A 129,316-nucleotide genomic window follows, 5' to 3' on the forward strand; every position below is an offset into this window, starting at 1 on the left:
TACAACCACCAATAGTCAGTTTCTCGTGCCGTAACTTAAATAGTGAATCTGGTTGCCGACCAAATTCGGATATTTTCTTGAGAGCAGTACGAAAAGAGTGTGAAAAATTCTCGCCAATTGAAATCTCGGCCATTACTGCGTCCCGCTCCTTACCTTGCAAAACATGTGACTATTTGCCGGTTTTTGCTTGACTGAAAAGTGACTAATCTGTGAGCACGGTCGATGTGGATCAAGTCGATCTGTCTGCCTAGCTTGTAAAAGCATAATGTAACTGCAGCGCCTTCCGAATCTTTATTCTTTTCAGACTGCTTATCGGGAAAACCAAAGAAAAGCAGAGAGTTCCGTCGGAGTTTGTTTTCCGCATCATGAGCAATGGTTTTAATTGAGGCTATTTCTGTAGACAAGGGGTGAGAAGTGCTGTTTTCATCGGTTCCAATAATAGTTAGTGACCCCTGAAATTTCTCCAAAGAAGTGACGCGCTCTGATAAGCTTTAATTTGTTCTTCCGTAATGAGCTGCCTTTTACGTATATCTGTCAGATGAGCTAAAATCTTCGTCTGGCCGGATTCAAGTCTCATTACGATTTGTAGGAGGCCTGACATACACAATTCAGTCTGTGATCCTGCCACAGATATATCTGGACAAGGATTTATTAATACATCGCCCGACAAAATCAACAACAAATGTGACACAGCAACTGGCATTACTGCTGTCAACGACTGCTTAATAAACGAACAAACAGCTTCATTGATGTCAAGTGAGCACGACACAGCTAGCAAGAAAGGGCTTGAGGTCTTAATACATGATTTATTATTTAAATAACAAACCTGAAGCAGAAGAACGGGTGAGTGCATGGCGCGCGGAACGGTGTCGTGCCCCAGCGACGGTGGCTGCGGGCGGGGGGGGGGGGGGAGGGGGCGGGGGGGGGGGGGGGGGGGCGGCCGTTAAATTACACAAGGTGATGTCCCGGGTTGCCAGACATGAAGGCAAATTTTGTCCAATATTGGAGGGAGGACTGATCCACCGTGGTAGTCCGTGAATCCATCTTGAATAGTCGGCGGGCCGTCAAGGTAAAGGCTTGCAACGTGAATTTCGAAACCAGTTCACGATCCGTGGACGAAGATACCCAACCGGAAAGGCCAGGTAGCCAGATTAACCTGAAGCGGAAGAACAGGTGAGTGCATGGCGCGGGGAACGATGTCGTGCCCAGATCTGTGACCAAGGGAAAGGGGTGAGCGGAGGGGGAGCCCAGCAACCCTGATACACTTTTTGGGTTAGGTATTTTTGTGCTGGGCTGAGACCGCGTGTTCTCAGTCATTTTCAACGCAGTTATTCCCGCATCAGAACTGGCATCCCGAAGCTTCTTGTTTGCGCCTAAATGTAGTCCTTTCGACAACAACAACCACAACTAAGCAGCTGGCCTGGACTTACAAAACTTTAGTGACTAGACATAACCTGCTGCTCTCCTCACTGCAGCCTCGGCTTGACCTCCAAAAGCCCCGCCTGGGTCGGTGCCTGGTGGATGGGCTTCCTGGTGTCAGCAATCATGGCACTCACTCTCGGCCTGCTCACCGCCTGCTTCCCGAAGCACCTGCCCGGTACGCGTGCCAGCCATTGGCGTCGGTATATTCGTAGACGACCATGAAAGGGACGCTAAAAAACTCGGCAGAAGATATCACTGAATTCTCTGAACATTCTCAATTTCAGCGAATGCTGAAAGCAGAGCGTGACATGTGGGACAACCCCACTGCGTGATCTTTCCTCGTGCGTCTTGCTCGACCCGCCGCAGTCGAACAATTTTGTGTAGGAATCTATCAACGGTTGTTTACGATGCAACAGGCTCAACAATATGAGGACGACCGGCTGTTCCAGGAATGGAAAAAATACGCCGATCGCTCAGTAACCTTTTATCCCAATCACTGGTAGCTGCAGTGTGATGAAATTTCGCATGGATGTTCTACGCACATTTCTGCATTTCTCCGTTCTAGCACTGTCCTGACGTCTGCTTTTGTGCTGCGGGGATCACACTGTGTGTTTCAGGGTGTAAAACTGTAGACAGCAAGAAGAACCCCCATCAATTTTTTTGGCAGGCTACGAGGAACTGTGCGCCGAGAAGAAAGCAGACACCTCCATGTTTACGATGGTGAGCATGCTGCCGTCGAGCGACTTCGGTCGCCGCCTCACCGACTTGCCCAAGGCCATCCGGCGGCTGCTCACAAACGTGCCATTCATGCTGCTCTGCTTCGCCGTGTCCTTCAACAGTGAGTGCTCCTATCCTCAACGTGTCCCAACGTCACGGCCCGCACATTCATGGGTCCCCCAAGCTGTGTTGTTCTCGCTCAGACCACATTGCGCTCTGTGAAACCTTCATTCTGTCAGACCGCCAATTAGAGGCATCACACCGGCACGAACTGCCTAGAATTCTATTCTTATGACATGTTCGTCTTTTCCTATAATAAACGCCTGCACTGAGCTTACGAAGAACACGAATGCGAATTATTAAGGAGTGGTGTGCGCTACTACTCTGATATTACATCACTGCCATTAAAATGAAGTCACGCATAACTAGTTTTAAAGGGGTTCCATGGCTGATTTAAAACTTTATAAAGAGTTGTAACTGGTCGCCAAAGATTCTGCAAACATGAATTAAACTTCACGTTGGCGCCGCTACAAAAGAGTAGAATAAAAACAGCAAATAACGACCGCTACTCAAGACACCTACAAGCACAGCCTTGTATTTTCCTTCAAACGGCAAAATGCTGAAACAGCCTTCCAACACCTTCTGTACTCAGCGAAAAATATGAATGTCAAGAAAGATTCCCAGTTAGTGCTTGCTGTTTTCCTTGATGATTTTCATTACTGCCACCAATTCTGTTTGGAACGCTTCTGTACTGAGAAACTATTCGTATTTTAATAAAAGGCATTAAGTTTGCACATATGATTCGAAGCCTCAATGAATCACTTAAGAACAAATGAACACATGACTGAAAACCTGCTTGAATGCACCTTTGATTAGTGAGACTTTTATTTCTCAGCAAGACTTAATTTATCCATGATTTACGCCACCTGTGCAGAGATGTTCGCCATAGGCATCACGTCCATGCTGACGAAGTTCTTCCAGTCGCAGTTCGGAATGCCGTCCGCCAAGGTCGCCTACCTTACCGGTGAGCTCCTCACAGTTGGGGACTTTCGTTCTACTGACGCATAAATAGCTTAGCATTGCGCAGTACAAAACACATCTGAAGTCAAACCCTAGCGCAGCTACTCTGTTAAAGATGTGGTTTTTGCTCTTCGTGAACCCACGCGGCTGCGTTCGTGATCAAGCACTAACTTTAAAACGAGTACCTGCGTTAATAATTCACTTGATTTGACAGGCAGAGCATTTTGACAGGCAGAGTACTCTAGCCAAGCCTGCTCACATCTGCACGGCGCCTCTTGGCTCTTCTTTTGTCTACTTGTAATGTTAACCTTTACTGAAATATGCCTACGTTGTGAAACATACTCCCGCTAATCTTAGACACTGCTTATAAGAAGGGAGGGTAAAATTTAATAAAACCAAAAATAAATTCAAATGTTGAGCTAAAGCCGGATAAGGGCCTAAAAAGCAGCGCTGGCTATTTGGACACGCTATAGTAAAGACCAGCAAAACAGCGCAACCGAAATCCAGACATCCGAAACAGGCGCTTAATTTGCAGATATCTTATTTCTGGCGTTTTAATCTCTAGAAAGATGTAAGATAGCTTGCAGTAAAGTTGCTGCTTTGATAATTGTGCTGGCCCGAACTTTGACTGCCCTGTTTCATTATGTGGGCTTCTGGACATGTACTTGACAGCTTGATGAAAATTACCAGCCAGTGACGATTCTTTGCATGGCGGCGAAATTTAGGTATAGAGGCTGGAAGAATGATATCATATGGTGACGGAGAAACGTACAAAGTTCCCTCCAAGATAATCTAACAGCATATAAACAGCGATATTAAAACTAAGCTAAAACATGTCCCTGTACCCAAAGCACCTGAAGGTTGAGTAAACCTTATGTAATATTTAGAGAATAATTTTGAAAGCCGTACATTTCCTAGGCCAATTTGAACAAGGCTCCTTCTGTATGATTCTCTCAGAATGCACCCACTTCAAAATCTGCACAGTGCCAAGAGGCCTGTCAAATGAAGTGCCACTAGTGACTTCAACCAAACCACTTTATTTGTCGGCCTGGGCATTCCTTATATGGTGCCTCACTGCCCGCATATGCCTATATTGCCTCTCACAGAATGCGCGGAATAATGAGTTGCGCACCGGGGTGGCGGACGCTTGGAATTTTGTCCGCATTCAATACATCCTACCGAGAAAAGCAAATTAGCATTGTTTTACTGCGCGATTTCGATGAGCACGCCAGACGAAGGTGAAGCGAATAAACTCGCAGAGTGGTAACTGGTGCGTAACGAAAATGTTTGAGCGTTACCTGCAGTGCGTCAGCGAAGAAGCCGGGCGTCAAGCCGGGCTACGCTTGCACCCATCATTGTCCGGCGGTTGGCTGCGAACCAAATATCTCCCGCAGCCAAGGCGGACGGCCATCCCACTAGGCCACCCACCGCCTACCACAGTCACGGCCGGACTCGACTCCGCCCTCCGCGCTTCCTTACTGCCTTTGCAATGATGGATCCCGCCGCCTGCCGCCACAACTCTGTAGTGGCGCTGTCAGCTCACCGCTGCCGCGTCTGCAAAACGCGTTCACAGATGTTCTCCGGCAGATGTTCCGGCAGATGTTCTCCGGCATAGCCAAACTCATTAATGAATTTCACGAGGTACCTCCCAACATACACCAGACCGGAGTGTGTCACTGAGGGGGATGGATTCAAAAAGTGTCCTTTCAGGTTCTCCAGCTGTGCGATTACTTCCTTTGGTACAGCTGTAGCAAGCTCTCAAGCATGAGTATCTGTCACCTGCATTTGCTTTAGAGGGATGGCCTTGCCTTTGACAATGTTATCAAGGGCAATTGTGACAGCCGTTGCATCAAGCACATCGTTACCGCCACACGTGGACCTGAGCCGCCCGAAGAGTACTTCAACTGGGTCACTGCTAAAGTTCCTTGTCAGAAAATATTTGATTCCCCTCTCTAAGAGGAACTTTGTTGCCTCCACTGTTGCCTTCGTGGTGAACAGCAAGGCGTAGTACGTTTCGTCTGTGAATTCGCCCTTTCCTGATGCGATTGACGCCCCTTGAATATTCATCACGTAGCAGGTGAAATCTTTTTCCAGCCATAGCATTCTGTGGTCATTTTCGTCAGAGCTGGGCTTCTTGTTGTCACTCCCACTGTACACCGTGTCATGGATGCCGAACCATTGCTTCATCATCTTCATGAACAATATTGTTGGGCTCACTTCTCTGAAACTGTAAACGGCTGGGTCGCCGCGCCGGTTCTCCTGGAGGTTACACAACGCTGCAGTCACTTGCGGGGAGAATATCTGAACCGCGCGGAGCACGTTCTTTTTTTCTAAGTTCGACGGGTAAACGTGTTTCCTGGTCAAGTTTCTTGCCAGTTTGACAGTTTTGTCCTTTTTAAATTCATAAAGTTTCTATACGAATTTCCCAGTAATAAACTGTGCCGTCTTTAAGTTCACGTTCCAGGAACTGACTACGTATGTTTTTGAGGATATGACAAGAGTCAAAACTCAGGAAAACGACTCTATCTGAATCGTGAGGATGGGGGACTGCTGAAGACAAACATGCACTTCCCATGTGTTTAAACATAGTGACGTTTGCTTAGTAATTATCTGTGATGATTCTGACAATTATGAATCCGCAAGACTCCACAGCAGACATTATCTCCTTGGTCCAGCCAAACAGATCTCTCCCACAACAGCTGTTTGGTAAAGTAGTACACATGGTATCCTGTATGAATTCGCCGCACCATTCAGAACAAAGCACAGTACTCTATTTTCAAGGGTCTCTGCCGCGCTGCCTGCCGCACTGTAGCTGGGTTTTTTTTAGACCAAATACTGCGTCGGCCTTTCTGTCATACGCATATCTTGGCTTAGTGGCAGCCTCGTCTACGATCAACGACGCCATGTGCTGTTTGCTGCTGACCATCGAGGACTCAAAGGTCTGCCTCTCCTTCATGGCAGGACTCATACCTGAAGACGTTGGGCTTTTGCCCACATACCTCTGGAGCGTACACTTCGCCGACAGTGTCAAGAGGTCAAATTTTCGGCTTGATCGTAAGCTTTTGACGAAAGGAGGCGCCAAATCACACACTCTCTGACAACTTCTTCTGAATAACAAGGTCGTTTACTGCCATAGACTTCAATCTGGTGACGAAGAAAAACAGCCTTTTTCTCACCTTTCTGGGAATCGGCAACAATCTTTTTGACGGCAGTATAGTGTTTGTCGTCGTTGTATTCTTTAATCTTTTCTTTGTCTACAGCAAGCTTTCTCAGGAGCCCCGCGCACTTCCAGCGCTGGTAGGCTACCTGAGCCAAAAGCCTTTTCATCATGACAAGATATTGACTAGATCGGTGAGCGTTGTTGCTATTGGTTGGAAGCACTTTATTTCTCCTCGGTTACCACCTCCCTGGCACCAAACTCTTCATGAGCAGGCAACAGTGACTCTGCTTTTCGCTTTGATGAATTTCCAGGAGCTGGGGGGTCACGACATGCAGGTTCCTTACGCTGTCTCTTTGCAGCTGGCACCATGTAGGACGAATAGAGTTCGAAGATGGTCGGTACAGCTCCCACAAGCAACTTCCGTATTCGGCATACGGGAACATAATCACTCTCATTGAAGTGTTCGCTACACACTGCAGTTGATGCGAACTTGTCGTTAATGACGAGATTTTCACGGGAAATCTTTTTTCGCCCCTTCCCAAGCAGCACAGGTCATCGGCCCAATATTGCAACAGGATGGTTCCATCCTGGTCCTTTCTTGGGCCAACTTTGCCAATACAGTTCCAATGTTGGGCCAATTACTTGTGCTGCTTGGGTTAGAACACAGTTCCGCATCGCTAGAAAATTGGTAAAAGGAAACACCCGGCGTCTTCCCCTGTTGAGATTTGCAAAATGGCACACACCAGTACACGATGCCTACAGTGATCGCGTTTGAGGCAGAAGGAAGAAACGACGCTTTCGCTCTTGCAACGATCCCACGGAGAAAGCTCACACATTCAGCTGCAAAACCTGGCACACAGTAGGTAGCACACGAGGGATCAGTGAAATAGGCATGCTGCTTCAGACGCCGCCGTCAAGCACAGAAGTGGTGACGTAATTGCGCCCACAAAAGCAGACCAAGGTTGCAGGGAGCAAGTGCACACTCATGTCGTGGGCATTAGCGGGCAAGTCTGATGAACGTTGTGCGCACAAGAATCTCACCAGTTGGGACAGCAGCATTGAATAAAGGACCAACTTGACAGCAGCTACTGAAGAAAATGGCCGCAGCAAAACCAAGCCCGCGCGACCCTTCGCTCCCGCGAACACGCTGAGGTGGTAGCGACCACTTGCGCCGAGCCATCGAGGTACTCGTCAGAAAAAAATCCATTGACTCCCGTCGCGTTCCAAAGGCCTTAAGGGAACGCGGAGGAGAGGAGAGTCGAGTCCGGCCGTGCCACAGTCTTCCTTCTTTCTCCTCCCCCCCCCCCCCCCCCCTCAGGGAGATTTATCTCTTTCTGATTGGCCCCCTTCCAACCTGGGGCAGGTGCAGTTGGCTCTGCGGACGCAGGCATCCACGAAAACGACAACGATGGTGCATAACTTAGCACAGTCCGCTCGAAGATGTAACGTAGGATAGATATAAACGTACGATGTGTATGGCGTAAGACATGCGACATAATATTTCAAAAATAGCTTCACCTGCGGCAGTTTCTGATACTAGCACGCAGCATGATATTTACTGACGGAGCTCGATGTGCAGGACCTATCGTGCTTGTGGGCGGTGGCTTCGGAGCCATAATTGGAGGCGCCTTGGTGAGCCGCTGGAACCTGGACTACGCGGGCATCATGCGACTCTGCTTGTACAACTGCTGCTTTTCCTGGTTCGGCGTGCTCACCTTCCTGGTCAACTGTCAAGAAAACACCTATGCCACACCAGAGGGATTTGTGGGGGCCCCGTGAGTCCGGACATTCCGTGCCGCTAATACCTAACTATTCATGGTACATTCACAATGTGCGTTATTTTATAAAGGGTCGCATTTGACATGGCGCATGCTTTGTACTAGTGATAAAATTTGTTGCGGGAACCTTTAACAAAGATTAAATAATTTCGTGCGTCCGAGAGGTGGGCGCATGTTTTCTCGTTGATCTTGTTGCTGAAGGAGCCGGTAGATGGGCAGGATGGCTCTCTCGAGCAGGAACCACACACGCCAAATGGTTAACTTATTGAGCGGCAGTATTCGTGCTTGTTGATTGCAGTAAGTAAACGAGGAACACGGGAGGGAACGGAGCTGAAGTAACAAGTAATTTTTGGCCAATGACATCCGAGCAATAGAACTTCAGAATCGAACGTGCGCCAATTATCTTCGCCATAAAAATGGTCCAAACAGGACATCTTTCTTGCTTTGATCATGCAGAGATGTCTTTTTGTCGGGAAGTTAAAAAGCCATCGCAATTGGCGATCTGCAGGAGGCCCACCACTTTCGATTTCCAGTGCAACAGTGACTGCAACTGCACGTCGAGTATACTTAACCCGATCTGCGGTGCTGACGACGTAGTTTACCTCTCGCCATGCCTAGCGGGCTGCCGCAGAGAGTTCCAGGTCAAGGACGTCAAGGTAAACATGCGGGAGCCTTATCTGTCTGCTCCATGTTAATTGAAATCAAATATGCCTTTAGACTAGAGTTGACAATATAATTTTATGCAAACAGGAAAATATCAGGGGAGGTCACAAAAATAGTTTTATACTGCTATGATACCCGCACGACTAAGCTTGATTGATTTTTATAACGTGTAGCGAGAGGCACCACGATTACGCTTCATAAATGAGATTCAGAAACACACTCCTCCCGCCCAACACATCTGTGATATGCGTAAAACAAACAATGGACAGATGATAGCGTAGTGCAGCGCGAGTGATACTTGCGGAGGCAGTGCGGGCGAAAGGTGGCATCGATGTGCGCTCTCATTTGAGATGTGTTATGCCCTACTCGTTGAAATGAAAACCGCCACTGCTGCGCTGCGGTTACAAGGTATCAAATTGCCTCAGCTATGTTGACATCTATTACGAACTTGTTCAATGTTACTAGACAGCACGCACAGTATACACCAGTAAAAAAATGCGGATCATATATTTGACTCCCACTTCTTCTGTAAACTGTTAATCTTGCCTAACTTAGCTCGCGCCTAGCGCAGAAGTGCTAACTCGGAATTTACTTCAGGACTTATCAATTAGAGAAGATCCGCAGGCAGATGCAGAAGGCGAATACAAACTATTTACTAGGCAGGCTTTTGGCCACAAGAAAAAAAATGTCTTTCAGCTGCTCTTCTCCGTTAAAAACATATTATAGAGCCCGGCCCCATGTACGTTTATGCCGCCAATCACCATAGGTTACTGCTTCCAGTGCTGCCTCCAGAAGCGGGAACAGCATTTTCTTTTCTTTTAAATAGTCCTTCAAGAATGGTTCCTCAGTCACGCCATAAGATGCTTATATTCTGTGGTCACTTGAACAAGTTCTATGACAGCCTTTGTACAGCCGGCTAGACTAGTAGGATTTCCGTCTCCAGGTACTGACAGCAAATCACGTTTACATATGTGGCAGAGGGCTCACGGAGGGTGGAGATTTCAAACGCAGAAGCAAACAATATGCCATTGTGGAAGCTGTTACCAGGTACAGCTATGGCAGTGCAGCAGAAAACACGTGGTCGAAGATATGTTTCCAGAAGGGCGTTGTTCTGACTTCTTCCTCAGCCAATCACACAGGTATTGAATCCGACGGCTCATCTGGTAACTTCCAATTTAGCTCATTTAGCTCCTGTCAAGCACGAATCATTCGCCGACACGGAAAACAAAAAATCCGGAAAAAAAAGAGTATTTCTTTCCTCGCAGGTCAGAAAGTAAATGCTCGTGTGCATCTATGCTAGTATCCAACTTCTTCCTGCGTGATATATTTCTTCCCCTGAAATAATGCTTCCAATACAACGCAGTCAGCAATCACACCCATTTTGGTTGAGGTAATGCTCTTTTTGCAATTCTGAACACAATTATATGATTATAAAACTTAACATTTCTCTTCTTTAAACGTAAATAGAAACTTATGTGTGCCGATCTTCGTATTTTTAGCCTTCATTTAGTTTCTTGTCGGTTCCATAGCGTTGCCCTGCACCACGATTCTAAAAATGTATTGGCACGGCAGGAGGCGCTATGTGAATTTTAGATGCTGTCCAAACATTCAACGACAATAACCTAGCAAGAGCCATGGCTCTAGAGGCCTGTGGGCTAAGTCTATGCAGTAACACAATCGTCTGACTCACACAGATTATCCAGACTTGAGTGAGTACATTGCTGACCGATTAACTCACCAAGCCACAAAACAAGCTAGGCAAGCTAAACGAGTGGCAAACGAGCTCAAAGCTCAGCACATCGCAAAACTTCACTGTGAGGCTCTTTTAGCTCTAAACTCAGCTGCCCAAAAACAAAATGTTACTTCACACTGACCCGCCGCGGTGGTTCAGTGTTTAGGGCGCTCGGATACTGATCTGGAGTTCCCGGGTTCGAACCCGATTGCGGCGGCTGCGATTTGATGCAGGCAAAACGCTAAGGCGTCCATGTGCTGTGCGATGTCAGTGCATGTTAAAGATCCCCAGTTGGTCGAAATTATTCCGGAGCCCTCCACTACGGCGCCTTTTTCTTCCTTCTTTCACTCCCTCCTTCATCGCTTCCCTTACGGCGCGGTTCAGCTGTCCGCCGATATGTGAGATAGATACTGCACCATTTCCTTCGCCCAAAAACCAATTATTTTTATTATTACTTCACACTGGTGTCATTATTACATCAAGACAGGAATAAAATAGACCACTTTTTTTCCTTTGTACTACACATGATCTTGCCGAAATATACTCAGCACAAATTTAGCGCACGCAGTCTGTTGTTTTTATTTTCTGCAAAAGAAAATAACACTAAGCTCTGTCTTGAATGCACACTGCATAAAAGCTTCCAACAAAACACTGTTTTCTTACTGTGCTGAATACTTCTTGTTCAGTTCAACAACAAAAAACTTGTTGGGTTGTAACGTAGTTAAACCAGGTCCGAATCCAAGTCGTGTTACTGTTAGTTTTATTTGCTTATTTTATTTTATTATATATTCATAATTAATTGGACTGTTTGTTTGTTTGTTTGTTTGTTTGTTTGTTTATTCATTCATTCATTCAAGGCTACTATGACTATTCAGCTTTTGCAGCGTTGGTCGTGAAGTAGAGCTCTCGCTCTATAAATACTGAACAAAATGACAAACAGGGGAGATAGGCGGCATCGCGCTTGGTTGCTCAGAAGAGTCCGCCAGAACGCGATCGAGAAAATACACAGGTGTCATACGGCGTACCAGCTCTCCTTGACAAACAATCCTTGACGGACAACACTGCCGCATAAATTTCTCCGTTACTAGGTATCACAGCAAAACGCTAACTGACGTGCTACTGTTGGCGCCACTATGGCAGACAAATTTGCAGAGGACTGATTTCCAAATTTCTGATTCCAACGAATAACGACCGGCAGGCTGCACCATCGCCGTAGCTTATGCCTCGCGCAGACGCCACCAGCAGATTTGCCTCTCGTTCTACCGCAGATGTACAGCGACTGCTCGTGCGTGAACGGCACGCTGAGCGAGGTGCCGGGCGTGAGTAGCGAGCAGGTCCTCCTGGAGGCCGTGCAGGCGACCCGGTCTCGCTGCAGCGTCGACTGCGCGCTGCTCTTCCCCTACCTGGTCGGCGTCTTCCTGTCGCTCAGCTCGGCCTTCCTCAACGCGGCACCTGCCACCGCGGCCGCCATGAGGTGCGCTCTCTCCCGAAGCTGTGTGGCAGCTTCGGCCGGCGTGACCCGAAACACTTCAAGCACTGTCTTCTGTTCAGGAACAAGCGGTAGTGATATGAAACTGCATAGAACCGACGGCGACTTCATTAATACGAGTCAAACGTTATTGTAGCTGGAGGAACTCGGTAACTGTACTGGTGACTGTACTTAACCTGACCTTAAGAAAATGCAGAAACCAAATTACGGTTGATTTTCGTAGTTAGGCCAAATGCGGGTTAGGTGCGCTAGGGGTTTGGTTTTTATATGGTTCCGGTGGTGTTCTGATCCGCTGTTCATTGATGAATTTTGTTCAGATAGCGATAATGAGGTAATCCCCATATATGCGAAATTGGTCATTCTTGTCTTCAAATTCATGCGTCCCAGGAGACCTCATACGCCTCCTGGTTCAGTGGTTGAGAGCTTAAGCGATGTGCTACTGCCCTGATATGGCAGGTGCTGCCACTAATGGGGCTTGTGAGACTCAGGTTGTTCTTCACGAACAACCTCTCACGACTAAACATTAATTGAACTGCCATCTACCACGACAGGCAGCTTTCCCACAACCCAGTGGGCAGCCAGCCACAAAGCAGGCTTCAGACGAAAAAACACACAGCGGCTAAATGCGGGAAATGGCCACACTAAGAGGAAGCGTACTAAAAAATCAAGGCAGCATGCCCTTCAGACAACTATGTCGCAAATGATGATGAAGAGCTCATGTGGACTTGACAAATGTTCCTCCCCGAGCGAGTCGCGTATGTGCTGCCACATTTGTTGCACCAAAGCTGCTGCCGCGCCGTCTGTTCACCCTTGTTTTTTCTAGGGACTTTTTCGTTGGATTGAACTTTGTTCTGAACCAATGAGCCAGGATACTTTGTTAACTTGGTTATATGGTATGTTCGTTACACTCTGCTTTCATGTGTTGGGGGCTGTCAGTAACAGGCCCAAGTACGTATGGACTGCCAGTCATACAGTGCCGAAGACGAAGGCTGAATTACTTTGGGAAGCCCAGCCGGCTGAGCCGTAATCTTAAGGGTGGTTATCATTTGCCTCCCGGCACTCTTCACCTTCTTTTCAAAATTATTTTAATTTGTTATCGTCGTTCTGTTCGTTTCTTAGTTCCCTCGCGAGCCAGTGCGTACCGTGGCTCTTCCCCTCGGCTTTGAGTTTTCTATTCCACTTTTTAAATTTGCATGAAACTTCTAGTCCTGTTATGTTTCAGGCAAAATTGCCACTGCAATTAATATGATGACAGTCATTATTGTTTACAGTTTCTAGGTTAGATTTGGTGTGCGTTCGCAGAGATATCTTTTCACGTGTGAGGAAGAAGCAGGCCCTGAAGAATGAGCCTGTGTAGCCACCTATAGAAAGTTGGGCCACATACTTACACTGCAGTACGTAAGAGGCCGAAAATCTCCCGCAAAATTTTTATTTCTGCCAGTTCACTTTCTTTGCATAAGCCGTATGATTGCGATTGTTCCTTTGTGTGCTATTTGTTTGTTTATTTGTTTTCTACCTGTACAAGCACCGTCGGAACGTGTGCTCACTCACCGCAGGTGCGTCAAGCCCGCAGAGCGGTCTCTTGCGCTTGGAATCAACACAATCATCGTTCGCCTGATGGGTAAGTGCCCGCAGCTGCGTCAGCACTTTTGCAACCTTAGCTATTTGAGTGTAATGTCGGCAAAAATCGGCGTATCCCGTTGGTTACGGCGAAATAGAAAAAATCATTTTCGATGAGGACGAAGGTGTGAGAACAGAAAACGGACGAGGAGCTGTCACTGCTCAAGCCCAGGCCACTTAGCAAGACTATATAGGAGGTAAAACTCCTGCCAGCGCGAGCGAGCGCAGGCGACCAGATAAAGTCACAATTGCATGCGCCGACGGGGCGGTATGCAGTGGCTGCGCCATGCGGCGCGTCGTAGAAGCCGCAGCGGAAAAAAAATGCAGCGCCCGGGCAGGCGGCTTCGGCGGCGCCCGCCCAATGCAGACGGCGAGCAGACGACACGGGTGTTTGCCTCAGCGGGCACGCCGTAATGTATTTCTGCGCCCTTAACTCAAACAGCAACAGTTCTTGTCGGTGTCTGTGCTCAAATGGTTGAAGCGTAGCACCAGTTGCTCTACGGGCTACCAGTGGTAAAGAAGCGCGAGTGTGCCCTCAATAGAAGTCAGGCGCGCGCGGCCGAACGGGAGCAACACGCTCGACCGGTTGCCTTGACAACCGAAAGGGCAGTAGTTTCTTTCCAAGCCGCCAGGCGCCGCCAGCATGATAGTGGCGCCGCGGGCATGTGACCATTTCTGCTCGCCGCAAACAGCGCGGTTTCCACTCCTATATAGTCTTCCTCCGTGGCCCAAGCATGCCCAGGATGCGCGAAGTTCGCGCACGAGCTACGCACTGAGCGTTGAGCGTCCGTAGAAAGGTCGTTGTCGTAAACCGCCTTTTTAGGGACCAGTAGCGCTCTAAGTTGGCCTGCAAGTTTTTGTGATTAACAGCTGAGAACCGTTCGCGCATTGGCTGCAGAGTACAGTCGGGAGCAAAAGTTTACGAAGTACAGTTCCTCGCGATAAATGTATTGTAGCTTTATCTTATCTTGCGACAGTCTCTCCTACTACTGCTGTTAGCGGAGGTAGAGTGACAATATACGCTCTCTACGAAACTCAGAGTGGCACGTAGGTGCGCCTAATTGTCATCGAAATCATTGCAGTTGGAGGGAAAGGCGAAGCTGTAGCATGTAGGCGCCATTTTTGGCGTAGCGGTTATAGCGGTTGCTTGGTCGTCACCTTTTGCCCGTCGAGCACGCTTTTGTAGGAAAAAAGTGTTGTTGCAGTGAGGTGAGGCCACCTAGTAGTAAGCGGTATGCACAAAGACCTATCTAAATATTTCATCGGTGAAAAACCCGCCGTGCGAACGGGCGGCGTCATCTGTCATAAAACGCAGGAGACACATGTGCTATTCTTTCTAATATAAATGTAAATTTTTCATCAAACTGAGTGTTATAGGTTAAAAAACTTTTTGACAACAATTTGCCCTTATTGCATTCTTTGATGTCCAAAGAAACCAATGGCATACTCTTATGGAAGCTCTCTCCAGAAAACTTTCTCGCAAAATCTCGGCAAAAAGTTGCCTAAAGTATTACATAAATATACAAGGACTTCTTTTATGCATATAAAATTAAATTATTTTCAATCAGAATGCAAAAATATCAGTACCCTGAAGATTTTATAATTTTAACTTCATAAACAAAACCTTTATTTTAAGTCGCTCTTACCTCCTTGAGGAATATATGCACGCGGTAAACAAAAATATCCCGCCAAGGATGAGAACCGTACCCAAACAGCTTTGCTACAGCAGGCTAGTGCCAGACGTAGCGACGGAGTCTGCTTTTCTATCAGGGATGCTTTGCAGTCGAGTTGTCGTGAGCGCCGCAAGGAAAAACAAACTCGAAACTGTGACTCCCGTACGGAACCTATACAGTAACACTCAGCGGACGCTGCGTTCAACTCCCCTCATACGGGGAGGTATATGTGATTTGGTGAAATGACTTTCCAGAATCAACGCAAAGGATCATGGGAAAGTCATCTGGTGCCGCTACTTCTACACCCAACTTCCTCCCCCAACTAAATTCTTTCTTGGTAGTCGCCGTCTAAATTTCCCTTATTCTAATAGTTTGTTCCCGTTGAAACAAAGCTGATTGTACTCCAAGCCGACGTCGATATTGCTCTGCTACGTGGCAGGTATTCGCATGAAATGCATCAGAATAGTTAAAATGGTGCGCGACTTTTATATGAATATATGCCGGGCGATGTGTCGACACGCGCTGTGCGCACAGGGGCATGTTCCGAAATATTACGCGCGAAGCGGTGGTGCAAAACAAGTCGCTGTCTCAGCGATGGCAGCCGTGACGGCATCTCGTTTTGCTTATACCAACTCTGCCATGAAGACTCGGCAAAAAAAGGGGGGGGGGGGGGGCGAGATGGCGCCTCGGTGCCGTCGCGGCGCTAGCGGCTTGTTCTGCTTCGCTGTCGCCGCAAACAATGGTAATACCTGACTTCTGACTGAATCAAGGAAGTACCCCAAATAAAATTGTGACAGAAAACAATACTGCCTTCTAAATACCATTTTTGTGTGCAATTTTAGGACGCACAGTCGCCAGTTAAGCGGAGTTAGGCATTCTACGGCACGCTTAAAAGCACGCATAAAGACGCTACATGCGAAAGCTGCTTGTTTTGGGCTCTCCGTGCTGCAGACGATGCTGATCTATAATTTATTTTGATCGAATCACGTAAGTACATCATCCAAACCTGGAACTTAAATAGAAATACTGCCGTATGCAATCTCTGCGTCGAGTTTCAAGGCGAATAAGCATGTGATTTGAACGAGAGAAGTATTTTACGGTGCGTGTTTAGCGTTGCAAGAGTCAGTAGGTGGTAGAGGCGACATCATCTGTTGTCGCCAAGTAGCAGCGCATAATGCAGACGGGAGCTAGAGACGGGAATACGACACAACGTCCCGTGTTCCTGTCTATATTCTGCACTGGTATTTGAGGGTGAAAAACCAACAAGCCCAATCTGCTTCTCTGCTCGTCTGTTGCCTATCCGAGGAACGATGATATCATTAAAGTTACGTCGAGCTGGGGGGAGTTGTGTGTGTGTGTGTGGAGGAGGAATTTAGCGGCTCATTTTAAAATATTTTTCGACTCCTTTTGCTAAATAATGTTAAAGTTGACGATAAAGTATCCTCAACTGAGCCGCTCATTGCCCCCGCCCCGACAGCTTCAACTGTAAACCAATCGCTCCTCCGATAGGCGCTGAGGACCGATTCTACAAACGACGCGGTTCTCTAATGCTGATCGAATCAGACAAATACATCGTCCAAACATCGTATTGAAAAAGAGAGACTGTCGTATATCATCCATGCTTCAAATTTAACTGTGAATAAGATAGTGCTTTAAGGGAGAGAAGTATTTTACGGTGCGTTTTAAGCGTTGAAACTGTCAGTATTAGCATAAAAGAACAAGCTTACCTGCCCTGATAGGCGCTGAGGACCCATTCTACAAACGACGCGGTTCTCTAATGCTGCTCGAATCAGACAAATACATCGTCCAAACGTCGTATTGAAAAAAGGAGACTGTCGTGTATCATTGATGCTTCATATTTAATTGTGAATAAGATAGTGCTTTAAGGGAGAGAAGTATATTACGGTGCGTTTTAAGCGTTGAAACTGTCAGTATTAGCATAAAAGAACAAGCTTACCTGCCCTGATAGGCGCTGAGGACCCATTCTACAAACGACGCGGTTCTCTAATGCTGCTCGAATCAGACAAATACATCGTCCAAACGTCGTATTGAAAAAAGGAGACTGTCGTATATCATCGATGCTTCATATTTAATTGTGAATAAGATAGTGCTTTAAGGGAGAGAAGTATATTACGGTGCGTTTTAAGCGTTGAAACTGTCAGTATTAGCATAAAAGAACAAGCTTACCTGCCCTGATAGGCGCTGAGGACCCATTCTACAAACGACGCGGTTCTCTAATGCTGCTCGAATCAGACAAATACATCGTCCAAACGTCGTATTGAAAAAAGGAGACTGTCGTATATCATCGATGCTTCATATTTAATTGTGAATAAGATAGTGCTTTAAGGGAGAGAAGTATATTACGGTGCGTTTTAAGCGTTGAAACTGTCAGTATTAGCATAAAAGAACAAGCTTACTTGCCCTGATAGGCGCTGAGGACCCATTCTACAAACGACGCGGTTCTCTAATGCTGCTCGAATCAGACAAATACATCGTCCAAACGTCGTATTGAAAAAAGGAGACTGTCGTATATCATCGATGCTTCATATTTAATTGTGAATAAGATAGTGCTTTAAGGGAGAGAAGTATATTACGGTGCGTTTTAAGCGTTGAAACTGTCAGTATTAGCATAAAAGAACAAGCTTACCTGCCCTGATAGGCGCTGAGGACCCATTCTACAAACGACGCGGTTCTCTAATGCTGCTCGAATCAGACAAATACATCGTCCAAACGTCGTATTTAAAAAAGGAGACGTTCGTATATCGTCGATGCTTCATATTTAATTGTGAATAAGATAGTGCTTTAAGGGAGAGAAGTATATTACGATGCGTTTTAAGCGTTGAAACTGTCAGTATTAGCATAAAAGAACAAGCTTACCTGCCCTGATAGGCGCTGAGGACCCATTCTACAAACGACGCGGTTCTCTAATGCTGCTCGAATCAGACAAATACATCGTCCAAACGTCGTATTGAAAAAAGGAGACTGTCGTATATCATCGATGCTTCATATTTAATTGTGAATAAGATAGTGCTTTAAGGACGAGAAGTATATTACGGTGCGTTTTAAGCGTTGAAACTGTCAGTATTAGCATAAAAGAACAAGCTTACCTGCCCTGATAGGCACTGAGGACCCATTCTACAAACGACGCGGTTCTCTAATGCTGCTCGAATCAGACAAATACATCGTCCAAACGTCGTATTGAAAAAAGGAGACTGTCGTATATCATCGATGCTTCATATTTAATTGTGAATAAGATAGTGCTTTAAGGGAGAGAAGTATATTACGGTGCGTTTTAAGCGTTGAAACTGTCAGTATTAGCATAAAAGAACAAGCTTACCTGCCCTGATAGGCGCTGAGGACCCATTCTACAAACGACGCGGTTCTCTAATGCTGCTCGAATCAGACAAATACATCGTCCAAACGTCGTATTGAAAAAAGGAGACTGTCGTATATCATCGATGCTTCATATTTAATTGTGAATAAGATAGTGCTTTAAGGGAGAGAAGTATATTACGGTGCGTTTTAAGCGTTGAAACTGTCAGTATTAGCATAAAAGAACAAGCTTACCTGCCCTGATAGGCGCTGAGGACCCATTCTACAAACGACGCGGTTCTCTAATGCTGCTCGAATCAGACAAATACATCGTCCAAACGTCGTATTGAAAAAAGGAGACTGTCGTATATCATCGATGCTTCATATTTAATTGTGAATAAGATAGTGCTTTAAGGGAGAGAAGTATATTACGGTGCGTTTTAAGCGTTGAAACTGTCAGTATTAGCATAAAATAACAAGCTTACCTGCCCTGATAGGCGCTGAGGACCCATTCTACAAACGACGCGGTTCTCTAATGCTGCTCGAATCAGACAAATACATCGTCCAAACGTCGTATTGAAAAAAGGAGACTGTCGTATATCATCGATGCTTCATATTTAGTTGTGAATAAGATAGTGCTTTAAGGGAGAGAAGTATATTACGGTGCGTTTTAAGCGTTGAAACTGTCAGTATTAGCATAAAAGAACAAGCTTACCTGCCCTGATAGGCACTGAGGACCCATTCTACAAACGACGCGGTTCTCTAATGCTGCTCGAATCAGACAAATACATCGTCCAAACGTCGTATTGAAAAAAGGAGACTGTCGTATATCATCGATGCTTCATATTTAATTGTGAATAAGATAGTGCTTTAAGGGAGAGAAGTATATTACGGTGCGTTTTAAGCGTTGAAACTGTCAGTATTAGCATAAAAGAACAAGCTTACCTGCCCTGATAGGCGCTGAGGACCCATTCTACAAACGACGCGGTTCTCTAATGCTGCTCGAATCAGACAAATACATCGTCCAAACGTCGTATTGAAAAAAGGAGACTGTCGTATATCATCGATGCTTCATATTTAATTGTGAATAAGATAGTGCTTTAAGGGAGAGAAGTATATTACGGTGCATTTTAAGCGTTGAAACTGTCAGTATTAGCATAAAAGAACAAGCTTACCTGCCCTGACAGGCGCTGAGGACCCATTCTACAAACGACGCGGTTCTCTAATGCTGCTTGAATCAGACAAATACATCGTCCAAACGTCGTATTGGAAAAAGGAGACTGTCGTATATCATCGATGCTTCATATTTAATTGTGAATAAGATAGTGCTTTAAGGGAGAGAAGTATATTACGGTGCGTTTTAAGCGTTGAAACTGTCAGTATTAGCATAAAAGAACAAGCTTACCTGCCCTGATAGGCGCTGAGGACCCATTCTACAAACGACGCGGTTCTCTAGTGCTGCTCGAATCAGACAAATACATCGTCCAAACGTCGTATTGAAAAAAGGAGACTGTCGTATATCATCGATGCTTCATATTTATTTGTGAATAAAATAGTGCTTTAAGAGAGAGAAGTATATTACGGTGCGTTTTAAGCGTTGAAACTGTCAGTATTAGCATAAAAGAACAAGCTTACCTGCCCTAATAGGCGCTGAGGACCCATTCTACAAACGACGCGGTTCTCTAATGCTGCTCGAATCAGACAAATACATCGTCCAAACGTCGTATTGAAAAAAGGAGACTGTCGTATATCATCGATGCTTCATATTTAATTATGAATAAGATAGTGCTTTAAGGGAGAGAAGTATATTACGGTGCGTTTTAAGCGTTGAAACTGTCAGTATTAGCATAAAAGAACAAGCTTACCTGCCCTAATAGGCGCTGAGGACCCATTCTACAAACGACGCGGTTCTCTAATGCTGCTCGAATCAGACAAATACATCGTCCAAACGTCGTATTGAAAAAAGGAGACTGTCGTATATCATCGATGCTTCATATTTAATTGTGAATAAGATAGTGCTTTAAGGGAGAGAAGTATATTACGATGCGTTTTAAGCGTTGAAACTGTCAGTATTAGCATAAAAGAACAAGCTTACCTGCCCTCAGGATACGCACATACACTGCACGCACCGCCCTTGATGCAGCACAGAATTGGCGAATAAACGATGCCGGGCATGCGCGGCGATAGCAAAGCAACAAGCAAAGAGTAGGAGAAAACTGCAACTGGAAAAAAAACCGGAACCGGAACTGGAACAAAAGAATTCCCATCATTCTTTGCTTTGACTTCGGAAACGCACCTCATCATCTGGCCTACATAGCGTCGGAGAAACAAGTATTCCTCTCTTCGCACTTACGTCTCGTAAACGTTTCCCGCTGATTGCTCGTCCTTTTAATGAGCCACCGTGGAAAGCGCGCTGTGCTGCCGAAACTGTCTGTATGGCACGACCAAACCCTTCGATGGCCTTCGCAAAGCCACCCTTCCATTCATGCACACGGCATTTAAACCATCTTCTGGACTCACGCGTAAGCGGAGCGTGTTTCCACTGTGTACCTCCTTCGCGACAGGAACCATTCCGGCGCCGGTGATACTGGGCGGCATCGTGGACCAGACATGCCTGATGTGGCACCGGACCTGCGGCTCGAGTGGCAGCTGCATCGTGTACGAGAACGAGGGCATGGCGCGAGGGATGTTCTACGCTCTGGCCGTCATGCTTGCGGCGAGCATGGTCCTCTACTACTCCTCGCTCATCGTCTACCGCCGGAACGCCCGCAAGCGCGCCGAAAGGAAGAGGAATGCTGTACTTGCCAGCAAAGTGACCTCCCCCCGCAGCGATGACACGTCCCCACTCGGCTGCGCAGCCCTAATGTCTCCCCCACCTGCGACCCTCTGGTCTCCTGACTCGTGTGTGATGTCGAGGTAGCGGAACGTCTGCTTTAAGCCACATGGGCAACAGGGCGACAAGTGGAAGCCGCCACGTCGGGGTTTGACGCGTGATTTGGTATGGGGGCGCGTTGTTTTGAAAAGCGGATTTTAGCGAGTAAATATCAAATGCTTCTGCTAGAACCAACCGGGCCTCACTAGCTGTGTTTTGTGAGGACACTAAAAGAGCTTACGGATGCTGCTGCGTACTTCGGCGATGCCAGCATATCTGTGGGCTACGCATCAATCAGCCTACTATTGATAGTGAGAAGAAAGATAATGCTCATGGGGTGCAGCTTTCTTCTCCAGCACCTGAGGCCTTGCGTGGGCGGTGACAGACTTCCGTGATGGCAGGAATATGAAATGTAATTAATGATGCAATCACTTTTAAAGTACTGATAGATGGACTGGAGTGTGGGGCAAATGAAACTGGCTCTCGAAGGTTTGAATACTTTGAAGTCTGAAATGATATGGTCATTTGAACTGGCAGCTGAGATATTGCGCAAGTTTGTGGTGTCCAGGCAAGCTGGACATGTTTCTTAGGACTGCCACATTTTCTTCATGAACAACAGCGCTTCACAGACAATATAAATTTTATTTATACATGTACTTACCTGCTCAGCCTTCTAATGAGTGATTATGCACTTTGCATTTAGAGTCTTCTAGTAACAGTCCGATTTTAAAATAGGAACTTTAATAAATATAAGCGTGACGTTTAAAAAAATGTGCTGACGATTGGCAGAAGCGTCCCAAAATCAATCGGTAGTTACACTACTTGTTCCGCAATTCATTGCTGCCTGTGCAACATGATCTAAAGTTTATATTACAAACATTGCCAAAAGTGAGGAATTTTTGTTGTTTCGCACAAAATATGTTTGCAAATAAGGCTAGCCAGAAACTTATTATGGTGCATAACCACAGACTTTCAATATAAGGCCAAATTCGAAAGCTGAAATCCGACAGCACCGTCCCGCTGGCATGCGAATAAGCCCGCGGCAAAGGAATAACTGAATTTTTTAGTTTTAGCGTGGCACCTTGCGCACTCCTGTCTTTTGACATCCAGACAGTACTCTCACCAACGTAGGAGATCTTTCATCGCATAAATACCTCTCGTGAGGTAAACCTTCCTACTCCCTGCCTGACTACGTACAATTCCTTTTTGCATAACTAGCTTCTTCGTCAAAACGCAACACAAATGATTGATAACCAAAGAAACTCCGTCCGGATCGGTATTGTATGCAACCAGAAAAAAACAACACTCCTATAATAAAAGCTAGTCGATGATAAATTGCACATGGAACAAAATGCACGCTCCTCCATCATGTTTGCCGATCGTGTCCAAAAACTTCCCTCCAAACTCAGTCGTTTTCGTGAAGGCAGACAGAATGAACTGCACTGTTTAATAGGTCGCGTCAATGAAAGCGCGCAAGGAAATTGTTGAATAGAACCGTGCTGTAAAAGCTCAATCGTATGAAAGGCTTGTCACTTGCGCAAATTAGCTTTCTTTTGTAGCCGTATGGCTACGCTTCGGTGGATGCCAATGAGTAATTTCTCCCTTATTACAACGATACTCCACCTTCGGAGATTCCCCTAAACAGTTAACAAACACTGTTCCAACTTCGAGTTATCAATCAATTCTTCCTCGGCCTACCATAAGCTTGCCGTCCCGGTTAGCTCAGTGGGTAGAGCGACCGCTCCGGTGAAGCGGTGGTCCTGGGTTCGAACCCCAGAGCAGGATGAATTTTTCTTTGACTGCGAAGTTTCTGAGAAAGCTGTATAGCTGGCCTTTGTAGCAGTACGGCTGTGCTTGGGTGGATGCCAATGAGTAATTACCACGTAATGAGTAATTGTTTGAGTAATTACAAAACTATGCTCACGTATATGACAGTGTACATCGTAGCTTAGTAATAAACTTGCGGACTCTGTGAACCGCTCACTCACTCATTAACTCAGCCTCTCGCTCATTTTAACCTTTGTAAGTCAATATACAGCCATCCGGATCGGTATTGTATGCAACCAGAAAAATTCCTTCATCAGTGCTGTGCAGCAAGATGCCGTTATATTCTGGCACGAAAGACCCTCCAGCAAGCACCAGCCTATAAGCTAAAAGGTTTACCCCAGTCCATCCGCAAAGACCGCTTGAATCAACGAAAGCTGTCGCCTCTTTTTGAGGATCAGTGCGCAACCACTTTGCGTAATGAGACACCCGAAACCATTTTTTTTCCATGAAGACTGAGTTTAGAGATTCCGGATGTCTCAAAACCTTGTGCCGTCGTCGTCGCAGCGGCTTCGTATTTGCTTGTTAAAATCTTAATATCAGTGTATGTGCTTTCAAATTGCTGATAGGAACTGCCAAGGGCATGCTTTTCCTCCGTACTATTCAATTGTCTCATTTTGTGTAGATGGTACATCAGCTGCCAACTGCTCAAAATAAACAACTATGCTGTAGATTTTTAGAGAACTCAATCCGTTTTCTGCATGTGTATGAATGACAGTGCAGCGCCTGGCTTTTGATAGCATGTCACGAGCTAGCATATGGAGTAGTTTTCCAGCAGTAGTTGGAAACAGGCTCTTAGATTCAGTATTCCTTCTAGACTCTTCCGTTCGTTGAACTAGGAAAGGCCCTTGAAGTACACGCCGCATCTAGTGATGCAGGATAGCAGCATTGGCTGACGCCTTCTCCTTCAATGTTCTGTTTCGTCTTCTCTATCAAGTTGCTTGTTCGGTAACTAATATTCGCCGAAAGTCATGAAGCTTTTCCCAAGAAGCTTCTAAGACTGATCTGAAGTACTGAAGTGAGAGCTGAAGCACGGAAGCTCGAGAAAAAATAAATTTAACGTCAGTTTAATTATACTGCTTATCAGCAGAATCTTTTCAACTTGACCATGTCATGTGCGAAGCATATTATCAGTCTTCCCAAACCTAGCTGTTTTAACAGTGAACCGTTTTTTGTGGTACATCTGCAAGGATGCAACATTTTCAGCGCTTAAAAAGCACCCGTGAAAGTTAAAAGTTATGAAGTTTTCGTGCAAAAAAAGTTCGCTAAAAAACATCATTTATAATCTAATCGCCGCCATTACGGCGTAATACCTAGAAGAAGGTGTTTCGTATGCGCGTTTTCTTTCTGCAGCAACAGCCATCCATGGCCCGTTCTCTGAGATTGGGACTAAAGCTCTGTCCACGGAAGGAATGAGGAAGTGGAGAGAAAGCACGTTGAGTGCACAGGAACGATGTGGCGGTGCAGGGAAGAAGGAAATTTGTGAAGAGCCCTTTGCTATCCGAGATCCATGACAAAAAATGTGCCGGAAGTCACGTGCATTCGCAAGGACCACTGGGAGTCTTTGGCCGATGGCGCAGGCAATAGTAACGCTGGGCTCAGCAGCGTCGTCTGTTTTAGACTGCGGCGCATGCGCAAGTGCTGTCATGCTCAGCTTCAGAAAAAGAGACGTAACGGCCTCTCCTAAATTCTTTCCTACCTCCATGGGCGGGGGTTGAAGCCAGCGTGACAAATCAAAGAAGTGCGAGAAAAGGACTGAAGAGGATAGGCATGTCAAGGAGATAGTTGTGAAGTGGCGAGGCCTGAATGAAGCGTGATCACGGTAGGTCAGAAGGAAAGCGCATGCCGTAGCCGCGTTCGGACGTCGAGACCAGCCGTGGCCGTGTGTGTGCCCAGCAGAGGAGCGGCGGCGCCGACCGCATGTGCCTGAAACACGGGGAAAGAATGGGCTTCAAAAGTGCTGGAGGAAAACACGCATAAATGGCGAATAGAGAAAGAACACTGTCGATTGAGCGCCAGCCGGTAATAGCAATTAATACACTGTATCCGCCCCCTTTCCAGGCCCACTACACCGATCATGCGCTTACACTTAATGCGGTACACAGAGAAACGAAGTATGGTTACGTGTTTGTAACGCGAATGTTTGATCCTTAGCTGTGGTTTGACATCACAGAAAAAAGCTTGGTGCCGGGCCACCCCCGCCGTGGTGGCTCAGTAGTTAGAGCGTACGGCTACTGATCCGGAGTTCCCGGGTACGAACCCGACCGAGGCGGATGCTTTTTTATGAAGGCAAAACGCTAAAGCGCCCGTGTGCTGTGCGATGTCAGTGCACGTTAAAAATCCCCTAGTGGTCGATCTTAATCCGGAGCCCTCCACTACGACACCTCTTTCTTCCTTTCTTCTTCCACTCCCTCCTTTATCCCTTCTCTTAGAGTGCGGTTCAGGTGTCCGCCGATATATGAGACATACTGCGAAATTTCCTTTCCCCAAAAACCAATTATTGTAATTATTATTATTATTATTATTATTATTATTATTATTACTATTACTATTATTATTATTATTATTATTATTATTATTATTATTATTATTATTATTATTATTATTATTATTATTATTATTATTATTATTATTATTATTATTATTATTATTAGGCCGGGCCAACGAAGCTTGTACCCATCCTTCTGCGGCAATGGTTTGCCAATCAGCAAACTCCTGCAGCCAGGTGGATGCCCAAGCCAATAGTCCGCTGTCACCTTCCACCCTCTCCCACTTTTCCTTCCTCTCCTCTCTCCTAAAACTTACAAGGAGAATTTTCTTATGTCTACTTGTTACCCATCGCCTCCTATCCTCTCGCCCTGTTCCCACTACCTGTTCTCTCCTCTTCATTCCCCGAAACTGACGAGAATTTCATTTCCTCCAGCTAAAAATAGCTCTCCCATCAATCACATTGATCGCCGTATATTTTGTCGTACTCTTTTGTAGCCTTTTTTTACCCGATTAATCTTGACCCATTTTTCTGATTGGCGCCTCCTTCATCGCATATGCTGGACTGTGCTTGTTGCGTAGTCTTTTCACTACTTTGTACTGGAAGACGTCGGCAACAACCTGCATCTCAGGAGACGATCCCAACTGCTAACTTCTGTCAACCTAATGTCCAAGCAACCGTATACGTCGTAACAGAAAGGTTTGTTTGTTTGTTTGTTGTTGTTTGTTTGTTTGTTTGTTTGTTTGTTTGTTTGTTTGTTTGTTTGTTTGTTTGTTTGTTTGTTTGTTTGTCCAACTTTCCACGGCGTTTTACTCCCTGGCCACTTTCTTGCGTCCGTTTTCCGTTCATCGGAAGAACGCTCAGTTTGTTTTAATCGAAGATATTAGTATTATGTCAGGTTTGCTGTCGTCGTTCTCTCCAGCGTTCAGGTTCTCTCCATTTGTTGAGATGACTACCCTGGAAAAAATGATTTTTTTTTCGTAGAGCTTACAAAGTTCTCTCTTGTTTTAGAAACAGACGTAAAAATATATCACCTCAAATCTGAGGGTAAACGTTCACGTTAGATTATTTATTGCAGAGTGCAAGTAACGTTCCTGCTTTGCAAAAACTTGTGAAGGGATCTGCAAGGATGCCGTCCCCAGCAGCAAAGAGAGAAGCAATAATTGCCCTTGATTTCACAAAGAAATGGCGAACATTGACTGCATTTGTGTTTGCTAGTGGTTCTTCGTTGAACCGATGTATTACAGGCATTTCAGTTACCGCAATATTGATGTTATACGTACAAGAAACTGAGCACTCATTTATAGAAATCCAGTTTTACTCAAGTGGAAATTTTTACGTTAGGAGAGAAACGTGCTACGTTTATGGTGCCTGAAGTTAGTTTTAAACAAAACATTTTATTACAGAGCGAATCATGCCGGTTTGCTGGCTCCCAGCTCTCACGGGAGAAGTGTGCAACGCAAGTTACTGAAAAACAACAGTCAAGAAGTAACAGAGCACCTACTCGCACCAGTTTTCGTCTGCTCATAGAAATCGCATATTCTTTATGTGCAACTTCAAGCAAGTCTTTAAAGACGATGTTTATGAAATCAAACATCTCTAAAGATGAATGTTCAAATTAGGTTCAATCTGGAAGTAATAAAATATTCCCGTGCCATGAATTAGACACCACCCTGCTTTGCACCCCTATTGGTTTGGTTTCTCCGGAAATACGGATGCCCTCATTAGGAACACCTGTGAAGACAAGCATGTCTTTCATGTTTTATCTTTGTCTTCTAACAGTGAAGGTTAGAAGATGAAGAGAAAAAAGGTGTCACAGATGCTTCTAGCTTACACAGCTGTCAGCACGTGATGCATGGCGCTTAACACTCACTATCGCTGCGAGAATTTAGGATGTTCGGTACATCTCACTGATTTTATATTGTCGGAAATAGCAGGCTTGAGCACAGGAAGCATTTTAGAGGTCAGATTTTGCAGCCAGAAGGAAGAGTTGGTCATGATTACCATTTTCGCTCTGAATCTCATAAGTGTGTCTAGTTTTTGAAAGCTAAATGTTTGATATATCCCCGTTGAGTCGAACGGTTTTCGGTTCTCGCGGCCAAAAAATGACTCTAGAAGGACGGCAGATTGGGCGAGTTGGTGTTCCATGGTGACATGAAAATTCAAACAGCGCTAGACAACTGGACCAGAAAGAGGAGACAAACTGACACTAGTTCCTGATGTTCATGAAAGCTGGCATGGCATACAAGGCCGCGTATTACTTGAGTTATAGATATGTGCATTCAGGATGGACTGCAGCAGGCATTACGAGCAGGATTTGTGAATGCAGTCATCTCACAACACCGTATGCAATTCTAGAGTACTGTAGTCCGGAGTAAGCGCCACGTTCACACCCGGAAGCTTTTTATTACAACGCAAAAATCTATAAACATGCTACCTATAAGCCTCGGCATCTCTTCTGTACCCACCTCACCCACCCACCGGTACCCACCGGTGATACAATGGTTACAAGTTACACCCTTTCCATTGGTGTGACTGGTTATAATGGGTGTAAGTTACATGGTTACACCCTGGCCTGGTGCTCAGCTTATCTGGAGTGAAATGCTTGGAAAATGGGTCTTGTACCCCACCTTGAGTAGTCTAAAACACCTTGTGCCATGGCGCTTCTTGGCCATAGATTCCCTTGCGCCAAAAAATTCATTATCTTTTCTGTAACCTTTTCAATAACACCGAAGCCTCTTTAAACAAAGCAGCAAACAGACTCCACATGCCACAAAGGAAAGAGAAGAAATCTGTTCAAATAGTTAGCAACCAGTTGGTTTCCAGTACAGTATCAAGTTTGGAGATATCGAAACTGCTGTTCCCATATATCCACCGGCTTCTAGGTGCACTCTTCCGAACGTTAGACAAGAGAAACAGTAGAGTATCACATTTTTAATTCACCCGAGATATGCTGTCCGGAATTAGCATAACCGGAAATTTCGAACTGTTTTTTCGAGGATGCATTTGTAATATTCATACACTGCAACAAGAAATAAACTGTAAAATTATGGGATGTGTAAAAGAAAGCAGTAAACTACAGTTACCGAAATTATTGTTTTGAAGGTGTGCCTATTTTACTAAAGGCCACAATAGATTACACATTATTTAATCTGCTGCGCGCATTATGTTTAGTTTAATTGGTCTATTCTTCTGAAGCACAACCTGCAGCAACTCACGAGGTTCCAAATCGATATCAGAACTCCGGCGGCGTCCCATGATGAACAATCTGGCCGTACCGGAGTCAACCAATGTGGAGATGTACACAGTGATATGCTTTGGTATCGGGACCGAGGACTTCACCGCATGACGATGAACTCTGCAGACGACGGAGGGCAACCTTCAGGAGGGTTGGTAAACTTGAAGGTTTATTTACATATTTACAACAGAAGCAGGGAGAAAAAAGTCACAGATGAAGTGCTGTGAAGCCAGCCAAATTGCGGCTTAAATACAGTGGATATTCCCTACGCACCTAGCTAGGGAAACCGGTGGCTGATCAAGCGTCCAATGGGTAGACACACTCTTCATTGTCTCCGCCCTAACAAACACCTTGCACAGGGGATAAGGAATCCTGACGCCTTGAGGTCCTGGAAGGCAGTTTCCGACGGGTTGACCAGGTGCATAAGGTCGTTGGCTCTGTAGGCGGTGATCCTCTCCGTGGAAAGATGCGTCCTGACGGTCCCGGTGAATTCAAGAGGGTAAGATGAATCAGCCGTGTCTGCCCCCGCTTTGTCTGGCCGCGCAGGTGCAAGCGAGCGAGGAGGGTCCGGCGCCTTTGTTCGGGTCTTCCTGCCGGTCCACGTGAGGGCGCAGTTCGGGAGAAATGCCGCATTCCATACTCCGGACGAAGGGATTAGAGGCCTTTCGTCACAGCTCGCTGTCGCCAGGAGCCGTTCCTAATCCTCTTCTCAGGACGACAGCACATTTGGTCAAACATAGTTCGATGGCGCCTGCCGGGCTCGTCTGCTCCCGCTGTCAGGGCCTCCGATCACAACAACAGTATTTCTTGAGAGGCTGAAACAATCATAGGGTTATTTAGCAGCATCATTCAGTGTTCCCGCTTCATTTCCGAGCGCTCGCGGCTTAAATAACCACTGCGCGTAAGCGCTCCCTGGAGCCTCTTGAAGCACCTCTGCTGCCAGTCCAGGTCGTTGCCGAAACTATACAATGTGTAAATAGTATCCGTCTTCTCCGCCGCCAGTCCGATCAGGTCCCTCTGATTGGCCGTCAAGTACATCTGAAAGATCAATCGATAGACTCTGCTGCAGCTCGGGTACGCCAGATGATGGCCTGCTTGGCCGGAAGGTCGTGGTAGCCGAGCAAGGCCACCTCATAGTACTCCAGGGTCGGATTTGGGTCAGGGGTTAGTTAAGGATTGTTCTGGCATGCCCACATCATATGTGCTGCATCTGCCGCCTTGTTTAATGGTAGGCCTTGATGGCCCGGAGTCCAGATTAATTTGTGAGGCATACGATCTCGGTCCCGTACCGCGTAGCAAAGAATTCGATAAGCTGTGAGGGAGACCCAAACCGGCTCCTAATTTCGACAAGCTCCTCGCCGGTCGGATAGTATATTTTGCGCCTGAGGGTGACAGGCCGCCTGGGCGATGGCCACCTCCTTAGCGTCATTTGCTCTCGGCGCAGTGAAAGCAAGCACATCCACCTGTCTAATTTAAATTGCCTCACTATAAAATCTGTCTTTGCTAGTGAGAGGGGGAAATTGGCTGCCGCTGACAGCTTTGTAGCAGGCACGCGGCACTCAAGCAAAAGGCCCCAGCGTTCATTGTGTGACTAATCTCTCGCGATCAACCATTAATTTAACTGCCACGTGCCAAGGTGGCTGGGTGGGTGCACTGCATATCCAGTGTGCGGAAGGCACTAAACGTTGCCCTATACAGCACATCTTTCGCTCTCTATATAACCAGATTCAGCAGTAGTTGAACCGCGGCAAATTTTTTTTTCTCTCTCTCTCTGCCTGGCTTTCTTTACTCAATGCATGTGTGTGTATCCCGGAATTTTGATGTGCTGGCTGAGTGATGGCAGTATGCTGGTGTTACTTCATATGACGAAATCACTGGATGAGGAGCGGTTCAGTAAATCTCGAAACCTGTCAGTGTGATTGTACTTCTATGCAATACTGAAAAAAAATTGCTAATCGTTTCGCTCCGGTTAAACCTGGTGTGTACGCGATAGCTGACACGAAGACGCGGCGCCGCTCGCGGCTGGTCGCTGTCGTTTCTCCGCTTCTTGACAGCATCGTTTCTGGAGCCGTTGCTCTCGTTGATCCGGCGTCTCATCCACGCGCTTGGCATACATGGCTTCTTGGCTCATAGTCGACTTGCATTATACCACGCCACAACCTCGGGATACGTCGATGTGGCTTCCCTCATTAGCCGTTCAAGTCGGAGGCAGTATACACGCGTACTTCCCGCTTCTTCGCCCATCGTTCACGTGAAGAACGATAGCTTCGCACCTTCTGTTTATAATGTGGCCAAACAATGACGCGCAACTGTGGCCCAACTGCGCATGCGCAAAGCACTTGTAGGTACTGCTCATGCTCAGCGCGCGCAGTGAGGCTGCGAAGTCTGCGGTGGCGTGGCGATGGATGGATGGAAAAAACTTTATTTGCGACAAATTTGAAGTGTTCTTGACTCTTAAGGGTCACTGGGCGCCGTGGTCGAATCTTGGTCCAGGATGCCGCACTTGACAGCTGCCTTCGTGGCTCGGCGTACGAGAAATCGTTGCGCTTCCTCGTCCTGGCTGACCAGCAAGTGCTTCCGCTGCGTCACACTCGGGCGGTCTATTCTAGGCTCTAAGTAGGCCTTGGGGCTGTTCCATGTGACATGCTCTAGTCTAGTTTTACGAGGCACCACGGGAATTCGCCTACATATTGGGTAGTGAAAATCTTGTATCGTTTGTGCAGATGCGGGTAGGTACCGGTTTTTTTGTCTGCGCCAGTCTACCTACCGCCTGCTCTTTGGTTAGCCCTTTGTGTGGGGCTGGGTAGCGTCTCTGCTGACCCCTGTGATGATCAAGTGGCTGAGTACGCAGGGGTAACAGGGTCAAAGGTGCCCGTGGTGCAAACTGTTTAAGTGTGCTCGGTTGACGTAGCGTCGAGCTAACTCGTCTGCTGCCACGTTGCCCCTCATCCCCTCATGTCCAGGAACACATACTATATTATGTTTAGTGTTTATGTGTCTTCTCTTAGTGTGTCGAATATGATTGGCGATGCTGTCGATCCTGCCTCTCGTGTAGTTTCTGCATGCTTGTTTGGAGTCCGTCGCTGTGAAGTTTTGTCCTGTTGCGTTTCTGTGAGATATTGCGAGAGCAATGGCGGCCTCTTCAGCTGCCTCTATGCTTGGGTTGTTTATCACTGCGCTGGTTAATTCTTTCCCTCCTTCGTCTGTCACAACGGCGATCGTTTTGCGTTGGTGTCGGTACTTTGCTGCATCCGTGTAGACAATGCTGGGATTTTCGCTGAATTCCCTGCTGAGTGCTCGGACTGTGGCTTATCGTCCTTCATGGTATATATATTGGGGTCCGTGTGTTTGTGTATGGGTCTTACCCAGATGTTGTATCTGTCTCTATTATTAATCTGTTCGTTTTCAATCTGTGTGCCCAGGGGTAGCCCTAATTTCTACCTTAGTGTCTTTCTGTTCCGGTTTCACTGAGTCTCTCTAGTTGCGCACCACGTTGCACTTCACGAGTTCGTCGAAGCTGTTCGATACTCCAAGTGCCATTAGCTTTCAGGTTGGTGTTGACATTTGAAGTTTGAGCGCCGTTCTGTATGATTTGCGTCCCAGCGACGACGCAGGTCTGACGTCACGCGGGGCGCACCTGTTGCTCGGCGTATGCGCTTTATCGGCTCTGGCTCGGCCCGGTGAGCTTGGCTTTACATAGTGTAGGGAAGTCAGGAAGGTTCCTCGATGGCCTAGAGGCACCGTGTCTTGAATAACGACCCAAAAGTCCCGTGTTCAATTTCCATGTAATAGATCGTAAATCCCGATCCATGTAACCGCTCCATGGCCTCGATCTTGAAGTGCCAGAAAAGGAAAATATTGCCACACTATTAACTATTGCCACACTATTAACTAGCCGTCAGGCTAGTGTAGCAGCCACGCACCACTGTACGCCCATGTCGCTATCCACTGAAGAGCTTCGAGAGCTTGTGAAGAGCCTGGTGCGCGAAGAACTCGAGAAACTTCGCTTCGAAGCTCCACAGGCCAGCGTCGCTGTCATACCGGACGTTGTCCGAGATGAAGTCCGGCGAGCTGTTCAGACGCCACCGGCTCCACACCCGGCGCCTTATGTGATGAAATACATTCAAGCACTACAAAGCCGTCCTGGGCAAGTGAGACAAGCCTTTTCCCCCATCACTCCTGTGCCTTCACGGCGGTAACCAACTGCAGCTGTATCCGTCGTACCGCAGGAGCCTCGGTCCACCATGAGCAAAGCGCGGGTTTGGCGTACGCCAAACAATAGACCGCTCTGCTACCACAGCGGGGAGCCCGGCCACATCCTCCGCCACTGCCCTTACCGCAGAATAGGCTAAAGGGGATTTTCACATGACGCACCTCGTCCACGCTACGGAGAACGGCCGCGGGACATCGAGCAGCATCTGTCCGATAACGTGCAGCTAACGACCTGGCAGCGACGCCAGTCCCGGTCGCCATCCCCAAGTAGGTTTTCTTCGCCAAGCCGCCCGTCTTCTTTTAGCCAATTCATAGGCGCATCCCCACATCTGGAAAACTGAAGACGGCGTCCCCCGGGGGGGTAGGGCCGCCGCCATTGGATCAAGTCAAGAGCCTCCATCCGACGATTCCCGGCTACGATCCCACCGACGACGACCTCACCAGACGACCTCAACGACAACGACGAGCTGTGACCGACTGGTGTCTGCCGAAATCCCAGTAATCGCTGATAATCGCGATGTGACAGCACTTGTGTATAAAGGCGCTGATTTTTCTGTAATGAACAGTCGGTTAACCACGGCCCTGAGAAAGGTTCTGACCCCTTGGTCTGGACCACAGATCCGCAACGCCTGCGGCTATATGGTTAAGCCAATTGGCGTCTGCACGTCACGAATACAGATGCACTGTGCTATTTTCCCTGGTTGCTTTGCTGTTCTGCCCAAGTGCTCAAAAGACCTGGTACTCGGTTTGGATTTCCTTCGGGAGTACGGAGCTGTCATCAAACTTCAGGAGCTGGTCATGTCATTTTCCACTCAACACCCTGTTGGCGGCGATCCTGAGCCACGCGGGACTAAGTTAGGCGTCTTTGATGACCACGTATTGATCCTGTCAAGAGCTAGCATGTTTTTTACCGTAGATTGCGACAACATCACCGGAACTCGTGGCATCGCTGTAACCAACATGTCTCTGCTCCTTGGTCGGCAAGACTGTATTTCACGCGGAATTGTTGAGCTGAACAATGGTCAAACCGAACTCTTGGTGACCAATTTTGTCTGTGAACCTCAGTGTTTGCCTGGCAGAACAGTTATTGCGTATTTCGAAGAACTCAGCGAAGTCGCGGGACAGCACGCTTTGTCCGAAGCCTCGGCATCAGTGGATGCACCAACCACTCCCATAAAAACTGACGTGAACCCGAACCTCCTGTCTAATCACAAACGCTGCCTTGAAAGCGTTATCCATTCTTTCTGTGACTGCTTTGCCTCGACCTCAAAGGTTAGGCAGACACCGCTCACAAAGCACCGAATTATCGTCGACGCCAACCAGCGGCAGTTATGTCATCCGCCTTACTGGATCTCTTCGAAGGAGCGTGATGCCATTCGCCGCCAAGTTCAAGAAATGCTCCAGGACGACGTGATACAGCCGTCGACGAGCCCGTTGTTGTGCTCGCGCTTTCTTCCTGCTGTTGAGTTCGGCGAATTTGGACATGGGGAGGATTTCCTGAGGACCACCGCGAGGGTGGGTGAGCCCTCAGGGGGAGAAGTGGCTGGAATGCCGGAAGCAGCAAAGATAATAGCGTCCCCACGCGTTCATTTCGCTCCTCAGACGACGAAGTACAAGATCAGTGTTGCCCTCTTCAGTCACATTGGGCTTGAACAATTGGCCGAGTGCCGCACCTTCGACAGAGGTTCCGCGTTCCGGTCATCAGTACAAGATCTTTCAACCCCTGCTGGGAGACAGCCAGCATTCCTATGTCACGCAGGCGCCTTCCGGATCCACATGGGCGCGGTCCGGACACACGTGCGCGCCCACATGGAGGCCACGTGGACGACAACGTGACCAGGTCCTGTTCCCTTTCTCTCGAACGAGCTGCGAGGGAACATCAGGTCCGCCCTGCCGTGGGTGGTACCGTCAGTACCATTGTGAGATTGGACATCATTTTTCGAACTATATTCCCCAGCTAGGGATCTGGGGAATACGAAGAGTATTTAAGGAACTGCTGGTCTGGTACCAGCGGAGAGCCCCCCTCTTGAGAGACACCATTTGCTGGGAGAGACTCCCGATTGCTGAGAAGCTCTCTTTACTGAGAAGCACTCTCAGTAGCCCTACTTGTATATTATGTAAATAGACTTTGTATAAAGTTTTCCGAGTTTTGTTCCTCCGATCGTCCTCGTCTCTTCTCCGGCCCAGTCACGCTACCTGAATCCCAACACCGTGGACATCGCCTGTTGTTCTAATAGCAAAGAAAGATGGAACCCTTCGGTTCTGCGTTGATTACCGACGTTTAAACAGTCACAAAAAAGGATATTTATCCTCTGCCGCGCATTGATGACTCCCTCGATCGGCTCTGCCACGCCAAGTACTTCTCATCGCTCGATTTACGCAGCGGCTATTGGCAAATAGAGTTGGACGAACGCGACCGGGAAAAGACCGCCTTTATTACACCGGACGGTCTGTACGAATTCCGGGTGCTCCCTTTCGGCCTGTGCTCGGCTCATGCAACCTTCCAGCGGATGATGGATACCGTTCTTGCCGATCTGAAATGCAAGTCCTGTCTCGTGTACTTGGATGACGTTGTCATCTTCTCTGATACATTCGAATAGCACCTGAGACGCCTGCGCGCTGAGTTCGAAGCAATTCAGTCGGCCGGTCTTTCCCTGAAGCCCGAAAAGTGTCACTTCGCATTCGAAGAGTTGAAGTTTCTGGGCCACTTTGTGAGTGCTAAAAGGGTCAGCCCCGACCCCGATAAGAAAGTCGCCGTTGCTGCTTTTCCTGTGCCCACCGATGAGCGAAGTGTGCGCCGCTTTCTGGGTCTCCGCGTTTATTATCGGCGTTTTGTGCAGAACTCCCAGATCGCTAAGCCCCTCACCCGCCTCACGAAAGATTCCGAACCGTACTTCTGGCGCCTGGAGCAAGATAAGGCTCTTGAATACCTCCGAACTCGTCTCCAAAGTACGCCCATCCTTGGACACTTCGACGAGTCAGCCGCCACTGAACTGCACACAGACGCCAGGAACATCGGCCTCGGTGCGGTCCTTGTGCACTGGCAGGATGGTATCGAATGCGTAATCGCATACGCGAGCCGCACATTGTCACGATTTGAGGCAAACAATTCCACCACCGAAAAATAATGCCTGGCCATTGTGTGGGCAGTGACGAAATTTCGCCCGTACTTTTATGGCCTCCCTTTCAGGGTCGTCAGTGAACACCACTCGCTGTGTTGGCTGGCGAAACTCAAAGATCCCTCGGGACGGCTTGCACGCTGGAGCCCTCAACTTCAGGAATTCCACGTCACAATCGTCTATAAGTCTGGTAGGAAACGCAGTGATGCCGACTGTTCGTCTCGATGATTCAGTTTTTCTTGGCGCCATCTCCACGTCCGTTCTGATTCCACACCAAAGAGACGACAGTGAACTACGGTCCCTCATTGAGTATCTGGAATGAAGCGCTCAGTCTCCCCCACGAACCTTCTCACGTGGACTGTCGTCGTTCTGTTTACGCGACAGCATCCTGTATAAGAAAAACTACTGCCCGACGGAAGCTGTTTATCTACTCGTCGTGCCTACGGCTCTTTGCGACAAAGTGCTGCAAGCATGCCATGATGACCCACCTTTTGGTCACATGGGTTTTTTTCCAACTTCGGAACGAATATGGCAAAAGTATTACTGGCCCAGGGTGGCTTCAGTTGTGAAGCATTGCGTAAGAACTTACTCGGCCCATTTCCGGAGTCCTCGCTGGGTAACCGCTACATTGTGGTCGCCACCGACTTCCTGAGCCGATACTGTGAGACTAAACCTCTTCCCCGTGGTACCGCTGACGAAATTGCGAACTTCTTTTATCCAAAACATCGTGCTTTGTCACGGTGCACCCACCATCGTTTTAAGTGACAGGAGAACAGCGTTCCCCTCGGCCCTTACGCAGGAGGTTATGCGCCTAAGCGGCACCAGTAACCACAAGACAACCGCTTACCACCCTCAAACGAACGGCCTCAACGAACGGCTCAACAAGACGATCGCCGACATGATTTCCATGTATGTCAATGCGGACCACCAGAACTGGGACGAGGCGAAATAAATAATATATGCTGATGATACCAGCATACTTTTTTCAGAGCATGACATTCATGAGCTTATCAGAACTTGTAATCACACAATGAAAACACTAGAGAGATGGTCAGCGACAAATGCTTTGCGTATTAACGAAAATAAAACAAAAGCTGTTATATTCCGACCAAAAAATAAAATTATTCCACCTCATGAAAACAAAGTACTGAGTACTCACACTATTGAAATAGTTGACCATTTTAAATGTCTGGGCATACATTTCCGTGAATATGAGTTGGGATTACCACGTACGACATGTTCTGCAAAAATTAGCTCAGGTGACAGGTGTAATTGGTCGCCTTCGATACTTACTTCCAAAAGGAATCAAGCTTCTACTCTATCATTCGCTCTTTAGCTCTCATTTAAATTATTGCCACCTAGTATGGGGTACAACGACGGCCACAAATCTAAATCAAATATACTTGGTTCAGAAAAAATGTATTAGGCATATTTTCAATGCACCTTTTGCAGCATCTACTAATGTTTTATTCTGCATTTCAGGAATAGTTAAAATACACCAGACATACAATTATACTTTAAGCAGAAAATTCAAATTAGAAACTTGTAAGAACATAACAAATTAGCGTGTTCTGGCCAATTTAAGAATTAGGCATTTAAATTATCCCACGCATCATGGAGAAAAGTGGGAAGTAGACACAGTACGATTAAACTCCGGAAAAGAGCGCTTGTCTTACACTCCTCCGTCCCTCCCGAATCACTATGACCTTAACAATTTTGACTTATTTGATTGTTCATATCAGGATGTCCGCAAGTTATACACAGTGATGTATAGCTCTGATATTTCCACTACTTAACACTGGTTATACTACAAACTTTGTCTCGTTTATCAAATCCATAACCGTATTGAATTGTTTCATCTGGTTGTATGTAATTATCTGTAACAAATTGATTTCTATATTGTATTTTCCTGTACATTCAGTGTATTTATTCTACACATTTTGTGATTTGATAGCATTTCAGATATTCATTTTTCTAAGAAACTGTTTTGTATTCATTTTTGACGACTGTAAAAACTGCCTTCTGTGTTACCTTAGCATTTCCTTTACTTAGTGTGTGCCCTATAGTCTGTTAAGTTTCAATTTTTATTTATTTTACGGTAGTGCTGTTACCGCTCCGAAATTTTTCCATGGGGCTGTGGCCTAGTCAAGCTGTTCTGAAAAACAGCTTTTTGTCACAGTCCTTCTTTCTGTATGACTGACAGAATGAAAATAAAGATTGATTGATTGATTGATTGATTGATTGATTGATTGATTGATTGATTGATTGATTGATTGATTGATTGATTGATTGATTGATTGATTGATTGATTGATTGATTGATTGATTGATTGATTGATTGATTGATTGATTCTCACTTACGTCACATTTGCCTATAATACTGCAGTCCAGGAAACGACACGCTTCACTACATTTCGTTTAGTACATGGTCGCGAAGCCACAACAATGCTGGATGCAGTGCTGCTTCCAGCTAGCAGTACCTCCTTTGATATGGCTGCTGCCCAATTCGTTCGTTACGCTGAGGCCGCCCGCCAACTCGCTCGAGAGTGCATCCGGCACCAGCAAGTTCTCGACGCTCGGCGCTATAAACTCCGCCACCGAGATGTGCGTTACCATCCCTGCGAACAAGTCTTGGTGTGGAGCCCAATCCGCATGGGTGGGCGCTCTGAGAAGCTTCTACGCTGATACTTTGGCCCCTACGAGGGGCTCCGCCAGCTCAGTGAAGTCACCTACGGAGTTCTTCCCCAGGAAACCGTTCGCTCTTCTAGACGGCCGACCTCCGAAATTACCACGTTGCCCGCACGAAGCCGTACCACACCAAGCCGTACCACACCGTACGCCAGACGCATGCGACTACACTTGTTGTCCTGCCTCCAATTGCTGCCGCACAGAGCCGGTGTCTTTCAAAGCGGGGGAGTAATGCCACACTAACTCCTATAGTTGCGCCGTATCGCGGCTAAACTGTGTTATCTGGCAGATGGTAAGCCTTGAGCAATCTCGGGGCTAGATGTTTCCTCGTCTTCATCTCTCGAGCTGCCTGCTGCCTTGCGCGTTCCAAGAGCGTCTTGCGCGTATAAGTAAACCAGCCCACCGTGCGTCAACCGTTCCTCGGTGACAATATAGATGGAATTATCAGTCGTTGCACCAAGCAAGCTCTAGGGTTGTCCATCCGCACATCCACTCACCGCCTCCTAGAGCTAGGCATGCCCAATACCCTGGAATAAATTACAGAAGCAGTAATTACGTCCCAAATCGAATGCTTAGCAGGGACCGCAACCAGCCGGCCCATTCTAGACAAACTCCATCTGAGTCGAGACAACACAGCAACCGCCAAAGTCGACATTCTCGGAGAAATTCAGGACAATATAATCGTACCACCACTACCCTGGAATATACATATTATTTATCCCTCAGTGCGCCGCGCCAAGCGGGAAGAAGCGCTCCAGAAACGCTTCCGCTACGGACGTGGTCTACGTGGATGCCGCTGAGTATGGTAAGAACACGACAACCCTCGCGGTCGACAATAATAAACAACTCCTCAAAATAAGTGCCTCCATACTCTCCGCTAACCCGGAGACTGCAGAAGAAGCTAGCATAGCAATGGCTTGTGTAGGCCCAAAAGCGAGGTATATCAGTGACTACAAAGTTGCCGTACTAAATTTCAGCAGGGACCGTGTCTCCCGACCCTAACCTATACAATACTAAGCCTTCATGTATTATACAGGAAAATTACACAAGTCTGGACACCAACCACCACATGCATCCCTGTCTGGTAATGAGATGGCCTACGAGTTCGCCCGAGGCTTCTCCTTGCGGGCGGACCCGAGCGAGGTGGTCTTCACAGACAGAGATCGCATGGTGGGATACAGAGAAATTGCACAGCACTATCGTTTGAAACGACATAGACTTCCACTAGTGGATAGATCCTTGACCAGATACCAAGCCATCAATTGGCGCCGGCTACAAACCCACACTTTTCCAGACCTGGCCCTCTGGAGTGTTATGTATCAGAGCAATTTTAGACTAATGCGCAAACTGCAAACTTAGGGCCACCTTGGACCACATAATATGGGAATGTCTTCATGCACCTCCCCTCCTCCCCGGAGGGACGAGGCCTAAAAAAGAAAGACCAATGGGAGTGAGCTCCGACCCGGCGACTCAACTACAACTCGTCTGACAGCCCGAAACCGCCGCCCAGAGTCAGGACCTTTCGGCCGTCATCTGGGCGGGTAGCCCCTGGTTACCGTCTTTCTTTGCTTCAGTGCAGCTAATTTGCTCTACATTCTTCAAAGTTATGGTGACGTTTGAGTGCTGTTGCGAGCCTAAAATCACAATTTACCCGATGTTTTAATGAGCTTCAATTCAGTGTTCCGTGAAGAACTTGCAAATCATTGACGAAAAGAAATAATGGGGCAGCTGTGACAGCGCTCTTACAATATATTTCGGGCGACGTGCCTCTTAAAAAGAAACCGCATTCTCAGTGCAAAATAAAACCAGTGTGCTGTGCAGGTACGGCGAACATTACCTTAAAAGGCGCCCGCAAATGCATAAATTTGTTTTGTCGAGTGAAAAAAAAATGTGACGTTTTTTTTTGAAAGCATTGTCATGTGAAATAAGCCGTTTCCCTGCTTGCTGCAAGTCTTTTTAAATTTAACGTGCGCATAAAACCATTAATCGCCTCCAAATGCGCTTTATTTTGATGATTCTTATTTTATTGGGCTTGAGAACAGGAAAGGCGAAATAACTGTCACTCCTCGCTAGACACCTTACCCACACTGTCAGCAAACTCGAGGGGGCAGGTGGTGAAAGAATCGAGAGACAAAGAAAACAAAAAAAATTGCTGGTGGTTTAGCTATGGTTAACCCCGGTGGAAAAAAATTGGCAGTGGCTTAGCTCGGCTATTCCACGATATACGCAGCGAAAGCTAAGGCGTAGCATGGTTAGTCTTAATTATTCTTGATTGCAAGTCCAGGTTAGTCTGCGTGTGTAGCTATGTTTTGTTGTTGCATTAAAGACGACACATTCTTGTTTTAGACAGACACTTTATTGCATTCTTTCTTCTGATTCTGATTCTGGTTGCTTCTTGATTGCTACGAAAACGGCTCGATGATCTGAGAAGTAGCGTGCAGCCGTATCGATCCTTGCTACGGTGAATTGTGAGACCAGTGTTTGTCTGTAAAAGACGAGGTCTATGTTAGAGCCCCATTGCGTAGTCTGTACGTTCTGTTTCGGTAAAGTGGCTCTACATGTTGAGCAAACACTTGCCCCGGCTCCCCCATCCTCATTCCGCTCGGGCACCGCTAAAACTAGAGTTGGACGCATGGTGCTAATCACCGGTCTCAAGTCTCGTTTATGCCATAGCCGATCCAAACGTCGCAAACGAAGCCGAACGAATTGTTCGTAAAGCCGGTTTCGAAGCTCCTGGTCGTACTGGCACTCTCCGCTACTCGAATCGCATTGTCCGTTCTACGTCGAGCAACTTCTTCCTCGCGTAATACACTGACGGCCTGACATGCCGCGTTTCGGGCCGCGCCAATGTTACGCCTATTCTCTAGGCGGACGGCACGTTGCACTTGGGTTTCTTGAGCCTGCTGAAGTCTCTTGGTCGCATTCCATCGTCCATCACGGGCAGTCCTCAGTGAAACAGGACCCAGGTCTAACCTCCGGCTGCTGTCGCTGCTGCTAGCGGTCGAGACACCGGACGCTAAAATTGCCGGTATCGCGGCGGCATATTCACGGCGTTTAGACAGTCGTTCGGCGCGCTGTTCGTCTGTGTTATGGGCGATTCATTTCCTCTTCATCTCGTTCCGATGTCGATTCCAGGACTCCTCCTGCGTATCAGAGTTGTCGCCGTCCATACTTGCACATAAACGATGATTGTGGCGCACGTGAGCTCTCGTTTTCAATCCTCCGACATGTTACCAGGCATGAGACGCAGCTGGCGAAGCGAGCGGAGGCGAGCGCAACGACGAGGAACGCGGTGTGACGTCATACCAAACGGCGGCGGCGGCGAGCCGTGCGGTGTGACGTCATGCCAGATGGCGCGGCGAGCGCGCGAAGCGCAATAACCGTCTCACATATCTCGGTGGATACCCGAACCGCGCCGTAAAAGAAGGGATAAAGGAGGAAGGGAAAGAAGAAAGATAAAACTGAAAATTGAAATTTGCATTTTGAGGATCCGCCGCGGTGGCTCAGTGGTTAGGGCGCTCGACTACTGATCCGCAGTTCCCGGGTTCGAACCCGAAAGCGGCGGCTGCGTTTTTATGTAGGAAAAACGCTAAGGCGACCGTGTGCTGTGCGATGTCAATGCACGCTAAAGATCCCTGGTGGTCGAAATTATCCCAGAGCCCTCCACTAAAGCACCTCTCTCTTCCTTCCTTCTTTCACTCCCTCCTTTAACCCTTCCCTTACGGCGCGGTTCAGGTCTCCAACGATATATGAGAAAAGTACTGTGCCATTTCCTGTCCCAAAAAAACCAATTGTTATTATTAAGAAATGGGAAAAAGTAATAACTTACAACACAATTAAACAAAAATAAAGAGAAAAATTGATGGACGCTTAAGCTTCGACTTTAAAGAGTGAGACGGTACAGCGTGTTGCAGCATTGCCAAGGAGTGCGCGGAACGCCATCACCCGTTCGGCGCGACGCGTGGCGCGTTGGGCAATTTAAAGGGGCCGTGAAGCGGGCTCTAATAAAGTTGCGGCATGCCTGGGATATTGAAGCACACCGCTTCACGAATAGTGTCCAGCAAGGCTTTTTTAAATGTGCTTTGCAGAAGCTGAGTTATCAGTAGTTAAAATTTGAATATCAGCGTCTTCGCGCCTTCCGCTCTCCTCTCGTCACTTTTTGCACGCAGGAAGGTAGGCGCTCCTTCGCCGACCCCCCTCTGGGAGCCGAGCTTCCCGACCCGCCGGATTTAAGCGGCGTATTGGCCGCGGCCACGGTAGCTGCCTGACGTCTGAGAGAATCTAACCAATGGCCACCTCTTGCCTTGTCTACGCAGGTGCGGGGGACGGAGGAGGGTGCGAGCATGAAAAAGTCGCCGGGAAGGGCTGGCCAACTTTGCCGCGCGATTGTGGTCGTCTGCTGCGTGTAGAAGAGTACTATTTGGCTCTGGTTTTCATGGCAACGAAGTGCAGTGATTTAATGAGTTAATGTGCTCTCCTCGGAAGGCGTATCAGAGACCCGACCGCGGCGGCTGCGTTTTTATGGAGGAAAAACGCTAAGGCGCCCGTTGTGCTGTGCGATGTCAGTGCACGTTAAAGATCCCCAGGTGGTCGAAATTATTCCGGAGCCCTCCACTACGGCACCTATTCTTCCTTTCTTCTTTCACTCCCTCCTTTATCCCTTCCCTTACGGCGCGGTTCAGGAGTCCAAAGATATATGAGACAGATACTGCGCCATTTCCTTTCCCCAAAAACCAATTATTAATATTATTATTATTATTATTATTGTTATTATTATTAGACCCTTTAAGGAAAGGACGCCTGCCTAACCTATTTCGGTGGCACCCGAAACGGGCCGTAAGGGAAGGAAAACGACATGAAAATTAGCTTTAAGGAAAGGAATTGACGCCTGTCTCACAATTTTCGCTGGGCACCCGTACTGCGCCTTAAGAGAAGGACGAGGAGGAGGAGTGCGAGTAGAAATATTTTTCGCTCATGGCCAATGCCGCCGACACCGGCTTTTCTGCTACACGAGCTCCTTAACGCTGTCGCGTTAAAGATCTGAGCATGGGGGCTACTGCCATCACCCCGTTTCGAAAGGAACGCTCCTACCTTCCATCCATCCATCACGCTCGACTCTTTAGGCCGCAGTGGAGCCGTGCGGGAACGCAGGAATCACGCGGTGAGTGCCGAACAACGCAGCAAATAACCAAAGAGCGTTCACCACGAAGCTTGCGGCTTGCTGCCCGTTGGTTCAGAGCGGAAGCTATGCTGGCGTTCGCGGCGTCGGGTTTCTCGTGAGCGATGTGCCGACGAACTACGACTGCAACTTGAGTCCCGCACGTTTCTGCAAGACGCCTGGCAGCGCTTCTACGTGGTTCGCCGCTCCGCGCGTCCGTTTCAGCGTACGTAGCGGACCGATTTGTCTAACGGGCAACGCGTCGCGCCGAAAGCGCGATGGTATTCCTGGACTCCCTGGCAGCGCTGCAACAGGCTGTCGCACTCCACTTTTAAAGGCGAAGCTTAAGGGTCGTCCAAGATTTTTACGTAACGATGCATTTGTACAAGTTGCGCACGTGCAGAAGTAATAAAATAAACGATAAACACACGCACACCAACACTGCCCACAACAGCTGGGGTGGGGCGCCCAACCGATAATCGTCCGAGGTAGCGCACCTCAAGCGTTCGATCACTGCGTGACACGACCTGGTGCAAAACAAAGGGGACGTCAAGCCCGTCTGTTCGAGAAATGCACAGGGGCTCAGCAAGGTTCGCTCACAGGTGCGCGCGCTGCCCTGCGGCCACAATAGCGTCTTGAGCGAGTCTGGAAGTATGCCCAGCGTCCTATAGGTGGCGAGCATATCACGACGAGCGTCGGCGAAAGCGGCACAGCGAAGGAGCAGGTGCTCCAGTGTTTCAACTCCACTGCCCCCGGCAAACACATCACTCGCTGCGATTCCGTAACGCACCCGTCCTTCGCAGGGCCACACGCAGCCACAGCGCGAGTGGAGGATCATTGCGCATTGTGGCCGCGAAATAGCGTGACAGCCGTTGATGCTGGCGATGCGTGCGTCGGGGTGCTGCAGTCGGAGATGGTCCTGGATCACCGCACGTACCTACAGCTCAAGGGGCAGATCGCTTGGAGGTAGTTGGTGTGCGGCGGTTGCAGGTTCGTCGGCCTCATCGTTGCCAACGATGCTGCAGTGACCCCAGGCACTGTTGGCATTCAGGTAGCAGAATCCCACCGCTTCCTCCAGTTGTTGGGTCTCAGGTAGCAGCATCTCACTGCTGCCACCAGTTGTTGGGATTCAGGTAGCGTGACTGGGCCGGAGAAGAGACGAGGACGATCGGAGCAAGAAAACTTAGAAAACTTTATACAAGGACTATTTACATAATGTACAAGTACGGGCAACTGAGACTGCTTCTCAGTAAAGAGAGCTTCTTAGCAGTCGGGAGTCTCTCCCAGCAAAGGATATCTCTCAAGAGGGGGGCCCTCCTCTGGTACCAAACCAGCAGCTCCTTAAAGACTCTTCGTATTCCCCAGATTCCTAGCTGGGGATAGTTAGAAGAATGATGTCCAATCACACGATGGCACTGATGGCACCACCCACAGCAGGGCGGTCCTGATGTTCTCTCGCAGCTCGGTCGAGGGAAAGGGAACAGGACCTGGTCACGTTGTCGTCCACGCGGCCTCCAGGTGGGTGCGCACGTGTGTCCGGACCGCACGCATGTGGACACGGAAGGCGCCTGCGTGACACAGGAATGCAAACTGTCCCCCAGCAGGGGTTGAAACATCTTGTACTGATGACAGGAACGCGGAACCTCTCTCGAAGGCGCGGCATTCGGGAAATTGTTCAATCCCAGCGTGACTGAAGAGGGCAACGCTGATCCTGGACTTCGTCGCCTGATGACCGGACCGAATACGTGGCGACGCTATGGTCGTCGCTGCTTCCAGCATTCTAGCCCCGTCTCCCCCAGAGTGCTCACCCACCCTCGCGGTGATCCTCAGGGAATCCTCCCCATGTCCAAATTCGCCGCACTCAACAGCAGGAAGGAAGTGCGAGCACAACAGCACCCATTGTGCACGCACAGCGGATCCTTTCTGCGCGAGGTGCTCGATACGTGAGATAATGTCGCGCACTACTAGGGTAACGCAGCCGTTGCACAGCATGTGGCTTATGGCGGTGCGGGAATCGCATAGCGGAGCACTATTGGTTTGCGGAGGGACGATGGAGAGTAGCGGGTGCATTCCCAGTACTAGTAGTAGTAGTAGTAAGAACTTTATTCATAGAAATATATGGGTGGGTCTCAGTGTAGAGGCACTCTTCACATCTTTCGATGTGGTCTGTGGCTCTTGTGGCAGGGTTGGAGCCCCTAGTCCAGGGCCCCACTGAGTCTTGCCGCCAGGTAGGCTTTCCGGACCAGTCCTGCCTGGACAGCCGGATCCTCGCTGGAAAGCATCCTGTCCCATTGCTCCGAACTCGGGATTGTTTATTGCAGTCGCATCTGTTCTCTTTTCACAACACGTTAAGTGAATTAAGGTGGCTTTGTCCTCGCACCACGGGCATTTACTGCTATATAGCCCTGGGTGAATCTTGCTTAGCATGTTTAGTTTCGGGAAATCTCCCGTTTGTAGCTGTCTCCAATAGACCGCTTCCTGCTGGTGGAGATTTTTGTGAGGTGGGGGATATCTAATCCGGACCCCCTTATAGTAATTCAGAATTTATGAGTATCCTAAAGGCACTGGTTCCGCGTCAGGCTGCTCGAGGCTCGTTTGGTTGGAGTGGAGGCTCGGTTTGTAAGCTCGCGAGCATTCGCCTCGGCATTCCCCGCGATGCCTGTGTGTCCCGGTGCCCACATTGTTATGTGTTGCAATTGTATTTCCTTCAGCGGTAATTTGGCTGTTTTTAGGATGTGGAGAGCTGCCCCTCCCTCTATTTTGCCATTTATGTTTCTACACGCTGTTTGCGAGTCTTAGAATTATTAGGCACCTTTGAGCACGGTAGCCTTCTCCCGGATCCGCATCAACTCCGCCATGGTGGAGGAGCCTAGTAAGGTGGCGTGTATCTGGCTGTACAGACGCAGGGCGGAGATGGTAGCCGCCGCTGCGAGGGAGCAGCTGTCATGGGCCACTGAGCAATCAGTGTACACGAGGAGACGGCGCTGAAGCTCCTCATTTATGACGGCTCTTAAGAGCCAGCTGCTGCACACCACAGAAAGGTGTGCTCCACTTTTCCGCGATGCCGACTGTCGCTCGCTGTAGCTCTGAGTCAGCAGGCCAAGGCGGGCAGGGGCCGTGGGGGGGGGGGGGGGGGGGGGGGGGGGCGACTTCAGTGAGGCGCTCATGTTCTAGCAGTGCTGCGCCCATTCGAGAGCACGGGTGCGTGCGCATGCGCTGTAGTAGCGAGTCGCCATCCGGTGCGCGATGGAGCCGGTCGATGTGATGCAGTGACCTGCGCGCCGCTTGGAGCTGAAGGAGCCACGCTCCTGATTCGGCCAGTGTTGCGGCGCCCATTCCAGTGCGCGGGTGCGTGCGCATGCGCTGTAGTAGTGAGCCGCTATCCGGTGCTCGATGGAGCCGGTCAATGTGATGCAGTGACCTGCGCGACGCTTGGAGCTGAAGGGGCTACGCCCCTGATTCGGCCAGTGTTGCGGCGCACTGCCAGTTATTGGGCAGGCCGAGGCATACGCCCAGGGACTTGCGGTGCTGCAGCTCCAGTTTCTTCCAGCACGGTTTGCGCACCGAGACGAGCGGCAACGCATAGTGTGCCGCCCCAATGCCCCCGCGTTGTATAGTCGCCGCGCGGCTTGCTGGAAGATGCCCTGGCCTCGAGTGGTGAGCCTGTGCACGGCGGCGGTGATCCTCTGCATATGCAAAGAGGCCTTGGTCGCAGCGGGGCGAAAGGAAAGGCGCAGGTCGATCTCCATGCAAAGTTACCGCACCGATTTAAGCCAAAAAATCGGAATCCCTTCCAGTGAGAGTGGCGCAAGGCGCACGAGCGAGCGCGAAACGCAAGCCGTGGCCTCCGATTTGTCCGCGATCAGCGACAGACCAAGGCCGTGCAGGCAGGCGTCGATTGCTGTCAGCGCTGCCTGAATGCACTGCCGCACGCCGAGCGTCTCGCACGGTGGCCTCCGGCACCACAGAGCATTGTCGTCTGCGTATATGGACATGTACGCATGGTGTTGTCTGCTCGTGGAGAGGCAGGGCGGCACCACCGACATGGCCACATTAAACAGAATCTTTTAAAATTGAAAATTTGTTTTTGGGGAACTAAATGGCGCAGTATCTGTCTCACATCTCGGCGGACACTTGAACTGCGCCATAAAGAGGGATAAAGGAGGGAGTGAAAGAAGAGAGGAAGAAAGAGGTACCGTAACGAAGGGCGACGGAATAATTTTGACCACCTGGGGATCTTGAGCATGCGCTGACATCGCACAGCACACGGGCGCCTTTGCCTTTCCCCTCCATCGAAAGGCTGCCGCCGCGGTCGGGTTCGATCCCGGGTACTCAAGCAGTAGAAAAGCGCCGTAACCACTCCGATACCACGGCGGCGTCCTTCCAGATCGGCGTTCAGGAGGTGTCTGGCAAGATTGCCTCGGGAGCGCTCCTCTCGAACGACGGTGGCGTCACACGCATGCGCAGTAGGCTGAAGCGCAGACCTATCGTCTGGTCGCGCCTTGCGCATGCGCAGTGGATTCTCGTATACTGAGTTCCCAGTCAAGACGTACTACACCAACCACTAGTATTACTAATGAACTAATTACTAATGCGTTAATTGTTCAATTTGCTATCACTAATGATCAGTTATTGTATAAATAATTAACAATATACTCACTGACTTAATAACTAATTATACACTTATTATCTATTTGTTAATTATTATTTAATAATTACGTTCCATCGATGAGGAACCTTGTCTTCTTGAATGGAAATGAAATTTGTTTTGTGGAAAGGAAACAGGGCGGTAACTGTCTCAGATATCTTAGTGGACACCCGAACCACGCCTAAGGGAAGGAAAAAAGGAAGAAGTTAAATAATAAAGGAAGAAATACGTGTGGTTGAGGGCTCCATAATAATTTCGACCACCTGGGGAGGCGCATTCTCGTATCGCATACATGAAACGCGGCCGCCGCTGCCGCGTTCGCACCCGGCTACTCCGGGTCAGCAGCGGAGCGCTCTAACCACTAAGCCGCTGGGGCTAGTAATGCAGCTTTTCCTTTTCACCACAACCGGCCGGGCCATTGTAGAGACACCTCATCTGAGTCAAGACAACAGAACAACCACCAAAATCTACATGCTCAGAGAAAATCAGGACGATATAATCGTACCCTCACTACTCAGAAATATGCATCCTATTCATCACTTAGTGCGCTGGGCCAAACGGGAAGAAGCGCTCGAGAAGCGCTTCCGCTCCTACAAAGATGAGGACGTGGTCTACGTGGATGCCGATGAGTATGGTAAGAACACGATAACCCTCACTGTCGTCAGTAATAAACAACTCGTCAAATTAAGTTCCCCCATACTCTCGACTAACACGGACACTGCAGAGGAAGCTGCCATACCACTGGCTTGTGTAGGCCCAAAAGCGAGGTATATCATCACTGACTCCAAGGTTGCCATAATAAATTTCAGCAGGGGCCGGGTCTCCCTCTTAAAGCATACAATTCTAAGCCTTCGTATAAGAGTCCGGAGAAATACACTAGTCTGCACATGCATCCCTGCCTGGTAATGAACGGCCCACGAGTTCGCCCGAGGCTTTTCCTTCCGGGCGGACCCGAGCGAGGTGGTCTTCACAGACAGGGATCACATGGTGGGATACAGTGAAATTACACAGCACTATCGTTTACAACGACCCAGACTTCCTCTAGCGGATTGAGCCTTGATACAATACCAATCCATCAACTGGCGCCAGCTACAAACTTACTCATTTCCAAACTCGGCCCTCTGGAGTCTAAAGTACCCAAGACAATTTCCAGACAATTGTGCAAACAGCGAACTTAAGACCACCTTGGGCCACATAATATGGAAATGTCCTCATGCCCCCCGGGAGGGAGAAGGCATAAAGACGAAAGACCAATGAGAGGCCTTACCACTGAGCACCGACCTGGAGATTCACTAAAACTCGTCCGACTGGCCGAAGCTGGCGCAGAATCAAGACCTTTCGGCCTTGGTCGAGTTTTTCTATTAGACAATACGTTTTCCTATCCATACATACATACATACATCCGTCTATCCTTGCGTCCGTCCGTCCGTCCGTCCATCCATCCATTCATCTATCTATCCATCCATCCATCCATCCATTCATGCGTCCATCCGTCCGTCCGTCCATCAATCAATCCATTCACCCATTCATCCTTCCGTTCTATATCTTTGTCTATCTATCTATCTATCTATCTATCTGTCTATCCGTCGATCTATGCTAATCTAATCTATCTATCTATCCTGATCTATCTATCTATCTAGTCTGTCTATCTATCTGTCTGTCTGTCTAATTTCAGCGCAGTTAATTGACGGTTGTCTTGCCCCGAGCCTAACATCACAATTTATTTAATGTTTTAACTTCAAGTCGGTGTGACGCCAAAAACTTGCAAATCATTGACCAATATGAATAATGGAGCAGCCGGGACTGCACTACGATAATATACTGGAGGCAACGTGCCTCCTGCTATGCAAGAAAATGGCAATTGAAAAAGACCTCGTGGAGTAAGCAGCGTATTGCAAAAAAAATGTCAATGATACTGAAGTTTTACATCTAACATTACCGTAAATGACGCCAGCAAATGCATAAGGTTGTTAAGTGCAGTAGAAATAAATTTGAGGTGTTTTTTTCCCCTCGAAGCATTACCATGGCAAATTCGCCGCTGCCCAGCTTGCTGCGCGGCTTTTTAAATTTAACGTCCGCATAAAAACGAATAATCTTCTCCAAATGCGAGTTATTTTGATTTTTCTTCCTCTTCCAGCCAATTACACTTTTATTGGCATTGAGCGAACTTTGGTGAGCCTCTGTGCATTCCTCGAACACACGGGTTTGACGTCCCGTCTGTTCTCCGTCAGGTAGTCACACGCAGTGACCGAACGCTCTGCGAGCTCTACCTTGAACGATTAATAACTGGACGCCCCACTACAGTTGTAACCAACACAGTGCTGTGCGCGTGTGCGATTTAATTCCTCTAAAATGAACTAATCACGCGCACAACCTGGACACATTTCTGATTGTGTAATAGTTTGTACATATTATTTCTCCCCCTATCCTCTCTTCTTGTCCCCTCACCTCTTTCATTTCATTTCTCCATTCTGCCTGCTATCCTTTATTTCCGCTGCCCCAGCTCAGGTGCTTCAGTATCGATGGCAGATGCCGGGGCTAGCAAAAATCTTTTCCTTCCTTTTTACTATTATTTTTAATAAAACCACTACCACCACAGGAAAGGCGAAATAACTGTCACTTCTCCCTGGACACCTTATCCATGCAGTCAGCAAACAGGAGGAGACATGTAAACAAAGCAAGAGGTAACGAAAATAGAAACATTGCTGGTGGTTTAGCTCTGTTTAACGACGTTCGAAAAGGAAAAGCTGCATTACTAGCCCCAGCGGCTGAGTGGTTAGAGCGCTCGGCTGCTGACCCGGAGTAGCCGGGTGCGAACGCGGCCGCGTTTCATGTATGCGATACGCGAAGGCGGCTCCCCAGGTGGTCGAAATTATTCCGGAGCCCTCAACCACACGTCTTTCTTCCTTTATTCTTTAACACCTTCCTTTTTTCCTTCCCTTAGGCGTGGTTCGGGTGTCCACTAAGATATCTGAGACAGTTACCGCCCTGTTTCCTTTCCACAAAACAAATTTCATTTCCATTGAAGAAGACAAGGTTCCTCATCGATGGAACGTAATTAATAAATAATAACTAACAAATAGATAATAAGTTAATAATTAGTTATAAAGTCAGTAAGTATATTGTTAATTATTAATTCAATTGCTGATCATTAGTAATTGCAAATTTAACAATTTACGCATTAGTAATTAGATCATTAGTAATACAAGTGGTTGGTGTAGTACGTCTTGACTTGGAACTCAGTATACGAGAATCCACTGCGCATGCGCAAGGCGCGATCAGACGATAGGTCTGCGCTTCAGCCTACTGCGCATGCGTGTGAAGCCACCATCGTTCGAGAGGAGGGCTGACCAGGCAATCTTGCCAGACACCTGGTGGTAGTGGTAGTGGTTTTATTAAAAATAATAGTAAAAAGGAAGGAAAAGATTTTTGCTAGCCCCGGCATCTGCCATCGATACTGAAGCACCTGAGCTGGGGCAGCGGAAATAAAGGACAGCAGGCAGAATGGAGAAATGAAATGAAAGAGGTGAGGGGACAGGAATAGAGGACAGGGGGAGAAGTAATATGTACAAACTATTTACACAATAAGTAATGTGTCCAGGTTGTGCGCGTGATTAGTTCAGTTTAGAGGAATTAAATCACACACGCGCACAGCACTGTGTAGGTTACAACTGGAGTGGGGCGTCCAGTTATTAATCGTTCAAGGTAGAACTCGCGGAGCGTTCGGTCACTGCGTGTAACTACCTGACGGAGAACAGACGGGACGTCAAGCCCGTGTGTTCGAGGAATGCACAGAGGCTCATTAATGTTCGCTCACGAGTGCGCGCACTGCCCTGCGGCCACAATAGCGTCTTGATGGAGTCTGGTAGTATGCCCTGCGCCCTATAGGCCGCGAGCATATCGCGACGAGCATCGGCGAACGCGGAGCAGCGAAGGAGCAGATGTTCTAGTGTTTCCACTGCACCGCATCCGTCACACACATCACTCATCGCGATTCCGTGCCGCACCCGTCGTTCCCCGGGCCACACGCAGCCAATGCGCGCGCGGAGGATCATTGCACGTTGCGACCGTGTAAGTGCGCGACAGCCGGTGACACTGTCGATGCGCTCACCTCCCGCGATGCGTGGGTCGGGGTGCTGCTTTCGGAGATGGTCGTGAATGGCCGCACGCACGTCCTCCAGCGCAAGGGGCAGATCGCTGGCAGGTAGTTGGTGTGCAGCGGTCGCGAGGTCGTCAGCTTCTTCGTTGCCGGCGATGCCGCAGTGACCGGGCACCCACTGTGCACGCACGGCACAACCTCTCTGCGCGAGGCGCTCGATGCGCGAGCGAATTTCCCGCACTAGTGGGGTACCGCGGCCGTTAGATTGCAGGCGGCTGAGGGCGGCGCGGGAGTCGCACAGCAGAGCACTCCTGGGCGGCGGAGGGCCGAGGGTGAGCAGCAGGTCCAGCCCGAGCCGGATCCCCATCAACTCCGCCGTGGTGGAGGAGCCCAGGAAGGTTGCGTGTTGCTGGCTGTGCAGTCGCAGGGCGGGGATGGTGGCCGCCGCAGCAAGGGAGCAGCTGTCGCGGGCCACTGAGCCGTCGGTGTACACGAGGAGATGGTCCTGGAGCTCCTCGTGTATGACGGCTCTGGCCAGCTGCTGCACAGCGCAGAGGGGTGTGCTCCGCTTTCCCGCGATGCCGACGATCTCTCGCTGTACCTCCGAGGCAGCAGGCCAGGGCGCGCAGGAGCCGTAGGGGGGTGGGCCTTGGGTCAATTGCTCATACTCGAGCAGCGCCGCGCCCATTCGTGAGCGCGGGTGCGAGCGCATACGCTGCAGCAGCGAGCCGCCGTCCGGTGCGCGGTGAAGCCGGTCGATGTGATTCAGTGCCCTGCGCGCTGCTTGGAGCTCAAGGGGCCACGCTCCTGCCTCGGCCAACGTTGCGGCGCACTGCGAGTTTTTGGGCAGGCCTAGGCACACGCGCAGGGACTTGCGGTGCTGAAGCTCCAGCTTCTTCCAGCACGGCTTGCGCACCGTGACGAGCGGCAGCGCATAGAGCACCGCCCCCAAAGCTGCGGCGTTGTATAGACGCAGCGCGGCTTGCTGGGAGATGCCCTGGCCTCGAGCGGTGAGCTTGTGCACGGCGGCGGTGATCCTCTTCATCTGCAGACAGGCCTTGGTCGCCGCGGGGCGGAAGGAAAGGCGCCAGTCGATGTCCAGGCCAAGGTACCGCACCGATTTACGCCAAGGAATCGGAGTCCCGTCCAGTGACAGTGGCGCAAGGTGCGCGCGCGAGCGCGAAACGCAGGCCATGGCCACCGATTTGTCCGCGCTCAGTGACAGACCAAGGCCGCGCAATCTGGCATCGACTGCGGTCAGGGCTCCCTGAAGGCACCCCCGCACGCGGAACGCCTCGCCCGGTGCTCCCCGGCACCACAGAGCTATGTCGTTTGCATATATGGACATGTACACATGGTGTCGCCCGCTCGTGGGGAGGGAGGCCGGCACCACCGACATGGCCACATTAAACAGAAATGGTGATAGGACAGAGCCCTGCGGCACGCCCATGTCGACCGGGCGAGGCTTGGAGAGCTTACCCCCTACTCGTACGCGCATGGTGCGCCCGCTCAGGAAGCCATGAACGTATCGCAAAAGGCGCCCGCTCACACCGGCCCCCTCAAGCACCGCGAGAATTGGTGCGCGGTGAACGTTGTCAAAAGCGCCCGAGACGTCCAGCAGCAGCAGCAGCGCAACCTGGCCTGCTGCCCTGGCATGCTCCAGCGCTGTAACAACGTCCGATATAGAATCAGCCGTGCACCGCATCCCACGGAAACCCGTCTGCCGCTCGTCAAACAAATCAGCCTCCGCAGCCCGCTCGTTCAGACGCTGCAACGCCATATGCTCCATGAGCTTACCTGCCGCCGATGTTAATGCCACTGGCCGGTATCCGCTCAGCTCCGTAGGTGGGCGCCCTGCCTTTCGGATGGGACAAACGACCGCGGTTCGCCAATCCTCCGGAAGCTCCCCGCGTTCCCACACCAGGTTGATCTGCTGCAGGAGGATCTGTCGTTGCTGCGCATCCAGGTTTCGCAGCATTTGGTATGTCACCCCGTCCGGTCCGGGCGCCGAGCGGCGGCGGCAGCGCTGCAGCGCATTGTTCAATTCCGCCGCGGTGAACGGCGCATCACATGGACCTTCCGAGGCGACGGGCGAGGGACTGGCGTCGCTTCTGGGGCTCTCAGGAGCAGCTATGTTAGCGGCGTTTGCGGGGCTGGGCGGCGCGAACCGATCGGCAAACCGCTCTGCCAATTCTACAAAGCTGAGCCCGCTGGAGATTGCGAGGGCGGCCAGCGGTTGACGGTTTGCCTGTGGTTCGGTGATGCGCCGCAGGGTGTCAAACAGCCTCCGCGAGCTGACATCTTCCTCCATCCTTTGGCATAGTGAAGCCCACTGCCGGCGGTATAGCTTGTTGGCGTGGCGGCGCGCTGCTGCGTCCAAGCGGTTGTATACAGTCCAGTCGGCGGCTCTATCAGTCCGTCGCGCCCGTCGCTCTGCGCGATCTCTCTTCTCGCGCAGATTGAGCAGCTTCATATCAGGTGTGGGCTGCCCTGCCCTTACCTCTGCTCGTTGGGTGGCTGCGAGAGCGCTTCGGACTAGACTTGAAAAGAAATCTGCGCCAGTGGCCGCCGCCTCGTCGACCGCCCGCCTGAAAGCACTCCAGTTGGTAATGGAGTAGGCACGTTTGGGGCGCGCCTCCATCGTAGTGGGTTCAATTAGGATGGAGTAATGATCCGAGCCCCAGAGAGATGGTGATCGGCGCCATGTCGCCTCGATGCCTCTGGATGCGAAGGCAACGTCGATGCAGGAGCCGGTTGTTCCGCGTCGTCGAAAGGTGGGCTCGCCGGTGTTCAAGGGGGTGAGTCCCAGCTGCGTTGCTGCGTCGTGCAGGTCGTCTCCCCGCGCGGAGTGGCGCGCACTGCCCCACGCACTATGGTGGGCGTTAAAATCACCACAGATGATTTGGCGCGGGGCACAGCACGATGACACAGCACGAAAACACAGCGCGTTCCACGCGACAGCTGGACGCACATAAACACTGGCCACCGACGTGTCAACACCACCGACGCGCACTGTCACCACCACGCACTCCTGGGCATCAGATGTCGCCGCCGCCGAGCCGACGAGGGTGTGCTGGACGTCCTGCCGCACGTATATCGCGCACCTTGATTTCCCGGGGCGATGAGATGTGACACAACAGGGCACTGCAGCACAGGTGGGTTCCTCGCACGTGGTGGCTGTGTGGTAGCCAATGTAGCCAGGTAGCCGCATCTGGGGCTCCCCGTCATGTGAACGTACGTACGTCTCCTGCAGCGCGATAACTTCCGGCGAATCCTGTGCGATGCGAACTCGCATTTCGGCGTACCGCGCCGCAAGTGAGCGCACGTTCCACTGCAGGATGGATGGTATGCGGGAGGGAGTCCGGCGGCTAGCCATCATGCTGGCTTATCTGTGCGGGAGCACCCGCTGCTTCTAAGCAAGCCCGGTGCCCATCGGTGCCCTCCGGGAAAAGTGCGCTGAGGGCGCGCAACGCCAGCTTTAGGCGCGCGATCTCCGCGTCCCGTGCGTCAGGGTGCTGGCCGTGAGAAGCGGCCGCAGGCTCGGGCCGCGCTGTACGGGACGCCGGGCAACCGGATCGCCGCTGCCGCTGCCGGCGCTGCCGTTGCTTCTGTGTCTGCTGCTGCTGCTGCTGCTGGGGTGTTCCCCTGACGACCTGCGCATAAGAAAGAGCGCGCGACGTCTGCTGATGTTGCTGGGCTGGGGCCGCTGTCTCAGCCTGGACGACGGCTCGGACAACCCGCCTGGACATCGGGACCATGGATGTGGCCATTAAAGTGGCCACGTGACGCTCTCGCTGCCAGTGCGGGCACGCTGGGTCAATGGCTGCGTGCCGCCCCCCGCAGTTAATGCAGCGGGGCTTGCTCGCGCAGGTACCAGGCTCGTGTGGCCCGCCGCAGCGCGTGCATCGGGCCGGAGCGCGACACACCTCAGTGGCATGCCCCAGGCTGGCGCACTTGGCACACTGGAGCGGCCGGGGACGGCAGGGGCGGACCGCGAGCCTGCGCTTGAATATGGTGATGAACGCCGGGGGTGTCGGCGCCGCAAAACGGAGAGCGAGTGTGCTGCCCGACAGAGACGCCGACACCATCGGTACCGTTGACTCCGCCGACGCTAGCAGCTCCTCCGCCGTCCTGCGCCCGTCCACACCGAAGACCAGGCCGGAGCTTTGATTCCGAGGAGGAGGCTCCTTCGCGCAGACCGGCACGCCGCGGATGACGGCCGTGGCTAGCAGGGCCTGGAGAGCATCGCTGCTCCCCGCGTCCACTGCCACCACATTCCGCCGCATGTTTATCCGGACGGCGAGGACGCCCGGGCGGGATCCGATCTCCTCGGCCAACTCCCAGCCCTGTTCCCTGGTGAAGGCGGTGCCCCGGTTCGCCGGCCGAAACAGCACCGTCCCCACCAGGCTGGACGGGACCTCCACGGCAGCCGCGGCTCGCTCCAGGGCAGCTCTCCGACGCCGCTGCGCCTTGGTTGTGATAATGCGCCACGGGACCAGGCTGGCCCCAGCATCAGCGTCGCCGCTGCCTGCGGGGCATTGCTGCGGCGCGCCGCGGAGTTGGGCGCGCTCGGTGCCAGCAGACGAAGCCCCAGCCGCAGCCTGGTCTCGTGCGGCGGGATTTGGTGAGGTCGCACCCGTTTTTCTTCCGGACGCCGTCGCCCCCGCAGCAACAGCAGCAGCATCAGCAGGAGGCTGGAGGTGGGCTCCATGGGGCTCCTGCTGGGAAGGCCCTGCTCCTTCGAGTGTGGAGGGAGAGGGAACAGTGACGGTAGGGGGCCTTCGAGCTTCCCGCTTGGCCACCGCGATGTCCCTTTGGGTTTCCGAGTCCCTCTCCTCCTCGGACCCCGTTGAGCGTCGCCGTTTCCGGAGAGCAGACTCGTCCATTGGGGTGCACATGCTCTAGTCGGCTGCAGGTGTCCGCGGTGAGCCCGCAGCAGCAGCATCAGGGGGAGAGGGCATCACAGCCGGTTCCCCAGGAGCAGCAATGGCGGCAGGAAGCGCAGGGGTGGCCAGAAATGGCGGGGAGGGAGCCGCCATGGAGTTCTGCGTCTGGTGAGCGAGCGCCATGGCGTCCCGCAAGGCTAGAACGCGTGGGTCCGCCGGCGACACGTCCAAGGTCCCGATGACGGACTCAAGGTTCTCCGAGGTGGTGATGAGCGCCGCCGTCAGGCACCTCACCGTGTCCCGCAGATCAGCGATCTCGGCCTGCATTCGCCGAATGGTGCTGGACGACCTTCCTCTGGACGGCGTTCGTCTCCGTGATCGTGAGCGAGAGCGGCCTGCCCTGCGTTGCTGATTGTCACCGCCAAACAGGCCTTCGCTCGTTCACGGTGTCTGTGGCCTCCATGGGGAGACCCCGCAACGCCGCGAAGCCTTAGGCCCAGCGTCCGAAGGAGCAGAGAGCTAAAAACACGTCCGCTCGCTTCGAACGCCCACCGAACAATTCCTGCCAGACACCTCCTGAACGCCGATCTGGAAGGACGCCGCCGTGGTATCGCAGTGGTTACGGCGCTTTTCTACTGCTTGAGTACCCGGGATCGAACCCGACCGCGGCGGCAGCGTTTCGATGGAGAGGAAACGCAAAGGGGCCCGTGTGCTGTGCGATGTCAGCGCATGCTAAAGATACCCAGGTGGTCGAAATTATTCCGGAGCCCTTCGTTACGGCACCTCTTTCTTCCTTTCTCCTTTCACTCCCTCCTTTATCTCTCCCCTATGGCGTGGTTCAGGTGTCCGCCGAGATGTGAGACAGATACTGCGCCATTTAGATCCCCAAAAACAAATTTTCAATTTTTCAAGATTCTCTTTATTGTGGCCATGTCGGTGGTGCCGCCCTGCCTCTCCACGAGCAGACAACACCATGCGTACATGTCCATATACGCAGACGACATTGCTCTGTGGTGCCGGAGGCCACCGTGCGAGACGCTCGGAGAGCGGGAATGCCTTCAGGCAGCGCTGACAGCAATCGACGCCTGCCTGCACGGCCTTGGTCTGTCGCTGAGCGCGGACAAATCGGAGGCCATGGCTTGCGTTTCGCGCTCGCGCAAGCGCCTTGCGCCACTCTCACTGGAAGGGATTCCGATTTTTTGGCGTAAATTGGTGCGGTACCTTTGCATGGACATCGACCTGCGCCTTTCCTTTCGCTCCGCTGCGACCAAGGCCTCTTTGCATATGCAGAGGATCACCACCGCCGTGCACAGGCTCACCGCTCGAGGCCAGGGCATCTTCCAGCAAGCCGCGCGGCGACTATACAACGCGGGGGCATTGGGGGCGGCACTCTACGCGTTGCCACTCGTCTCCGTGCGCAAACCGTGCTGGAAGAAACTGGAGCTGCAGCACCGCAAGTCCCTGGGCGTATGCTTCAGCCTGCCCAAAAACTGCCAGTGCGCCGCAACACTGGCCGAATCAGGAGTGCGACCCCTTCAGCTCCAAGCGGCACGCAGGTCACTGCATCCACATCGACCAGCTCCATCGCGCACCGGATGGCGGCTCGCTACTACAGCGCATGCGCACGCACCCGCACTCTCGAATGGGCGCAGCGCTGCTAGAATATGAGCGCCTCACTGAAGTCGCCTCTGCCCGCCTTGGCCTCCTGACTCAGAGCTACAGCGAGAGACCGTCGGCATCGCGGGAAAGCGGCGCACACCTTTCTGTGCTGTGCAGCAGCTGGCTCTTAAGAGCCGCCATACATTAGGAGCTTCAGCGCCATCTCTTCGTGTACACTGATGGCTCAGTGGCCCATGACAGCTGCTCCCTCGCAGCGGCGGCTACCATCCATGCCCTGCGTCTGTACAGCCGGATAGACGCCACCTTTCTAGTCTCCTCCACCATGGCGGAGTTGATGTGGATCCTGCAGAAGGCTACAGTGCTCAAAGGTCCCTAATAATTCTAACCGACTCGCAAACAGCGTGTAGAAACTACATGAATGGTAAAAAAGGGGGGGTGGGGGGGGGAGAGGCAGCGCTCCACATCCTAAAAACAGCCAAATTACCGCCGAAGGAAATACATTTGCAAAACATAACAATGTAGGTACCGGGACACAAAGGCATCGCGGGGAATGCCGAGGCGAATGCTCGAGAGCTTACAAACCGAGCCTCCAACCAAACCATCCTCGAGCATCCTGACGCGGAACCAGTGCCTTTAGGATACTCAGATGTTCTGAATTACTATAAAGGGGTCAGGGTTAGATATCCCCCACCTCGCAAAAATCTCCACCAGCAGGAAGCGGTCTATTGGATACAGCTACAAACAGGAAATTTCCCGAATCTAAACATGTTAAGCAAGATATACCCAGGGCCATATAGCAGTAAATGCCCGTGGTGCGAGGACAAAGCCACGTTAATTCATATAACGTGGTGTGAAAAGAGAACAGATGGGGCTGCAATAAACAATCCCGAGGGCGGAGCAGTGGGACAGGATGCTTTCCAGCGAGGATCCGGCTGTCCAGGCAGGACTGGACCGGAAAGCCTACCTGGCGGCAAGACTCAGTGGGGCCCTGGACTGGGGGCTCGAACCTTGCCACAAGAGCCACAGACCACATCAAAAGATGTGAAGAGTGCCTCTACACCGAGACCCACCCATATATATCTATAAATAAAGTTTTTACTACTACTGCTACTGGGGGTGCACCCGCTGCTCTCAATCGTCCCTCCGCCACCAAGGAGTGCTCCGCTATGGGTCTCCCGCGCCGCCTTCAGCCACATGGTGTGCAACGGCTGCGTTACCCTACTATTGCGCGCCATTATCTCACGCATCGAGCACCTCGTGCAGAAAGGATGCGCTGTGCTTGGACAATGGGTGCTGTTGTGCTCGCGCTTCCTTCCTGCTGTTGTGTTCGGCGAATTTGGATATGGGGAGGATTCCCTGAGGATCACCGCGAGGATGGGTGAGAACTATGGGGGAGACGTGGCTGGAATGCTGGAAGCAGCGACGACCATAGCGTCCCCACGTATTCGGTCCGGTCATCAGGCGACGAAGTCCAGGATCAGCGTCGCCCTCTTCAGTCAGGCTGGGATTGAACAATTGTCCGAGTATCGCACCTTCGACAGACGTTCCGCGTTTCGGTCATCAGTACAAGATATTTCAACCTCTGCTGGGAGACTGTCTGCATTCCTGTGTCACGCAGGCGCCTTCCTGGTCCACATGCGCGCGCTCCGACACACGTGCGCGCCCGCCTGCCGAGGATGATGCCATCAGTGCCATCGTGTGATTGTACATCATTTTCGAACTATATTCCCCAGCTAGGGATCTGGGAAATACGAAGAGTATTTAAGGAGCTGCTAGTTTGGTACCAGAGAAGAGCCCGCCTTTGAGAGATACCCTTTGCTGGGAGAGACTCCCGACTGCTAAGAAGCCCTCTTTACTGAGAAGCACTCCCAGTTGCCCGTACTTGTACATTATGTAAATAGTCCTTGTATAAAGTTTTCTTCCCCCGATCGTCCTCGTCTCTTCTCCGGCCCAGTCACGCTACCTGAATACCAACTACTGGTGGCAGCGGTGAAATGCTGCTACCTGAGACCCAAAAACTGGTGGCAGCGGTGGGATGCTGCTACCTGAATGCCAACAGTGCCTGGGGTCACTGCGGCATCGCTGGCAACGATGAGGCCGACGAACTTGCAACCGCCGCACACCAACTACCTCCAAGGGATCTGCCCCTTGCGCTGAAGGAGGTGCGTGCGGTGATCCATGACCATCTCCGACTGCAGCACCCCGACGCACGCATCGCCGGAGGTGAGCGCATCGCCAGCATCAACGGCTGTCACGCTCTTTCGCGGCCGCAGTGCGCTATGATCCTCCGCTCGCGCTGTGGCTGCGTGCGGCCCTGCGAAGGACGGGTGCGTTACGGAATCGCAAGGAGTGACGTGTTTGACGGGGGCGGTGGAGTTGAAACACTGGAGCACCTACTCCTTCGCTGTGCGGCTTTCGCCGACGCTCGTCGTGATATGCTCGCGACCTACAGGACGCTGGGCATACTTCCAGACTCGCTCAAGACGCTATTGTGGCCGCAGGGCAGTGCGCGCACCTGTGAGCGCACCCTGCTGAGCCCCTGTGCATTTCTCGAACAGACGGGCTTGACGTCCCCTTTGTTTTGCACCAGGTCGTGTCACGCAGTGACCGAACGTTCCAGGTGCGCTACCTGGGACGATTAACAGCTGGGCGCCCCACCCCAGCTGTTGTGTGCAGTTTTGTGCGCGTGTATTTATCGTTTCTTTTATTAGCTCTGCACGCGCGCAACTTGTACAAATGCATTGTTATGTAAAAAACTTGGACGATGCTTAAGCTTCACCTTTAAAAGTGGAGTGCGACAGCGTGTTGCAGCGCTGCCAGGGAGTCCAGGAATGCCATCGCGCTTTCGGCGCGACGCGTTGCCTGTTAGACAAATCGGTCCGCTACATACGGTGAAACGAACGCGCGGAGAGGCAAACCACGTAGAAGCGCTGGCAGGCGTCTTGCCGAAACGTGCGGGACTCAAGTTGCAGTCGTAGTTCGTCGGCACATCGCTCACGACAAACCCGATGCCGCAAACGCCAGCATAGCTTCCGCTCTGAACCAACGGGCAGCAAGCCGCAAGCTTCGTGGTGAACGCTCTTTGGATGTCTGCTGCGTTCTTCGACGCTCACCGCGTGATTCCTGCGTTCTCGAACGGCTCCACTGCGCCCTGAAGAGACGAGCGTGATGGATTAATGGATTGATGGAAGGTAGGAGCGTTCCTTTTGAAACGGGGTGATAGATGGCAGTAGCCCCCATGCTCAGATTCTTAACGCGACAGCACTAAGGATCTCGTGTAGCAAAAAAGTCGGTGTCGGCGTCGGCAGCGCTGACCATGAGCGAAAAATCGTCCTACTCGCACTCCTCCTCCTCCTCTTACGGCGCAGTACGGGTGTCCAGCGAAAATTGTGACTGGTGTCTATTCCTTTCCTTAAAACTAATTTTCATTTCGTTTTCCTCCCCTTACGGCCCGTTTCGTGTGTCCACCGAAATAGTTTAAGACAGGCGTCCTTTCCTTAAATAGGCTCTGAAATGCCTTCCGAGGAGAGCACATTAACTCACTTAATCACTGCACTGCGTTGCCATTTGAATCAGAGCCAAATAATACTCTACACGCAGCAGACGACCCACAATCGAGCGCCTAAGTTGGCCAGCCCTTCCCAGCGACTTTTTCATGCTCGCACCCTCCTCCCTCCCCCACATCTGCGTAGACAAAGTGAGAGGTGGCCATTGGTTAGATTCTTTCAGACGTCAGGCAGCTACCGGAGCTGCAGCCAATACGCCGCTTGACTCCGGCGGGTCGGGAAGCTCCGCTCCCAGAGGGGGGTCGGCGAAGGAGCGCCTACCTTCCTGCGTGCAAAAAGTGACGAGAAGAGAGGAAAAGGCGCGAAGACGCTGAAATTCAAATTTTAACTACAGATTTGAACCGCCGCGGTGGCTCAGTGGTTAGGGCGCTCGACTATTGATCCGCAGTTCCCGGGTTCGAACCCGACCGCGGCGGCTGCGTTTTGCGTTTTTATGGAGGAAAAACGCTAAGGCGCCCGTGTGCTGTGCGATGTCAGTGCACGTTAAAGATCCCCAGGTCGTCGAAATTCCGGAGCCCTCCACTACGGCACCTCTTCTTCCTTTCTTCTTTCACTCCCTCCTTTATCCCTTCCCTTACGGCGCGGTTCAGGTGTCACACGATATATGAGACAGATACTGCGCCATTTCCTTTCCTCCAAAACCAATTATAACTACAGATAACACAGCTTCTACAAAGCGCATTTAAAAAATCCTTGGTGGAGACTATTCGTGACGCGGCGTGCTTCAATATCCCAGGCATGCCGCAACTTTATTAGAGCCCGCTTCACGGCCCCTTTAAATTGCCCAACGGGCCACGCGTCGCGCCGAACGGGCGATGGCGTTCCGCGGACTCCTTGGCAATGCTGCAACACGCTGTAGCGTCTCACTCTTAAAGTCGACGCTTAAGCGTCCATCAATTTTCCCCCTTTATTTTTGTTTAATTGTGTTGTAAGTTATTAAATTTTCCCATTTCCCAATAATAATAATTGGTTTTTTTGGGACAGGAAATGGCACAGTATTTTTCTCATATATCGTTGGACACCTGAACCGTGCCGTAAGGGAAGGGATAAGGGAGGGAGTGAAAGAAGGAAGGAAGAGAGAGGTGCTTTACTGGAGGGTTCTGGGATAATTTCGACCACCTGGGGATTTTGAACGTGCACTGACATGGTACAGCACACTGGCGCCTTAGCGTTTTTCCTTTATAAAAATGCAGCCGCCGCGGTAGGGCTCGAACCCGGGAACTGCGGATGAGTAGTCGAGCGCCCTAACCACTGAGCCACCGCGGCGGGTCCTCAAAATGCAAATTTCAATTTTCAGTTTTCTCTTTCTTCTTTCCCTTCCTCCTTTATCCCTTCCTTTACGGCGCGGTCCGGGTGTCCACCGAGATATGTGAGACGGTTACTGTGCTTCGCGCGCTCGCCGCGCCATCTGGAATGACGTCACACCGCACGGCTCGCCGCCTCCGCCGTTTAGTATGACGTCCCACCGCGTTCCTCGTCGTTGCGCTCGCCTCCGCTCGCTTCGCCAGCTGCGTCTCATGCGTGATAACATGTCGGAGGATTGAAAACGAGAGCTCGCGTGCGCCGCAACCACAGTTGAGGTGAAGTATGTGTGGCGGCAATTCTGATACGCAGGAGGAGTCCTGGAATCGACATCGGAACGAGATGAAGAGGAAACGAATCGCCCTTAACACAGACGAACAGCGTGCCGAACGACTGTCTAAACGCCGTGAATATGCCGCCACGATACCGGCACTTTTAGCGTCCGGTGTCTCGACCGCTAGCAGCAGCGACAGCAGCCGGAGGTTAGACCTGGGTCCTGATTCACTGAGGACTGCCCGTGATGGACGATAGAATGCGACCAAGAGACTTCAGCAGGCTCAAGAAACCGAAGTACAACGTGACGTTCGCCTAAAGAGTAGGCGTAACATTGGCGCGGCCCGAAACGCGGCATGTCAGGCCGTCAGTGTATTGCGCGAGGAAGAAGTTGCTCGACGTAGAACGGACAATGCGATTCGAGTAGCGGAGAGTACCAGTGCGACCAGGAGCTTCGAAACCGGCTTCACGGACAATCCGTTCGGCTTCGTTTGCGACGTTTGGTATCGGCTATGGCATAAATGAGACTTGAGACCGGCGATGAGCACCATGCGTTCAACTCTAGCTTTAGCTGTGCCCGAGCGGGCTGAGGAAGGGGAAGCCGTGGCAAGTGTTTGCTCAACATGTAGAGCCACTTTACAGAAACAGAACGTACAGACTACGCAATGGGGCTCTAACATAGACCTCGTCTTTTACAGAAAAACACTGGTCTCACAATTCACCGTAGGAACGAACGATACGGCTGCATTCTACTTCTTAGATCATAGAGCCGTCTTCGTAGCAATCAAGAAGCAACCAGAATCAGAATCAGAAGAAGAAGGAATGCAACAAAGTGTCTGTCTAAAACAAGAATGTGTCGTCTTTAATGCAACTACTAAACATAGCTACACAACCAGACTAACCTGGACTTGCAATCAAGATTAATTAAGACTAACCATGCTATGCCTTAGCTTTCGCTACGTATATCCTGGCATAGCCGAGCTAAGCCACTGCCAATTTTTTTTTCGACCGGGGTTAACCATAGCGAAACCAGGAGCAATTTTTTTACTTTTTTGTCTCTTGATTGTTTCACCACCTGCCTCCTCCAGTTTGCTGACAGCGTGGATAAGGTGTCTATCGAGGAATGACAGTTATTTCGCCTTTCCTGTCCTCAAGCCCAATAAAATAAGAATCATCAAAATAAAGCGCATTTGGAGACGATTATTGGTTTTATGCGCGCGTTAAATTTAAAAAGCCCCGCAGCAAGCAGGGAGCCGGCTTATTTTTCATGGCAACGCTTTCAAGGAAAAAAAACGTCACATTTATTTTTTCACTCGACAAAACAAATTTATGCATTTGCTGGCGCCTTTTAAGGTAATGTTCGCCGTACCTGCACAGCACACTGGTTTTATTTTGCACTGAGAATGCGGTTTCTTTTTAAGAGGCACGTCGCCACGAAGTATATTGTAAGAGCGCGGTCACAGCTGCCCCATTATTTCTTATGGTCAATGATTTGCAAGTTCTTCACGGCACACTGAATTGAAGTTCATTAAAACATCGAGTAAATTGTAATTTTAGGCTCGCAACATCACTCAAGCGTTATCATAACTTTTAAGAATGCAGAGCAAATTAACTCCACTGAAGCAAAGAAAGACGGTAGCCAGAGGGCTATCCGCCCAGATGACGGCCGAAAGGTCCTGACTCTGGGCGGCGGTTTCGGGCTGTCGGACGAGTTGTAGTTGAGTCACCGGGTCGGAGCTCACTCCCATTGGTGTTTCTTCTTTATGCCTCGTCCCTCCGGGGAGGGGGCGCATGAAGACATTCCCATAGTATGTGGTCCAAGGTGGCCCTAAGTTCGCAGTTTGCGCATTAGCCTAAAATTGCTCTGACACATAACACTCCAGAGGGCCAGGTCTGGAAAAGTGTGGGTTTGTAGCCGGCGCCAGTTGATGGCTTGGTATCTGGTCAAGGATCTATCCACTAGTGGAAGTCTATGTCGTTGCAAACGATAGGGCTGTGCAATTTCTCTGTATCCCACCGTGCGATCCCTGTCTTTGAAGACCACCTCGCTCGGGTCCGCCCGGAAGGAAGAGCCTCGGGCGAACTCGTAGGCCATCCCATTATCAAACAGGGATGCATGTGCTGGTGTCCAGACTTGTGTAATTTTCCTGTATATTACATGAAGCTTATTATTGTATAGGTTAGGGTCGGGAGACACGGCCTGTGAAATTTAGTACGGCAACTTTGGAGTCCCTGATATACCTCGCTTTTGTGCCTACACAAGCCAGTGCTATTGCAGCTTCTTCAGCAATCTCCGGGTTGGCGGAGAGTATGGAGGCACTTATTTTGAGGAGTTGTTTATTATTGACGACCGCGAGGGTTGTCGTGTTCTTACCATACTCTGCGGAATCCACGTAGACCACGTCCTCGTCTTTGTAGGAGCGGAAGCGTTTCTCGAGCGCTTCTGCCCGCTTGGCCCGGCGCACTGAGGGAAAAATAATATATATATTCCTGGGTAGTGGTGGTACGATTATATTGTCCTGAATTTCTCCGAGAATGTCGACTTTGGCGGTTGTTCTGTTGTCTCGACTCAGATCCAGTTTGTCTGGAATGGCGCGGCCGGTTGTGGTCCCGGCTAAGCATTCGATTTGGGACGTAATTACTGCTTCTGTAATTTATTCCAGGGTATTGGGCATGCCTAGCTCTAGGAAGTGGTGAGTGGATGTACGGATAGGCAACCCTAGAGCTTGCTTGGTGCAACGCCTGATAATTCCATCTATATTGTCACTGAAGGACGGTTGACGCCTGGAGGGCTGGTTTACTTATAAATATTCTTTTTTGTTACTTTGTTTAAACGTCGGTAATCAACGCAGAACCGAAGGGTTCCATCTTTCTTTGCTACTAGAACAACAGGCGATGTCCACGGTGTTGGGATTCAGGTAGCATGACTGGGTCGGAGAAGAGACGAGGACGATCGGAGGAAGAAAACTTGGAACACTTTATACAAATACTATTTACATAATGTACAAGTAGGGCAACTGAGAGTGCTTCACAGTAAGGAGAGCTTATTAGCAGTTGGGAGTCTCTCCCAACAAAGGGTATCTCTCAAGAGGGGGGCTCTCCTCTGGTACCAAACCAGCAGCTCCTTAAATAATCTTCGTATTCCCCAGATCCCTAGCTGGGGAATATAGATCGAAGAATGATGTCCAATCACACGATGGCACTGATGGTACCATCCACGGCAGGGCGGTCCTGATGTTCTCGCGCAGCTCGGCCGAGAGAAAGAGAACAGGACCCGGTCACGTTATCGTCCACGTGGCCTCCATGTGGGCGCGCACATGAGTCCGGACCGCGCCCATGTGGATCCGGAAGGCGCCTGCGTGACACAGAAATGCAGGCTGTCCCCAGCAGAGGTTGAAAGATCTTGTACTGATGCCCGGAAAGCGGACCCTCTGTCGAAAGCGCGGCACTCGGGCAATTGTTCAAGCCCAGCGTGACTGAAGAGGGCAACACTGATCATGTACTTCGTCCTCTGAGGACCGGAATGAACACGTGGGGACGCTATTATCGTTGCTGCTTCCGGCATTCCAGCCACGTCTCCCCCAGAGGGCTCACCCACCGTCGCGGTGGTCCTCAGGGAATCCTCCCCATGTCCAAATTCGCCGAACTCAACAGCAGGAAGAAAGCGCGGACAGAACAATAGGCTCGTCGACGGCTGTATCACGTCGTCCTGGAGCATTTCTTGAAATTGCTGGCGAATGGCATCACGCTCCTTCGAAGAGATCCAGTAAGGCGGCTGACATAACGGCCGCTGGTTGGCGTCGACGATAATTCGGTGCTTTGTGAGCGGTGTCTGCCTAACCTTAGAGGTCGAGGAAATATCTCACAGAAACCTAACAGGACAAAACTTCACTATGGTGACGGTCTCCAAACAAGCATGCAGAAACTACACAAGAGGCATGATCGACAGCATCGCCAATCATATTCGACACACGAAGAGAAGACACAAACACTAAACATAATATAGTATGTGTTCCGGGACATGAGGGGATGAGGGGCAACGTGGCAGCAAACGAGTTAGCTCGATGGTACGTGAACCAAGCAGACTTAAACACTTTGCACCACGGGCACCTTTGACCCTGTTACAGCTGCGTACTCATACACTCGATCATTACAGGGGTCAGCAGAAACGCTACCCACCCCCACACAAAAGGCTAACCAAAGAGGAGGCGGTAGGTAGATTGGCGGAGACTAAAAACCGGTACCTACCCACACCTGCACAAACTACTCAAGATTTTACCTATCCAATTGGTAGGCGAACGCCCGTGGTGCCTCAATAAACCTAGACTAGAGCATGTCACATGGACCAGCCAAAAGCCAGACTTAGAGCCTAGAATAGACCGCCCGAGTGTGACGCAGCGGGAGGACTTGCTGGCCGGCCAGGACGAGTAAGCGCAACGATTTCTCGTACGCCGAGCCACGATGGCAGCTGTCAAGTGCGGCATCCAGGACCAAGGATCGACCACGGCCCCCAGTGACCCGTAAGAGTAGAGAACACTTTAAATTTGTCGCAAATAAAGTTTTTTCCATCCATCCATCGCCACTGCCACCGCCGACTTCACAGCCTCAATGCGCGCAATGCGCATGCGCAGTAGCTACAAGTGCGCTGCGAATGCGCAGTTGGGCAACTGTTGCGCGTCATTGTTCGGGCACATTATAAACAGAAGGTGCGAAGCTCTCGTTCTTCACATGAACGATGGGTGTATAAGTCCGCGTGTATACTGCCTCCAACATGAACAGCTAATGAGGGAAGCCACATCGACGTATCCCGAAGTTGTGGCGTGGTATAATGCAAGTCGACTGTGAGCCAAGAAGCCAGGATTGCCAAGCGCGTGGATGAGACGCCGGATCAACGAGAGCAACGGCTCGAGAAACGATGCCGTCAAGAAGCGGAGAAACGACAGCGACCAGCCGCGAACGAAGCCGCGTCTTATTCGTGTCAGCTACCGCGTACACACCAGGTTTAACCGGAGCGAAACCATTAGCATTTTTTTTCAGTATTGCATAGAAGTACAGTCACACTGACAGGTTTCGAGCTTTACTGAACCGCTCCCCATACAGTGATTTCGTCATATTAAGTCACACCAGCATACTGCTATCACTCTGCCAGCACATCAAAATTCCGGGATACACACACATGCATCGAGTAAAGAAAGCCAGGCAGAGAGAGAGAGAAAAATTAGGTGCGCTTCAACTACTGCTGAACCTGGTTAGAGAGCGAAACCTGTGGTGTACAGGGCAATGTTGAGTGCCTTCCGCACACTGGATATGCAGTGCGCCCACCCAGCCACCCTGGCAAGTGGCAGTTAAATTAATGGTTGATCGCCAGAGATTGGTCACACAATGAACGCTGCGGCCTATTGCTGCTGTGCCGCGTGCCTGCCACAACGCTGTCAGCGGCAGCCCATTTCCCCCTTTCACTTGCAAAGACAGATTTTATTGTTAGGCAATTTAAATTAGACAGGTGAATGATTTTGCTTTCACAGTGCTTATTTAAGCCGCGAGCGCTCGGAAATGAGGCGGGAACACTGACTGGGAACACCATGATTGTTTCAGCCTTTTAAAAAATACTGTACGGCCAGATTGTTCATCATGGGAGGTCGCCGGTCTTCTGACATCGATTTGAAACCTCGAGAGTCGCTTCAGGTTGTGCTCCAGAAGAACAGACCAATTAAACTAAACATAATGCGCGCAGATTAAATAATGTGAAATCTCTTGTGGCCTTTAGTAAAATAGGCACTCCTTCAAAACAATCATTTCGGTAACTGTAGTTTAATTTTACTGCTCACTTTTACACATCCCATAATTTTGTAGTTTATTTCTTGTTGCAGTGTATGAATATTACAAATGCATCCTCGAATAACAGTTCTAAATTTCCGGTTATGCTAATTCCAGACAGCATATCTCGCGTGAAATAAAAATGTGATACTCTACTGTTTCTCTTGTTTAACGTTCGGAAGAGTGCACCTAGAAGTCGGTGGATACATGGGAACAGCAGTTTCGGTATCTCCAAACTTGATACTGTACTGGAAACCAACTGGTTGCTAACTCTTTGAACACATTTCTTCTCTTTCCTTTGCGGCACGTGGAGTCTGTTCGCTGCTTTGTTTAAAGAGGCTTCGGTGTTATTGAAAAGGTTACAGAAAAGATAATGAATTTTTTTGGCGCAAGGGCATCTATGGCCAAGAAGCGCCATGGCACAAGGTGTTTTAGACTACTCAAGGTGGGGTACAAGACCCATTTTCCAAGCATTTCACTCCACGTAAGCTGAGCACCAGGCCAGGGTGTAACCATGTAACTTACACCCATTAAAACCAGTCACACCCATGGAAAAGGTGTAACTTGTAACTAGTGTATCACCGGTGGGTACCGGTGGGTGGTTGAGGTGGGTACAGAAGAGATGCCGAGGCTTATAGGTAGCATGTTTATAGATTTCTGCGTTGTAATAAAAAGCTTCCGGGTGTGAACGTGGCGCTTACTCCGGACTACAGTACTCTAGAATTGCATACGGTGTTGTGAGATGACTGCATTCACAAATCCTGCTCGTAATGCCTGCTGCAGTCCATCCTGAATAATTTCCTCTTGAGTAAAACTGGATTTGCATAAATGAGTGCTCAGTTTCTTGTACGTATAACATCAATATTGCGGCAACTGAAATGCCTGTAATACATCGGTTCAACAAAGAACCACTAGCAAACACAAATGCAGTCAGTGTTCGCCATTTCTTCGTGAAATCAATGGCAATCATTGCTTCTCTCTTTGCTGCAGTGGACGGCATCCTTGCAGATGCCTTCACAAATTTTTTACAAAGCATGAACTTTACTTGCACTCTGCAATAATAAATCTATCGAGAACGTTTGCCCTCAGATTTGAGGTGATATATTTTTACGTCTGTTTCTAAAACAAGAGAGACCTTTCTAAGCTCTACGAAAAAAAAACATTTTTTCCAGAGTAGTCATCTCAACAAATGGAGAGAACCTGAACCCTCGAGAGAACGACGACAGCAAACGTGACATAATACTAATATCTTCGATTAAAACATACTGAGCATCTTCCGATGAACGAAAAACTGACGCAAGAAAGTGGCCAGGGAGTAAAACGCCGTGCAAACATTGTACAAACAAACAAACAACAACAAACAAACAAACCTTTCCGTTACGACGTATACGGTAGCTTGGACATTAGGTTCACAGAAGGTAGCAGTTGGGATCGTCTCCTGAGATGCAGATTGTTGTCGACGTCTTCCAGGCTAAAGTTGTGAAAAGACTAGGCACCAAGCACAGTCCAGGATATGCGATGAAGGAGGCGCCAATCAGAAAAACGGGTCAAGATTAATCGGGTAAAAAAAGAGCTACAAAAGAGTACGACAAAATATACGGCGATCAAAGTGCTTGATGGGATAGCTATTTTTAGCTTGTTCCTTATTTTTGCCAAAGAGGGAAGCGGAGGAAAGGAAATTCTCGTCAGTTTCGGGGAATGAAGAGGAGAGAACAGGTAGTGGGAACAGGGAGAGAGGATAGGAGGCGATGGGTAACAAGTATACATAAGAAAACTCTCCTTGTAAGTTTTAGGATTGAGGAGAGGAAGGAAAAGTGGGAGAGGGTTGAAGGTGACAGCGGACTATTGGCTTGGGCGTCCACCTGGCTGCAGGAGGTAGCTGATTGGCAAACCATTGCCGCAGAAGGATGGGTACAAGCCTCCCTGGCCCGGCATAATAATAATACTAAAATTAATATAATAATAATAATAATTGGTTTTGGGGGAAAGGAAATGGCGCAGTATGTCTCATATATCGGCGGACACCTTAACCGCGCCGTAAGAGAAGGGATAAAGGAGGGACTAAAAGAAGAAAGGAAGAAAGAGGTGTCGTAGTGGAGGGCTCCGGATTAATATCGACCACCTGAGGATCTATAACATGCACTGACATCGCACAGCACACGGGCGCCTTAGCGTTTTGCATGCATAAAAACGCAGCCGCCTCGGTCGGGTTCGAATCCGGGAACTCCGGACCAGTAGCCGAGCGCCCTAACCACTGAGCCACCGCGGCGGGTACTGCTTAGGAGCAAAAATGCGAAATCCTGTACCTTTCCTCTCTTCTTTAAATTTTCATTGTAATTTTTAATTTTTGGTATTTGTAATTTTGCTTTATTCTGATATATATTTATTCATGTTTCGTTTTTATTTTGTTCTTCATTTCTTTATTTTTAATCATTTTTCTTTTTAATGTTTTGCTTTTTCGTATATAATTTTTTTTTATTTCTTTTTTTTTACACTAAGCAAGCCTTCTCACGCATTTACATCGTTTTTAATCGAATCAGTCACGCAAACCCCGTTCGCACTAAGCAATTATTTATATAGGTCACTTTAACTATTAACTAATTAAAATTACTACACCAAATGTCTCCCATTTTAAGATGTTCTTACACACTACCTAAGACATTTAAATTTTTTCAGAGCAATCTATACAGGACGATAGGATCGTGCGGACAAAATTTATGGACACTTTTTTGCTTACGCGAGATAACCTTATAATGCTTCCGCATTAAAAATGTAAATTATGAAATTACTTCACAGCACATTAGTAGCCTGCCTGCACTCCGTAATTATTCGCACTGCGCAGATCAAGAGACTTTAATCTCGGACCATAGCAACGTCTTCAGTGTTTTCACACCTTTTCGTCTGCAGAACAACGCCGGGAGTTAGTTGCTGGTGAGCCAGGGGCCACGCACCGCCGGCTGCGCAGAATGAAATTGGTGTTCTAAAGGCGGCCCTTATGCTTTCGCCTTAATGAGATTAGACCATCTAGCTTCCAAGCTAACCTTATTCGCCGACTAAAAAATTGAACAACTGAAAATTGGTTTCTCAGGGAAGGAATTGGCGCTGTAATCGTCCCATCTTGGTGCATGGCCGAACCGAGCCGTAAGGGAAGCGAGTAAGGAGGGACTAAGAAATAAAAAGGAGGAAAGAGGTGCCCTAGTGGAGGACTCAGGAATAATCTCGACCACCTGGGCATCTTTGGTGTGCATGGTGGTGTGGTGGGAGAGGAGGTGTCGCCTCGCGGTGATATATATATATATATATATATATATATATATATATATATATATATATATATATATATATATATATATATATATATATATATATATATATATATACGGTCCACCGTCTGATACCGTTGGTGAATAAACCAAGATAATCCTACCAGTTGTGACCTTTTCACTGTGCAAATTTTCAGTGGTCCGTTGAGCAACCCCGGCTGCTTCCACTATATATATATATATATATATATATATATATATATATATATATATATATATATATATATATATATATATATATATATATATATATATATATATATATATATATATATATATACACGCGCTTCGCCTCAGTGTATTGTAGTCGTTATGGGGAGTGCAAAAGAGAGACGCAACAACGACAGAACGAAGCGAGGCAGAGATAACGCGCTCAAGAGGCGCCAGAAGAACCAGCCGCACGACTCGAGAAGTATAATAATAATTGGTTTTTTGGGGGAAAGGAAATGGCGCAGTATCTGTCTCATATATCGTTGGACACCTGAACCGCGCCATAAGGGAAGGGATAAAGGAGGGAGTGAAAGAAGAAAGGAAGAGATAGGTGCCGTAGTGGAGGACTCCGGAATAATTTCGACCACCTGAAGATCTTTAACGTACACTGATATCGCACAGCACACGGGCGCCTTAACGTTTTTCCTCCATAAAAACGCAGCCGCCGCGGTCGGGTTCGAACCCGGGAACTCCGGATCAGTAGTCGAGCGCCCTAACCACTGAGCCACCGCGGCGGGTTACTCGAGAAGCGTAGTAACGAAGATGCGGCTAGAAGAAGTCGTGCCAGGTCCCGAAGTTACTCTTCAACTGCGAAAGAGACGAGTTTGAGTTCTCGAGAGCGTCGGAATGAGACGCTGCGTAGACGGCGTGCTGAGGAAACGAAGCTTTCGCAATTAAAATAGGGTTAACTAGAGCTAAACCAAAGCCAATTTCTCTCTCTCTCTCTCTCTCTCTCTCTCTCTCTATCTGGCTGTTCTAACTCGATGCATGTGTGTATATCTTGGAATTTTGATGTGCTGGCAGACTGATAGCAGTATGCTGGTGTGACTTCGTATGACAGGATCATGGAATGAGGCGCGGTAAAGTAAGGCTCGAAACCTGTCAGTGTGATTGTACTTCTATGCAATAATTGAAACAAAAATTGCTAGTGGTTTAGCTGCGGTTAAACCTGGTGTGTACGCGTCAGCACACACGAAGAAGACGTGGCTTCGCTCGCGGCTGGTCGATGCCGTTTCTCCGCTTCTCGACGGCATCGTTTGGCAAGCCGTTGCTCTCATTGTTCCGGCGTCTCGGCCGCGCGCTTGGCATTCCTGGGTTCTTGGTATCGTTGTTGACTTGCATTATATCAAACCACGTCTTCGGGATACGTCGATGTGGCTTCCCGCAGTTGCCGTTGATGTCGGTCGCAGTATACACGCGGACTTACCGATTCTTCATGCATCGTTCACGCGAAGAACGAGTGCTTCGCACCCTCTGTTTCTAGAGTGGCCGAACAAAGGCGCACATCTGTTGCCCAACTGCGCATGCGCAGCGCACCTGTAGCCACTGCGCATGCGCGACACGCGCAGCGAGGCTGCCGAGTCGGCGGCGGCAGCGGCGATGGCGCAACTGTGACGTCACGCGGGGCGCACGTGTTGCTCGCCGCAAGCGCATTAACGGCTCCAGCTCGGCCCGGTAACCTTGCCCTTACATAACGTGGGGAAGTCTAAAAGGTTTCTTGGTGGCCTAGGGGTACCGTGTCTTGACTAACGACCCAAGGGACCCGAGTTTGGTTTCTATGTCACTGATCATAAAGTTCCGATCTATGACACCGCTCCATGCCCTCGATCTTAAAGCGGCAGAAAAGGAAAATATAGATAGAATTTCCAGACGTTTCACAAAGCAAGCTCTAGGATTGCCCATCCTTACATCCACTCACCGCCACCTAGAGCTAGGCATGCACAATACCCTGGAAGAAATTACAGAAGCAGTAGGAACATCCCAAATCGGATGCTTAGCCGGGACCCCAACCGGCCGGGCCATTCTAGAAAAACTCCATCTGAGTCGAGACAACAGAGCAACCGCCAAAATCGACATGCTCAGAAAAATTCAGAACGACATAATCGTGCCAGCACAACCCAGGAATATGCATCCTATGCACTCAGTGCGCCGGGCCAAACGGGCAGAAGCGCTCGTGAAACGCTTCCGCTCCTTCAAAGACGAGGACGTGGTCTACGTGGATGCCGCCGAGTATGGTAAGAACACGACGACCCTCGCGGTCGTCAATAATAAACAGCTCCTCAAATAAGTGCCTCCATAATACCCACTAAGCGACTGCAGAAGAAGCTGCCATAGCACTGGCTTGTATAGGCACAAAAGCGAGGTATATCAACAGTGACTCCAAGGTTGACATAATAAAGCCACCGCGGTGGCTGAGTGGTCATGGCGCTCGGCTGCTGGCCCGAAAGACGCTGGTTCGATCCCGGTTCGCGGCGGTCGAATTTCGATGGAGGCGAAATTCTAGAGGCCTGTGTAGTGTGCGATGTCAGTTCACGTTAAAGAACCCCAGGTGGTCGAAATTCCCGGAGCCCTACACTACGGCGTCTCTCATAGCCTGAGTAGCTTTGGGACGTTAAACACCCATAATACCAATACCAATACCATGATAAATTTCAGCAGGGGCCGGGTCTCCCTCCAACGAATACAATACTAAGCCGTCGTGTAATATACGGGAAAATTACACTATTCTGAGCACCAGCATATGCGTCCCTGTCTGGTAATGAGACGGCCTACGAGTTCGCCCGAGGCTTTTCCTTCCGGGCGGACCCGAGCGAGGTGGTCTTCACAGAAAGGGATCGCAAGGTGGGATACAGAGAAATTACGCAGCACAATACTTGCAACGACATAACTTCCTCCAGCGGATAGATCCTTGACCAGATACCAAGCCATCAACTGGCGCTGGCTACAAACTTACACCTTTCCACACCCGGCCCTCTGGAGTCTTATGTACCAGGGCAATTTTCAGACGAATGCGCGAACTGCGAACTCAGGGCCACTTTTGACCACATACTATGGGAATGTCCTCATGTTCCCCGGGAGGGACGAGGCATAAAGACGAGAAACCAATGCGAGGCCTTACTACTGAGCTCCAACCTTGCGACTCAACAACTCGTCCGACTGCCGGAGCCGCCGCCGAGAATCAAGACATTTCAGCCGTCGTATATAGACGGTTAACCCTCTGGCTACTTTCTTTTTTTGCTTTAGTGCAGTTAATTTGCTCTACATTCTTAAAAGCTCTGATAACGCTTCACTCATATTTCGAGCCTAAAATCACAATTTACCTCATCTTGTAATTAACTTTAATTCAGTGTGCCGTCAACAACATGCAAATCATTGACCAATAGGAATAAATGGGGCAGCCGGGACGGCACTACGACAATATACTGCAAGGCGACGTGCGTCATACAAAAAGGCATTAGATTTAAGAGGTTTATTAATCACGGACCTGAAAGGGCAGCCGTCCTTCGTACAAACAAAAAAGGCGATAGATACGTCAAAAGGAACGTCACGCTCAGGGCAAAAAAAGCCAATAATGCTGTACAGGTAAAGCGAACATTATCTGAAAAGACGCACGCAAATTCGTAAAGTTGTTATGTAGAGATGAAAAAAATATGACGTCTTTTTTTTTTCTTTGAAAGCATTCCATGGGAAATTAGCCGGCTCTCTGCTTGCTGCGCTGCTTTTTAAATTAAACGCGCGATAAAAACGGATAATGATCTCCGCGTCATGTCCCGACATGACTTACTTGATGCAGTGCAGGACCGCACGGTGGCCCAGGGACCCACCAGCAAGGTCTAAAACTCACTTGAGAAATAAAAATTTTCTGTCTGTCTGTCTGTCTGTCTGTCTGTCTGTCTGTCTGTCTGTCTGTCTGTCTGTCTGTCCAAATGTGCTTTGTTTTGACGATTCTTCCTCCAGCCAACTGCACTAATTTTATTGGGCTTGAGGACAAGAAAGACGAAATAACTACTTCTCGCTGGACACTTTATCCATGCAGTCACCAAACTGGAGGTGGCAGGTGAAAGAAGCCAGAGACAAAGAAATTAAAAAAAATGCTGCTGGTTTATATTCGGTAATCATCGGTCGAAAAAAGAAAGCTGCATTACCCGCCGCGGTGGCTCAGTGGATAGGGTGCTCGGCTACTGATCCGGTGTACCCGGGTTCGAACCTGAAAGCGGCGGCGACGTTTCGATGGAGGCGAAATGCAAAGGCGACCGTGTGCTGTGCGAGGTCTGTGCACGTTAAAGATCCCCAGGTGGTCGAAATTATTCCGGAGCCCTCCACTACGGCACCTCTTCTTCCTTTCTTCTTTCTCTCCCTCCTTTATCCCTTCTCTTACGGCGCGGTTCAGGTGTCCAACGATATATGAGTCAGATACTGCGCCATTTCCTTTCCCCCAAAACCAATTATTATTATTATTCCTTTAATGCGCGGTTCGGGTGTCCACCGAGAAAAGTAAGACAGGCGTAATTTCCTTTAGCCGCCGCGGTGGCTCAGTGGTTAGAGCGCTCGGATACTGATCCGGAGTTCCCGAGTTAATAATAATAATAATAATAATAATAATTGGTTTTTGGGGAAAGGAAATGGCACAGGATCTGTCTCATATATCGTTGGACACCCGAACCGCGCCGTAAGGGAAGGGATAAAGGAGGGAGTGAAAGAAGAAAGGAAGAGGAGATGCTGTAGTGGAGGGCTCCGGAATAATTTCGACCACCTGGGGATCTTTAACGTGCACTGACATCGCACATCACACGGGCGCCTTAGCGTTTTTCCTCCATAAAAACGCAGCTGCCGCGGTCGCATTTTTATGGAGGAAAAACGCTAAGGCGCCCGTGTGCTGTGCGATCGAACCCGACCGCGGCGGCTGCGTTTTTATGAGGGCAGAACGCTAAGGCGCCCGTGTCCTATGAGATTTCAGTGCACGCTGAAGATCCCCAGGTGGTCGAAATTATTCCGGAGCCCTTCACTACAGCACCTCATTCTTCCTTTCTTCTTTCACTCCCTCCTTTATCCCTTTCCTTACGGCGCGGTCAGGTGTCCACCGATATTTGAGACAAATACTGCGCCATTTCCTTCCCCAAAAACCAACTATTATAATTATTAATACACGCCGCGGTAGCTCAGTGGTTAGTGCGCTCGAATGGTTTGGTTTGGTTTATGGGGGTTTAACGTCTCAAAGCGACTAAGGCTATGAGAGACGCCGTAATGAAGGGCTCCGAAAATTTCGACCACCTGGGGTTCTTTAACGTGCACTGACATCGCACAGTACACGGCCGGGATCGAACCCATGTCTTTCGATCCTGCAGCCGAGCACCATAACCACTCATCCACCGCGGCGGCTCTAGGGCGCTCGACCACTGATCCGGAGTTCCCGGGTTCGAACCCGACCGCGGCGGCTGCGTTTTTATGGAGGCAAAATGCTAAGGCGCCCGTGTGCTGTGCGATGTCAGTGCACGTTAAAGATCCCCAGGTGGTCGAAATTATTCCGGAGCCCTCCACTAGGGCGCCTCTTCTTCCTTTCTTCTTTCACTCCCTCCTTTATCCCTGCCCTTACGGCGCGGTTCAGGTGTTCAACGATATATGAGACAGATACTGCGCCATTTCCTTTCCCCCAAAACGAATTATTATTATATAATTATTAATGTTATTAGCTATTACATTCAAGGACAAACTTGCGCTGACGGCTCGAAAAGCTGGCGAGTGAAGCTTTTCGCTTCATAAAATTGAACTTTTGGGGGGGGGGGGGGGGGGAGAAATTTGCGCAGTATCTGTCTCGCATAGAGAAGTAGTACAAGTGGTTTATTAAGATAATAATAAAAAGTAAGGGTAAGTTTTTTGTTAGGACCGGCATCTGCCATCGATACTCAAGCGCCTGAGCTTGGGTAGCGGAAATAAAGGACAGCAGGCACAATGGAGAAATAAAATGAAAGGGGTGAGGGGACAGGAGGCGAGAATAGGGGGAGAGGCAATATGCACTATTTTCACTATAACTATTTTCACAATAAGAAATGTGTACAGGTTACGCGCGTGATTAGTTCACATATCGGCGAAAACTTGAACCCCCGCTTCAAAGGAAGGGATAAAGGAGGGACTAAGGGAAAAAAAGAAGGCAGAGGTGCTGTAGTGGGGGGCTCGGGAATAATTTTTACCACCGGGGGATGAACTAATTACGCGCTATACCTGGACACATTTCTTATTGTGTATTTAGTTTGTGTATATTACTTCTCCCTCCATCCTCTCTTCATGTCCCCTTACCTCTTTCATTTCTTTTCTCCATTCTGCCTGCTATCCTTCATTTCCGCTGCCCCAGCTCAAGTTATTCAGTATCGATGGCCGATTCCGGGGCTAGCAAAAATCTTTTTTTCCTTTTTATTATATTTTAATAAAACCATACACTACTTACTACTACTCTTTAACCAGGTGGATCTTTAATGTGCACTGACATCGCACAGTACTCTGGCGGCTTAGCGTTTCGCCTCCATCGAAACACGGCCGCCTCGGTCGGGTTCCAACTCGGGTACTCCGGATCAGTAGCTGAGCGCCCTAATCACTGAGCCACGGCGGCGGGTCCTCCTTCCCCAACCTAAATGTGCATTCGCACACATTTACTCAAATCTATAGAACAAACTGCCGCTTCCGTGGGAGAATGTACTTTAGATCAAATAACCTGGGTCTGTAAAGCGCATCCTCTACCACCACATCTCATGACCGCTCCCTTGCCGAACGCATGGGTTTCATTAAAGATCAATGATGACCGATATACTCATGTCAAAGCCATAAAGTGGGCCTATGTTTTCCAAGGCCTGCATGGTCTAGACAAAACCTGCTGACCAGCACTCCACACTTTCGTTCCATAAAATTTATGCTCACTCACTCACTCGACCACCTGGCGATCTTTAGCGTGCACTGAAATCGCACAGCGCACGGCAGCCTATCATTTCGCCTCCATCTAAATGCGGCCGCTGCGGTCGGGTTCGAGCCCGGGTACCCCGGCTCCGTAGCCGAGCTTCTAAACACTGAGACACCGTGGCGCGATAAAAATTTCGTGTCCCACGCGGCCGGCAAAGAGTCGAGGGGAAAATGAGGGCCACTTCTTGGCGACGCGGGCACATCTTTCCCGCTTTTTTTACTACCTATCGGAGGAAGCCAGAGGGGAAGGACGGCAGCATGCCAAGGAGAAGAGTTCGGGAGGATGTGCGCGGTCGAGCATGGGGTAAAGCGGATCTAAACAAGCTGAGTTGGAATTCTAGTTCGAATGGTATACTTATGCGAAATCATCAGCCCGTTCAAATTGTCCTGAAACTTAGGCAAACCTGGAGCGTTGCCTCTACATATGCCCAATCGCCATACAGATGCCCCCTTCCTTACCCATCCCTACCCTCCTCGAGTGCCTAAATGGCCTCGAACCAGCTTGAGGATCGATTGACTTGACCTGGTGCAAGAGGCTTGTTCCTTCTTCGGCGAATAAAAAGAACTTGCCAAATAAAGTGCAGTCTCTCTATCTCTCTCTCCCGTGCTATACTCCGTATTCTAGTGTATTTTTTTAATTGCGCAAATATGCCCTCCGGCATAAGAGAGTTATACGTACAAGTGCAGACCGGTGCCGGCAATAAATGCCAACAAGGTCCGGTATTTCGGCCCATGGATCCAGATTCGAGTGTTCGGTGGTCGGCTGGGGTGGTAAATCTGAATGCCGAGGTGTCGCTTGGTGGCTCCCGAAGTCCAGGGCAAATCAGCAGAAAATGAGGTACAGTCGCCTCACTAGCATAAACAGGGTAGAAGGGGCAGTTCAGGAGCGGGGTCTGTGATGTGTAGGAGGCCCTGACCGCAGGCGTGAGCGCAACATTCACCCGGATTCTCCTCAACGCCACATCCTCGCGGCGAGTTAAACCACCGGGATGGTTGCATCCACGCGGTGGAATTAAAGCACGCTTGGAGCGGCGGAGGAATTCCTTTTTAGGTAGTACGGCGTCTCCTGCGGATAATTTCAGTAGAGGAAGCGAGGATAGCACTTGCAGTGGATGGGACGCACAGTCCGCTTCCCTCAGACAGTCAGTATGGCGTCGAGCCCGTGGACCTTGGAAAGGTCATGGATACCACTCCGCGATGGAGTACACATCGACAACAATGCCCGGTGGACAGGCTACGCGCCTACTGCTTGTGTTGAGTCAGTGTATAGGATAAGACAGTTCGGAGGAGTACAGAGGAGGTCCTATAAAGTAGACAAGCCGTCAAGAATGGCAATGAGCTCTGCTATCAAAGAGAAACGGCGCCTTTGTGAAGTAGGAATATGTCTGGCGCGCAGTTGGTAGATCTGGACACAGAAGACTGGTGTGCAACTTATCTTTGGTGCTTGCGTCCACGTAAGTTTGAAGTGCGCCTATGTGGTCTGCTGGGAGAGAAGCTCTGTTTCTCACACTGCACGGTGAGCGTTGCGCATGACACGTAGTGGTCGGTTGTCGGTGACCTCGGGATGCTGCCAAAGAGGAGGCTCCAGAGGCGTTGTATGTGGAAGCGGATGAGTGTGATCAAAGCAATTTGCTAGGGCAGATGCCGCGGGGGTTGCTGATATTGTCAGGCTGCGCGCATTACGGCGCTGCTCCACGAGCTCATGAACGGTATTCAGCTGAGCTTCCGTTTGCAGTGCAAAAATAGGGGTAAAGCGAGGAAGGCCAGTGATAACGCGCATGGCCTCTCTGTTGACTGTTTCTAATCGGTCCCAATCTCTTAGGGTAAGGCGTTGGCACTGTGCTTAATAAACGAGCCGAGGCTGCCACACAGGGCAGACTAACGTTCGGACCATATTAAAGCATGCACCTCCTGCTTTCTGGACAATTCGGCGAAATAGGTGCAGCGTACTGGCGGCCTTCTATTGGGCATATCGAACTCACGGAGCTGCAGATCCAGAACTGTCCAGGTCGAGACTTAGCACCCGCGTCGACGAGGCTATAGTAAGAAGCTAGCTGTTCAAGGACAGCAGTACAGCCGTGAGCAGAAGGCGGCATCTACCCCACCGGTTTGTGATAGCCATATACTTTGTCTTTTCAACCGACAACGCCAGGCCAATATTGGAGCACCACTGAGAGGTCTTGTCCAGAGCGGTCTGACGGCCTACTTCTTGCGGGTAAGGTCAGTGTGTACTGACCAAACCGTTATATTATCCGCATACATCAAATAAAATATATCCGGAGCAGCAGCCAATTGCCATGCCAAAGGAAGCAGGGCGATATTAAATAATGCCTGGGCCAGCATGGATCCTTGAGCTACACCCCTCTTTACGGTGAAGTGGCCAGCACGTTCCTTGCCCATGTGTATGGTGAGGGAACGGTCTTCCAAGATAATAATTAGTTTTTGTGGAAAGGAAATGGCGCAGTATCTGTCTCATATATCGTTGGACGCCTGAACCACGCCTTAAGGGAAGATATAAAGGAGGGAGTGTAAGAGGGAAGGAAGAAAGGGGTGCCGTAGTGGAAGAACGAAACCACAAAGTTGCGTACTCGAGGAGGGAGATGAAGCCAACGTAGAATGGCCAAGATCGCTGAGTGGCTGACGTTGGCAAACGCCTTGTGAACGTGCATGATTAGAAGCGCGCGGATTTGGCGAGATCTGCTTCCGAGCAGCACCATGATTTATAGGTGGTCCAGTCCGTCCTCTTTGCCCAAGCGAGTACGAAAGCCAATCTGAGCCAGGTGGTACCATCGATACCGCTCCAGTCACCATGAGAGCCGCGTAGCTATCATTCGTTCTCGGAGCTTACATAGAGTGGACGTAAGCGCTATCGGGCGTAAGTTTCTCAACCTGCTAGGATAATTTCTGGGATTAGGGATCGGCACCACTTGAGCATGTCATCATGATATTGGGGCGTCTTCAGATATCGAAATTGTGTTCACAGATTCATGCATCCACTCCTATACCGGGCCTTCGATATTTTGATATTTTGGAAACCTCATGCGTAAGTCCAGCCGGCACAGGAGCTTTACGCAGTTTCGGTTGATCTATGGCTGCAAGAAACTCAGCCATGGTTAACTGCGTTTTCATACCTTCAAGGTCATCTTTGCTTAGAGGTGAGCCCGCTTCTGAAGGAAGAGTATTCGGATAGATGAACGGCGGTGGTTGTTGGTCGAAAGCTGGAAATAAAGTTCTGACGACCTCTGAAGCGAACTGACTTGGCGTCTATCCCTAAGCAAGCTGAACTTGCAGGGTCTTTGAACGCTTTCCGATTTGCATGATAATAAAGGTGCGCCATATTGATGCAGTCGTTGACGATGAGCCAAGAGACGCGCACCAATCCTGCCATCGCTTTCGAGAAAGGCGCTTCTCATGTCGGCGTGCCGCAGCTGTTAAACGATGTAATGTGTTTCTGCGCTGCAACGAAGATGGGTCTCGATTGACCGCCAGTTCTGCCCGACGGCAGGCTGCCCATTGTCGAAGAAGGTGCAGATCCGGACTCGGCCGGCTTTCCTCCACTCAACTTGATAGAGTGGCATTTTGAAGTGCTTCACACAAAGCTTTCAGCAGATCCGATAGAGCTGACAGCAGTAAGTCGTTGAGTGCCCTCCTGAATAAGTTCAACTCTGTGACATGGCAACAGCACTTACGGCTACGCTGGGAATCAGGATCCAACCCGATAGGCAATTTATGGTGATCGCTGCCCCAACAGTCTGATGCGGTAACCCCAAGTCTGATGCGGGGCATTGAAATCATCGCCAATCAAAATAGGGCGTCCCCGGTATGTGCTGCGAAAGTGAACTAGCCATCCTAGCTGTAAGTAAGGAGCTCTGCCACTGGCCTCACGAAATGGTGGGCTTCAGGCCGATGCTAAGCGCGCAAGATACAATGCTGAGACTGGAAAATGACCACATAAAGTGTGACAAACAGAAAGGGATAAAGGGGTTCCTTGGTATCGACATGACCAAAGCTTTTGACAATGCGAAGCATGACAGCATATTATAAGAAATTAACCGGCTGAACCTGAGAGAAACGGTGTTCAAGTTTATCAGGTCTTTCCTGAAAGACAGAACAGTCAACATCAGCTTCCAAGGAGTGGAATCGGGGCGCATCAAACTTGAGAACAGAGGTACCCCGCAAGGGGCGGTACTCTCGCCAATGCTCTTCAACCTCACCATGAGGAGGTTGGCGGAGAAAATTACGTAAATCCCAGGATTAGAACTAGGAATCTACGCAGACGATGTAAACGTTTGGGCCAATATGAGGGACAAGAGGAAGCTAGAAGAAAATCTTCAGCTAGCTGCGGATACGATAAAGTCCCATGCAGAAGAGGAGAGACTCAGAAGAGACTCGCCGCAGAAATCGGAACTTCTGATAATGAGCAGAAGAGCAGAACACCAAGATATTAGAATAGAGCTTGACGGGAGAGAAATAACAAAAGTAGAAGAAATGAGGATACTAGGTCTAATCATCAACAAGGCTGGAAAGAACGCCACTGCGATAAAGAAACTCAAGGACCAGGAGGAGAAAGTCTGTGGGATGATCAGAAGAAGCACCAACAGAGACAAAGACATCAGGGAAGAAAATAAATGCCATAAGAATCATCCAAGCATTCATACGCACTCCCGAATATGAAACTAATAAAAGGAGACAAAAAAATGTAGAAATCATTATAAAAAGTTGTGCCAAAGAAGCGAGAGGACTGCCGATTTCAACACCAGACACAAAGTTGGAAGAAATTAGCGTGCTAAATAAGCTGGAAGAATACATGGAAGCAGCGAATCAAGCGCAGAAGGCAAGACTCGCCAGGACTGCAGCAGGCAGAGCAATATTAAAAATGTCAGGAATAGAAGAAGAGGAACGAGTCTGAAAAAACGGCTCAAATTCATATGAAGGTAAGGGACAAAATCACCGTGTTCAACATTCCGAGAAACATGCACCCGGAGCGGAGAGGGACGTTAACCGAAGAATACTAAGAGCAAGAGCCATAGAAAAAGAAGTCCAGTCCGCACCGCACCATGACACTGTATACACTGATACCGCGGTGGGAGTCTACCCGTTCACAGCGTTGGTGGCCATAGATGCGGCTGGGAAATGCAATGTGACATTATAGCCGAAGGCCTATCAATCACAGAGGCAGAGGAGGTAGCGATTGCGTTAACCCTCACCGCTACCAAAGCCAAAGTCATTATTAGTGACAGTAGAACCGCGTTGAACTACTCAAGGGGAAGAATCGGCAAGAAAGCGGTCGAAGTAATAGAAGGCGCCATTATAAACAGATATGCAAGAATAACATGGATCGCACCACATACTGGGGATCCAGGCAATAAAGCCGCAGATAAAACTGCTCGTCTAGTGATATCAAGATTTGGGCTCTAATGCGCTGGAGCAATCAAGGTAGTGGAAGCGGAACACTATACTCCAACGGAGAAGATGACCATGCAAAGGGAGGACAGAAGAAGGCTGCCCATTCCAGACAGGAAGGAGCTAAGCTACAGAGAGTGTCTGATATTAAGAAGACTTCAAGCGGGAAACTATCCGTCCCCAAGATAGAGGGCATGGATCAACCCTAAAAAGAAAAAAGAAAAATCCTTAATTGAAGAAGAGAAATGCATATTTTGCGGAGGAGTGGCCGACATGGACCACATCATCAGAAAATGCGAAGCTCCAGGAAAAAGCAAACATGAAGACGATGAAATTTGGAATGAAGTATTATGAAGCCCAGACTCTTTGGTGCAAATGGAACTTACCCAAATGGAGCTGCAGTATCACTTAAATTTAAGTGCTAGTCTAGGAGTGAATAAACCCCCTACTCCTCTCCCGGACGCCTGCGTGCCGTGCCGGAGAGGGTACGTAGAGGGGGGGGGGGGGGGGGGGGGCTCAAACATTAACAGTTATTGTGAATCTGAATCTGTAGAGATGTATGTAGCAGGACACAAGGATCACATCAGTGAGGGGAAGGCGAACCAGCACAGCCATAAATTCTCGCCAATTGTTGCACCAAGACGCCAGTGGAGCTTCAGTCCGAGGGTAAAATGTGGCTACGTAGACGGCGGCCTTTCCAGGTGTTCTGGAGGCAGTGGTGCAACGGCTGTCTGGGAGAGTTGGACAGGAGTAGGCAGTAAAGCCAGAAAGCGCGGACAGAGCATTAGTCTCTTGTAGAAGTAACGCCCACGCAAGAAATTTGCCTAAGCGCATTCGATGACGGATTTTGCCTGCCTTGTTCTGGAAACCCCCGCTGTTCAATGTTGAATGTTGAATCTATATTTAGGGAACCGAAGGAAGGTTAGCTATCAACACCTTTGTCAGTGGTTGCAGTTGTCGCGTCATGAAATGAAGCAGCTCTACAGAAATCAACTGAGCAGTCTGTGGTGTTGCACAAGGGGAAGCGATGTGTGCGCATTTGACTGCGTCACTTTCGCAATCGCAATCGTTCTATGAAGTTTCAAGAGAGACTAAAACCGACAAACAATCAGCGAGGATAATAACGTGAGACACATGACATTGAAGTTTCTGCAGGGCCACTCCTAGAGCCAAAAATTCCGCAAAAAATATAGGAATATAACCTGGGTGCGGACAGAATAGCTCCATGCCAAATCCTGCGAAAAGATGCCAACTGCAGCCTTTTGACAGTTGACGGAGGCATCGGTAGAAAGTACCGTAGGATGGGGGTATTCCTCTATGTGATCAGAGAGAAGAGCATTTAAAATGTCTGCGGGCGTGTGTTTCGCATGAGATGGGAAGATGTGGTCAAAACGGATTTCCACTGCTGCCGGCGTGTCATCAACCCACTGCAACGAACTGAGATCAACACCAATACGTGTTAAAAGGTTCTGCGTTAACAAAATTTGTGGCATTTGATACCGTGGCCAATGATGAGAAAAGAATAAGGCCGGATGAGACACAAAAATAGGAGTACTGACATCAGTCACCGGGTCTAACGACCCGTCCTTGTCGCCTCGTCTCTGTCCTCGTCTGTTCAGCGCTGCTTTTCCAGAAAACCATGTACCAACACGCCCAACTCGCCGCATTAACCTGAGGAAAGTTCGCACCGTGAGTATTTGAAAGCGGGAATTTAGATCAGGGATACGGGCTTGTAGATGAAACAGGGCGTTTTAAACCGATTTTGGGAGACCAAAACATAGACGTAGAGCGCGCCTTTCCAGTAAGATTAAGGGTTGAATCTTGTAGTTTGTGCTACCAGAGAACAAAATGCAACGAAATTCAACTATAGGTCTTACATAGACCTCGCCGAGGTGAAAGAAGCTATGTCATCTGCATACACAAAAAAAGCTTTTGACGTAGTATATCATGGTCTATTAGTCCACAAGTTGCGTTGTTTAAATGTGAATGAGAAGGTTGTTGAATGGAATAGGGAATATTTAAGTTTAAAGTGTCAGTATGTGGCAATAAATGGCGTCAAATCAAATGTAACTTCCGTCACGTCAGGCGTCCCACAAGGATCAGTTTTGAAACAATTTCTTTTTCTTGTGTTCATTAATGACATATCAGAGAATATTACTTCCTACATGCGACTCTTCGCTGATGACTGCGTAGTCAACAGAGAAGGAAAAAATTCCCAGGATTCACTTGCTTTGCAGGAAGACCAAAATACATTGCGCTGGTGGTGCGAACAGTGGCACATGAACTTAAATTTTTAAAAAAACAGTGTACATGTGTTTCACGAAGTAAAACAATGTGCCTAATTACGGCTATAACATAAATGGCCACTTATTGGAAACTGTTCTCGAATATAGGTATTTGTGTGTGTACAACACCTGAAAACTATGTTGGCATCGACATGTTGATTATGTTGCTGGGAAAGCTTGCAAAATGTTGGGTCTTTTGCGCCGTAACACAAGAACGTTTCCGCAAGACTCTAGGGATTTACTATCTGAAACGTATATTAGGTCTACGCTGGAATATGCTTGTACTTTATGGTACCCGCCGACAAAGACCGACAGACTAAAATTAGAAAGAGTCCAGAACTTAGCGGCCCGCTATGTTTCTGGGAATTATGGTAAAGACATTAGTGTGTCTGGCATAAAACAGGAATTAGAATAGGAGTCCTTTGAAGTAAGGAGAAAGCTAAGGCTTAAATTTTTTCATAATATATATTACAACAGGATTGCTATTCTTAGAGAGAAGTACATTCTTCATCCACACTACAGATCCGAGCGGGTTGATCGTAACCATAAAGTGCGCGAATTCAGATCAACAACCGATTTTTTCAAGATCTCGTTTTTTTCTCCCACTGTTCGAGAATGGAATGCTTTATCTTCATTTATTGTTAATATTACTGACAATGAAGTGTTTGCATTGTCATTGTGACTGCAATTGTTATAATTTTTTTTTGCTTTGTACAACCTACCCCACCCCCTGTAATGCCACTGAGGCGCTGTGGGTAAGTAAATAAATAAATAAACTGTTATATCAGGACGAATGTGGATGTCACTTACCAAAATATTAAAAAGTAGAGGGGATAGCCCCGATCCTTGCAGCACACTTCTTTATTGATAATATGCCTTAGAACATATATGGTTCCCTCTGTACAGTAAACGTATCCGTCCTTCAGAAATTCAGATATCCACGCATAAATGTAGGTTGGAGGATGTAACTGAGCAAGTCTGTTAAGTAAAATAATATGTTCGGCACTGTCATAGGCCTTTGCGACATCAAGAGTCACCAAAGTTGAAACTTCCCTCCTGCGTAGCGAGAGCCGGATTCTGCTCTCTAGATCCACATGCGCGGACCATATAGAGCATCCGCGACGAAAGCCAATCTGGGCAGAGCTGAGACCGTTGACGTCATGAACATATTTTTTGAGGCGACTGTGCACTATTTTTTCTATTAATTTGACTAAATGTGAGTGAATTTAGTGCAATTGGTCGAATATTATCTAAGACGTATACTTTCCCCGTATCTTTCATCAATAAAATATTTTTTCTGTCTTCCAAATACTTGGAATCCATGCATTTTCCGACGAAGCATTAACCATATCTAAGAGGTCGCTTGTAAAATCATGTGCTAAAATTTTAATCATACCAACAGTGACGCCGTCTTGTCCAGGAGCAGCAGGATGCAACATTGCCAGGACTGAGAAGAGCTCTCATGCGTCAACCTGAGTATAATCCAAAGAGGGTGAGATTGTGCACAAAGGGACGTTTGTCCGCGTCTGGAAACGTAACGCCAATCCCTGAGCATTACGCTCCAGGGTTTCCTGAGCCTTTTGTAATGATAACACTGTTGAACTAGTGAGGTGAGGGTCTGCAGAACTTTTGTTTTGTTCCATGAATCTATAAAGAGCCTACTGATTACGAGGATTTGAAAGATATGCGTTTAAATTCTCATTATACTCCCCCTTCGCTTTTGCAATTGTTCATTTGAAATATGGAGAGAAGTATTTGTAATTTAACCAATTAGCTGCACTCTGGTTGCAGAATAGCCTCTTCCAGGCCGCTTTTCTGCGACGATAGGCCTTCTCACATTATTTTGTCCGCCAAGGCGATGGCTGTTTATTAGAGACTGCTGCGGTCACAGTGAATATTAAGTGGTCTACTGCATTTTGCAAAAATGAAACCGTCTGCTGAGCTCTGTCATCCCGGCTTGTACTGACTATGGAGGCAAGTGAGGTGGACCTCAGATTTTTATAAATATTGTGCTTGACAAAATTATGGGTTACACATCTAGTTTTTAGCGGAGATTACTGGATAGTGAAAGTTATATGAAGGTGATCACTAGACGTACCCGAATCCTCTGTCGACCAATCAGTCACATCTAGCCTAGCTGCTGATAATGTCAAGTCAATGGCTGAGCGAGCGACCCCTCGCATAAAGGTTATTTCTCTAGAATTGCAGCAGCGTACAGCATTTGCAGACAGCCAAGACCAGAGAAGCTGGCCGCAGGAATCAGTACGACTTCCCCAGTCACTATGGTGAGAATTAAAATCTCCTGCGATGACTGCACTGCTTGTGCCAGTCGCCAAGCTGTCTAAACAGTCTGTCCTGTGTACACCTAAAGGAAAATGAACATTAGCAAATGTAACATCGGCACAATGTGGAAATGAAATTTTGATCGCTAAAAGCTCGTAGCCAGGGAGAAGAATTTTCTTAAAGATAGATGCCTGATGACATAAGTTTAGATAGCATGGTTACCAATCCACCTCCCCTGCCAACGTTTCGATCTGACCGGTAACTCGAAAGTTTCTCATTGAAACTGATTTATAAGGTGATAACCACGTTTCTTGTAAAAGCACAATATCAGGATTTTGTTTGTGAATAAGTATTTCTACATCAGGAAGAGAAGACAGTACGGAGCGGCAATTCCATTGTAAAACTTCGATACCTGCCATGATTACCGACCATTTGAAGTGGTAGAAACCGCCTCTTCAAGGATATCAACATGGGGAAGAATTTTTGGTGGTTCTTTTTTGGATTTCATCTGCGGAGATGGTGACGAGGAAGCACGGCACTTCTGCGTAGGGCACGAGATTTCGACATCTGTTGTGCAGATGTCAGTGCGACATGCACTGCTAGGAACAGAGATGTTAGGTGGGACCTGGGGAGCGTCAGGAGGTGAGGTTGAGCGGCTAGCCCTAGCTGCGAAAGCTGAAACAGATGCAGGCGTTGCTGCCAGAACAGTTGTTGATGGCGACACAGATTGAACTGTAACAAACTGAGCCAACGCCTCAGAGAAAGTGTTTAGCATTCGCTCAACCACATTATTAAGAGCTGTTTCAACTGTGGTCACAATTGAGGCAGTCAAGTTGGACTCAATGTCCCCAACAGGAGCGCGCATGCGACTAGCATATGAGTCTTTTTCCTGTTAAGAACAGCGTAAGCATTGGCTTTTGAGCACCGCTTCCCTTTGATAATATCCAACAAGCTACGCTTTTCACTGCGTTTTGCGCAGTCGGCATCATCAGCTGAGTGGATGTTGCTGCAGAGGCAACAATGAGGCTGCTCTGAGGTGCAGTTATCAGCAGAATGACCATCTTCACATAAACGGCAGCGGGTCTCCGACTTGCATGCTTTGCCGCTATGCCCAAACCGCCAGCAGTTGGTGCATTGAAGAGGACGGTGTTCCAGAGTGTCCGCACAGTATACAATAGGCCATATGTTTGGTTCAGCAGGGCAGGAAGGGCCAGCAAAAGTTGTTATTACAGACTCAGTAGCAACTTGCGAGCCGTTTACCTCTCTACTGCAGCGGTAGACTGAAAGCACCCCAACTCCTGCATCCTGAAATTCTTCTTGAAATTCTTGCGGGGAAGATGCTGCGTCGAAACCACGTACAGTACCCTTGACACATGCAAGCTGTTCGGGAATGAATGCTTTAACCGGCTGTGAGCTGACAATTCTGCACTGAAGCAAGTCTGCAACCCAAGCGATGTCTGAGGACATGCACACAATGCCTCTGCTGCCAAATGGACGCACTTCAGAGATCTGCAGATAGTGGGCTGTCAATGATCTTAGCTCCTGTTGAATTAGTTTGAGGGTTTTCATTTTGATTTCACCTTCACCGATTGAGACGAGAGCCACGAGAATTGCATCAATGCCATTTTTTTTTGAAGGACTCAAGCGGCAGGCTTTGGGGTGGCAAGCTGGCAGACCAAGCTCCCAACCTTCCACGTGGGGAGGTCAAAGACATCTCAACAAAACGCACCCTCAGGTTCACATGAACTGCGTCTTAACCTACGTCTTGGCCAAAACCCCACAACGTAGTACGTGCTCACCAGCAATGAACAAGCCGGAACCACCAAGAGAAGCAGAGAACTGCAGCAGCCAGCAAGGACACGTCAGCGAAGTCTCTCCCAGCTCCCGATCTGTTCCAAAATAATATAATTTTGAATATTATGTAGAGAGGTCGGGCAGCTTCCTCTTAAAACATGGCATACACCTACATGGGGGACCTGCCACGGTGGCGCAGTGGGTAGAGCGCTCGGCTACTGATCCGGAGTTCCCGGGTTCAAACCCGACCGCGGCGGCTGCGTTTTTATGGAAGAAAAACGCTAAGGCGCCCGTGTTCTGTGCGATGTCAGTGCACGTTAAAGATCCCCAGTTGGTCGAAATTATTCCGGAGTCCTCCACTACAGCACCTATTTCTTCCCTTCTTCTTTCACTCCCTCCTTTATCCCTTACCTTACGGCACGTTTCAGGTGTCCAACGATATATGGGACAGGTACTGCGCCATTTTCCTTTCCCAATTATTATTATTATTATAGTAGTAGTAGTAAAGACTTTTATTCGACCATAATTTATAGGCCGAGCATGTCGACCGCCTGGGCGACCAGAAGCCGCTGTTCTTCTTCCCCTTCAGCGCCAAGCCAGTCGAGCCAGGTGGTGATGGATAGAAAGGGTGGGGGGAAGGAACCCGACTGCTGAGCAGCCGGGCAATAGAAGAGGCAATGGGCCAGGTCCGCATAGATGCAGGGGCAGTTGGGACAGGAAGGGTCCGATCGATAGCGATAGTGGAAGAGGCGGGACGGGGTGATAACTGCATTCATCTGAATGTGCCGAAGAAGGCGAGACTCCGGCACCGTGAGTGATGGATGAGGAGGAGGGTAAAGGCGTTTGTCGAGGCGGAGCTCAAGGTAGACCTCTTTTATGGTGCGGCGAAGGGTGAGCCTCCCACCGTCCTCCGAGGGCTTGGGCCAGGGGATCAACGGTGCCCGGAAAAGTGTGTCGCGGGCGAGCTGATGGGCCAGCTCATTGCCGTCAATCCCTGAATGCCCAGGGACCCAGCGGAGGAAAACGATGGAAGGCTGCAGTGCGGAGACTGCTCGCTCGACCTCCTGTTGGAGAGAAGGGGTCAGGGTGCGTTTCTGTATGTGGTGTATAGCGGCTTGTGAGTCTGAATAGACTGTGTACTCTTGGAGAGAGGGAAGGAGGGAAATGACTGGAGGGCATGCGCAATGGCGAGGACCTCGAGGGACAATGCGTCTGTAGGGTGTAGATACGGCCCGCTGGTGTGGGTTTCAGGAGAAGGGAGGTGTGGATGGTACAGGGCGTAGCCGCAGGAACCTCGAGGAGCCACGAAGGAGGCATCCGTGTAAGCTACACCCTGGGTATCAAAGAGAGGGGAATGGTGCTGTGCGGCCGCATGACGACGTCCGGCGTGCAGGACGGGGGACATGTTGGTCGGGAGGGGAAGGATACGAAGATTGGGAGCGGGGGTGGGAATAGGAGAGGTAAACGGGGAGATTGGAATGGGCGAGATACCCGCTTGAGTCAATAACCACTGACCCTGACGGGTAAGGGAAAGCCGGGCGAGTTGTGAGTCACGATGGAGACTGAGAAGAGAACGAAGAGGATGGAAGAGGCCTGTGGCAAAGAGCTTAGTGGTAGAGGTAGTGATAGGGAGGTTGAGAGCTGCCTTGTAGAGGCCCACAAGGGCAGTCTCGAGAGCGTTAAGTTGAGTCTCATTGAAGGAAGCGTAGGGTGCAAAGTACAAGACTTTGTTGAGGGCCAGCGCGTGGGCAACGCGGCACGCGTGAGCCTCGTGGAGACCTGAGCGTCGAGTGACCACGCGCCGCAGGAGGTGAGTTACAGAGTGGCAGGTGGTGACAGCGCGGTGGAGGGCTTGCACATTCTTAGCCGCATGCAAAGGGAAGCCAAGAACTTTGCACTGTGTGACGACAGGAATGGGAGAGCCAGAAAGGTGGAGAGAGACGAAGTGGTTGTGTGAGCGCTGGTAGGAGGAATGGTTGAGAAGGAGAAGCTCGGATTTCTCAGGAGCAGGAGAGAGGCCAGCGGTGGTGAGAAAGGAGTCGATGAGATCTAGGCCACGTTGCAGGGTGTCCTGTACGTGACCGGGAGAGCCAGATGAACACCAGAGTGTGATGTCATCGGCGTAAAATATATGATGCAGGTCGGGAATTTCAGCTAGCTGGGAGGCGAGAGGGGCCATAGCGAGATTGAAAAGGGTAGGAGAGAGAACAGCACCTTGAGGAGTGCCACGGGTGAGGTGGTGTGGGTTAGACAAGTGGGTATCTACTCGAAAGCGAGCCACACGTTTAGAGAGGAATGAGCGGATATAGGAGTACATGCGGGAGCCACAATCCAAAGAGGCGAGTTGAGAAAGGATGTGATCGTGGCAAACACCGTCAAAGGCCTTGCGCACATCGACAGTCACAAGTGCGTAAATTTGAGTGGGTGTAGGGGACAGGAACGTTTGCTGGAGAATCAGAAACATGTCCTGTGCACAGACGCGGCGTCGGAAGCCAATGAGAGAATGGGGGAAGAACTCCCGTGCCTCAAGGAAATCAGAGAGGCGAGTCACATACTGTGCCAGATCCTTTCCCCAAAACCTATTATTATTATTATTATTATTATTATTATTATTATTAATATTATTATTATTATTATTATTATTATTATTATTATTATTATTATTATTATTATTATTATTATTATTATTATTATTATTATTATTATTATTATTATTATTATTATTATTATTATTATTATTATTATTATTATTATTACCCACATGGGAGATTGGCCAAGACGTAGTGGCATAAACAAGGAAATTTCAATAGGAGATTACGACAAAATATTAGTGCCAAGCATGAATTTTGAAAAATGTATCAATGGCAAATGACAGAAGAAAATTAAAAGTAAAATCACAAACAGCATTTTGTTGTGTGCGCAGCCTCGTTCTCTTCTATTCCCAGGAGTCTAAGCACCCATACCAATTGTTTTGCACTCTGAAGTGAGCTATGTTGCACGTTTGCTAAAATTTTGCTGCCCCCAAGCGGCATTATTTCTCCCCTTATATAATTTCAACAGGCGTATTAGAAACGGTATTGATCCTCCACCTGCAGCCCAACGGCGCCGCATCTCATGCAGTGCAAATCCTCAAAAACAAAATACCTCAAACCACGCATATGATTAGACGCGACTCCAACCGCCACAGTTGTTTCAAAGAAACAATACCCTACGCCTTGTTCAAGCACTGATCATCCGCTGCATCGTATACCACGCTCCGTGAGAAAACTTTATTGAAACAAATTTCAAACTGCTGAACTTCTAGCTAAGCGCTGCAGTCAAGACGGCAGTGGGACTCCTTCTGTAGGCGTCGACACAACGCCTCCTTAAGCTAGGTGTTCCATCACCATGGATGAACTTAGGGAATCCCAACGCGCAGGCCACTTAGTCAGGCTCCGAATCACACGCATGAGCAAAGCCCTCCTCCAAAAACGGGGGTACCCACAAACAAACATTGCCTTACCACCACAACCGGTAGCCCTGGATCCTATGATCCGAGCGAAAATCCGTGTAACGTCAATACCAAGGAAATATCACTGCGAACACAGTGTTGGAAGGAAGAAAGCCCGAGTTTAGGCACTCGACCGAAAATTCGGAAACATTCATGTCTTTTACATGGACGCCACAAGCTACCCATAAAACCGGGAAGCCGCTAGCATAGTGACCAAGAATCAAACAGATGACTAACAAATCTCAGGTTCACTACACACGTGCTCCAACAGGACAACAGAAAAGGCGGCAATTGCCCTTGTAATCCGCTGCATCTCCGTCAACCCGAAGAATATGGGCCACAAAATCCGGACCATCGTAACCAACTCACAAGCGCAATGTCGGGCATATGCCTCTGATCTATTGTGAAAACAGCTGCGACGCATCTTCCAGTAGTGTAGAACGAACACACTTCGCCTCATTCGAATCGTCTGGACACCAGGACACGCTTCACTGCCTATCAGCCTGCTTGCCCACACACTTGCCCGAGACCTGACCTGCCGTGCACCATGGCGAGAGGCAACGACTTCTTGCCACGCATTTAAAGACGAAGAGAACAACGCAATATTATCCACATCCACAGAGCCTCCACCATTTACTCTTCCCGTCCTCCTCTCCTTCTGTGCAACCGTCAAATGGCATGCCATTAGGCAGGTGTGTCAGCTTCTTCACACGTTTACTATGGAAACCGGGAGATTTTGTCTTAACTTCCCGATGTCTTTGCTTTCCTCTCAAAATTATTTACTTCCTGATTAATTTTTTTTTAAATTTAGTTATTCAACCCACACCGCTTTGTTTCCTCGATTTTCATTCCGATTTCCTAAAGATCTGACAAAATTCGTGATTTTCTTTTTCTCTCAGATTCCTCTATATTTATGAGCCGCTTCAGATAAACCTGGATGAGTTTTTTCCTTTCTGCATCTGCACCAAGCCCTGGCCAATCCCCCACCGTGGGTATGTGCCATCCTATTTGAGGCAACAACAACAACACAGAACCGTTAACATGCCCACTCATCCTTGGACACTACACGCACCAGAGAAGCATACTCCCCCCTCCCCCAAAGCCCACAACAGAGTGGGCGCCATATTCTGGCTCCAGCTTCAGACGCACACTTTCCCAAATCTCTGCCAAAAAAACCCCTTCCCCCCTACCTATTATCTTGGATGCTCCCTCACGTGCAGCACTCTACACCCGCCAACATCAACTCCCTATGGGAATGCCCCGACCCGCTGGGACATAACTACGCAACCTTCACCCCACGTTCTCCTCTTGGGATGCTGCTCTGTCCAGCACCGGCCAACAAGATCAGAATGGCTGATCGAGCAGGCGCGCGGAACAGCGACAGCCAACAGAATCCCGGATTAAGGACACCCCTCGAAGAGGATGACGACCAACTCCCTCTCTACCGTTGAATAAATAATTTCTCTCCTCCGCTCCCACTAGTGGAGCAGCCTCACTAGATAATGATGATGACGATGGCCTCTGGCTGAATGGCACCTACCCACGGTGTGGATTGGCCAGGGTACATTGTTGATACAAACGCACAAGTGGACAACCGCGAGCAGACCTTGGATGGGACACAGCACGGTTGCAGGCAAAAACTCACGTCACGGCAAGTTAAGATACTCGGAAGGGAACAAGGTCTTTTCACAGTCCACTCCTTGATTCGACGGTAATCGAAACAGTTTCGAACAATGAAATAAAATTTATTACAGTAATAAATTTTGTAAACAAAGACTAACTAGTAAACGAATCTTCATGTTCTTCCTCACAAAGGGGCAGCAGTGCTGCCCAAGTGCGCCCCACCGAAACGCGCTGCGCGTTCGCACAGCTCGTGCGAAGAAGAAGGTGAGCTAGCGCCGGAGCCGGACGCATTTTTGTTCTCTCTCTGCTTCACCAGCGATTCAGAAGGTACGAATATGCTAAGTTCCTGGTTCGAATGCGCTTGCATCTGAATGCACGACTAGGAACCCTTGAATCGCGTTTGCCGGCAAAACACGCCGAGGAGCTGCGCCGTAGAAGGCATGAGGTGTCCCTCAAAGTGGTAGGCAGTGTTCACGGCGTTTTTTGGCTGTCCTGAAGGTTTTACTGAACAGCACCTCTCTTCCGCTGCTAAATATACTTGCGTTACTATTTGCAGATGAAATTCGAATCCTCATGTTATCTCCATCTTTCTCCCTCCGCTCCTTTCTTTTTTTTCTCTTCCGGCGCATTTTAGGCTTGTCTCTTAAGAACGCCCTCCTTTTTAAAGCGCTAGAGATGCTGCAGCTGTATTTTGCGCTATACCTGTGCCCACGTTCGGGCTCCGCTGTGCACGCTGCCTTAGAAGTGAATACACTTAGGTCATGTTTGCAAAACCTAATTCGGAGTGGGTCTCAAGGAGATTGTAAAAAGGCTAATTTCGTCAGTTCTTCCTATTTGCGTTCGAACAGTCGCGTTCGTGGGGAATATATTAACCGCACTTAACGAAAGGCACTTAACTAACCGCACTTAACGTCCATTCCTGATCAACACCAAGCGTTTAATAAGTAGTGAGCCTGGTAACGGCCTGGAACTTTTATTTTTTATTTTCCTGCGCATTGTTCATGGTGAGCAGTTCGTTTGAACGCCCTAGATTGTTCCAGGGTCAGCCAACCCGCGAATATGGGTCCAGTCAGGAGGTCAAACGTTCATGCATGGGCTATATGGGGAGTTTCCCTACAGCTGTAATCAAGGAGCTCTCCTGCTGAACGACGATATCTACCGGGCACACCGATAAGAGGGTGCTCTCGATTAAAGTGCCCATGTATTCACGTAGTCCAGGTGGAACTGTTACCACGTGGCATCGTTGGAAAACACGTGCGAGGTTATCCACTGAACTGTGTGCATATATACGGCGCACACATCCACCGAACGGGAGTGACGGGACGCGCTTGTGCAGGCTAGTCGCCGAATTCTTTTAATCGGGCAATATCAAACGCTTCTTATGTTGGTGCGCGTAAAGTCACTCAAAATATCAAATTCGTTGAGTGTACCCTCTGCCCGGCCCACATATTACTCGGGGCTCAGGACATCCTGCGTTACGTTGACTTTTGTGTGGAGTTGAATACTGGAGTTTTCGATTACGACACTTAACGAAGTGATTAACTCTGAACTAGGTTCCCTATTAATCTACCTCTGGATCAAAACTATCACCGTATAAAAGGAAAGGAAGGACGCTGTCGGAGATATTGAAGATGGTATAGGCTGTCCTGCTTCCCAAGATCGAACGCCCTTAAACCGAGAGAAGCTCATGGCCCCCTTCGCAAAAGGGTGTTTCTACGCCGTGTCTGCGAGAAATACACAGCCTCCCAAATACCTGTCAGTCCAAAGATGAGTCTTACGGGAGCTCGGCAAGAGCAACCTGTCTCTCACAAGCCCCGCCGGTGGCTGTGTTTGAAACAGCTACAGGGGCAGCGTCGCATCGCTTAATCGCTGGCCAACTGCGCCAGTAGTGGTGTTCAGATTCCCCGTGATCTATGAATCTGAAAAAGGAGTACTTGCGCTGGAAGGGATCACTGATGCCATCGCATTGTACTCTTAAGCGTAAGTTACGCGTCGCCCAAGTTTTAACGCGATAGCTTTAAGGGCCCCGTTACGCAGAAAGTGCGATGTCAGCGCTGTCGGCGTTGTGAGCGATAAATAGCGGGGCGTAGGATGGCTCCGCCAGCTACCCCAGGAAAAGCAACCTAGTTGGGCCGGCTAAGTCACATGACCCTGTCGGGTATTCACATCCTATCCACCGGATGGTGAGCCTACTAACAGCCCTAGCAGGTGGAAGTTATATCAATGGTTGATCGCGAGAGGTTGCTCGAGAAGAGCAACTTAGGTCGAACAAGACCCACCGGTGGCAGCACCTGCCATCGCCGAGCGGTGGAGCATCCCTTGTACGGTGCACTATTGCGCAAGGAGTGTTATGACGACTCCCAGGGAACTGTGACTGTAAAGTTGAGAACGAACAATTCTATATACTATGGGCATTGACTCAACGCTATCGCGTCATATCCTAAAGGCGCGGAGCTTAAGTGTACCCTCCGAACCTTTTCCCGCTCCATAAATGCACTTCACACCGCGAAGGCGCTTCACTTCACTACAGGTGTCACTTTCAACAATAAGCGCTGACCGATTGAACCGCGCTTGGTATAAATGCCCTGATTGCTTGCGACATGATGGCGCAGAGGACGCGGATCAAGGCGGCGAAGCCATGCACGGCTCAGACGAGGAGCCTGCGGGGACGGCGGCCGAAAAGTCCCACAAGAAAACCAAGAAGCATCGGCACAAAGGTGCGCGCCATCTCTTGCAGCACTGCGTATCGTGTCCGTGCGGTTTCGCTGAATGATTGAATGCGTGACGAGACCATGTACTTTGAAACGGGTAGCCGCGGACGACATCAAGTTTGCCCTTTTAATTTGTGTTTCAAAATAGGTCCTGCTAGGCCCTTGCTATACAAATCAGTGGTTCCTAGAAACCTCGAACGGAACGGTCGTTTAATCATAAAATAATTGTAAAACATCACTGCGTGTGTGTCACAGTCTTTAATGCCTGTGAACACTGTTGGCTTCCCGATGCGGCTGTTTAGCGTTGAATAATACCAGCTAAAAGGGCTCTTTCCCACAACAACATGACTTCACTAACCGTCACTGGTAGGATTTGCATGTCAACAAGAAGGCGAGCTGAGCATTTCAGGGAGCAGTGAGTGGCGAATTGTTCAGCTAGGAATAAAACTCAGTACAAGCGCACCAAAACAGCAGTTCCACACATGACTGAAAGTGTAATAAGGGCGCAGTTAAACGGCCACAGAGGTGAGGTTAAAATTCCCAAGTTGTGGTAGACTAGTGCTTTATAACTATATATTCCGACATAACAGACAACAGAGCGTATTGATGCTAAAAATGGCCAAAAAATGAAGTACAAGTATTGACATCACAGGCCATTTTCATAAGCGAACTGGTGCGCCTCGAAATAGTTCTAGCGTGCTACCTTGTATTCACTTCCTTATGGTGGTCACCGAGTATTTTTCGAACTATAGATGTCGTAAGGTGTGCAGGCCTATTTTTAATAAATGTTCTCAGCAATAAATTCACCTTTTGCTGCCAGAGAATAATCAGCAAGACGATAAATAGACATAAGAAAAGACAAATTGGATGGCATTCTCCTCAGGGACACTTTATTGTTATCAATCTCAGACTTCACGATAATTCGCTGAGGCGGGCATTGAGTCAGCAAAAACGTCCGGTGGGGCCTCGCTCGAGATGTGCAAAAGTTCATCTATTGGCGCGATCTTAAAACTTGATAATGAGGGGCCTCAACCGGTTCTTCTCAAGGGTTACCCGCGTTAAACCTATTCAGGTGAAGTAGAACTCTACTTTGGAAAGCAAATAATGTGAGACTGCAGCAGCGTTAAGTATTACTTCATCACAACTTCGTATAGTGCGGTAAAGTTCCTGCAGATTAAATAAATTTCTATTAATCAGATTCTGCAGGCTAATATAAGGCCAGTGCAAGAGCTAGGTATAATTTAAAAGGACCGGTGTGGCACAGTGGTAATAAAATTAAAGCCCAGGAATAAGTAAAGCAATGGCGCTACTTAGCAGAAATACTGGACAAGAAAATATTCAATTAAATGGAAGCTATTTAAAATTCCCCTCCTCGAACTCTCTGCTGAAAGGGCTACACCACAATTACCAACAAAAAAGTAATTTAAGTGATAGAACAACCGTATGTGCTTGCAGAGTGTAAATGTCAGCGAAGAACTGATTATCTCCTATTTGCGAACAGGGCTACATCAGGCGCCACTGTCCCCTAAGCAGCAGCATCCGCGGCACGGCCAGTCCGGAACTTCGTCGCCAGCCGGAGTCGTGTCGCCACCGTCGGCCAACGAAGGAGCTGCTGGCACGGCCGGCGCCGGCTCCAGCGAGCTGTCGCCGTCGACGCCACCATTAGCGCTTCCGGCGGAAATCGTGGTGCCCACCAAATCCCTCAACAGGTGGGGGCTGAACGGACCAGCACAGCTGCAGGCGCGCGTAGCGCCGTCCTTTACAAACGTTATGCGTTAACTCTATAACAAAAAACCGTTTAGCAAGGATTAAGGGCTGCGGCGCTCTGCTGTCTGTTTTTTTTTTACTTTGTGTCCTAGCGCTAGCGCATGGCATCATTATTTTCCATGATTCGCGCGAGTGATGGCCACCATCACCATGACAGTCATGCTTGCTCTGTCATGATGCAAGTACTAGTCGTAACGCTTCGCCACCACTTGTGGCCAGTGCTAAAAGTCTATGTATCAATGAGCAGAGCGCGTGGATATTGGCGAGCATTGGCAGTGAAACATAACGGCAGTACAGCCAGGACGCGCTCAGAAACAAGCTTTCTGGAACTCGGTGGCCGACTTTTGGCCTCGCATAAACCGCGGCACTCTGGCCACTTGGGAAAATATATTTAGACTCGTTCGAGAAAGCAACGCATCCTTCTAAGGCCCCACCAAAACACTGGCTATACATCAAGCAGATTCATCATCAGGAACTCGAGGTCCGACCAGTCTTTCAGAGAGCACTGCGAATGCTATATCAAACTACGCCTGACAACACGTGCAATCCCGAAATGCACCGCCTTCGCAAACACTCAAGGCAAACGCGTTTCTGGCACACCGTCGCCTGCAACAACGCCGTTGAGAGAAGAGCGTATAGCTGCTTACCGCTCACTGAGGTGCACCTTTGCAAGGCTGTAGTTGACATGGTTGCAAAAACCTTCTATAAAAACCGCTTAAGAGTAACAAAGCTCCACTCCTAACAGCACCAAAAAAAAATGTTTGTCACTTCTGTGTCCCCGTTCGCCCCTTTGTAGCTCTGGAACGTTGAACCGAAAAACTACCATTATTATGAAAGCGAAAGTTTTTTATAGGACACTTTCTGCCGGCGACAACCCATGCACCTCGGCCAAGCATCGTGCTTGGTGCAACCTTTGTTGTCATCGGGTCGGACAAGCAGTCGTCAATCTCGGAAACACACTTAGCCGCCGCGGTGGCTGAGTGGTTATGGCGCTCGGCTGCTGGCCAGAAAGACGTGGGTTCGATCCCGGCCGCGGCGGTTGAATTTCGATGGAGGCGAATTTCTAGAGGCCCGTGTACTGTGCGATGTGAGTGCACGTTAAAGAACCCCAGGTGGTCGAAATTACCCTCAGCCATTCACTACGGCGATCTCATAGCCTGAGTCACTTTGAGACGTTAAACCACCATAAACCAAACCATAAACCAGTCGAAAACACACTTATTAAGAACGGCGTGGTCACATATTTAATATGCGCGTACCTCTCAATCGTACAACGCCGGGATTAGGGAGGGAGTGAAAAAGACGTATTTCGGAAAAGTACCCAACGTTTGCACTTGCTGTCGGTGATTTTCGCGACCTCCACAATGTAGCATAAGCGCGTTCAATTTTTCCATGACTCTGAAGCTTCTGCAAAGGTCATCCCTCAGGGTTGCAGCGGAGCGCGGTGGGTTATTCATTGACAATCTAGGTCAGTGCTGTATCCACCTCTTGAGCGCATTTTTTTCAGCGAATGATGCACACGCCGACTCACTCCATGAACACTTCGGAGGTTAATCTACTCTGAGAGGATCTTAATTCAGGCTGACTTATCTTCTTGCAACGCCTGACGCGCTTCATCGCCCGGCTGTCGACAGGGTCGATGAGGCGGTGGTCGACGGCGGGCAGCCCGCGCCCGCTGACAACATGGGACGGGATGCGGTGAACCAAGCGATCGAAACCAAGAGCGTCGGCTCTGGCGCTGATCCCGGGACTTCGGCGAAGAAGAAGCACGGCAAGAAGAGGCGTCGAGAAGCCAAGGAGCAACCCATGGCAAAGGCGGTGGAGCCGCGTGATGAAAAGCTATCGCGGGATCAGGAGCCAACTGCGCAGTCAGGGGAGGAACCGACGAAAACTACCCCGCCCGACCCTTCCGTTCCAGCCGCTGACGAGAGGCAGATAGAACGTGCGCCTCTGCCGGAAGAGACTGCTCCGAAGGAGGCCCAGCCCGCGGATGAACCGCCACCACCGCCGAGGGCGTCTGATAAGACCGCTGTCAAAGAAGATCTGCAACACGGCGCCCTCAAGCCGGGTGAGGTGACGATCCCACCAGACCGCCGGAGCATTCGGGCGGTGGACGAACACGACGAAGAGCGCGACCAGCGGTGCGGCCTCCTGGGCGTGTACCCGCGGTTCCTGCAGAAGTACCGCACGCCCCGCTGCGCCCTGACCGCGCTCTGCCTCGTGTCCTTCACGCGGAGCTTCTCCATGAACGGCGTGATGATGGTGGTGCTGCCATCTCTCGAGCGGCGCTACCAGATGAAGAGCTACGAGAGCGGCATGATCCTGAGCAGCAACGACGTGGCCAGCTGCCTTGCCATGCTGCCCGTGGCCTTCCTGGCCACCCAGCGCCACAAGCCGCGCTTCGTCGGCTCCGGCATTGCCATCATGGGGCTGGGCAACATGGTCGTGGCAATGGTACACTTCCTGTCCCCGCCGTACAGCCTGGCGGGCGCCGGCTCCGACACTTGTCCGGAGATGGGCGCCAACGATTCGTGCACGGAGTCCGGAAGCATCAGGTGAGCAGTGATTGTTCACACCACTTCTCGATATAAATACGCCGTCTCACGTAAGAGAAACCAGAACTAAAAAAACTGAAAAATGCAATAGTTACTAGATATTATAATGCATTCGAACATTGCTGCCGGTTACGTAATAATAATAATTGTTTTTTTTTGGTGGAAAGGAAATGGTGCAGTATCTGTCTCATATATCTTTGGACACCTGAACCGCGCCGTAAGGGAAGGGAAAAAGGAGGGAGTGAAAGAAGAAGAGAGAGAAATGTCTTTTTGTATCAACTCAGCCTTTCAAACGCCGCGCTATTAAGCAATGGTCCAAAGCCAAAAATTCTTACTTGCAATTAGCGTATTCTTTTTCAGTGATTCGTGAAAAAAATTGTATTCAAATTTAAAATGACTAATTGTGCTTCTCCAAGTTGCATTTTTGGAACATTGGTGTTTCCCATACATAGAGTGCTAGTGATGTCTGAAATACATTTCATGGTTTGTACAGTCCGAATTTTTTCTTGCTATCTGAAGACAACTATATAAACTGCCTGCAATGTCTTTTGCAATTTACAGAGCTAATTATCGCACTCATTATGCTTGAATTCTGTTCTCTTCGACCGTGCGAGGCCCATCACATTCAACGCTTCAGAAGCCGCAGTAGTCAGGAGAGACTGTTTTGAGAAATGGTTTTTACAGCATAGCTATGCATTTGCACAGCATAGCATAGCATAGCATACCATAGCAGATGTTGTTACAGCGTGGCCAGGAAGACCACGCGTGACTCCGTCCGTGATCATATGACCACTCTCTGCATGTGCATCGGGCTGCTTTTGTAGCGAGAGCTACACTACGCCAGCTTTTAGAGCCTTCTGCGTGGCACCCATGAGCTCCATGGTCATTCCTTGAGCACCGTGGCACCCCTTGAGTTCCGTGGCGGCGCCGTGATTGGTCACGTGGTGCGGAGCAGCTGCTGCTGCGCGGAACCGAGCTGCAACAGCTGTGCGCATGCGCCGTGTCAGGTGGGAGGAGAGGACGAAAGTGGAAGAGGGGGAGAGAGTGAATCCACGTCCAGGAACGAAGATTAAGAAGGAACCGCCCTGCGAAACGGAGCGGCTATAGACTGACTTTGCAATTCGACTGAGCGAGTTCCACTCGGCCACAGGTAGCTCTCGCGTCACTCCAGGTTTAACCAGAGCTAAACCGCAGCCAATTTTTATGGTCTTCAGGTGAGGTGTACGCTAGAACGGGGGTGGAGGTTTTCATGTCACGCCCTGCAAACACCTAAACCCTAGCTTTGTCCCATCTCTGCCGTTATCGGGTGCAACGCGTGGTTATAAGAGGCACCAAACGCTTCGAAACGCCTCTCAAACGCCGCACGTAGCCGGGAGGTGAGAGGTGTGCCGGTGCCCATGGATGCGCTGCCTAAAAACATCTGCATACTTCACCCTCACATTTTATATACAGAACTGAACAGCGTTTACGCCAGCTGGCATAATACTAGAGACTAAGAAAGGAATGTCGTCTGTCTTTGAATTTTAACTACTGCCAAACGCCAATGTTCCAAAAAAGGAACAGTAGCATAAATCTCAAGCGGGGATCATCAGTTGCTAAGACAAAAGAAACAGGCCTGTCGGAACTTGTTTGCAGAACGTGGTCGGACAATTTTACAGGAATTAGATGTCCCTCTTACAAGCTGGAAAAATGGTGGCTTTGTGGTTTTACCGAAAGGTGTATTCCACCAAGAAGCACTCGAGGCAGTAAATGAGTTTAACCTTATTAAAACTCTCTGTGTGTAGGGACCTCTGTGCGCAGAAGCGACACATGGCCTACGAAGGGAGCCTGTAGTGAAGGACACCGGATTGCTTTAGACGACTTGGTATTCTTAAACCAGCACTGACATCACACAGCACAAGAGCGTTTTCGTGCTCTTCTTCATAGAAACTTGCCTGCCGTAGTCGGGATTCGAACAAATTGCCTTGGAATCATCAGTGCCACGACAAAGGCACTGTCCTGTCGCTTTCAATACTAAAATTCGTGTCACAGGTATAAAACAATTGTTGACTTCTTCAAGCCTGCTGAAAGTCACAAGGGGGAAAAGCAGAATGTCGGCCCTAAACGTAATGCAATGAGCGTATGTTTTAGTGTCAAGACGCTCAAGCAAAGGTAAACGGTTTAGGACGATAGTGAGTGAGAACACCACCTGGCAGTTAAATGTCATCGATTTCCTTCAAAAAGCTTTCAGACAGCATATAATGCGTGACCAGTTTTTTGGTGAGCCATTTTATTAAGGCCAACCGAAATATTCGCTTCGCACTCTCTGTAGACGTTGATTACGTGTGTTACTTCGTACTAATCAAACGCCGTTCACTTAGCTCAGAATTCGTGGACAAAAGTGCGGGATCGTTCCTTTTCATAAGAAAGGCGGTATGCATGTTGGAGATTTTTTTACCCCGTTCAGAATCTTACTTCATGGGTAGCTTTTTCACTTTTAACAGCAAGCCATATTAGCTGAACAAAGACATGTGCAATGAAAAGTGCATAGCGCCAAAATTAAGTTACATATTTTTAGGCAACACCGACCAGATCTTTGCCTGTTTTTGACCATACTAAAATCATAAAAGTATGACGGTACGTTCATGCTTTTTTAATCTTTTTGGACATGCAATCTTCTCGTGCTCAACGAAATGAGCTACGACGACAGTTGTCCCGTCTGCTGCTATGGACGAGGGCAGAGCTGGTGAACACACTCAAGGTTCGGTTACACTACCCGAAAGCAGGAGATTGGACAGTCGTCGCCATAGCTAAGTTGGTAGAGCACCGGACGCGAAATTCCGAAGTCGTGGATTCGGACCTCACCGGTGGCCTCGGGTTTTTTTTTTCTGCATTCGTCGTAGCTAATTTGCTTCCTAATCAGTTATCAATTACTAATCTGTTAGTCTCCCATTGATCAACACCAAAAAATTGTAAAGAAAACATCCCCTATGCTCCTTGGTTTTAGTGACTATTGGCTCCCATCATGTACACACATATAAAAGTTAGATTTTCTGCAGACAGAAACATCGTTTGCCTTAAGCTTGGGCGCATTTCAAAGCTATTTAACGTAACATTGTTACGTTAGACTCTGAGTGCAAGAAATCACTCGCTAAGAAAAAGCAGCCAATTTTCGATTCACCAGTTTAGCGAATTCCGGCATCCGGTTGCCCGTTGTCGGTGGTGACAGCTGCATAGTCTAAACCCACCTAAAGAAAGTGGAAGAGGGAAGAAAGGTTTCCTTAAAAAAGGTGTGAAGACGAGGGAACCTAAAACAGCCTCACGACAAGAAGTCCTCAATTATCTGCAGAAAGTATTACGCAACACGAAGAATGTTGCCAGCAGGTATAGGATAACGGTCCATTTTTTCAGTAGCGAAAACCTCTAGCTAAGCCCTCGTATCTCTGACAAGAAAACCAGAAAAAACGAGCGACAAAATGCATACCAAGAGTTAACTTCTATGCCAGAGCCGAAAATTCTCTCAGAACCAAAATCTCTATCTCAGGCCGTTTATGCCTGCAACAGCTTGATAATTCGGTCAGTTTGTAAAACAGACAATTTCGGTTCCTGAAGTTCCCTGGAGCTCTCTGAAAATTCCCTTCTCGCTAAAGTTTAGCTCGCAGAGTGCCTAAATAATAAAGAATAACCAGAATGAAACATTAATCTGCTTGGCTCTAATGGAAGTGTGAATCAGGAGTGGCCTTTGAGCTGAAATTCAAGGTATACTTCACATTAGTTGCGACAAAATGAGGTTCTTCGTGATGATGCAAAATTTCATTACGTGGCTGTGTTCGCAATTCTGCATCTTAATGTGGTCGAGCTAGCACATTTGACGTGGCGGTCAGTAGCAAGACCCTCTTTATCATTGTTGAGTTAAGGTACCGGGGATATTTGGTTGTGCATGGCTCCCTGATTGAACAGTAAACCACCTCTGTTACGAATACGGTTCTCGTTTCCAGGATAATTAGCGAGTATCCATGGGCTTCACCTAGCGCAAGACGTAGTTTTCACGCATGATAAAGATAACTAGCAAGTTATTATGGTAATTACACGTTAATTTTGTTCATCAAACTTAGAAACGAGATCGCCCGAAAACGAGGTTAGCAAAACACGGATTCTTGTCGGTATGCTTGCTAGCTACCTTTAAAAGCTATCCTACCGCAAATGGAAAAACAGATATTAAAATAGCAGAACATGAGACCTTCAACCTGGCATTGACCTTCTTTCTCCTTAGTGAATGTGTGTCCTCCATTAGTGCCAGAATACCAAAGTGAGCTTGTTTGTGTAGACGCATAATTTCTGTTCTGCTTCCCCCAAGATAGCGAAGGGATGTGTTCAGTTTTGAGGAAGGAGGAACCAGCGACCTCTGAAGCTTACTACCAGCGACATTCCCCACGAAGTCGCTGCCATCACATGCCCATCTTCTGTTCATGTAGCCGTGACAATCCATTTTGAAAGGCAATGACTTGTACTTTTTTTCTCAAATGTCTGTAACCCCACCCCTTATACCACCAGAAGGATTTGGTTTGGGTTTTGCGTCCCAAAGCGACTCAAGCTGTGATGGACGCCGTAGTGAAGGGCTCCGGAAGTTTCGACCACCTGGGGTTCTTTAACGTGCACTGATATCGCACAGTACACGGGCCTCTAGAATTTCGCCTCCATCGAAATTCGACCGCTGCGGCCGGGATCGAACCCACGTCTTTCGGGTCAGCAGCCGAGCGCCGTAACCACTAAGCCACCGCGGCGGCGAATCTCCATAAGAAGGTTTTTAAGAAAAATAAAGTGAAGTGAAGTGAAGACCATTATTTTTCGTTGTATCTGACAACGCTATGTTTGCAGGAACTTCCGGTTCATAATGATGGCGGGCCAGCTGCTCAGTGGACTCGGTGCCACGCCCATCAACACGGTCACCATCGCCTACCTGGACGAGAATCTGCCCAAGAAGAAGTCCAGCCTGTACATTGGTGAGCACCTGCAGCACAACTTCCTCCAGCGTTCTGCAGAAAAGCCTCAAGTACCCAGGGTAGAATATTATATTTCTATCGCTTTTTTCCGTTGAAACGAAAAATGCAGGTAAATACACGTCCTGCATCAAGAATGCTCAAAATTAAGGCAGCATTGGGGATGCATGCCTCCTCGTACACTCAAGAGTGAGTCTTCCGGATAAGGGAAAGAGCGACCTGAACATTTTTATTGCATTTCGCGCAGAAGGCCTTACATGGACGATGCGTTATTATATGTTCAAATTCCGATTGATTTTGGCCGGACTTCTACGGCCTCTTTATACAGCTATTGTCCTTGTCCAGGTACATGGCAAGCTGCTCTATAAAAAAAAATTGCAAGGAACGCACGTTCTTCGGGGCCTGTAAGTTTGACATGGTTCAGTTCAATTTGGCAGGTCGGAAGGGGCGCTCCGACTGGCGACGTTTTCCCGAATCGTGACGAGCGCATGGTAGAAGCCGCTGTCTCTTTATACGAGGGTTCCTGTACCATGTGTATTTTCCACTTGTGCAGGAATCTTCAACAGCATGGCCATTGTGGGACCCTCTATCGGCTTCATTGTGGCCGGCTACACGCTCACCTATTACGTGGATATCGCCACCGATGTCTCTGCGTATGTATTTTCACTTGAAGCCTAAAATTGTACGATATCGCTACGGTACCCCCATAGCAACAGTGTCTGGCTGTCATATTCAGGCTGCGCATTGAGCTCTGCTGTTGTGCTGACCACGTTGCTCTAGCGCACGTTATGCACACGGCGTTCTCAAAAATAGTTATCGCATGCACGTAACCAGATTGTTTGACATCTCTAGTGACGTAACCATGCCCATTTTGTTTTTCTTTTCTGAATATGTTATGACTGAACACATCTATAGAGTCGACAGAAGACGTTTTTGTCTGTTGGAATTCCTGCAAAAGTAATACTTCTTAAAGCAAAAAGAGAGACTTGTAGCAGACCAAGGACAACGGCTATGACACGGTGCACGTCACAGACGCAGCGGCGTTCCGGAGACGTGCAAAACTGATTATGTGCAATGGCGCAATAACCATTTCATGTTCATGGTCCGCTATTTCTCTAAAGCACCACGTAAACTAAGGCGTTACAAACCCCAAAGGAATAACCGATTAGCTTTACCTGGGTGCGAGACAGCATCTTATCCAGAAATTGGTAAGGGCTCGGGTAGAGCGTTGCTTCTGATCCTCGGACGTAGGAGACACCTGAGAAAACGTATTTTAGCTAGGTTGTAAACACTTGGCGAGCCAACCCTGAGCCGCATATGGTGTGAAATGTTAAGTGAAGTTACCTGTTGGTGAGGCAGAATATTGTTAGGTGTCTTACAAGCAGTTCTTCCTACGCTTAATCTTGCAGTGAGAAACTGCTTCTTGTTAGCACGCAAACAAAGCATCGTGCTCGCCAGTCTTGAATTATTTTGCAAAACAGCAGTTTCATGACATAATATTCCTACTTCACTGTCAGTCTCGCGTTCAGCAGCGAATGAATTGCTTATCTCTCTCCCCACTGCAGCCTCGGCTTAAGTTCCAAGAGCCCGGCGTGGATCGGCGCCTGGTGGATGGGCTTCCTGGTGTCAGCCATCATGGGACTCACTCTAGGCCTAGCCACCGCCTGCTTCCCGAAGCACCTGCCCGGTACGCGCTCCCGCCACTGGTGTCACCATATTCGCGGAGTATTGGGAAAGGGAACGTAGGATACCCTGCAGGAGATGTGACTGAAGTGCGCAGTGCAGTACTAACGGCAATTTTCCACAGCTGAGAGGTTGCCGCAAGCAATAAAACAAAACATATTGCATAGTTGTCTTTCCTGATTCATGACCGCACTGCTGGCGTTCACCCGTTTTGTGTGGATATGGTCACTTGGTTTTCTAGCAGCAACGTAATCACCGATATGAGGACGAGCGGCCACTCCAGTGATAGGAAAGCTACGCCGGTAGTTTATTAACGGTCCGTCCCTACCTCCGATGTTTGCACAATGATATTTCACACCAAGGTAGACGCACGTTGAACAGTACGTGTAGCCCGTAGTAGCTCTGTCCTGGCGTCCACGTTTTTGTTGAAAGGATAAACACGGCAGTTTGTAATGTCGTAGATGATGAACTTAGAAATCTCGCAAGTATCTTTAATAAAAAATCACTAAAAGAAACCATTTTTGTGGCGGTGACGTTAGTGTATGGATCAGATGACCTCTAATATAATAAAACGCTTTATTGGGCAGTTCCCACATCAACAGGCGTCGTGAAGTGGTCCCCTTCTCAGGCGACTTAGTAATCATTCTAACACACATATTTGTATAAGCAAAAGCTGCCTCAATGGAAAGTCTTGAAAAGTCCGTTGAAGGACCAGCTTACTGTGTGAAGATGGCCTTTGTACCTGTGAGCAAAATTCGAGTGTGTTTAGTTCGTACTTCGAGCCCTCTTTTTAGATGGAGGGCGGAGTGACATGCTCCTGCAAACTTTTTGATAAGGGGCACAAAATCCATAGAGAGTTTTTCTTCAAATATGAGGCCCTAGAGTTAAACATTGTTTGATTATATCAGATTCCAGAAACTGAAAACGCTTTTGCTCATCGCTTTGAAAGAAACCGCAAGCATTTCTATGAAGGCAAAATGTAAAAGATCATTATCTACCTTAAGTTGCCTGGCTCGTCGAACCCCCCAAGCATCAAAAGCCAACGCGCCGGATCTTCACTGCACTCCTACATGCAGCCCACATTCCTTGATATTAACGCGAATTGCTAATGCGGCGTGGTGTGCACAGTGCCGCGGTAGACTTCACGTGCCCAATAACGTGCAGGATATGCGGAGCTGTGCGCCGAGAAGAAAGCGGACACCTCCATGTTTTCGGTGGTGAGCATGGTGGCCACGAGCGACTTCGGTCGGCGCCTCACCGATTTGCCCAAGGCTATCCGGCGGCTACTCACAAACGTGCCATTCATGCTGCTCTGCTTCGCGATGTCCTTCAACCGTGAGTGCCCCTATCCTCAGGATGCCCGGACGTTAATACCCGCGCATTCATACGACCCCTAAGCTCTGCTCTTTTCACTCAGCCATCAATGTGCTAGTACAGTTGCGTACGTGCATGCACACAGTGTCCTGTGAAGCGCATGTTAGTCTTGTCGATTCGAGTTCACGCAGGTCGCGTAATCAACAGACACCTTTAGCATGCCGTGTTACCGTTACCGCTACCTGAGTAACGGGGGCCCACCCATTGCCGGTGAGCACGCGCTGATTGGTTCCGATGCTACAGGCGTTCACGGAACTGCGGGATACGTGGCGCCATCTGGCGCCGTCAAACTATTTTCGCATGCGCATTGGCTGCGCGTGGACTCCCGGTACTCAGGTAGCGGTCACACGGTATGCTAAAGGTGTCTAAAAATTCGATACATGTTAAAGCGATAGCGTTAAAGGTGGCGTTCGATGGAAAGCCTGGCGTCGGCGTCGTTGTAACTGGAAAATCTTGATTGGTCGATTGGGTAGTGAAGTAAAAAATTATCGGTGAAAAGAAAAAAAAGAATCGGATCGCTGACATTTCGGTCGGGAGTGGAGCGTGCTACATCGACACCACTGAGGAGCGTTTTTCAGTGGGATAAATGCAGGACTTGTAGGCACACCTCACATTGCGCAGTAGGCAAATTATATTAAAGGAACACTTAGTTGATTAGGATCACTAGTTATTGTCACCAGTTAATATGGATAGTGGAGTGTAATAAAGCAGTATGAGATGGCTACAATCTTATCGTTGTCTGCGAAAAGGTTTGCCAGGGGACCCCCAAGAGACAGTAGGGAACCTTTAAACTTCGCATTATACTTAGGTGTCCTAAATGTTTTTTTTTTCGCTTGAAATTCCCAAAGCTACGTTCACATATCTATTTCCTGAAAAACATTTCGACATTTTAGTTTAAAAGTACACAAATTAGAGATTCTTGAGGGTGTCATCTGCTCCCACTTCGCGATTAATGCAGCGCCATTAAACCTCAAAAGCGGGCACATGAGACATAGCTAGCTTAAAAGCAGCTGATAATAATAATAATAATTGGCTTTTCGGGAACATAAATGGCGCAGTATCTGCATCATATAACGTTGGACACCTGAACCGCGCCATAATGGAAGGGATAAAGGAGGGAGTGAAAGAAGAAAGGAAGAAAGAGGTGCCATAGTGGAGGACTCCGGAATAATTTCGACCACCTGGGGATCTTTAACGTGCACCGACATCGCACAGCACACGGGCGCCTTAGCGTTTTGCCTCCATAAAAACGCAGCCGCCGCGGTCGGGTTCGAACCCGGGAACTCCGGATCAGTATAAAAACAGCTGCCTGAGCTGGTTCTGCAACCTCGCAGAGATTTGGAACTGCTTGTTAACTATCGGAGAACATAAATTTGACTAGCTAATTTGTACTAGTATGCATAAATATAATTTTCAAAAGAAAGAAAAAATAACCCCTGCTACTCGCGAAGCTAGGAGAACGGCTTTTTTTTCTTGAAATTCACAACCTCGCAACTCTGATCTCTACTGGCCGAAAAATTCGAGCACGATAAAAGTTGCTTAATCAACGCTTTCTATTTGTCGACTGTTCGTTCAGTGCCGCAGCTAATTCTTCTTGGAGCCTGTTTTTTATTGGCCCACTCCTGGTATTCTAATAAAAGCACGGCGGTACGCCCAAGCGATTCAATGCTTTAATGAACTAACAATGAACGAATGAATATTTTAATGGGCACGTTCTTGAATTCACGATTGAGTACACTGTGCTCAACCATTTTTGCTTGGCCTTGCGATATAAATAAATGAGGTCTTTATTGTCGAGTAGTTTTTTAATTTTTGCGTGTCCTTGATGGCGCGACTGCAGAGATGTTCGCCATCGGCATCACGTCAATGTTGACAAAGTTCTTCGAGTCGCAGTTCGGCCTGCCCTCAGCCAAGGTCGCCTACCTCACCGGTGAGCTCCTTGAAGTTGGTCATTGTTGTCTTAGAGGCGTTGGTAGAGCATTGAATTGCGCGGTATCGGGCGGTTCCATCTCCTCTGGGACCCCCAAACGCATTTGTTACCAATATTATCAGCCTTTGCTCTCATATACTTAGGTGGCCAAACATTTTCCTGTGAATCTTCAGACACCGTCTACGTACGGAATGGCAAATTTGCATTAAAATAAAAATGAAAAGAATTGTTCGGCCATACGTGAAACCAGCCGACACGGCGCCTTATAGCCAACTAAAGAAAAAAGTGGTCGGGTTCTAACGTAGTGAAAACCCAGTAGATGTGCGAAAGCACGTTTTTATCCTGGTTGCCTTATTATTTTGCTTTGCTGGATGGGTGGGTCGCATTAGTGGATGCAATTAACAGCACTAGAGTGGATATTTGTTCTGTTTTATTTTTGGTATGTGCCATACCTCAAGAGGACGAATAAAAAGCACGAGGGTGTGTTGCAGTTTAACAAGTGGCGTGATCTGCTGCTGCGATAGCATGGTGCTCCCGTGCAGTGGCCAGCGAAGCTGATCTGTTCGCACCGCCGCGGGTTCGAAACCCAGTCGCGACAGTAATTTAATTTATTTATTTATGGTCTGGCCGAAGTTACCCTAAAGGTCAAGCTTCACACAAACATGGTGAGCCGGTTTCGCCTCGCAAAGTAGGCCCTAAAACTGACTACCACCCAACCCGCCACCACCGTCGAGCTTTGTGGCGTGGGCGTTGCCACCAAACTACAGGTGCCTAAAGTGCAGATAGTCGGATTTTTATCTTAATTTCTCGCCTCTCGCCTTTAGAATCTTCTCATTCAGAGGATCCTGCATAAGAGCGTCCCATAATATTACCACTGCAAACGTTTTGCTGGTTCGAGGTTTCCTCTTGTTTTTTCTTCAGGCTGGCTTCTGGATACGAGAATACGACATCTCCATGAAAGTTATAGGCCAGTGTCGTATTTAGCGTGGCAGTGAATTTTGGATGTATAAAGTGGATCATTACGAACATATCATGACAGTGGAACTTACAAAGTTCCATCCAAGATATTCAAACAACGCTATTAAAACTCAGAAATTGAAAATGTTCGCGCACCCACAGCTGCTCAAGAACGATGAAACCCTACGTAATTATTTAGTGAATTTAGAAAGTAGCGCTTCCATCCGGTCACCCTTAACAAGACAGCTTCCTCTATAGTCTTACAAAATTTGTTAGCACGCTTCGAATTCGGTACTGCTCCAGAAAGGATAAAGCCCAGCTCGCCCGTACGCCACTTTCTGAGACACCACCAGAGACTTCGGAACTGCTGAGTGCCCCGTGGGTCCGCAGGGCACAGTGGGGTCAGTCACTCATTATCCAAGCATTTCGCGTCATAGAAACCACGCACCAGTCCAGAGGAAAGCTTGTACCCATTGTGTCAACAGTGGATACCCAACGGCTCTTGAGATCGAACCACGTACCTGAAACGAAGCTGAAACAAAGAATCCGTACGGGTTCCCAAACGTCAACTAATGTTTTTGACTTGGTCAGTGACCCAAGATTCATTCTACCTCCCTAATGCGAGGCGGGTGTTTAAACCACTAGGCCACCTCTGCTTGCCTCACCGCCCGCACATGGCCGCATTACCTCCCGCCAATTGCGTAGCTTATTTAGTTGCCCAGAGAAAGCATTGATGTTCGGAACTTTGTCCGTATATTCTATTCATTGCGAAGAAAAGCGTATTGACGTCCTTTTAAAGAAAGGTACCGATAAACAAGTCATACGAAAGTGACTCGAAAGAGTAATAACGCTCCCCAACCGAGGGTGAGGCCCATCTCTGCGTACCTCGGCTCTTCTGTTGTAAAATCTATTGGGGACGAAAACTGTCTCTCTCTTCACGTCTTCTTCTGCACTCTAAGATATTACTGAACAATCTGGGACGCACAGGGCAACTTGCGGCATAAGATTACAGAAGAAGCATCACCTGCGGCAGATTCCGTACATAACAAGCACCGTGAGATTCACTGAAGGAGCTCGATGTGCAGGACCTATCGTGCTCGTGGGCGGTGGCTTCGGAGCTATAATTGGAGGCGCCCTGGTGAGCCGCTGGAACCTGGACTACGCGGGAATCATGCGGCTGTGCATGTACAACTGCTGTTTTTCCTGGTTCGGCGTGCTCACCTTCCTGGTCAACTGCCAGGAGAACACCTACGCCACACCGCAAGGATTCGTCGGGGCCCCGTGAGTGGATGCTCGTCACTCCTATAGGCAGGATGTCCAGTGCTGCTGATGACTGCAGCGATCTATGTTGCATTCAAAAATTATGCTGCAAGTGATGTGATAAGAACTTGCCTATGGAACTGCGCAAATTTCGATATATTAATCAGATGCTAAAATTTACTTCGTCTACTACCATAAAGCAATTCTGAGGGCATCGACGTTACGAGCACTGTGGTTACGAGATTTTCTGCGAAAAAGTTGCGTGATATCTTTATTTGGATACGCGTGCGTTTTCATTTCTTCTTATTTTGTTAAATGGCCATGCTTGGTTTGTGTCTTTCTTTGCAAATACGATATTGTGTTTCATGTTTTGATGTTCTTTTTTTCATTTTTGCTTGTTTATACATTGTGTTTACGTGTAGCTTATATATGCGGTGTCATCTTTCATTACCCTCTTTTTGTCTATATTTTTATTGATGTATATATCTATGTTGTGCAGTGTAGTATTTGCCATTCCTGCTTTAAAGAATGAGTGCGCTGGCCTATTCAAGCCTTTTCGATGTTGAATAAAGAGGAAAGAAAGACATTAGTTTCGGGGACACTTCGTAAAGGTTCGCAGAACTCGCCGTCAGATAGATGGATTACTGTTTTTTTTTGTTCTTTATCTTCTTCTTTAAGCAGCGAGGGGATGAGCAGGATGTCTGTTTTGAGTAGGAACCACACTCACCCAAGTCGGCTAAATGCTTAACTCCATTCATCTGCGCTTGCCGTGCTTATTCACTGAAATAAAGCCCAAAAGCATGAAAAATTGGCGCAGAAACGATCGATAGGTATTTCGTGACCAATGGCATGCGACGAATGCAGCTTCAGCATTTCAACTTGCTTTATCTTCACAAAATTCAGTCAAAAAGGAAGTCTTTTTGCATTATTACTCTAGGAGGCCCACAGAGTTTGACTTCCGATGCAATAGCGACTGCAACTGCACATCGTCCGTCATGAACCCCATCTGTGCCGCCGACGGCGTGGTTTACTTGTCCCCGTGCCTTGCGGGCTGCCGCAGAGAGCTCCAAGTCAAGGACCTCAAGGTGAACGCACAATAACTTCGCTCTTTTTATCAAATTGAGACACTTAATTTGTTTTAAATCAGAGTAAAGACATCATTTTAAGGGTAAAAATTGCTTGTCAAAGTCTTTCTGCATATATCAAGCAGGCACACAGACATGTACCAAGTGCAGAAGGCCATAAAACATACTTCATCTTGTTTTCCAAACGCGCATGAGTCTGCCTCTTTGACTTTCACAACATATAACGAGCAGGGTGTGTGCACTGTACACTCTGCAAGTAATATCCAGCGGAGAAGTGGAAAAGTGACCTTCCTTTGCTCCCTCCCTTTTCTATCTCTCCCTTCGTTCCCCTTCCCCCGTGTAGGGTAGCATACCGGGCGTCACCTAGTTAACCTCCCTGCCTTTCCGTTCGTCTTTCTCTCTCTTTCTCCCTCTTTCTCTTTCTATAACGAGCGGAATCATCTCGACGAATGAAATGGGGTTCACCAACGTGTACTTCTCCCACTCACCTGACATGTGGTCTGCCTAGAAATAAAAGCAATAGACTGCTGACAGCCTGGTGCACAATACGTGAGGAGGCACATTTGGCAGAAATTCGGTATTGTTGCTTCATTAATTGTGACGTGTTACCGAGACCCCTACTCGCAAAAATGAAAACCACTCGTGGAACTGCGAAGTAACAGGATATCAACTTACTTAAGCCGTGCGCGAACTTTACAGTGAAAAGAAAAAGTGGGGCTGAAATGTGGTGCGCCTACTTCTGTAAGTTGTGAGCCTGAACCATGGCTTAGCCTTTACTGGTCCAGTTTAACTCAAAAGTAGCAAAACAAGGCTAGGTGGCAAATTATTTGAGGATATATACGGGACTTCGCGGAGACAACAGGCAAATGAAGAGCACTAATGAGAACTTTTTACTAAGCGAAGTTGCTTCTGGAAACTAAGAAAAATTCTTTAAGACTTTTTGAGCATGGTTCTGCTGCCGATTACGTTCAGTGACCCGCACCCGAGCTGGCACCAGAGAGAACAGTATTTCCTGATCCATTAATTCACTCCTGCTAAAATTATTTCTCAGTACCGTCTTATGATGCTGTAAATTCTGCTCTTTGTATTAGTACCGCATAGTGAAAGACTACTATGATAGCGCCTCCACTATCGGCCAGGGTGGTCTGATATTCGACTCGAGGATCAGCCAGCCCATCTTCCCACTATGCGTGGGAAGTGTACTCTAAAAAATGTCCTTTGACAGACTAATAACTGCCGTCACTTACAAATGTCGATATTATATGCAATCTAAATCTTCAACGATGGCAACGTAGCAAGATCCTTTGTTCTAGAGGCCTACTGGATAAGCCCAGGCATTAACACACTCCGCTGACAGAGAAGTTTTCTAATGTTCAGTTTACATTGCTATTTGAGCAGGACAGCAGGTCACAAAACAAGCTCGGGAGCCCAAACTTTTAGCAAACGAGCCCAAAGCTGGGTGGGTTATGTACAGTGTTTGTGGAAAGTTCCCAGGCCACAATATATTTTTTGTTGTGAACTGGGGCATTTACAACACTCCCCAAGCTCAGGAACTCTGGAGAGTTACGAGTAGTTTTTCCTGACCTCTGAGGACCCTGGTGTTTCGAGGCGCTGATGAAGCCCGACTATATACTACTCAAAAGGAGACCCTATGGCCTGTAAATTTTGCAGACCCCAGTACCTGGTGCCTTTTCAATGTTAGACAACGTTGGCTCTGTGAAATAGAGCCGAGTCAAGCTGTTGTTATCTTAAACTGAGTAGATTACTGAGGGCACCAGATGAAAAATCTCAGGAAGGTGACAGATAAAAGCGAGACTTTTGTTTCTTCTCTATATGGCGAGATGATAATATGCTGAAAAAAAATTAAGCTTTGTAGAATGAGTGGTTGTTCTTTTATAAAACGAAAGAACAGCGCAGAAATCTAATTCTAGAACAATGAAAAAAGAACTTTTCTTACTTTGTTGAATTGTTATGGTTCAGTTAAGAAACTCAAATTACTAAACATTATTATTTATTTATTTAAGAATATTGTAGACCTCAAGTGAGGTCATTACAAGAGAGTAACTGTCGCAAATACAAAAAATTGGCGGTGGTTTAGCTCTGGTTAAACCTGGAGTGACGCGATAGCTACAGCTGGCCGAATGGATCTTGCTCAGATGAATTGCAAGGTCAGTCTTTCGCCGCTCCGTTTCGCTGGGCGTTCCTTCTTCATCTTCGTGCCACTTGACACGGCGCATGCGCACAGCTGTGGCAGCTCGGTTTCGCAGGCGCGCCGCGCCGCCGGCAGCAGCAGCTGCTCCGCACCACGTGGCTGGTCACGGGACCAGCCAGGTGGCCAGCCACGTGATCAGCCACGGCGCCGCGCCACCGGCAGCTGCTCCGCACCACGTGACCAACCACGTGGCAGCGTGGCGGCGCAGCCACGGGGTGGCAGTGCAGCCACAGTGTGGCGGCGCCGCCACGCTGAAGGCTCGAAATGCTACCGTATTGTAGCTATCGCTACAGAAGCAATAATTTCAGGCAGCGACAATACTGCATTACAAAACATGGCCAAAGCATCAACACGAAAACAGCGACAATTAACAAAAATATGGGTGAAAGCACCAACGGAGATACAAAAAATTCTTACTCTTGTCGTTACCCACACTACAATTTCAAAAAGCATTCATTCTCTATGACATTTATTGCTGCTACAGCGCAGTCCGCCCTATACTTATATAAACAGGCAGGCACTATCTCTGTTGGTTGCTGAAAAAAGTTAGCCAGAAATTGCCACAGAAAACAGAGTATACTGCGTAGCCTGTCCCCTTGGAAGATGGTACTGACGACACTGTCTCAGCAAACTCCTTTGGTGATGCGCCGCCCTGGCGGAGCTAGACTGGGCAAACGTAGCATGATTGCAACGAATAACGTGGCCGGTACACCTAAGGGCCGACAGGCTGCCCCATCGCCGTAGCTTCTGCCTCGCGCAGACGCCACCAGCTTTGACCCTTGTTCTACCGCAGATGTACAGCGACTGCTCGTGCGTGAACGGCACGCTGAGCGAGGTGCCGGGCGTGAGTAGCGAGCAGGTCCTCCTGGAGGCCGTGCAGGCGACCCGGTCTCGCTGCAGCGTCGACTGCGCGCTGCTCTTCCCGTACCTGGTCGGCGTCTTCCTGTCGCTCAGCTCGGCCTTCCTCAACGCGGCACCTGCCACAGCTGCCTCCATCAGGTACGCATTGCGTCTGGCGATCGCGGACCTCACGCAGCAGTTTCGCGCCCTTTAACGACGTGGCCACCATGTATGGCGTTTCAAGCGAAGTCTTCCGGCTCAGGAAGAGGAGGTAGCCAAAGAAAAATGCCATTAGTGAACAAAGGAACAGCGATTTCGGTAATACGAGCGTCAAACTCTTGCAGCCGGAGGAATTTGTGGAGTGTACCACACCCCAAAAGCTGTGCTGGCCGTGAAAGAAAGCGTACAAAAAAAATAAAGGGAGCGTGTACGTCAGCAAACCCTCTTGCAGTGACGTTCAAAGATGTGTGCACATGGTAACATTTTTTGTTTTCCCCAGAGCGACTTAATTACTATCGCATTTGTTAAATAAAAGCCACAGGTAGGCCATTGGTTCCCTTTTATTTCTACTCGGCTGGATATTAGCAGTTTATGGAAAGTCTTGTTGGATTGAAATTTGTTGTGAATGGATCGGCCTATATACTTTTATTACCTTTGTGTTGTGGCCCATAACCATACAGCTTACTCGGGAGTGCAGTGAGCTATTCTCAGTAAGAGGGTAAAATACGTTTGGATGGAACAGTCATGTCGTGCTGCAGACGGAGGCTGACTTTCTTGGGGAGCCCGGCCTTAGCCTTTACTACGATTAAAGTTTTCCTCTCGCAGCTCTTCACCTTCCATGCAAATTTATTTTCGTTAGTTATCCTCATTCATTTCGTTAATTCAGTAGGCTGCCTTCCGAGCGTGGAAGTTTTAGCTACCCTTCCTATTGACCTGAAGGAGAATTTTATTGCTACAATTTTGATTTCCTCTCAGTGTGATTGCAGTCAGTTAGCTGTACGAAAAACAGTGCAGCTATTATCTATGACGGTTGTTTTTGTTTAGGATTTCCAGACTGCAATTGATATGCGTTCGCAGACAGACGTCTGTACGCGCCAGACAAAACCAGGAAATGAACACGCAGCTTCCGCCACCACCTAGCGCACGTTTGGGCCTATATAGACACAAGGCGCACCACTAGTGGCCGATAAACTACCACGGAACTTTTAACTGCGCCCCTTTACTTCCTATCATCAACCCGAAGTTTGCGTCTGTCTGTCTGATGCACTTCACCTACAAGCTTTGTCGGAACGTGCGCTCTCGCTCACCGCAGATGTGTCAAGCCAGCGGAGCGCTCCCTCGCGCTTGGAATCAAGACCGTCATCGCCCGCTTGGTGGGTAAGTGCCCTCGGCTGCACAAGTGGTTTCACAGCGGCTGCTGTTTGAGTGACATTCCCGGGAAAAAGCGGTGTCCGTCATTCGTCTCTTAAAATTGACAGAAACGTCCTCCACTTATGCAAAATAGGAGGATGTTGTGAGAAGAGCCGGAGGAAGAGTAGGTGTAACTCCCGCACCCTCAAAGTTGCTGCCTCGTTTTCCGCCTGGGGGAGTTTCCGCCTAAATCATTATGTCGTTTTTCTTGTCCTGAATGGGCACGTTTGCCATTCCCATATTCAGCGTCCTTTACAAGTTCCTGCACTGCAGGCGTCAAGTGCCTGCGGTGCGCATAATACGTCATTCCTAGTACCCTGCATTTCCGGAGTTCGAAACGAATTTTTTTTTAACTCCTCAAACCTGTACTTAACCTTTACTATACCAGTACACAGTTTTCCAGCTGTTTCCAAAGAAGATTGTGACTAGATAATGCCTGGTACGGGTGCCTAGACGGCTAACTTTTTCACAGAAAGCGTTACAATGCTCCCGCGTGCCACTAGGATGGGGCGAATTATAGGCTATTATAGGGGACATTTAGACATAATAGATACGCCAGCCACACTGCCAAACCGCGCGTGTTCCCGCGTTTCAGAAGCCACTGCCGAGTAGATATGATGATGTGAATTGGCAGCTGTGTCACATGAGCAGAGGCAGTGCGATAACAAAGACGAGCCACTGAAATTCCCAAGCTGCAATAAGTGGGTTGCGCTTGGGTAAATTTAAGAGCTGGTACTTAACAAGACGGCTGGTAAAACCAATGCTAGGCGGCAACTTCGGCTGCAGCGCAAACGAGAGGCGATGAAAGATTGCCTGTCGAACGCCGCCCCAGCAACCGCACCGCGAGAATAGTAGGGAAGGTATGACGGAAAAAAAACATGAGTGACTAGTATTGAGGCCTCATTAAAGGAGTGGTTTCCTCGCGACAGGCTTTCGTGGGTCCACCAATTTTGGAAGATGATAAGAACACCATGGGCATGGGGAAGAGTATAGAAAATCCGGAGAGGAAATTGCAGCGTTTCAGGTGTGTAGTACGTGCTCTTCACCTGCCCTGATCTCCGGACAGCTGAGACGAATGGCGATTTGACGCCGTCCGAACGGGCAGAAGTTTACTTGACTGACGATAGTGCTGCTGCGAATATCGCAGATCTGTGCTTAAAACATGCTGAGTTGCGCGAGTGATGTGAGGAAAGATGCTGCACAAAATGGTCGTAAAGAGGACCATAAACCGCGTTCTCAAGAGGGTGTAGCACTCTCTGCCATCGTTCCATGTTTTATAACTTTATAACCTTATAACTTTATAACCGCAGCCGTGGCCCAGTCGGTTGGGTGCCCGACACGGCTGCGGGAGTTGGTTGGTTCGAAACCCACCGCCGGACACCCACCGGTAAAAATGGATACAAGTGGCCCCCGGCCTGGCGCCCGGCTTTCTTTAGGGGTGTCCGCTTGGGAGAAGCTCCGTAAACCCCACTGCGCCCCTCGCGGGCGATGGCCCAGTTTCGAACGGTGGTACCCCTTCGGCCAACGTGGTTACAGTGAGAACGACCCTGGATCAAACTGCTTCACTCTCTGCAATTGTGCCATGTTTTATAACTTGTCCCTGACTAACACCTGCTAATGGCCTACGCGGCGGCTGGAGAGTACAATTGGCAGCAAAAATTTACGGAATAGATTTTCTAGTATAAAAAAGTTATACCTATATTTTACTACATAGCCGCCTACTGCTACTACAAGCAGATGGAACGGGCACGTCTCTTCTTACGTGCAGGCTAAACTGGAAATTTGTCGTACGTGATGTCCTCGAAATCCTTTCTTTTATTACGCTCATCCACCTCCCGTAGGCTTTTTCAGCCAACTGCTTATATTTCTTTACGAATCACCGTCGTAAACGCACGCAGTAGTCGGAACTGTAGGCGTGGCATGATCGAATTATGCACGATAGTCGCAAAGCCGCCCGCCTCTTAACCCGGCATATGCGACTCCTGAGCGGAGCGTAACCTCTCTATGCCTCATGCGCGACAGGATCCATTCCGGCGCCAGTAATCCTCGGTGGAATCGTGGACCAGACGTGTCTGATGTGGCATCGCTCCTGCGGCTCCAGTGGCAGCTGCATCGTGTACGAGAACGAGGGCATGGCACGAGGAATGTTCTACGCTCTGGTGGTCATGCTTGCGGCCAGCATGGTCCTCTTCTACTTCTCGCTCATCATGTACCGCCGGAACGCCCGCAAGCGTGCCGAAAGGAAGAGGAATGCTATACTTGCCGGCAAAGCGGGGCGTACAGCAAAGAGCGCTTCTCCCCAGCGGTAACTCGGCCCCCCTCGTCGGAAGAGCCCTGCTGTCTAAGTCGCCAAGGAGCCTTTGCACCGCTGCATGTGTGCGGCGTGTTTAGACTGTGGGACGCCGGTGTGAGGTGGCTTGACCGAAAGGTCATCACTCGGGAGCCGCCCCGATAAGATTTAGAGCACGTATTGATGTGGGGGGGGGGGGGGGCGCATTGTGCGTAAAAGCGACTTCTAGCGAGTAAATATTCAATATTTCTGCTACAGTCGCCAATGCTTCACTATTTGTTGACCGAAAGGCCGTCGCTCGGGAGCCTCCCCGATAAGATTTAGAGCGCGTATTGATGTGGGGGCGCATTGTGCGTAAAAGCGACTTCTAGCGAGTAAATATTCAATGTTTCTGCTACAGTCGCCAATGCTTCACTATTTGTTGACCGAAAGGCCGTCGCTCAAGAGCCTCCCCGATAAGATTTAGAGCGCGTATTGATGTGGGGGCGCATTGTGCGTAAAAGCGACTTCGAGCGAGTAAATATTCAATGTTTCTGCTACAGTCGCCAATGCTTCACTATTTGTTGACCGAAAGGCCGTCGCTCAAGAGCCTCCCCGATAAGATTTAGAGCGCGTATTGATGTGGGGGCGCATTGTGCGTAAAAGCGACTTCGAGCGAGTAAATATTCAATGTTTCTGCTACAGTCGCCAATGCTTCACTATTTGTTGACCGAAAGGCCGTCGCTCAAGAGCCTCCCCGATAAGATTTAGAGCGCGTATTGATGTGGGGGCGCATTGTGCGTAAAAGCGACTTCGAGCGAGTAAATATTCAATGTTTCTGCTACAGTCGCCAATGCTTCACTATTTGTTGACCGAAAGGCCGTCGCTCAAGAGCCTCCCCGATAAGATTTAGAGCGCGTATTGATGTGGGGGCGCATTGTGCGTAAAAGCGACTTCTAGCGAGTAAATATTCAATGTTTCTGCTACAGTCGCCAATGCTTCACTATTTGTTGACCGAAAGGCCGTCGCTCAAGAGCCTCCCCGATAAGATTTAGAGCGCGTATTGATGTGGGGGCGCATTGTGCGTAAAAGCGACTTCGAGCGAGTAAATATTCAATGTTTCTGCTACAGTCGCCAATGCTTCACTATTTGTTGACCGAAAGGCCGTCGCTCGGGAGCCTCCCCGATAAGATTTAGAGCGCGTATTGATGTGGGGGCGCATTGTGCGTAAAAGCGACTTCTAGCGAGTAAATATTCAATGTTTCTGCTACAGTCGCCAATGCTTCACTATTTGTTGACCGAAAGGCCGTCGCTCGGGAGCCTCCCCGATAAGATTTAGACCGCGTATTGATGTGGGGGCGCATTGTGCGTAAAAGCGACTTCTAGCGAGTAAATATTCAATGTTTCTGCTACAGTCGCCAATGCTTCACTATTTGTTGACCGAAAGGCCGTCGCTCGGGAGCCTCCCCGATAAGATTTAGAGCGCGTATTGATGTGGGGGCGCATTGTGCGTAAAAGCGACTTCTAGCGAGTAAATATTCAATGTTTCTGCTACAGTCGCCAATGCTTCACTATTTGTTGACCGAAAGGCCGTCGCTCGGGAGCCTCCCCGATAAGATTTAGAGCGCGTATTGATGTGGGGGCGCATTGTGCGTAAAAGCGACTTCGAGCGAGTAAATATTCAATGTTTCTGCTACAGTCGCTAATGCTTCACTATTTGTTGACCGAAAGGTCGCCGCTCCGGAGCCGCCCCGATAAGATTTAGAGCGCGTATGGATGTGGGGGCGCATTGTGCGTAAAAGCGACTTCGAGCGAGTAAATATTCAATGTTTCTAGTACAGTCGCCAATGCTTCACTGTTTCTTGTTTGTAATGAAGACACTAATTGAAATTCAGGATGTTGCTGTGTAGTTTGGTGGCAGCAGCATCTCTGGGTGACGCATCAGGCTTCTACTGCTGATGCGGGAGAAAGATGTTGACGAGGTGGTACATTCTGCTCTAGCACCTGACCTGAGCCATAGCGAAAGAATTCTCCTGATGTCAGCAGTATAAAATGTAATTAGAAAGTAAATTATAATGCTAGCACAGATCCAATGATCGACATAGTTACTGGTGTGTTCCATAAATGCCACTCGCTCTAGAAGGTTTCAAGATATAAGTGAAAAAAGGCACCTGTCGTAACTTTTCTGAGGCGCGCTATGCTTCATTGTATGTAAGAGCTTTGCGCCCCCCCCCCCTCCACTCGAACAGGGAGGGGCCATTAATTCAGGGCTCCTACGGCCTTAGCTGTTTGCTGCGCCTGGTGAAGCAGTTGTCTTTGGTCCTCTAGGCTTGATCTGGACAGTGCGGCCGCCTCAAGAGATCGACGAAATCATTACCTTTATATAGCCGCCGGGGTGGCTGAGTGTTTACGGCGCTCGGCTGCCGGTCCGAAATACGCGGGTTCGATCCCGGCCGCGGCGGTCGAATTTCGATGGAGGTGAAATTCTAGAGGCCCGTGTACCGTGCGATGTCAGTGCACGTTAAAGAACCCCAGATGGTCGAAATTTCCGGAGCCCTCCACTACGGCGTCTCTCATAGCCTGAGTCGCTTTGGGACGTTAAACCCCCATTTACCAAACCATTATCTTTATGTATCCGCAAGCCAACCTAATCTTCAAGGTACCACAGATGGCTAAGGAACGACCTAATCATAATCCACATTACCGCGCGTAATAACTGCTCGAAATGATAATTTCTCCTTCGTCCCATAGTTGAATTAGCTAAAACTGTAGCTGACACATCACCATCAAGTGCTCTCGTCTATTTAATTATTTTTTGGCTATTTCAACACACCGCCAGAACAGCTATTTACTTCTGCATGTGATCCAAAACTGCATCCAGTGTATTTCTAAATACTGCTAATGTATTAACTCTTTTTTCCTCCCCCTTGGTTAAAATTGCATTGTATTGATTGCAGTGTATTTATAAATCTCTGCGTGTTGCTTCTGGCACGCCATTTTATTTTAGTTCATACAAGACTGCTTGGCGGTCTTGTGTACGGCAGGCTCCGGCACGTGTCGCTGACCATAGACCACTCTTCATTTGACTAGCTGGGGATCCCGTCTTAGCTGACGAGCACATCTCGCTTGTACGGTGACGCCATAAATACAAATGTTCTCTCGTCCTTCAGCGCACGTATACGTACACGTCGACCTTAGTAGGACGAGATAGTTACTACGTTTCTCTCTCGGCTACAGCAGAGGGCGCTTTGCATGACGCTTATTACATCTGAATGAAAATATGTATTCTCAAAGATGTGGAAATAAAAAGCGTGAACGTGTCGCAAGTCCTAATAGACTAATGCCTTAAGTACATAGTCATGTCGCCTCTCGTCGTATGATTACGAAAACTGCTAAATCGTCATGCAGTGGGATGTGCATGACATATGCAAAGACGTTGACAGGCAATGAATGTTTGGTAATACATCGTAATCTATCGATCCAATGATTCTATGCGGAGTTTCAACCGCCGCTTAAAGAAAAGCATATCACCGTCACCACCGCAAAAAAAAAAAAACGACCACAGTCAATGTCATCTTCATTACCGACATGTTTACGCTAATACGACAAAAAAAATTAAAGCGCCTTATCACACCCGTGGCAATACACTTGATCAGCACGAGCTGTGTACGTTTGGTTCTTTTGTGTTGTGTATTGTATCGTACTTCTTTGTATTGTATTGTATTGTATTGTATTGTATTGGTTCTGTTCTGTGTAGTGACTTCGTTTGCAAACGTGTAATGCGTTCTGGCAGTCCCACTACCGCACTGGGCTTGTTAACGTATCAGGACACAAGCGGGCTTTACCGCCCCGTGTGGATTTAAGTTGTTTGACGGCGGAGCCAGTCAAATCCACGGGTCGGCCCAGGACACTTTCCTAAAGAATTTCACCCCAGAACAGCCGAGCACCAGGGCGTGGGAAATCTTGTGCTCATTAAAAAACCAGTAGGTGCCCGGCAGCTCCGCTGAGGATTGTACCTTTGAATTCAAGGCGGATGCTAGCTCTACCAAGTTTCCACGCGCCGTTGTCCCGCTTCATCCTACCAGCGCGTGCCATGCACCGGCTCGGAGCAGACTCTCTGGGCCCTGCTGGAGCGGTCGCGCACTCGATCTCAAATCCTGCAAAAATAGTGCAGTAGAAAGGATCTACAAGTCTCCGGGGCGGACCTGTAGCTAAAACCGTTGTATAGTCGCTCAGCCGCCCCTCGGCCTCCACAGGCGGGTGAAAGGGAGAAAGGAGAACATAGCAGCGGTCTCGCAGAGGCGATGGTGCACAGCCAGGATTTCTACAGCTTGAACGTCGTCGTGGAGGATTCTAACACTAAGTGAACAGGTATCGCAACTGAGCCGAAGAATAAGAAAATTGAATATTCTTATTCTTCGCTGCCTACTTAAAGGTCACAATAGCTGACATGAAGAGTGTTCAGCATGGAGCAGTATAGCTTCCCACCAGTGGCAATGTTCTGGCGGGCATTGTATAATTAACAGCCTAACCTGGCCAACTCTACCGTTGGGCTTACAACCATGCATAGCAATTTTTTTTCTTTGTTTTAAAGCATATTCAGTTGCGCAAGCGCGGGAATATTCACTTGCGCAAGCACGTGAGCCTTCCCTCAACGCGACAGAGGCTACCGGGCAATTTTTTTTTTCGCATTGACCACTGCATTGTTGAAGCGCTAGAGACAAGCTATTTCTCCCCTCTTATGCGCCT

The 129,316-nt window shown here is 49.0% G+C and overlaps 5 protein-coding genes and 1 non-coding gene across 6 annotated transcripts in view; all 6 read left to right on the forward strand.

The window, feature by feature from the left end:
• LOC144129840 (solute carrier organic anion transporter family member 4C1-like) overlaps nt 1-8,792 on the forward strand; it is a 19,015-nt gene extending 10,223 nt beyond the window's left edge. The window contains exons 4-8 of the mRNA XM_077663906.1: nt 1,476-1,597; nt 2,090-2,260; nt 3,074-3,163; nt 7,899-8,094; nt 8,606-8,792. Of these exons, the coding sequence (XP_077520032.1) occupies nt 1,476-1,597; nt 2,090-2,260; nt 3,074-3,163; nt 7,899-8,094; nt 8,606-8,792 (766 nt within the window). The remainder of the gene's footprint in view (nt 1-1,475; nt 1,598-2,089; nt 2,261-3,073; nt 3,164-7,898; nt 8,095-8,605) is intronic.
• Nucleotides 8,793-11,760: 2,968 nt separating this feature from the next.
• Nucleotides 11,761-21,573, forward strand: LOC144129841 (solute carrier organic anion transporter family member 4A1-like). The gene is made up of 3 exons (XM_077663907.1): nt 11,761-11,966; nt 13,538-13,602; nt 21,151-21,573. Exons 1-3 carry the CDS (start codon nt 11,761-11,763, stop codon nt 21,504-21,506), a joined length of 627 nt encoding a protein of 208 aa, XP_077520033.1. The 3' UTR covers nt 21,507-21,573.
• A 1,596-nt stretch (nt 21,574-23,169) lies between these two features.
• Nucleotides 23,170-23,243, forward strand: TRNAT-GGU (transfer RNA threonine (anticodon GGU)). The gene has a single exon. It is a non-coding gene; the product is annotated as a tRNA-Thr (tRNA).
• A 35,504-nt stretch (nt 23,244-58,747) lies between these two features.
• LOC144129842 (uncharacterized) lies at nt 58,748-106,401 on the forward strand. The gene is made up of 6 exons (XM_077663908.1): nt 58,748-58,919; nt 61,466-61,660; nt 100,148-100,252; nt 101,748-101,955; nt 103,648-104,568; nt 106,353-106,401. The coding sequence occupies exons 1-6, from the start codon at nt 58,748-58,750 to the stop codon at nt 106,399-106,401; spliced, it is 1,650 nt and encodes a 549-aa protein (XP_077520034.1).
• Nucleotides 106,402-114,470: 8,069 nt separating this feature from the next.
• Nucleotides 114,471-117,851, forward strand: LOC144129843 (solute carrier organic anion transporter family member 4A1-like). The gene is made up of 3 exons (XM_077663909.1): nt 114,471-114,534; nt 116,577-116,772; nt 117,689-117,851. The coding sequence occupies exons 1-3, from the start codon at nt 114,471-114,473 to the stop codon at nt 117,849-117,851; spliced, it is 423 nt and encodes a 140-aa protein (XP_077520035.1).
• Nucleotides 117,852-120,841: 2,990 nt separating this feature from the next.
• Nucleotides 120,842-124,627, forward strand: LOC144129844 (solute carrier organic anion transporter family member 4A1-like). The gene is made up of 3 exons (XM_077663910.1): nt 120,842-121,047; nt 122,201-122,265; nt 124,321-124,627. The coding sequence occupies exons 1-3, from the start codon at nt 120,842-120,844 to the stop codon at nt 124,605-124,607; spliced, it is 558 nt and encodes a 185-aa protein (XP_077520036.1). The 3' UTR covers nt 124,608-124,627.
• The last annotated feature ends 4,689 nt before the right edge of the window (nt 124,628-129,316 follow it).

Source organism: Amblyomma americanum, chromosome 4 (assembly GCF_052857255.1).
Source record: "Amblyomma americanum isolate KBUSLIRL-KWMA chromosome 4, ASM5285725v1, whole genome shotgun sequence".
Taxonomy (NCBI): Eukaryota; Metazoa; Arthropoda; class Arachnida; order Ixodida; family Ixodidae; genus Amblyomma; species Amblyomma americanum.

What these genes read in the sequence shown, in the direction of transcription:
- LOC144129841 (XM_077663907.1), top strand. Translation starts at nt 11,761, where the DNA reads ATGTACAGCGACTGCTCGTGCGTGAACGGCACGCTGAGCGAGGTGCCG. An exon ending in GCCACCGCGGCCGCCATGAG is followed by an intron (nt 11,967 to 13,537) that starts GTGCGCTCTCTC and finishes CACTCACCGCAG; the next exon opens with GTGCGTCAAGCCCGCAGAGC. An exon ending in AATCATCGTTCGCCTGATGG is followed by an intron (nt 13,603 to 21,150) that starts GTAAGTGCCCGC and finishes CCTTCGCGACAG; the next exon opens with GAACCATTCCGGCGCCGGTG.
- LOC144129842 (XM_077663908.1), top strand. Translation starts at nt 58,748, where the DNA reads ATGTCGGTGGTGCCGCCCTGCCTCTCCACGAGCAGACAACACCATGCG. An exon ending in CCCACCAAATCCCTCAACAG is followed by an intron (nt 101,956 to 103,647) that starts GTGGGGGCTGAA and finishes GGCTGTCGACAG; the next exon opens with GGTCGATGAGGCGGTGGTCG. An exon ending in ACGGAGTCCGGAAGCATCAG is followed by an intron (nt 104,569 to 106,352) that starts GTGAGCAGTGAT and finishes CTCTGTGTGTAG; the next exon opens with GGACCTCTGTGCGCAGAAGC.
- LOC144129843 (XM_077663909.1), top strand. Translation starts at nt 114,471, where the DNA reads ATGTTGACAAAGTTCTTCGAGTCGCAGTTCGGCCTGCCCTCAGCCAAG. An exon ending in CAAGGTCGCCTACCTCACCG is followed by an intron (nt 114,535 to 116,576) that starts GTGAGCTCCTTG and finishes CTCGATGTGCAG; the next exon opens with GACCTATCGTGCTCGTGGGC. An exon ending in CAAGGATTCGTCGGGGCCCC is followed by an intron (nt 116,773 to 117,688) that starts GTGAGTGGATGC and finishes TTATTACTCTAG; the next exon opens with GAGGCCCACAGAGTTTGACT.
- LOC144129844 (XM_077663910.1), top strand. Translation starts at nt 120,842, where the DNA reads ATGTACAGCGACTGCTCGTGCGTGAACGGCACGCTGAGCGAGGTGCCG. An exon ending in GCCACAGCTGCCTCCATCAG is followed by an intron (nt 121,048 to 122,200) that starts GTACGCATTGCG and finishes CGCTCACCGCAG; the next exon opens with ATGTGTCAAGCCAGCGGAGC. An exon ending in CGTCATCGCCCGCTTGGTGG is followed by an intron (nt 122,266 to 124,320) that starts GTAAGTGCCCTC and finishes CATGCGCGACAG; the next exon opens with GATCCATTCCGGCGCCAGTA.